General features: G+C 45.8%; 1 protein-coding gene across 1 annotated transcript; it reads right to left on the bottom strand.

The window, feature by feature from the left end:
- Positions 1–24657: 24657 nt before the first annotated feature.
- KIAA0408 (KIAA0408 ortholog) lies at positions 24658–143172 on the bottom strand. Its single transcript, XM_069607498.1, has 8 exons — positions 143014–143172; positions 118407–118534; positions 116133–116300; positions 106815–107066; positions 91415–91711; positions 91239–91318; positions 54662–55991; positions 24658–35994 (listed from the first exon to the last, which is right to left on the bottom strand). The coding sequence occupies exons 4-8, from the start codon at positions 106947–106949 to the stop codon at positions 35821–35823; spliced, it is 2016 nt and encodes a 671-aa protein (XP_069463599.1). The 5' UTR covers positions 106950–107066; positions 116133–116300; positions 118407–118534; positions 143014–143172; the 3' UTR covers positions 24658–35820.
- Between the last annotated feature and the right edge of the window lie 1007 nt (positions 143173–144179).

The following is a 144179-nucleotide window of genomic DNA, read 5'->3' as shown; positions in this document are numbered from 1 at the left end:
GTACAGGATGTACAGAACTGGGAGACTCCCACTACTCAAACCCAGGTGAGAGCCTTTTTGGGCCTCACTGGGTACTATCGCAATTTCATGGCAGACTATGGAACCATAGCTGCCCCCCTGACAGCTCTAACATCACCCAAGCAGCCTAGGAAGGTTAATTGGACCGAAGACTGTCAGAGGGCCTTTGATGGCTTGAAAGAAAGTCTGTGTAGGGCACCTGTGTTGTGTGCGCCTGACTACAGCCGACCCTTTATCGTCCAGACGGATGCCTGCGACACCGGAATTGGAGCTGTCTTGTCCCAGTTAGATGAAAAAGGGAGAGAACACCCTATCATATTCATCAGTAGACAACTCAAGGGTAGAGAACTTAGGTGGGCTACTGTTGAAAAGGAGTGTTTTAGCATAGTTTGGAGCCTTAGGCGTTTTAGGCCCTACCTTACGGGGTCTACCTTCAAGGTCCAAACAGATCATAAGCCCCTGAAGTGGCTTATGCAGATGAAGGGTGAGAATCCGAAATTGCTCAGGTGGTCCATTAGCCTGCAAGGGCTAGACTTCACCATAGAGCACAGACCAGGGAAGAGTCACGATAATGCAGATGGCCTTTTCAGAAGGTATGTTGACCGTCTGGATGAGGGTGTCTATCCCGTGGGAGATTAGACACCCTCCACCTCAGTCTGGGGGGGGCGACTGTGATGCTGGAAATGCATCTGAGGGACAGGGCCTCTGAATCCTTGTCATTTACTGCTTTTTACCGTGTGTTCTGTCATGTTTTCTGCCCAGGAGTCCATGTGGGACTCCTGGCAGTGCAGCTCTCTCTTTTGGTTTGGTGAACAGACCCATGGGATACCCTTATGGCACCCATGGGTAGGGGTACAACCCTGTGCCCCTAGTGTATGTTTTTGGGCACCTGTGGGTGGCCCACAGAGCAGGGTATGGGCTGGTGGCAGCTCCATGCTGAATTCGACAGGTGCTCTGGGTGTCCTCCATTTTGGGATACCCAGGCCCTGCCATTGGGATCTGTTGATTCCTGATAGGAAACAAGATGGCCCCTGTGGCCTCTTGCTTTCTATTGCATGTTATCTTGTTTTCCCAAAGTCCTGGGAAGCCCTGACTCTGTCCCTTCCCCCTGACTGGCTGTTGGGTGGAAGTTCCATATATGGTGTTGTTGTGAAGGCCCAGCTAGACTGACTGGAGCCTTCCCAGTGACTGTATGTTGTGGGTACCTCCTGTGGGTGGGACCTGGGTGAATGGAGTGTGTGGCCAATATACACTCCTTGTTGTGGTTGTCTGGTTTCTGGCATGAGAGACAAAGACTGAGACAGCCCTGGCCGAAACTGGCCTGAATGCAGTGTGTAGTGTTGAATGGCTGGGTACTTGTCCCAATCCACATTCCTTGTTGTGAGTGTCTGGAAGGGAGGAGTGTGGCCTGAATGCACTGTGTGCCTGATTGGCTGACTGACTGCATGAATGCCCTTCTGTATGATTGGCTGCTGAGTGTGTGCCAGCCGTGTGGATGAGAGACAGGATAGTATATCTGGGGACCTCTCACCACTGGTAAAGGGTTCAGAAGCAACCATTGGTTCAGACGCAACCATTGGTTCAGAAGCAGCCAGGTGTTCAGGAACGTTCAGGAACGTTCAGAAGCATCCTGGAGTGGAGTCTCCACTCTAAGAGTAACTGGAACTGCTGATCCTCGACGTCCAGCTGGAAGAAGAAGACTTGCTGTGGCATTTGCTTCGACCGATCCGAAGGCTGTCGAAATCGTCGAAGACTGACCCGAGAGAGGACCTGGTAAGGCGCCCTCTTCCTGTGCTCCGAGGGACCATCGAGCACCGCTCCATCTTCGCCGAAGCGCCCTGGAAGACAGACCCTCAAAAGGCTGCCGACCCGAGACGGGACCGCCGAGGAGATCGAAGTGAAGCACCCGGACATCGACGTCGTCGAAGTCCATTGCCGTCGACCAGGGTTCGCAAGTTTGTGTAACCGCTGGAGGCCCGTCGAAGTTGTGTTGCCCAGCCGTGGGAACCACTTGACGCCGTGCCGCCGACGACCGGAGCCGTCCGCTCCTTTGCCTAAGAACATTCAATCGAAGGACTCTCTCGACCGCATCGTCGACCGCTTATCCTGCCGGAGAAAGTCGAGGACGACCGACGCGCCGAGGAGAAACCTGCCGGTGGGTTTCCCGCCACCCGAAGATCACAAAGACTCGAACGACTCGACGCCCTTGCTGGGCCTCCGTCTCCACAATCTTTGCGGTCCAGAACTATTGTCACCGAGGTGCCCCGCACGCCTCTGCCTTGCAGGACGCCGACGCTCCGACGCCGACGAGCACCGCTCGGACGAAGCTGCCGCCTCATCGACACCGGTCTACCTTGTTCGTCGACGGACGTTCGACGCCCCGTGCCTCCCGCTTGAAAGGGAAGGCATTCAAGAAGGGCCGTCGATTCCCCGTCACCGAACAGCGAGTTCCTCAACGTTTGTCGACGCCTCTTCAAAGAACTCGACTCCACCAGGTACATTGGGGGGGTAAAAACATTATAGGAGGGAATAAGACTTACAGAACAATATATGGACTGGGCGTGCGCTATATTGTTGTTTTACAGGTTGCCCAGGTGGGGGGATCTCCACACAGAACTGTGCCTAGTGGTAGGGGCCAGTATTCTGCCTATTGCTCAACCATCTTATTTTCTCTCCTCTTTCTATTGCTGGTTTCACTCTATTGATCTGTGTGCCATTGTTACAGTATTGTTGATGCACTTTACTAGGATCTAGTACAAAGGGTGGTACCACTTTAGAATTGTATACATGTGTCATTGTTGATTTTCCGGAGTACAAAGTGAGTTATTGCGATAAGTGTACATAACTTGACTATTGATTATATAAAGACTGTGTTCTAACCAATACAGTGAGTGGACATTCCTTTGTGGGGGGCTTGGGGACTACACTGTACTTAAGAACCAGCCTGCATCACCTCTTGAGAAGCTAGGCCTTGATTGCTCGCCCATTGCTACCGTATCAGAGAATCTTGGCTGGGGTCCTCTGTGCCTCTCTTCCACCATATAGGGAGCAGAAGTACAGACACCCCCCACCGGTTCGTTGCAGATGTGCCCTGCATGTGCTTTGTATAGTCTGTTGCTTCCCTGTGTTCTATTATCTGATATTTGCTGCCAGTGTTCTGATGGTGATTGTAAATTGGGTCAATTGTGTTACCTGTCCCATTTGGGAAAGATAGCCGCCATGTCGAAGGGGAAGGCAATGACCCCTTCTGCCCTGGAGGATGAACAGAAGAAGTTGTTCTACAAAATGTTTTAAGCCATTAGCAAGGTCAATGTTTAGATTTTGGAAATACAAGACCGCATTGAAGACATTAGACCTCATCACGGGTCTGGTGGTAAGCGCAATTAGCGTTACCGCCATGATCCGTGATTCAAATAGCACTGGATCACAAGTAAGCATGCAAGCGCACACAGGCCTGGAGGTAACGCTAATTTCGCTCGGCGGAAACATCGCTGAAAAGCGGGCTACTGCCCAAAATCCCAGCACCAATAGCGCTACTGCCGCAATTTGCACACAGAATTAGTGCACTTTTTTAGCACTTGCTAATAATGCTGGCGGAAAATGCGTTACTGCCATTTTGGAAATAACAATCCATCCAAAATCAGAGCCTCTGGCAGCCATCCACACCCGTAGAACATCCAAAATGTCTCAGGAGAGGGCAAGGCAGCCCAAGATTGCTTGCAGAAACCGAAGTTCATGGAGGCAGAGCTCATAGTCCTGGTGGATGAGGTCATGGCCCACCATGCAGAGCTATATGTTGGCAGACAGAGGAAGACATCCTCCCAGCGCTGCGCCCAGTTATGGCAGGCTACCGCCTGCGAGAAGGTGTCGGCAGTCAGATGTGTACCCCGGGACAGGCAACGCTGCTGCAAAAGGTGGAATTACCTGCTTGTGCTGGTCCGTGGAAACCTGGCCCAGCACAGACAGGACTGCCTGACTACTGGGGGAAGCTCACCTCCGCAACTCGACCTGACGCCCTGGGAGAAGTGCAGTACCTTCCTCAACATGTAGGGGATTGAGGGAGTTGGAGGTGCCGAGGCGGGTGCTGAAAGCCAGGTGGCAGAAGGTGAGTCAAACCCTCCCACCCATTTGCATTTAACTACAACAGCCCAGCCCAGCATCCCTAGTGGAATTACCTATGAGCCAGGTACTGTGACTGGGGGCAGTGCATGGGATCCACTCCAAGCACCTACAGCAGCACCAATGTGTCAGTGCACTAAGGCCACCCATGTCAACCAGAGCAGTGTGGTGGGCAGCCAAGGGACACCTCCAAGCACCAGGCACCGCACTGCTAGGGCGGGGGCACAGCAGTGCCCCATCGGGACCTGGCAATGGCAAGTACCAGAACCCTCCCAAATCATCATGTGTAACAGTCAAGTTGGTAATGGGGATCAGATTCATGAAAGTAAAGCAACGGCTAGGCCACCAATGTACCCCTGCCATGCCACCACGGCCCATTGAAATCCCCCAAAGTGCCCCCTCCCCTCCAGCACATGTCCTCATTTTTGCCAATCCACTACCAAATGCAAGCAGGCCAGGCCCGTGAATCAGTACAACAGCCCTGTGCCACACCCTTCACCATGTCATGTCTGCCAATGAACATGAGGGAATGTGTCCTAACACCAACACCTATGTTCCCTACAGGCACACAAGCTTCACCAGAGGCATCAAGGGATGAGGGCGCAGCAGGACCATCTACATGCACTCCCTCCCCTGCCACCACCAGCACCAACACCACAGTAAGGGGACACCAATGGTCACCCAGGTGCAAGACGCACCCCACCACAAGGCCAGCCTGCCAGGACACCTGTTGTGAGTGAGGACACCACTGTGGCAGTCCAGGCTGCCAGGGAGGACACAGCCCCGACAACCCTCACCCAGAAGGAGCAAGGGGCGAGTAGCAGCAGCAGTGATGGCCACCAGGTGGCAGCGCCCGCAACACCAACCCACAGTCGCCGCCCTCCACCACCCAACACAACCGAGAGACCAGTCCGGGAAATGGAGCGCAGCCCAAGCTGACAAAACCCAGCAAGCCGTTGGGGCGCACACACCCTGCAAACAGACACTGACACCAGCTCCTATGGCACCCCAGCTCTCATGCCCACCAGGCGATGTACCACCTCTCCATCTCAGCTGACAGGAGCCCAGGGTGCTGTCATTGAGCAGATTAATGCGAATTGAAAACATTTGCACTGCACACAGTCAGCACATGCAGGCTATTAGGGACGCCATCCAAGCGGCCACGAGGATGGCCCGCAGCAAGGTGCGGACCAGGAGAGTTGTGGTATCCAGCACAGCCTCACTGACAGGTTTGGACAGAGGCTGTGCGAGATGTGCCACGGGGTCTCTGCCCTGACCGAGCAGATGAGGGAGGGCAATGTCCTACAATGCCAGCGGCTGCAGGTGGCAGCTTCTGTTGCGTCCACCTCCACCACCCCCACAGAGGAATTCCAACAAGGCACCCCTAGGCGGTGGTCCCTGCACCAGCTGAGCCCATGCTCCCTGGATGCTGGCGGTCGTGAGAAAAGGGCACAGTCATCATGAATTGCATGACCCTTGTTGGCCTGAGCGGCCATGTTATGGACACGGTGGTAGGTAGGGGAGGGGGAATTGTGTGCTGAGGTGTTGGTTGGGGGAGGGAGGAGTGGGGATTGTGTGCTGCTGTGTTGGTGTGGGGAGGGGGATTGCGTGCTGGGGTGTTGCTGGGAGGAGGGTGTAGTGTGCTGGGGTGTTGTGGGGGAATGAGGGAGGTGAGATGTAGTTTGAAAAAGTTACATAAAAATCTGTTGAAAAAATAACATGCAAGGAGATTCATGATTGTGTTCTTGTGCTCTTTATTTACACTGTGCTGGTTGTGTACTGGGTCAGGTCAACGTACTAAAAGTAATTGTCTATTAGCGCCTGTCTGGCCACTCTCCCTTCCCTCTCTTCATCGCTGTTGGTCCTGCCACATGGTCGACATCTCCATCTTCTTATGGGTATGGCCTGTCAGCGTCAGGGGTTGTGCACATTCCTCCCCAGGCAAATGTTATAGAGCATAGCACACACCAAGGTTATTTTGCCTACTTTGTCAGGGGCATACATGAGGGCCCCCCCAAAGGTGCGTTCTATGCATATGCGGGTCCAGCTGTGGACATGGTTGCAGGCGATCTCATGTGGTGTACATGCGTCACGCACAGGAGTCATCAGCCACACCAGCTGCGAATTTCCTGAGTCACCTGCATGGGGTGGGAATACAGACATCAGTCATTTGTCTCATGCATGGGTCTACAGTCCCAATGTATCTGGCAATTGCTAGCCGTGGGCCTTCTTGTGTGCATCAGGCCCATGCAATGTGCATGTGTGATGGGTGTGCATCCTTTGTATATCATGCCATGAATTACTTGTTCTATACATGCACCCGGTGACTTTGTGGCAGGTGTTGTGGCGTGTCCCAGTTTACTGCACATGGGCAGACAGCTGTGGCAGGGGTGGACATGCTGTTGGGTGCTGATGTGTGGATCTGTGCTGTGCCACATTCAAGTTGCATTGTGGGACATGTGGTCTGATGTGTAATTGTGATGGCAGCAGTGTGTCCATCACCATCTGTGTGTACAGGTGGGTCAAACGTGTGCATGCACCCTTGGATGCCCACATTGATGCAGCCGGGGGTTCACGAGTGCTGGCAGTGTCTCCTCTTGACATGCAATGCTTCCTGTGGCTATCCGGTGCTTTTTTTCTTGTGTTTCAACGTGCATATGGGGCAGAATTTGCACTCACCCACTATCCAGATCCGTTGTCCTCTGTGCCTCTCCATAAATCCCAGCAGTGTGCTATTGCATAGGAACATGGAGTCCTGGGTGGATCCTGGGTAGTGGGCACAGCAGTGGGCTATGATGAGGTCAGGGCCACAGGTCACCTGTATTTTCATACGACCTCATGGGTGTGGGGCACCACCAACGCGACATGGGTGCAGTTGATGGCTGCTATCACATTGGGTAGCTGTGCAGTGGCATAAAAGTGCATCTTTATGTCACTGACCTGGGCCTGGGTGGTGGGCAGTGCGATGTGTTGGTTGACATGGCACAGAAGGACATCAAGCAGCTGGCCCAGAACTGCGCTGAATGTTGACTGTGCGATGCCATGCATCATGGCCACAGAGTGGTGGAAGGTGCCAGTCCCTAGAAACTGCAGGGCTGCCACCAGATTCACTAGTGGGGGCACGGCTGTATGGATATTAATCCTGCTCCCAATGTCTTCATGTATTGTGGGCAGCAGCTCAGTGATTGTCTCCCTGTCCAAGTGGTACTCAGTTACCACCTGAACAGGGACCCTAGGGATGGGTGCTTGCCTTGCTGGTGGTGCTCTCCTCCTCCTCCTTCCACCCACCCCTGTACTCCCTGTGGCCTGTTTGTCCTGCATCTCAAGGGACAGACGCAGCCTGAGCATCTACCTGCCCCAGCTTGCAGCAAATAATGGCAGCATGGTGTTGTGAACAGTGTTTGGGGCCTGGGTGTGTCTTACATAGCACCTCTGGTACGCATAGTGTTCACCTGTGGCATGATTCCTGTCACCTGGGTTCATTTACCTCCAGCTGGAGGTAATTCTCAGACGTATTAGCGCCGGTTTTCAGCACTAATACCGCTGTGCATGCATGTGTTGTCGGTACTATTAGCGCCGGCTGTAATAGCGTTGGCTGTAATAGGGCTTGATGTAATAGCGCTGGTATGTTTTGGGTCTGGGGTATTTGCGCTGGCCTGTGATTTGGCAGAGCGGTATTTGCAGCACTAATACTGTTATCTAAAGATTTAAGGGCTACCGCCCAACTCGGGATGAGGCCCATTATCTGTTTGGGTGATAATGGACTTAATTGAAAGGGTGGGCCGAGGGCTCCATGTGGAAAAGTATGGGAGGGTAATGGAACGACAGTGCCATCAGGGGCGAGGGACTAATAGTGTAGTGTTTGGTGTTGAGGGTATAGTGTTGATAGGGGATGCTCAGGTATTTGCACTGGTAGCCATTCGTTCCAAAGCCTTTTTGGCCAAGAGGGCTCGGAATCCATAGTTAGTATACAAGATTGATAATAAGGAGGGGCTGTGCAAAGTGTCATGTAAAATTACGACAATTGGAGGCCAAATTAATTTGTAAGTATCGCACTGTTTCTGAAGGACTTAATTCAGATCATGAGTTTGCCATATTTTTATAAATCATATTTCCTCTGTTGGGGTTGACAAGTGCCTTTAATTATCCTCTTGGGGGGAGCCCCTCCTGTAATTATATTCTTGTTCCACGTGTATTATTACTGTGCAATGTGCCTTTATTTGTAATGTTGTTCAGTAGCAGCGCACTCAGGCCCCACACTTTTTTTAGTGCATTGGAATTGTTGGTTTATTTAAATACCACTTCAATTATTCATGACTAGCGGTGGCTTGTTACTTTTAAATTAATTTTGTCTCTAAAAAAATAAAAAATAAAAAAAAAACAAATTATATATATTTAAATAAATAAATTTAAACAAAAAACAAAAAATAAATTTCATCAGCAACACATGAGTGAGTAATAATTGTTTGCTAAATTCTCCTTTTAATTGTTTGGCTAATTTGGGTTTATGGACCGGTTTCACTAAGTTAGGCTTTTCTAAAGGTGTGTTTAGTTCACCCAACATGGCGATCCTTTTTGCCCCTTTCTGTTTGTCTTACTTGGAAGGCCATGCATTGTGCTATACTGCATTCCAGTATATTTAGTCCTACCTTTCTTTCGTGCATTGTGCAATGGTAACACGAGTAGACTGAAACAAGCGGTCATTGAGGTAGGTCTGTTTATTTTGCTCTCCCCATGTTGTAGTTTTAACTTTCAGTTGGCTTTTTTGGTTAACCAGTCAGGAATTGTCCACAGTCCTTTTGAATCACGAGTTAATTGGAGTTAATCTAATGGGTACTTTGGTGGTTTTTTGAATACTAATTTGAGATTTATTTTCTTTTCCTGGTTTCTTTGGCTAAATTAGCTTTCCGCAACTGCGAGGCATTTTGAGGTATGTTTTTATTGATTTTTTTGACAGCATTACGGTTTGTTTTGGTAATTTAGGTAATATTTTTCTGCAATTGGCTTTCCAGTATTTACTTAATCTATCTGCCTACAGAACTGTATCTGGCATTGTCCTACTCTAAATGTGGAGTTCTTATTGCTGCAACCTAAGGTACTTATTTTTGGAATACATTACAGTCTTTGATTTAAGACTTAGCTTACTAAGTGGAACTTGATTGCGCTGCTATGTCCAACTTTTGTTTCTAAAATCATGTTTCTTTTTCTTCTTTTTTTGTTTGTCTGTCAACGGACTACTACGAATGAAATTGGTTAATTTGTGGTAACTTAATTTCTACTTTTTTACTCTTCCTACATGTGATGTACATGTGTTATATTTTTTGTGGTTGCATCGCGCCCTGGACTGCTTGCTCACAACTTGTGCCTATGTTCTTTATGTAACAATTCTTTGCACAAAACAATCATGTGTATGTTTTATTTTTAACTTTACCCAATTTGTATGGAAATGATGCACTATGCAATTTAAGCCTCTGATGAAAAGCTGTACACAGCTTGAAACACGTGTCAGGCTTCTCTTCGCACAAACAATAAAGGCTTTTCTTTGCACAAACAACTAATTATAATTTCTTGGCGCAGTGAGACTGGGAACATCTTTGTTTTTCCTCAACTATTCCTGTGGATGTGTATTGGCAGTACACCCACACCGCCCAGATACCCGCAGCCTTGATGTTTATTTTCTTAATCACTGTATAAGCGCTGTGGACTCGTGACTTTTTCTGCCATAACTTTTTTCTTGATAATAAGGAAGAACAAGAATGGGGGAGAATCTTTTTACTGCCATGGGTTTGGCTGACCCAAACATTGCCAATAAAGCCATTGGAAAACTTGAAGTGATTCATGCCACCCTGATGGATAAACATAATGTAGAATTCAATGAACCACAGGATCATGGTGTGCTACTTGATGAGGTTCACCATGTGTTGGAGGACACACAGCAGGGCGATGTAGTTGAAATTGATCCACTTATCCCCCGTATCCAATAGGCTAGCCCCTTAACTGTGGAGGGCTCACCACGACAGGGCTCATGCAAAAGGAAGGGGAAAACTAAAATTCCAGCTAACGTTTGTAGTAAATTTTCCAAACCTAGAGTGATGGGTACCAAGCAAGACGATATTGTGGCTATGAGAGGAGCCAAACATAAAAAAAAAACAAAGATTGTTGCTGTCAAGCCACTATTGCTGATCTGATGAATTAGATCAAAACCCTTGGGGAATCCTTCTCTGTAAATTCCTTTACAAAATTGGCAACTGAAATAGGTGTCCTTTGGGATTCAGTCCAATCGCCAACTTGGCTTTTGCCCCTCCTCCCTCTGAGACCAAAGTAGGGATGATGTAACATAACCCTGTTCTGGGCCTGCAGTAAGGTCTAGGGGTAACCCAAGAGGTGGGTTGGGACTCCCAATGGGGGACTAAGGAGGGTTGAGTGCTGAAACATATCAACTCACCTGGAGGCCCGTCGCTCAGCCCACATTGTGGCACTGCAGGAACTTAGGCCTCCCGCACCTGCAATCAAGGAGTGTCCAGATTTGAGGGACCCCCAGCTGGAGTTGGCCCCATAATTAGTACCATCTATCATTGTGTGGAGAACCACCCCCTAGTGTCATCCAGGAAACCCATACGGGACCCACCCTTCTGTATTGGGTAGAAGAGGGTCCAACATAGAAGGTTATGGAACCAGTATGCCATCAGGGTTTCCCGCACCATTGGTAACCAAATACAATGTCCCTAGGCTACCAGTTGCATCCATTGAGCACCAGGAATCACTGGTTATTATATCTATCCACTGGATAAGGACTGTGCAGTGGTGTACCTCCATCATCAGAGAGGACATTGTTGGGTGTAAAAGGCTGAAAATGCCAAATGCCAACCTTGATTGTTTCCAAATCCTTCTGTCCAAAAGGTTTTAGTGGATGGGCGTTTGGCAATTGACATTAGGACATACCCACCTAGGTGTTCACATTCCACACGGCAGGATATTAGTTCTCACTGTGAGTATGGCCGGAAGGGGGGTATTCCAGATATGGGTATCAATCCTAGGATTGAATCAATTGGACCCACCAGCATTGAGATCCCAACAGCAGGCCTGGATCAGGATCTTAAGGAAGTGGATTGACTGCTGCAGAGACTCTACGCCAATGCATGTAAGCTTCTCTCATGGAATATCACAGGAGTCTCTAAACACCTTCAAAAACCAAATTGGTGTATGTTTATGAGGGAATTTCAAGTAATTCTCCTTAAAGAAACCTGGGTGATAGATAGTATAGACCTACAAAGGTTCCAGACCTTTCAGATTCCAGCTTCAAAAGGCCCCACGGGAAGACCAAGTGGGGGCCTTATTGCAGGGATTGATCTCACTCTGAATTAGCATGCAACTGCATGGGATGCTGGTTTGGCAGATCTACAATGTCTAGAGATTTGGACACCTAAGGGAATCCAATTCCTGTTGTTCAATATGTATAACATGACTAACTCCACGGCCTTTGTGATTAATCAACCACAATGGTCAGTTTGTCATCAACTGATACCCATATCTTGGCCGTGGATGATATACATCTGCAAGAGTTAGAAGTTCTTTGGGACGATCAGGATTCGGTTTGGAATATCCCCTCAATAAGTGCTTCTCTGCCAGTTAAAAATGCTTGACATGCAGATGTTACTTGCTCTATTTATACACTTGAGCTCAGGGCTTTCAAATGGTGCTTTGAGAATGACCAACCTGTACGGTAGATGTTCTTTGAACGAAAAGGGTCTTACGTCATTGATTATATTTTTATCTCGGCCAAGGACTGGGATTGGGTTTTGGAGTTTGAGGTGATCCATTAGGGTTGATGGAGATCAAACACCCGCCCAGGCAATTACCGTAGTAGATCTTGCCTGCAGAACAGTTAAAGGGACCAGACTTGTGGAGCATGACAATTCTGACCTTTGTGAGGCCGTTACACCCTATATAGAAAGCGTTTGTAGGGACGGTACTTCGGACGCACCCATCCTTGAGGTGTACATGGACCTGCTAAAGGCGATCCTTCCTTTTGTCAGAAGTGCTGGGAGGGTGGTAAAAAAGCATGCAATAGTTACGTCAAAATGGTAAGAAGACAAATGCCGGATGTTGTCCACCTTATCCTCCGGTCCATTGGTTGATAGGGTGCATCTGCCCGCAAGTAGGTTGGCCTACAAGAATCTAATCAAGGTAAAAAAAAAGACATGTTCCTAAAATTAAAAGGGAATCATCTTGCCACTGCCCACGAAAGGGGGGGACACCAACATGTTTTGGAAACTGGTCTCTGATACAGAATATATAGGTGAGGATGCCCTCCAAAGGAGTATTACCCCTGATGAATGGTGCAACCATTTTGCAGAACTTTATGAAGGGGGACTGGTTCCAGAGTTAGAATCCAGTGTGGGCGGGTTAAGGGATGGTATTTTGGAAGTCGGCTTTGAAGAAATTGTCAAAGCAATCAATTTGGCAGAAATGGGAAAAGGCATCTGGCCCTGACAGAGCCCCTGCCCATCTTTTTAAAGATGAGCCATCTATATGGGCCTCCATTTTATGGAATGGTTTCTCAGCATGGATAAACTTGAATTCTGTCCCCGCCTACAGGTGTAATGCTGAAATCATACCAATTTACAAAAAGAGGGGCAGTGATAATCCAGACAATTACAGGCCAATCTCCCTACTCAACAGCACGGGAAAAATCTTCACCAAAGTGATCTTAAAACACACAAAGTGTGGACAGTTGAGCATAACATTATCCATTCCATTTAGGGGGGGTTCACAAGGGCAGAGGGACTGTGGACCAGTGTTTCTGCCATTTTATGCTAATCCAAAAATATATACCGTATCAAGGAAGGCAAATGTATATGCTATCTTCATCGGCCTCAAGACGGCTTTTGACATGGTTCCACACCATATACTCTGGCACATTTTACAAGGCTGGAAGATGCCATTAAATCTCCTGACAATTGTGTGATCGCTGTACACAGGTAATAAAGAGTCAGTCCACTACGGGTTGGCAGGGGAGGGGATGCCCACGTTTGAGTTGACGAAAGGGGTGAGGCAGGGGTGGGTCCTCTCCCTCTTTTGTTTTGTATTTGTATTGACGAGGACATCACCACCATTCTTGAAAAGTGCCAGGATTCTCCCAAATTGGCCCTTCGGAGATATCCGTCACACTTCTTTGCGAATTATACCATGTTGTTATCTATACCGCCAAAGGGAATGCACACAACAGTGGATTTGTGTGCGAGAAAATGTGGGGAACTTAAGCTCACTCTGAATATATACAAAACAAAGTCTATGTTGTCTAAGCACAACTTTGTGAAACACCAGAAACTAAAAGCCAGAGTTGAAGGCTTTGCCCTTGAGCAGGTAGCATTCTATGACTGTGTAGGGGGTCAGGTTTCATGAGAACGGTTCCTGGACTGCACAGGTCACAAAAAACACTCACCAATTTGGAAAATTTTAGTGGCGGAGCTAGATCGTTCTTCAACAAAAATGGTAAAAGAGCCATTTACCCCGTGCTAAATGTGTACAGGAAACAGGCGGTTACCTCAGCTTTCTATGGTGCCAAAACTTGGGGTAATGCAAATGCTTTGGAGCTTGATAAAGTTGAAAATACATTTCTGAAGAGTATGAGTATGCTAGCCCAAGGATCTCCCAATTCTCTTTAACACATGGAAGTAGATCTGTGCCCCATTAGCATTGATCTCCAAATAAAACCTGTGTTATATTAGTTGAGACTATGGTGTACCCCTAGTTTAGATTTATATCGTGAAGCTTTGGTGCGCTGATTTACTCCAGTGGGGAAAGTGCCTGTTGTGGGTCAGGCATGTGAGAAAGTGTTGATAGAACTCAACGAACATGCATTGTGGACAAACCCTGGCAATATCAACAAATCTGCGACCATTTTTGAAGGCATCATGAAGCAAGACACAGACAACAAAGCAAGACACAGACAACAGATTCAAAGTTCAAACAGAATTATTTTATTAAAAAGTCTGAGTCAGAAAGCTCAACGTAAAAGTCTGTCTGTGTCCAAAACCTATACTTGCCCTCACAACTAAAGTTAAACAATGTGTAGGTATGTCAGCAATAAAAAATAGTGTTTTAGTTCTGAGCTTCTTCCAGCTCCGGACTTACTTGTCAGCTCGCCTTCCCCAAGTTCAAAATAGTTCCACAAAACCTTGGGGTTCCCTTCCCCAAGTTTAAAGCAGTTCCACAAAACATCAGGGTTCCTTTCCCCAAGTTGAAAACAGTTCCACAAAACCTTGGTGTTCCCTTCCCCAGGTTCAAGACAGTTCCACAAAACCTTGTTCTCAATCTTTCAATATTCAAAAGCAGCTCCAGTTCTACTTTATACTCCTTCTGGTTTCTTAACAGTTCTACCAGATTGCTTTCTCCTGTTTCACTTCAGCAAACTTTTTGGCTTTCACAATTGGGGTTCCCTGGTCTAGGCACAGTTGCCAGACCACATTGTTCACCCATTACAGGCCGCGCACCCAGGAACCATAGGCTCTCTAGCGCACACAGGTTCTTCTGTATCTGTACCTGTGTGATGGTTCACACTCACTTGGCTTCTCTTTATCAGCCTCCTGGCTTTGCCACAATGTGTTCTCTCCTTTTCCAGTCTTTTGGCCTTGCCACAATGTATTTTCATATATAGTTCACTTTGTGGTGGTTTTGTTCCTTCACCACTGTACTTTCATGCTCTCTTGCAATCTTCCATACTTGCTTTCTTTTATGCTTAATACGACTTGTACTTCGCTCTCAACAGACAATATTTGAATTTCACACACACACTTGACATTAAGGCACATCTTTGCCAAAAGCCCTCCTTTAGTTCATTATTCAATCGTTGTGATTTTTCACTCTGCTGCTTGTATATTATATTGTCCTTGTATTTCCCTTTCAACCCTTGGCTTTGGGTTAATTTCAGCTGACGTAGGCTTTCCCATTTATTCTGTATCTAAATCAGCTTTCTCACACAACCATAGGAGCGCCCCGGTTCGAGTGCCCTTCCAGCTACACTCAACAGTCCCTGGTGTCTCCTCCGGGCAGCTGTGCTTTCCCTTTTGGCTATGCTAACATGTTTGCTTTAAAACGCAAGCCCTGCTTGCACTTCACTTCCTCCACCGACATGTTTGCTTTCACATGCGAGCCCCGCTGGCACTTCACTTTCAACTTGGATCTTGCTGGCAGCTCTGTTGTCTTTCTCCGCAGATGCTGTCGTTCACATTTCTCCGCTCTTCTGTGTCTGCAGCTCCGGCTGCGAACTTCTGACCACAGAGGCTTCCCCACCTGTGGCCTTCTCGCAGCCCGCCTGTACCTTGGTTCGACAGCTTCCTGGGTCGTCTGCCGGTGTCCTGGCTCTCCTGCAGGACCCATCATGGCAGCCTCCTCGCACACAGGATTCCCTGCTGGTCCCTTTGTTCCTGGTCTCCTCCCTTTTTATACACCTGCAACCACTTGACAGGTTTCAGGTGTGAGTCCCAAATTGTAATTGCCTGGTTGCAATTAGTGGAGCAGTTGAGACATGCTTGACTTTTACAATACTCTGCAGGCCTCTTACTTGTCTGAGTACTAGAGTGGCGAAATGGTTTACTAGTGTTCACTACTCCTAGTTGCCTCTTCCTTGTCCCAGTACCATTGTGGGTTGAATAAGGGGAAATGATTTACAAATAGCCTCTGAAGGCTGAGGGAGGGTGAGGCTGGTTTTCAGAAGGGAAAGGGGGAGACCATGGGCCTCATTACGAGTATGGAGGAACCGGGTCCTGGTTCCAGGAATGAGGAATTACCGGGCCATTCCGACCTTGGAGGGCCTGGTAAGTCCTTTTCCTAGGACCCGGTACATCCCCATTCCCATTGAGCCCCCGGAGGGCTCAATGGGAATGGGGAGGATGTTAACAACGGGCCCGTTAATGACGGACCCGTTGTTCGCATCCTGGTCTGCTAGCGGGTCCCACTAAGGATGCCTGGTTTTATCAGACGTCCTTTGCTGGACCCGCGAGCAGACCTCGTAATGAGGTGGTAGAGGGTTAACAGCGCCAGCAGCTCTACCGGCGCCGTTAACCCTCTACCGCACTTGTTGTAATGAGGCCCCATGTCTCATGATTAACCCTCCTCCCATTTACCTTCTTTCTGTGGCTTCTGGGTTTATAATATTGATTTTATCCTGGCTAGAGGGATTGGGGTAACACTATCCCATAAATGCTTCTGAGATTACGGGTTCATCATGGAATGAGAAGGGAGTGTACCGTGTCTCCCTGAGGGACGTCCTCTCCCCAATCCCCAAGGCTCCTCCACCCAGGTGATCCCCCCCTTGTTTCTCCACCCCCAGTCAGGATCCAAAAGGGATGGCCTTTCCGTGGCCAACTTAGAAGAGGATCCAGGGGGCTAAGTGTGAGTACGCCCTCAGGTTTCTCACACCTTAGATTAAAGAAAGCAATTAGGCTTATTTTAGGAGTGGAACTATGGACCAAGTGTGTCAAGGCTGTGTCTTGAAGCCTTTAATAATTTCTATCTATGTCAGCGGTTTGCAACAGGCACTTTTGGGTTGCAATGCAGACGTTACCTAGGTATTCGCTTCTCAGGTGGTCTAATGACTAACTCACATTTAGAAAAACAGGCTGTCAGAATGGGGCAATCACTTAGTGTGATTTTTCAGTTCATGAAAACGTGAAAGCCCAATCTATGAATATGATTTAGAAGACATATCTAGCAAATTTCAAAGCCATTGTAAAGTCTGGTGCTGCCCTATGGTGGTTAGCAGATTCTTCAGAACTACAAATTATAGAAAATGTTTTTCTGAACAAGATATTACGTCTTCCTCAGTCTTTGCTGAATTTCAGATTTCACAGGGAATTGGGGTTGGGCTTTTTAGAAGATTAATTATCTTTTCAACTATTGGCACACTGGTTGTGCATTTGGTCCAATCCCAAGGCAGAATTGATACAGTTTATGTTGACCTATATCATGTCCAAGAAATGGGGCTACAGCCATCCAATAGCTCAAATATGTTAACAGTTTACTTAACAAAGTGAATGCTAACTGATTGATTGATTGATATTTTATTTCTATTGCGCTCGTACACAAGTGTTTCAGAGCGCGACAAGGCAAGGGAGGGGAACAGGGGAGAACAAAACAACGATCTTACTAGGCCCAGTGACATTGAGAACGTTCAAGTGCAAGGGAGAGGGGGGAGGGGAAAAGTGCATGGAGGAGGGGAGAGGTGGAAAGTGCGAAGCAGTGGAGAAACAGATAAATAACAATAAATAAATAATAAAGGAAACAGTGGTAATGCAGCCAGCAATTTGCAAGTGCTAGGTTTAAGGCAGCAGACAAGGTAGGTCCGATAAGTGCAGGAAGAAAAAGGGGGGGGGGCTGTATGGGTACAGATACAGACCCCAGTGCAAGGGGTGGCCCGGAGGCAGTGCGGGAGGATGACAGGATGAGCAGGTACCTGGGCCCAAAAGACAGAGGGTGGCCAGGTGCACGGTGCCAAGAGAGAACAGATCAGCAGGGGAGAGGGGGAGCGAAGGCAGAAGAAAAGGTGTCAAGCTGATTGGCCCTAGAGGACCGCGTACCTGTAGTCTTGGTGGATGGTCTTGCAGAGGCCGCCAGTCTGGAGTCCGGAAACTGATGAAATAGCGGCACGAGGAATCAGCCCCTCCACCACCCAAAAGAGGAACTGGGTGAAGGATGGACCGACCCCCAATGTCACGTTAAGTACTCTCCAGAAAAGCGTGACAAGAGGATTGAAGGCTCAGCTGGGTGACACCACAGTCCAGGTAGAGTTGGTTGTCGAGACCATGAATCTTCCAGGTCCAGTGTACAGCGAGGTATTTGCAGTTGATAGAGGAGTTCGATTGGTGCAGATGGTTCCAAAGGTTTGCAGGATAAAGTTCGGAGACAGGCAAAACAGGAAGAGTGAGAACAGCTGAAGGCTGGCTGACTCAGGGCAAGACCCAGGTAAGTACTGGAGGTTGGCAGACCCAGGACAGGCCACAGGTAAGGGCTGGAGTCAGGCAGGCCCAAGGTAGGCCACAGGTAAGGGCTGGAGGCAGGCTGGCCCAGGACAGGCCACAGGTAAGGGCTGGAGGTAGGCTAGCCCAGGACTGGCCACAGGTAAGGGCTGGAGGCAGACTGACCCAGGACAGGCCACAGGTAAGGGCTGGAGGCAGACTGACCCAGGACAGGCCACAGGTAAGGGCTGGAGGCAGGCTGACCCAGGACAGGCCACAGGTAAGGGCTGGAGGCAGACTGACCCAGGACAGGCCACAGGTAAGGGCTGGAGGCAGGCTGACCCAGGACAGGCCACAGGTAAGGGCTGGAGGCAGGCTGACCCAGGACAGGCCACAGGTAAGGGCTGGAGGCAGGCGGACCCAGGACAGGCCACAGGTAAATGTGGAAGCAGGAACAACGAGGCGAGCAAAGCGAACCGCGTTGAGACGCGACTCGCTGAAACTCGCGGCCTCTTTTATGGGCCGCCGGCGCCCGAGAGGCCTGGAATGCAAGCCGTTCCGTTTCCGGACGCCGGCGGACCCATAACGAGGCTTGGAAAGCAAGCCCCACCAAGGAGGTGAGCCCGGTCCACGGCGCATGCGCGGAACCGAGAGAGAGGTCTTCCGCGCATGCGCCGAAGGCCGCCAGCCCCGTAGCCCGTCGCTCCCCTCCCGGCGAGTCCCCGAAAGCAAACGCGCGGGTAGACTCGCCAGGAGGAAATGGGAGCGGCAGACCCCAGTCTCCCGCGTGACATGACAAAAGGTCTTGAGGTGCTTCCGGAACCGGATATGGTTCTCCTCATGTTTTAGAGTGGCAGGGAGGATGTTCCAGAGGGAGGCCCCAGCCGAAGACAGAGATCTACCCCAGCTCGTTTCTTAGAAAAACGACTGACCCTGAGTGAGTTGGAGGTAGAGGAGCGAAGAGCTCGAGAGGGGAGGTATTTGCAGAGGGATAGCTGAAGGTATTTTGGACCCAGGCCCCAGAAAAACTTGTGGACAATGCAGAGGGTTTTGAATGTAATCCTTGCATCCACTGGGAGCCAGTGAAGAGATTTCAGAGGTGGAGAGATACGATCCCAGGGCTTGAGGCCAAGGACAAGTCTTGCAGTCCTGTTCTGGATTAGTTGCAGAGGGCGGAGAGTAGAGGAGGGTAGATTTAGAAAGAGGCTGTTACAATAGTCCAAGCTAGAGAGAACCAGAGCTTGAGATACCATGAGCTTCTGGGGGAAGGAGAGGAAAGGCAGAGTACCTCTGAGGAGGTACAGTCCAAAATTTGACTTTTTAGAGACCTCAGAGATGTGGGCGGAGAAGGAAAGGGTGGAGTCAAAGATGACCCCGAGGTTCTTAGCCTCGCAGGTGGGGGTAGGAGGAGGGCCAAGGGAGGCCGGCCTGAGAGTGAGGGGAAAGGATGGTGAAGGTGTGCCAATGAGGAGGATCTCCGTCTTGCTGGCATTCAGACAAAGATCATTGGCGGCACACCAACCTTGAATGGCAGTTAGGCAATCAGAGATGAGAGAGGGAGAGGAGGTGGCAGAGGGCAGCCTGAAAATGAGTTGAGTGTCATCAGCGTAGCACTGGAAATGTGAGCAGAAAATGGCAATACGGTGGGCGAGAGTTGCCAGGTATTGGTTGAAAAGCCAGGGCGAGAGGTTAGACCCCTGGGGAACACCACAGGTAGAGAGGAAGATAGATGAAAGGAAGGACCCAAGTTAGACATGGGAGGGTCGATCTGAGAGGAAAGAGGTCAGCCAGGCCAGAGCCTGATCAGTGATACCCAGGTTTTCACAGAGACGGTTGAGCAGGATGGTATGGTTGACCGTGTCGAAGGCAGAAGAGAGATCGAGGAGGATGAGGACAGAGGGAATGTTAGAGTCAAGGTTGGTCAGCAGATCTTCACGGATGTTTAGGAGAGCAGTTTCCGTGCTTCTGGCAGCTCTGAAGCCAGACTTGTGGTCATGGAGATAGCCAACAGAGTTGCAATGAAGGTTAAGCTGAGAGATGGCCAACTTTTCCAGGAGTTTGCCAAGAAAGGGAGTAATGGAAATTGGGCGATAGTTAGCTGCACAAGAAGGATCAGCTGTGTGTTTCTTGAGAAGAGGATGCACAAAGGAGTGCTTCAGAGGGGAGGGGAAGGATCCAGAGGCAAAGGAGTGGTTGCAAAATCAGCAAGGGCCGGAGCGAGGATGTCAATGTGGTCCTTGATGGTTTTAGAGGAACAGGGATGAACCTGTTTTGAAGAGGCTTTCATAGATCGGACTTGTCTAGCAACCTCGTCAGGGGTGAAAAGAGCAAAGGACGAGAAGGATGGTGGGAGGGTGGCTAAAGGAGGGTCAGCAAGCACAGATGGAGAGGGAAGAGGAGGAGTGTGGGTGGAGAGGGTGGACAGGATGTCCTGGGTTTTTGAAATGAAGTGAGAGGCAAGGGCATTGCAAAGAGCCTGGGAGGCAACAGGAAGGGTAGAGACTGCAGCAGGGTTGGCCAGCTCCTTGCAGATTTTAAAGAGTTCGGCCAAGTTGTTAGATGCCGCAGAGACACAAGCTTGAATATGGACTCTCTTCTTGGTGAGGACAGAGAGTCGGTATTGCCTTTGTAGCAGGAAACAGGCCAGTTTGTCAGAGGATGAACAGGAAGTCCTCCATTTCCTCTCAGCTGCCCTGCACTTACGTTTAAGTGTAGCTAGGTCAGAGTCATACCAGGAATTGCACTTGGCTTTGGACTTCAAACGGATCCTCATGACAGGGGCAAGAACATCAAGCGTATCAGAAATTGAAGAGTAGAGCAGAGACAGGGCTGTATCAGGATGAGAGACAGCCAAAGGTGGAGGGGGGGAGAGAAAGTGGAGGCAAAAGCCTCAACTGACACACGCTTCATGGGCCGGATGTCCGAGAAGGTAGGTGGCAGTGTTGGGGTAGGCTTGGCTTGGGGGGAAGAGAGGGAGAGATGAGATGAGGGAGTGATCGCTCCAGGAGAGAGGAGTGGTCAGAGAAATGGAGAGGGGGAGGTCAGAGGAGATCAAGACATCGAGTGTGTGCCCTGCAGAGTGAGTCGGGCAAGAGGGGAGGATGGACAGGGAGAGGGTGTCGCAGAGGTCACGGAAGAGTGCAGAGGAGGAGCAAGGAGAGTCTAAATGTATATTTAGGGCACCGAGGAGGAGGAGTTGAGTGGTAGAGGCCAGGAGGGAGGAGGAGAGGTCTGCCCACTCAGAGAGAAATGAGGTGATTTGACCAGGAGGCCGGTAGATGGTAACCACAGTAAGAGAATGGGTAGGCGAGAGAGAAAGCCTACAGACAAGGCATTCAAAAGAGAAGTAGGTCTGAGTGGGGATGATAGAGGCAGGAATCCACTCAGGAAAGATCAGGGCTACACCCCCACCGGACCGGGAGGATCTGGGTGCTGAGAGGATCTTGTAGCCATCAGGGAGGAGAGTGTCAAAGCTCGTAACAGAGCTGTCTGTGAACCATGTCTCAGTAAGACCAAGGACATCAAGTCTAGTTCTTCAAGGAGGTGGCAGATGTCAGAGGAGTGTTTGACGGCAGAGCGAGAGTTGAGAGTGGCAATATGAAGAAGGTTGCCAGCCTTAAAGATCTTCCGGGGAGGGGTACAGATCAGAGGTATGCCCTGCGGAGGAGAAAGAGCCCTAGGAGGGGCAGAGGAGGAGGAGGAGGAGAGAGAGGGCAAGGTAGCCAAGGGGGGAGAGGAGGGGACAGCAGGAGATGAGAGGAAATTGATGATGTGGGGGAAGCGCCTATCAAAGAGGAGGAGATTGGCCTGAGGGCCTTGGACCATGACAGTGCCATTTAGGTAGACATTAATGATGACTTTAGAGGAGTCGAAGGAAGCCATGAGAACTTCCCAGCGAGTGCCACCATTAATGGGAGAAGAGGAGATAGGGCAGAGCACAGAGACCATATGAGGAGTCCATATATCTGGCGAGGGAACGACAAAGAGGATGTCGGTAAGGGTCTGTCTGGCAGAAGCATTGGAGTAGGTGTCGGCGGTAGGAAGACCAGGATTAGAGGCCAAGATATCCTTTTTGAACTTCTTCCTACCAGACTTAGTGAGAAGGGAAGGATAGTCAATGGAGAAGCAGTTGGAGAAGATAGGAGAAACAGAAAGCGCCATTGGGGTGGAAGTAAGGAGAGGATGGAGATACTGGGGGGCTAAGGCAGGCAGGTGTGAGACAAAAGAGAGTGGTGAGGTCACTGGGCTGGCAAGTTACAGAGAAGAAACAGTTTACAAGCAAAATACAGAGAATTTCGCACTGGGCAGCAAGATATGACTTTTTAGCACAAAGCAAAAACAGCAGGATTTGACTTTTTCAATCTTGGAATCGGATGTTGGCAAAGGGTTTAGGAAGCACTGCGCAGCAAGATGACAACATGGGAGCAACAAGCAGAAAGAACAGTGATAGTCAAAGGCAGTAGGAGTGAGTCCATAAGGAGGGAACTAACCCATAGTTCTGGAGGTGGCAAAGTCAAGGCAGTCCGGATTTCTTAGAGGAGTGAGGTGGCAGCATCATTGTGGTTAAGGTGCAGGGAGGACCCCACTTAGCGTTCTGGAAGCAGACCGGGAGCAGACAGGGGCCTTGAAAGTGGGCCTTTGCTGAGAGGGCCGGCTGAAGCCTGCCAGTTCCTGATTGGATGGAAGAAAACACTCAGCAACCAATGGCCGTGCAGCACAGGGAGAGGTGATTCAGCACAGCCTGTCTACACAACAAAGAAAACCACGGCAGCCATCTTGGAAGGGCCAAAAATAGTCGAATAAGCAGCAATAGGAGGAAAAAACGAGTGCTTTCAAAATAGCAACGCAGCTCCAGGTATTAAAAAGCTAAAAAAAATGGCTGCACGATGAAAATGCCAAATAAAACAGTAATTTCCAACAATATTATGCAAATTTCCTCTATTTTTCTTTTTCTTCTTTTTTTTCAAATTTCAATTTTTCAGGTTGAATAATTCCCCAGGAGGTGCAGTAATGTACAGAAAGTGCACCTACCTAATGGAATGGTCAGCAGCCAGGCACAAACTCCACATGTGCAGGAGAACAACAGATGGCCAGGAGGGTGGAGACAGGACCTCACTCCCAATGAGAAGCAGATGAAAGACAATTTGTTTTATTTGAATCAATCCCCATGATCTCCTTCTACATGAAAAAGGTCTGTACTCACGTATGAAGCTCCTTATTCATGATAGAAGGAAATTGATGGAACTGACCAAAATGTCCAATCGTAGATATAGGATTATTGCTTCTAACAAAATATAATGGAGGAATCCAATGTTAAACAGATCTTTGATTATGAGGGCACCGTTTAATTGTATCAAGCTGGGCACATTGTTAGCAACTTGGTCTGGATTAGAATGCATAAAGAAATGTATAATGTGCACTGCTGATTGGGAAGACCTACTGCATTTCTTATTTTTCTGTCTGGCGTACTCACATATCAGACGAAGAACGATAACACTGGCGCTAAGAGGTGCAGATTGTTTATAGTGCTGTCCTGTGCTATACTTTTCATTAAAGGCAGAAACCCAGGTTATAGGGTGGGCTGTATTATCCTATTGGCGCTAAGCATGAAGTATTCAGCCCCAATGTAATGAATCATTGAATTGTATTAGATTATTTTAGTCACAATTGGTTATAAGCTTGTTCTAATAACCTTTTCACTTGTATCTAGATTCATTTTGTTAATAATAATGTTGATGCATTATGGAATTTGTACATCCTAATAAACTTATTGGCTGAAGTTACCCTAATTGTATGCAAATCCTACAATGGTTGTATATTCAGCGAGGGAGAAAAAGAGGTTTTTCATTTCCCATTAAATGGAAGAAATTTCTTCTGTGTTTACTTTCTGAACTTCTTTAACACTGAATGCTCCTCCTGTTTACTGTATTTGCTATAGACTGTATGAACATTACAATATGCTATGTTTCACTTCCAGTGTATATTTTCCAACTGTAAGTAAATAAAGTGAAATCAGGCAAGATTGACAACATACAGTGCTCTGGATTAAACTTGTTGTGAGAAACCTCCCTATGATTCTTGAATTTGACAAGAGACATGTCTGATGTACTTGGAATAGTAGATACTAAAATATGGACAGTCTTAAATGATGTGCATACCTTCTGCTTCAGTCTTATATTAACAGTTAGAATCCCCACATAAAGGACTGGAGGCATGACGACGCCAGGGCCTCTTACAACTCTGGCAAACTGCCATATCGGTGCTCTCCCCTTGAAATGAAGCCACATCTGATGTTTGTTAAACTCACATTCTGCTCTCTGCTACCAGTATTGCATGAAGCACCTACCATTGCTTACCTGTGGCTCACTCCCCGAGGACAGGTAGAGTTTTGAGGAGAGTATCGCAGGATTGTGTCTTTTTTATGATGTTCGCCAAGTTAAACATGTAGAGCAGATGTTCATAATGCAAATACATATCACTGGCTATAAATCAATGCATGACTTGAAGATTCCCCCTCATATTAGTGATATCTGAAAATATGCACACAAAGACATTAAACCTATTTGAATAGAGCAAGAGCAAGTTTATTAAACAAACAAAATGTATTTTTACAAGCACCATAAAGCCATTACATCTGCTCATCCCATAAGACATCTTCATTTGATCACATTTAGAATATATATCCCTTCTTTTATCCTAATGCATCTCCAGAAAAGTTCAAAAGTATAAGTGAAGTGTTCTATTCCACATAAGAAGGTCATAAAACATTCTAGTGTTAACATAAGGCTGTTTGCTTAAAAGAAAGTCTGGCCCAAAAATGTTTCTCAAGGGTACTTATTTGACACTTGTTTAACATTTTGGAAAACACTCAAATGACCATTCCCTCTGTATCACACAGACACGACACAATATACACATAACTGCATATTTTCTATTGATTGCCCCTTTCTTTCACACCATACCATACCATACCCTTCACCTAAAGTACATCATGATGGACAAAGCTCATCCAATGCGGAATGATACAGGGGCACGATGGGTAAAAATGCATGAGAGATTGGCAAGATGACTCTGCAACCCTAACAGTGACAAATAACACCTCTGCTGCAGATGATGCCAATACATATGGCTTTAAAACGGTAGCCCTCCCAGCATCCATCAGTCATAGGAACATTGCTGCATACAGGATCTGCAGAAGATCCCTGTTTGCAGTTATTCCATCTCTTGCAATATTGTGTTGCAACAGTTGTCAGAGAAAGGTGTTAACAAGCTAAGTATACTACCCTATGAACAAGGATGACTGTGTAACATAGTGCCCTCACTCATCTTGTAGTGAAGTGTTGCTTCCCTCTAACTCTGATGTTTGCCCAGGCATGACAATTTTAAAATGTGATACTGGTTCCTTTTAAGGAGCAGCAAAGGGTTTGCCGCCCATGAACCCATAAGCCAAAGGCAAAATCACTTTCTTAGACCACATAAACCATCTGGTGGTAAAAGCACCCAGGTGACCTAGGCAATCCATTTAGAATACAAAGCCACTGAAAAATGAACAACACTAGCAAGGAGACAGTGGAACACAAGCTGGGATCAAATAGCAGAATAGTGAGATAGTTTCAGATCTTACACTCGCCATTAGAGAATTCTCCCTGAGCTGCATAAAAACAAACAGCTATTACTAAGCGCTAGGAGCCAATTACATTTGTGCCATAAGCAAAACAAATTGCAACTATTATTATTTTTTTAAAATATGGTCATTGGAAGTATTATGTATATTTTGTCCTAAAATTGAAGTTTTGTAAAAAACCAAAGATGGTTAAGTCGTAATAAAAAATAAAAATAAAAAATAAACTATTATTATCACAACTATTATAATTCTAAGTATTAGCTGAAGTAATTTGACTACTAGTTGTAGTAGCAGCACCAATACTACTAGTAGCAGTAGGTACAGAGGATGCTGCAGGACCTTTGATTTGTCCACCATGCATAAGAAGACTCCCTTTTCCAAAAGAAATTTCATATCTTGTTTCCTCAAATATGACATTCGAGAACGTGAGTCTCATCTTCTTAAATGTATATAGTTCTGAAAGGAAAACTGAGGTTACTTGGTGTACACAAACTTTCGTTTGGATTTGTTAAGGACTTCAAAGACATTTTATTATTGGTGAAATAAATCACATTTGATTGCGTGTTCCTCAATACATGTTTCACTGTGTGAATACAGCAGCACTTTGGAAACCCGTACGTCTACTTGCCAGTAATGCCGCCTTTAGTAGAATAGTAGAATACACTCCCTGTAATGTTTTCCAAGGTTATAAGTGGACCTACTCAAATTAAGTGTTTGTGTCATGTAACTACATATGCAAGATAAACATACAAAGATGTATAATATCTTGGATTACTGACCTCTAGATGTAGCTGTATTCACACAGTGATACAGGTGTTGAGGATTGCATAACGAAATACAGAAACACAACCAAACCATATGAAATTATTTATTACACCAAGAAAAACATTCTATTTGAAATCCTTAACAAATCAAAGTGAATGCTTGTGCACACCAAGGAACTCCATATCTTTTCCTACAGAATATTATTCTACTTTGCCTGTGCTGCCTTTGGGCCATCTGGTGCTGCATTTGTTTCGCCAATCAGCAACTGGAACGCAGGAGATATTCCCATTACAAATGTTTCTAAAGTCAAATATATAGTTCAGCTTCTTCATTATTTAAATCTGACTTTCTGGTGTAAACAGTCTAGAACCTACATACCACGAAACGTGGGTGCACAACCATGACGCAAATGCGACAAGCAATTTATTGGTGGACATTATCATGCCGTTTAAATAAGCTTAGCAACTATGTTTTCATCTTTATTAACTATGCCATTAAGGTTGGAAAAGAGAGAAAAACATAAAAAAGGCTGGAGATATATTGAAGTGAAATTAAGGGAAGAAATTACTTGAAAGCACCTGCTACTTGAAAATCCGGGTCTCAAAGATTAAGCAATGCACGTCTAAGTACACAAGAGTGGCACAGAGAAACTCCTCAGACCACTTAAATCACCTGGAAATCTAGGTCTTCCCTTCCCCCATAGGATGTGAGATATTTCTAAGGCCATGTCTGAGGTGTATTTTGAGAGTCCGAGCTTTGCTGAAGAAAGAGTTCAAATATTATGTCTGTTAGAAAGAGATGTAGATTAGAGCTGGATTTGTTGATGGAGTGAATAATAAACGCCAATGGGTTTTCAAAATCGCATACAAATATACTGCATTGAGTGCTTAATATAGCCTTTTTCTCATAAAGATGTAATGTGGAAATACTGAAAAAAGGACTGGATTTTACTATGTGCTAGGTCAATCAGTACAACCATAAAGTAGAAAGACATTTCCTGAGGAGTGTTATTTCTGTATTCAAAGGCTTGTTTTGTTGCCAATATCATGGAAATGTCCAAAATGAGTAAATAAAAGGAACTCATGCTTGTGGTGGCCACATTCGCCACTAGCTTCTTGTACTGGATGAGAAAGGACAGTGGTTAAATGGAAAGCCTAGCGAAAGAGTTGGTATTGCTGCAGAGCATGCACTTCAAAGGAGGTGCCTCTAGCATTTAGTGACATTTAGGTTGTGGACAATGTTTGTAATGCATGATGAAGGGGAGCACTGATGTCCTCCGTAGCCTTTGTGCATCCGCACAAAGAGAATGTGATTGAAAATGAGACAGGGGTTCCAACATGCAATGGTGATTTCTGAGGGAAAGGGTGAGTTTGAACAAGGAGAGAGATATTTAGAGAGAAGGGTAGATGTGCATATAGACAGATGGGTAGATAAATAGATAGAATGATGGAGTTAGAGAGATAGCTAGAGAAACAGAGAAAAAGAATAGTGGTAAAAAATTTACAAAAAGAAAATGCTGAAAGACCGACAGGGAGAAAAAGCAGTGCTAGATAATGGGCTAAACCAATTTCAGAGACTTTGTACTACGATTAATGTATTCTCATTCTCTATATTTTATATAGCTCAGTTATTTTGGACATGTTATGCAATTATCACACATTTAGGGCAATTTACTATCAGAATCAGCATCACAGCTATAGGTAACCGATCAGCCAAGCTCCACCTCGTACAGCATAAATCGGGCTGCCTAAGAAAAAAGGAGATATTAATCATATTGACATCTCATCACTGTGATGTAAAGCCCATCAAGCATTTCCACTAATTCTCAAAGCAGATCTGATTGTCATGGAGGGGATGGGCTGCGAGCAATTTCAGCACATGTAAAGTCCTTCCTGCATATCTGCCCAACCTTTAAGTATGCAGTGGATCCAGGAGCTCCATATTAGTGACGTACTTGGAAAATAAGATTACATGATTTAGTTCTATATTTTTCTGGCAGAAAACCTTGCCTCAATGGGGGTCAAGCAGAAGAGGGGAGAATGTACTCCATGTTTCTCAACATCTTCCCAAAATAAAACCTTTGAAATTTTTTCCATTTCTAATCTAAATCTTTTTATGACAAAAAGTGCCAGAAACGAGGATTGATTGCACAACTATCATTTTACCCTTCAAATATTTTTTGTGGCCAACCAAACGCATAACAGCTTTTTGATGTTTTATTTATTTTCTTTACGAAAATATAATCCTGGAAACGGTGCTGAAATCCCTTTGGATGGCATGAGAATGTACATGCTGCTCTTTAATATTGTTTGATACAAAAACAGTTCATTCCTGTCATTTTGGGAAAAGGAAAAGTACTGCATTAGATCAAAACAACAGATGTCCAATAAGAGCGCTGTCTCTTTGTGCAATTAATAAAATGTAATACTAATCATGGCTCGAAGTGACTGCCAAATCCACATCCTTTTCATCATCTCAAATGTGCCTCTTGTTTCCATTGCGGGTTGTCTTTTGTGACATGTTCCTTCTGGCCTTTTTCCTCACTGCTCACCTTACTCTTGTTAACCCTTCTACTTCTCAACTTTCATTTCATTCTACCTTCTAACACAGTCTCACACCCATCCCTGTACTAACTTTCTCTTTCTTTCTACCTGCTTTAAGCTAACTGCTCTCTTTCCCTCTCCTTTTCCTCTCTGATTCTTACATCCTTTTCTGTCTCTACTTGCCTCCTCATCTCATACTTCCACCTATTGATCTTCATCTTGGTGACACTCTACCTCAGCGCTTTTAACACAGTGTGCACCTAAAAGGACATACAATTAGAAACTCAGCAAAATTCAACCTGGAACTTTTTTAGAAGAGGAGCACTTATTGACCAATTCTCAAAAAATAGAGGACCTGATTCTTGAAGAGTTACACTCGTTCAAATCAGTTGAATCACGCAGGAATCTCAGATTTACACCAGCTACTCTATACATTACATGCAAGTCCAACATTCGAGCAAATGTGTAAATGCCCGGGGTAGCTAAGAAATGCCCTTTATCAAATCTTTGTGAATACATTTGAACGGGAGCATCTCAGAGATGATACAGGCATCTCTAGATGTGCTCCAGTTTTGGGCTTTGAGGATGAAATAGAAGGTAGCAAGTGCAAATCTGAGATTCTCATGGACAAATACTTATTATCTCCAGAGCGATTCTCAGAGAATCGGGTCCACAATATTTATTGTGTTGGTAGACATGCACTATTTTTCTTTAAAGACAACTATTAAAGAAATGTTGGAAATGCAAGTTTCAGTCTGCAATTATGTTGAGAATAAATGACCACATGGAACTGTTACTTCCACTGGGTAGTACTCTACCCATACAATAAGCAAGTTCAAAAGCCAATCCTTGGTCCTACAAACATATACGTATTGCAGATTTACAAAAAGGCAACAGAATGGCCATCTGATTGCTGATCCAATGTATCCTACCACTTTTGGCTGGTGTCTCAGTCATAATCACACTGAACTACGCACCTGGATGCTCAAAGCACCTGCAGTACATTTCCAGAATGTATAGACTATGCATCTGCTATACAACAAAATCAGCACCCAAGTGGATCCCTAGCGCATTACATATATACACAAAGAGCTAAAGGTGGCAGATAATAAAATTATTCAATAAACTTCGGGAAGCCTTGCCTCTACAAATGTAACATGTGCTCCCCAACTAGATGAGCTCTTTGTACAGAATATTAGCAAACATGTGTTGAGTCTCTCACGTGAGGAACTGCATCTAGAGGGTACAAGCCTTGCAATGAATTCCAATACTTGGAACATTTCATTCGTATGTGGTTCCTCCGTTCCACTGATCTTACAATAATGTTGCCGAAAACTAGTTGGCATGCACCCAAATCCCTGTGCAAGTAATTCCGAGGCACATGTTTTAATGCCTGTGGCATTCAACCGCCAGTAAAGTGACTTACTATGGAATACACAATCAGGTCATGTTACAAAATAAGATAGAGAGTGTATGGAATTTGCATACACTACGTCTGGGATCAAATTCAACCAAGTATGGAGCTTTCCTTTACAATAATTCTTAGCAATCGTCCCTACAATTTGGTTTCTCTTTATCAACTGTAAACCGCTTTGTGATGGAATATCTTCCTCAGTGACGAAAATAAACTGTGCAATAGCTGCATGTGCACAATCTTCAGAGAGAGTAAGGTATTCCAAGAAAACAATACAATTATAATGGGGTTGTCCATAAAACGTCCATCAAATTTCGAATACATGAAGCAAGTTTTGTAGGCTGCTTTACTAAAAGTCAGTACACAGAGGTACAATCTGTTTTGGATCTTTTTGTGAAGGGTAATGACACCAAAAAGTGACAAAAACATGTGAGGATCACCTAACAAAATCTCAAAATCAGCCTCTTTATGTAGATGAAACAGATCCTCCACACTGGAGCAGTAACACCTGCTATTCAGAAGAAGATGCTTACTAGTGATTTAAAGTTACAAACTTACAGAGAGACATGGCTCACAAAATCTACTAGCCCACTAGCACTGGCGTGGAGATTATTTTTGCATGATACTTGACCTTGCTAGCGATTATGGGGAGGTTTGCAACTTTTATTTGCCATCTACTCCATACAAAATCTGTTTGCAGTAAATAGCAAATACAAGTTGTACTGTACATGGCTGCCCTTTGGATGGCAGCATGGCACCGAATATGAAGTACGCTTATGGTGGCATGCACCACTTTACAGAAAGCAGTGGTAAATGTGCTGACACCCGTCACCATAGGGTGAATGCATTTCTTTTAGGCCTAGTTTATAAACTAATGAAGTCACCCTTCAGGTCAAGTGGGATTTTAAGAATTTGCAAGACCTGAGATATATATTTTTTATGTTTCTTTTCCAGCAAATAAGTCCCCACTGTCTAAGTCTGGCATGTCTTTTGACCGTGTCCAAATGGATATGTTAATGATGGTTGTTCTGTGATACTGACTCGAAAAACACATGGTCAAAGTGACTGTTATCTAGTCAAATGATCATTTCTTTTCAACTGTAGAAACATTTGGATTTTTTTTACACACATACACAAACACACACCCACACACATACTGGCACTGCCACCTATTCTGTTAACATCACATCTGCACTACTACCAATTTAAAATACTTTATTGAGTCTACACGATAAAGTCATCAAGTCGCAATGCATTTCACAAAGACAATGGACAACTATTGATCTACCTTAATCAACACAGATAATGTACATGGTCTTAACGTGTTGGATGGTAAAAGGTGCAAAGGTGTAATGCCTGTGAGGTCCTAGCATGTACATATCAAATCACAGAAGAACACGATAGAAAAATGTGCCAAATGTTGACATCAAACATGTCTTCGAACTTTCCAGGCCCTCGCCCCTGGCGATCCTTTGCACAATCATACATAATACAGTTGTTTAATATAAGTAATTTCCATAATTTCCAACAAGTGACTCTACAGGTGCTTCACTGTGGCAGAAACAGCGGTGTACACTATAAGGCAGACTTTAAAACAATCTAAGCATTGATCCCATTCTCCTCTGTACTGCTTCGTAATTGAAATAAGGCTACCAGAGGTGAGTTATATCGTACGTCAGTATCCGGAGGCAGGGTTCTGAAGGCACTGATGTACTAGGCATTGCCGCGGCCTATTCTGTGTCATGCTGCGCTGCTGATACTGGCACATGCTCCCTGGTTTAGTAGTTAACGGAAACCTGAAGAAGTTCATATACAGAAGAAAGGTAGTTAGCAAGCAAAAAAGTGCTGTCAGTTTGTGTTATGTTGAACCCTTTTATGGTTTACTGTTACATTTACACAGTAATTCATTTGGTATGTAACTTAGACTGTTGTGTAAATCAATGAATTCATTCAAGATGAACTCGTGATTTCACCAACTGTCAGGATAAAATGGATGGTAGGGTGCGGGTGGTGAGGGAAAGACAAACCCTACAATACATCAAGGCCCATTATGTTTCCGATTAGAAGCTGGGCACATGACAGTTGTGGAGTAAGTGCCAACATAGCACAGATGTAAACTACACAATATCACCACAATAACTCAAAGGCTTAGCACTGCTTCAAAGCCGACTAACATCTAAAATGGCCACTTAGCGTATTGTGAAGGACAAATACATTAATAAACACCAAAATAAAGAAAAGTTTCATTCCCGCTATATAAATGCTAAATTATTATTTTTATTTAATTTATTTAAACATCACGTTACTGTCATATTCACCATCCGATCACAACGAGTTTACAGCAATGCAATAAAGACACGTTCACCTTGAAGCCATCAATAATAACCTCAGGCAACCTTGACTTGTATCGGATTGTAAATACACGCGAGTATGCCATTTACAAAATGGTACAGTGAAGAGGGCCTGACATGGCAACGATGCCAATGGTCTAGGATTTCTGGCACCACAGCTATCGTGTCTCCTCCAGCCGTTGATGCAATCTTTGTATGTGCTCAGCAGTGCCAAAATGCAAGCTTACCTCATTATAAGGGTGCTAATTATACATCGCAGGGAAGGGACAGCTCTTTGCTTGTGTACACTGAGAATCAGATCACTAGTCAAATGAACAGGCCAATCCTTCTACTTCGTGTTGATGGTGAACCTGCTCCAGAACTGTCTGTTTGAGGGCCACAACCTATCGTTCATATTGTGATCGCCCAACAAGCTAATGGATATAGGGCCTCATTACGAGTCCGGTGGTAACCGAGGCGGTAAAACCGCCTGGTTACCGCCAGACTCGTATTACCATTCCGCTTCCGTGATTCCCGAAATTACCGGGGCATTATAACCCCGGTTTTCCGGGAATCCGGAGGCGGAATGGTGTTAATACCCATTCCCATTGAGTCCTATGGGACTCAATGGGAATGGGGATCATGGAAACACTGGCAGCATCTCGAAATGCTGCCGGTGTTTCCTCGTCCACCTGCAGGGAACATCACCTCCCACCTGCAGGAGTTGTGATCGCCCGGCATGGAAACAAAGGTGGCGGCGGGTTTACCGCCACCGTTGTTTCCATACCGGGCGATTTGTAATGAGGCCCATAGTATTTGGGTTATATGTGAAAGAGATTGATAGATACATTTATTCACCCTGCTCTGCTTCACAAAATGAACCAAGGGGAATAAAAGTACAGCACATTAAAATGAACTGCACAAGTTATGCTCTCACTAAGCCATATATGTTATTCCATAAAACAGTCTATTATGTTTAACATTAGATTGTCATATTATCCCCATTGAGTATTTTTACAAACCCCTTCAAGCTGTTTGTAAATACACATTTTCAACTTGTTAATGATAGCAGTCCTTAAACACTGGGTGCAAAAATAAAGGAACCTGCCTCACTGCAAGAGGAGTGTACTTTCCTGTGCTGTTTCAACTGCCTCAGACACAGCTTTATTAATAGGTTTTTCTATCTTCCTCATCATAAGTCTTACTTAGTAAGGAGAGTAGTCTCCAGGCAGAGGCACCCAATGACACCAGTTTCTACAAATGTAACAAAGAGGTCGTGTTTACAATAGTCTTTCTTCTATGTTTATTTCCTATTTTATTACAATATCTAAGACCTTCTTCCTGTTCGGGTGTAAAACACTAGCTTACTGGCTTCTTGTTCTGTCCTACCCAAGCCACAATACTTAATGAGGTAGGTTGGGTGAATTCAAGACAAGGCCATTTTCTAAGTCCAGAGGATCAAAAAAAGTGGCTGCAAAAGCGGCATACCCTTTTGCCACCACTTTTCCCAAACTGATGCATTTTCAATTTTAAGGCTGGAGGATTTGGAATGTGGAATGCTTTTCTAATCTGCCTGTAAAATCTGTCAGGTGTTCTTCCAGCATGGTAATGCTGGCAAAAAACGAATGTATCACTACGCAATGCACTAGACTTGTTCACCTGGTAAAAGCAGGCAGATTTCAAAAGAATCTATTGTAAATGCCTCCCGCAATCATTAATGCTGTGAGGCATTTACACATTCTCAATCGCGTATTGGAAAAGCAATGTGTAAAGGTGATTTTGCACGTGTTTCACACTTTACCACTATGCGATTAAATTGACTAGAATTGCACCTAAGAGGCATTTCACGCTGAGTGGCCCCATCTGTGCAATTTACTCCTTTAAATTCAAATGACCCCCATGAACCCCGATAAGGAATACTATGACTTGAAGTAAAGAAGATTACCATTAACTCATCAGTGCATCTGCTGTGCACTAGCTCTGTGTATGAAACGTTTACCAAATGAGCAAGGGGAATCTTTTGCTGCCATGATTTTGAAGATCTTATCTCACAACATTTAACCATGACATGAAAGCCAAAATAGATACTGCCTTCACAAAAATTAGATTCCCTATCATGCTAGTGAAATGTTAGCAGGATAAGGATGTGAGACAGCGGTAAAAGAATGCTGATGTTTAAATCCCTTGGAATGGGTTTTGTTTAGAATACAAAGACTCTGTAAGCTGACTAAAGTTCAGGTTCTGCACATTAAGTGCTGTTTCCATTAAACAGATGTTCCAGAATATCATAATAAGGTGAAAGGCTACCACGCTACACGCTCTAGTTAAACTAGTGGTAACATGAAGGTGATCGGCACGAGAAAGGTTGGCTCTATGTGATATCACTCTATCAAATGTACAAATCCACTGAGTATGTTTGACTAATTACCAATGTAGATCCACTGACCTGAAATCATCCAAAAGTACACAAGTGAAGTCAACCCCTTATGCACAATACACTCTTGCAAATTTTGTCACATGTCCCCCTCCCCCCTTTGGCAAGAGATGTGCACCTTTGTAAAAAGATATAGAAAATACTAGGTGTTAATAATATCGTACATTTGCAGCCCGGCTTGTCTGAATAAATACAAGAAGAATCCATTTTCGGACACATGCGCCTGCTGTACACTCAAACACATTCACATGCATACAAATGGCTAAGCTTTCTGTTCCTGGCAGCAAAATCCCAAGATACAGAACTGTACAGGAGTCTATTAAATGCCTACCCTACAGTCTACTTTGAACAGTTCAATCCATGAAAACAGATGAAGTAAAAAATAAAAAAAGTAAATGCAACATACATAATACAGAATGTACAGAGGAATAAGTAGTCTGCTGATCTGAAAACACTGAAGACTTGTGATGTAAGATTGTAAAGGCCATGAGTCCAGCCACATGGCAGGTGAAGTGGAAAGATGCCCACTGGCTAGTGCACTGGGTGCAAGAGAATCAAATTTGCCATCAAAGGTAAAAGAAGAAAAACTGGTGAAGCAATGGCAGATGCTTGATTTCAGACCACTGAGGTTTCCGACAGGAAGGCGAAGGAGTAACTGTGCTCACATCCCCCGAATGAAAGAGGCGCAGAAGAAGACCTCGATGCCCATCTGGAAGGTAAGCGTCGATTGGCCGGGCGGGCTGGACGGGAGAATCCTTTGCGACTGCTAGATTTTCCTGGAGATGGCATCTAAAACACAAACACATGCGACTGATTACAATCTGAATCACCCGTGCTACAGCATGAGCCTGTCAAGTAAACTATTGCAATTCAGTATGCAATGGCGGCACTGAAATAGTTGTTTGAGGGCCTGCCAAGGGCGGCGTGGGTATTTATATGCCTATGCATAACACTGGTTCAACAGGAGACATTTAAAATTGGGTATTTCAGCTGCAATTAACTATGTAGCTGAGATGGATTTACAGCACTGTTGGTTACTCTTTGTGAAGCCAATCTAGCTTCTGTCATTTTTTGTAATGGCCACTATTAAGGGCTCTGGATCTTCATGTGCCAATCGCCACCTCCTAATTACAAACTTTGAGAATCAGTGCCCAGTACATTATTTGGATGCATAGGTTTGCCCTTGCTAGCTATTCAGTTTTCCATTCTTCCGTGTTCACGGATGGAATTAACTTCAAGAGTTTAAAATACATAGGGACTCATTGTGAGTACTTTGCTTCTGGTCAAAATATGTGGCATGTTTAATATCACCTGCCACCCAACTAGAAGTTCTGAGCTCATTGGATATTTACTGCAAGGGAATATACAAAATACTGCATGGGTTAACTATGGATTTATTTACCATACAAAGAGTACTTTCTAATTACGCATTGACAGACATCCCATGGGAACCAATTCATAATTAGGTGCTATTTAAAAAAAAAGAGATATTTAAAATTCGAGAAGTTATTACGGTTGCTCCATATTCATAATGAGCCCCTCAATCTTAAATTACCGATGATGTCATGGCAAGGCCGCTTAAGTGTGTCATTTCAAGAGGGCAAATGTGGAAAAAACAAAGAGCATGTTGTCGACTGGGGTTAGTAATGCGCTGGCAATCCCACAAGCACCTATGACTCCTTAAAATGGCCTAATATGAACCTGCTTCTGATTTAATTGTGAGAGAGAGAGAGAGAGAGAGAGAGAGAGAACATATATATATATATATATATATGTATATATGGGATACATTACTCACCGTAATCGTATTTCTGATGCTTGTATCTGCTTAGATTCACATGCTGTGCATAGGCCGACATCTAGTGGAAGCTGCGGAGTATTACAGTTTGTTTTTCGAAACTCGAAAATGGGCGTCGACATAGGGCGTGCCAGTAATACTATCCCTAGTGTGACGTCCACTGTACCCAAGATCCCTCACGCGTCTATGATCCTCAGATTGTATTTTTTTCTGACATGAGGTAGCATGAGGAGTAGCGTGAGTACAGATAATCCAAGCAGATAGACAGAAAGGTAAGACTACAAGCAATCATGCGCCTTCTCTCGGAGGGGAGGAAGGGTGGGTCGCATGTGAATCTAAGCAGATACAAGCATCAGAAATACGATTACGGTGAGTAATGTATCCCTTCTGAGGCTTGTGGAATCTGCTTAGATCACATGCTGTGCATAGATTAGCGAGCAGTACCAGAAGAAGGAGGTGGGATGTGAGAAGGGTCATGAGCAAATAAGTGTCTTAGAACCGCTTGTCCCACTTGTGTATCTGCCTTGGAATGGGTGTCAATGCAGTAATGCTGAGTAAAAGTGTGAATAGAGCTCCAAGTAGCTGCTTTGCAAATGGTGTCAAGGGGAACATTTGCAATGAAAGCCAGAGTGGCCCCAATGCCTCTAGTAGAGTGGGCCCTTGGCGTAAAAGGCAGAGTCTTTTCAGAGAGTGAGTAACACAGCTGGATACAGTTAATAATCCACTTCGAGATGGCACCTTTAGAGACGCGATCCCCCTCTCTGCCTGTAGCTACGGAGACAAACAGTTGATCTGTTTTCCTTAGCGGTCTTGTTTTATTTACATAGTAGAGGACCGCCCTACGCACATCTAGGGTGTGTAGTTTCACCTCAGCCGAGCTTTGCGGGTTCTGGAAGAAAGCCGGAAGCTCGATGGAATGGTTTAAATGGAATTTTGATATAAATTTAGGTGAGAACCTAGGGTGTGTGCGTAAAACCAGTTTGTCTTTATGGATAGTAAAGAAGGGATCCTGCACTGACAGAGCCTGAATTTCACTGACCCTTCTTATAGAAGTAATAGCTACTAAGAAGGCCGTTTTATAAGTCAGGTGTTTGAGACTGCTTTTATGCATGGGTTCGAAAGGGGGGCCCATGAGCTTGGCTAGCACCACATTAAGGTCCCACCCTGGCGGTGGGTTTGAAATAGGAGGGTGAAGTCTCTTTACTCCTTCCATGAAGGCTTTAACTACTGGTACTTTCCACCACGACACCTTGCTATGGGAAGTGGTGTAAGCCGAGAGGGCTGCCAGGTGTACTTTCAGTGAGTTAAAAACCAATCCTGCATCTAGCAGGTGGAGCATGTATGTAACAATAGTGGAAGGAGTGCAATCAACTGGGTTGATTTGTCTACTCTGGTACCAGATAACGAACCTCTTCCACTTGTCAAAGTAACAGTGCCTTGTGTTTGGTTTCCTAGATTCCTTTAGGATGTCCATACACCTCTGTGGCAAATTGAGGTGTCCAAACTCTATGACCTCAGGAGCCATGCTGCCAGGTTCATTGAGTTGGGTTGCTGGTGCACTGTTTGACCTTGGTGCTGGGACAGTAGGTTGTACCAGGCTGGAAGTTTGATGGGCTCGCACACCGCCATCCTGCTCGTCCTAGTTGCTCCCATGTGGGAACCAGGGTTGTCTTGCCCACATGGGAGCAACTAGGACGAGCGTCATCGATTCCCTGTTCATCTTGTTCACCACTTTCCTGATGAGAGGAGTTGGTGGAAAAGCGTACGCAAACATCCCTGACCAGTTCATCCACAGGGCGTTCCCCTGGGAGTCTGGTTGGGGGAACCTGGATGCAAATCCTGGGCATTGTCTGTTTTCGCTTGTGGCGAATAAGTCTATAGTGGGGAAACCCCACTGAGAGAAGAGATCTTCTACGACCTCTCTGTGAAGAACCCATTCGTGTTCCTCTGGGAGGGAGTCTCTGCTGAGAGCATCCGCTAGGGAATTGAGGTCCCCTGGAACATGTTGTGATGACAGGAAGATGTTCCGTCTGAGTGCCCATATCCAGATTTTCTGGGCAAGCTTGGACAGATTTGGCGAGCGAGTCCCTCCTTGCTTGTTCAGGTAGAACATGGCTGTAGTGCTGTCCGTTCGGATTTGCACTGACAGGTTTAGTAGGTGGGGCTCGAATGCCTGAAGCGCTCTGAATACTGCCAGAAGCTCTAGCAGGTTGATGTGGTTCTTGGCCACTGAGTGAGACCAGAGACCCTGAGCTGTGTGGTGGAGATGGTGAGCTCCCCACCCCGTCAGACATGCATCTGTAGTGACTACTGCCTGTACCTCGGGATCGTAAAAGGGTTTCCCCTGTGCAAGATTTTCTCTTGTCCACCAGTGAAGGCTTTGTACCAGTGTTGGCGAAACGACCACTAGATCGTCCCACTGACCACTTGCCTGAGACCACTGTTTCGCCAACCATTCCTGCATGGGACGCATGCGCAGGCGTGCCTGGGGGACCAGATAAATGCATGACGCCATCATGCCCAGTAAACGCATTGCTTTGCGTACCGTTATTTGTTGACCGGACTGATAATGCGGAATTTGCAGTAGTATATTCCGAATTCTTTCTTCTGAAGGAAAGGTCAACCCCTCCTGGGTATCCAGGATTGCTCCTAGGAATTGTTTTGAGGTGCTTGGCACCAGGCTTGACTTCTTCTCGTTGATTGAGAAGCCTAACTCGTGGAGGAGGTCGATAGTCTTTTGAATGTTTGTCCTGCAAATTCCTGGGGTTTCCCCCGTTATGAGCCAGTCGTCCAGATAAGGGTACACTGGGATTGCCTCCCTGCGTAGGTGTGCAGCCGCCACCGCCAGTACCTTGGTGAATACCCTTGGTGCCGAAGCTATCCCGAAGGGCAGTACCTTGAATTGGTAGTGCCGACTGTCCACCTTGAAGCGCTAGTACTTTCTGTGCGCTGGGAACATGGAAATATGAAAATAAGCATCTTTCATATCCAAGGTTGCCATGTAATCCCCCTTTTTTAGGAGGGGTATTACCTCTTGTAGCGTGGTCATACGAAATTTTTGGGGCTTGACATACTTGTTGGCAGGCCGTAAATCCAATACTGGGCGCATTGTCAAGTCTTTCTTTGGCACAAGGAAGTAAGTTGAATAAATACCCTTGTTTACCTGGTGTTCCGGGACGAGTTCTATCGCGTCCTTTTGTAGAAGAATGGCGATCTCCTCGAGGAGAATCTTCTGATGTTCTAAGGAGTGTACTCTTTGTCGTGGAGGATGGTTCCGGGGACGCTGCAGTAGCTCTATACAATATCCCGTGGATACTGTTGAAAGCACCCATCTGTCTGATGTGATCCCTTCCCAAGCCTCGGTGAAGTTTGAAATGCGTCCCCCTACTGGGGTTGCGTGAGAAGGGACCCTGAACTGAGCGTCACTGCTTTGGTGGAGGCGTGCCGCCTCCCTTGCTGGGGCTGCCTCTGCCTTTACCATGACCTCTCCTATTACCTCTGCCGTAACCCTGGGTAGACTGTTGGTTGTTGTTCCACTGTGTACCCTGCCCCTGGGAATAGTTAGATCCTCTCTGGGAATTGTGGCCGCGTGGGCGACGAAAATTACTATTCCCTCTCTGGTTAGGGGGTTTATTGGTTAACTGGCCAAGGGATTTGAGTGTCTCGTATTCGTCCTTGGCATTTTTCAGTGCGTCTTCGACCGCCTTACCAAACAACAGATCGGCTTCCAACGGTTTGTCTAACAATGATGCCTGAGTTTCTGCCTTAAAACCAGACTGCCGTAACCACGCATGTCTCTTGATAACAGTACGTTCTGCTATCAATCTGCCTGCGTTATCCGCAGTGTCGAAGGTTGCTTTCAAAATGCAACCAGACAAGGCTCTACCCTCTGAGGAAATCCGAGCTAATTGGCCCTTTAACGGTTCAGGAGCAGAGGCTATGAGAGCCGCGACTTCTTCCCACTGATGGCAGTTGTAGCTGGCCAACAGGGTGGTGGAGTTAGCAATCCTTGCTTGATAGGCAGACGTTGAGGCTACCTTCCTGCCGAAACCGTATAGTTTTTTGCTCTCCTTGTCGGGAGGAGCTTCTGATGAAGACAAGGGTGTTCCAGCCCTCTTACGAGTGTTGGTAACAACTAGGGAGTCTGGCTTCAGATGTCCTCTTATATAGAGAGGGTCAGACTGAGCTGCCCTGAAAAGTTTTTCAACCCTGGGATTGACTGCTCTGGTGAGGTTTGGGTTCACCAGGGACGGATCTATTCTCCTCTGAATGGATTTAAGGATAGGGATGGTCTGGGCAACCGGCCTCCTTTCTCCCACTAACTCTTCTGCGAAGTCGCTTTCCTCCTGTACACCGTGGGTGTCAATGTCGAAATGTTCTGCTGCGCGAGCGAGAACCTCATTTAGGAGGGGATGGTTATCGACCGGGGAGTCGGTAACCGGGGCTTTGTTCTCTACCGGGGAATCTACTCTGTATGTTTCCGGGTCATCCTCTTCTTCTTCCTGGTCCTCATCATCCCCATAGTAGCCCGTCCCGGTTTGCTCTTCTATCATACCAAATTCTTGGTCTCCACAAAAGGTAGCCTCTCCTTGATACCGTGAGTATGGTGTTGTGTAAGGTTGTAACTCGAAGGGTTCAGACCTCATCGGGGTTTCAAACCGGGCTTTCTTACTCGGGGGGATAGGATCAGTAGAGCCTGAGGGTGTGGCCCCTTGTGGATCATACGAGAGGAAATGTTCTGGATTTTTATCATAAAAATGAGCCAAAGAAGACATTCTTGACATGACCCTATCTATGTCTTCAGTGGACCATTTTTTGGAACTGGGAATGACTCTCTCAGCAAGTCTATGGGATTTATCTTGAGTAGCTTTGCTGGTTGTGTACCTATCAGCAGACCTGGGCTTGTCTCTCTGTTTAGGGGGGGTGGAGTGTTTCACAGGTGTGGAAGAATGTACAGGTAGTTTCTTCTGCTGTTTTCCCCCCTCCCCGTGCGTAGAAAAATGTTTTCCCTGTCCCTTAGTGGCTCCGGAGTTTTTCGACGCCTGGCGTCGAGGATCGGGAGAGGTGTCCCTGTCCTTCGAGCGTGGGGCCTCGCCGTCTTTAATTGCGGGCTCCGCCTCCTGGAGCGCGGCCTGGGGGTGGAAGTCATCTTCGTCTTCTGACGATCGAACTTCTGTTAGCCTAGGGAGCGACTTGGCAAGAGTGGATGATTGCCTGGAGTCATGCGGCGATCTTGATCGAGAGCGCCCAGAGGACACCGAATCGGACCGTTCTGTCTGTGCCTCTTTCCGAGAACTCGACGTCGTCGAGTCTCGGTTGGACTTAGTGTGTTTAGTGTGTGTAGTATGTGAAGCGCTTGCGTCGCCGGGGGTCTTCCCCATAGCCGCCCTGCCGGACGACCTTCCGAGGTCGGGGAGCTGCGCTCGGCTGTCTTTCGAGGCCATAATGCCCTCGCCGTCCGAAAGTACGGCGTCGCTGCCATCGCTGAAGGCGCCCTCCGCTGCCATGGGCGCCTGCCTGGCGTGGTGGGCCCAACGCTTCGTCGAACGGTCCTTAAGTGTCTTAGGTTTAAACCTACTACACGCTCTGCAGTTTTCTTCGGGGTGGTCCCTCGGCAAGCAGAGATTGCACGTGGCGTGCCTGTCGACCCAAGGGTATTTGCGGTTGCACTTGGGGCAGAATTGAAAAGGGGTACCCTCCATACGCACCTTGAGGCAGCGGGCTGTTAAGTGTAGGAAATGTATAAGGTGTACCTATATACCAAGAGTGTAGAGTATGAACACTCTCCCTACTTGCAGGGCCGAGGCCAGCGGCCTACCAGGCCCGGGCCGAGGCCAGCGGCCTTCCAAGGCCCAAATCCGTCGTGCAGTAGCCGACGGTCGATTTCTTCTCCAGCCGGCGTTGAGTGTCGAAGTTCGACGTTGGGGTGGGGAAGGATGTCAATAGATTAATATTTTAAAATGTTAGCAAAAGTATGGCTATGGCCAGGGGACTCCGCAAGATGCTTCCGACCAGTATGGCGGAAAAAAACAATCTGAGGATCCTAGACGCGTGAGAGATCTTGGGTACAGTGGACGCCACACTAGGGATAGTATTACTGGCACGCCCTGTGTCGACGCCCATTTTCGAGTTTCGAAAAACAAACTGTAATACTCCGCAGCTTCCACTAGATGTCGGCCTATGCACAGCATGTGATGTAAGCAGATTCCACAAGCCTCAGAAATATATATATGTATATATATATATACTATTTAACATAGTCTCTCTCTCACACACACACACACACACACACACCATCCCTTTATGGCTGCCGGCCATTCAGTCATCCAGCATGCACTGTGGCAGCTCTGCTCTCGAGTTATACTCTGTGCTTATCTTGAGAATGTGACCAATCTCCAGAAGGTAGGGAGGATGGCAGGGTTGGTTATGAATAACGATAAAGAAATCGTCCATAGGGAAATACTGGGACAGGATAAGTAACGTGTCCTTCTCCTTCATGGGCATTCATCACAATGTATAGCAACTGTGATGGGATTACTAGTGGTATGTCACTGCCTGACATGGATGAGTTAGGACAGGCTAAGGCCCAACACATACATATTAGGACAGTCATTCTTGGAAAAAGCACCTAACCTCTGATTGAATGTGTTCAAGGTTTAGTAGCATTAAAGGGAAAGCCTGATAAGTGTACCTGTTGACTGGCATACTTGTCAGAGGTCACACAATGCAAAAGAGAGGGTGCATGTTAAGAGCGACCCCGATTAGAGAAACTTTGCAGCAAAGCAAGTGCCATTTTACACGGTATTACCACTAGTGCGAACATTGCCCTGCTTCAAAAACATACACATACAATGCATGTTTGCGCCTGGGCAAAGTTTGTTCTACTGCTAATACCTTTGTGTATTAGCACTATGGCAAACTTTGGCCTGGTGCAAAGATATTTTGAAAGAATCATTTTTTTTGCACTGAGGCTTTTGTAAAATAGTTTTCTGGTCAATACTCTTTTCAACGGTATCCAGTCAGTTTATCTAAAAACAAAACAGAGTGGTACATTACAGAGTGGACAATAAAACCAAAAAACACAGAAAAGTTTACATAAATACATAAAGGGTAGTGGGGTAAGCGGTTAAAATGGGTGGGGTGGCTTTAAAAGGGTGGAAAAAAAGGGGAGCCCCCAAGCTCCCCAAATAAATAGATAAAATCGCAGTTTTTCCGTGTTTCGTCCACAATTAAATGTACCACTCTGTAATTGTGGTCGATAAGATCACATGTAACCTTTTTAACATTACACGGTGGAACACGACTGTGAACCCGGTTTCTTTTCCATTTCTTCTGTCTTGAACATAATACTTTTTGTGGGGCCTTGCTCACACTAGTTCGAGTGCCAGCTCCCGACTCCACCCCACAGTTACCTGCTTGCCTGCAGACATACAATTTTGAACAAGTGAGGTGCTGAAGGTTTTCCATCAATCCCTTTCACTCTATCTTCGTCCGTTAAGCAGTTGTCCAAAGCCGTTTTCCCCTAGGCTGTTTGTGAAAGTGGCCTTCACTGAATCACTAACTGAAAACGTAGGAACATCCCATGCACTTGCGTGATCTGAATGACACCTGGCCTAGTAGGATCACTGTCTGTCTTCCCTCGGTTCCCCCTCCCGTGCCTCGTTGCGCCTTGAAACACTTGTGTATATTGATATTGATATTCCATCGCGCTCATACACAAGTGTTTCAGAGCGCGATAAGGCAAGGGAAGGGGAACAGGGGAGAACAAAAACAACGATCTTACTAGGCCCAGTATAGGCGCGTTATAAATGCCATATCATATCATATCATATCCATCCCCGATAGCCCAAAACAACAATAGGTGTATGTAGTTAAGTACCCACTGGACTTCCTTGCCCCCAGAATACTGACTACACCTGACTTGACACCATATTTTATTATGGTTATGTGAAAATATACGAGACTGGGGGGGATACATGAACCTCACGGGCAATCATAACTTCAGATAACTTGCAACATCACCTATTCTTTTCTAGCCAGTCATCCAAAGCAAGGCCTACTCTTCAGTCCTCAATAAGACGATTCAGTCCATCAAATTAAATGAGGGTGTGCTCCGAGTATCAGGTATGTACGTTAGGATGGTCTCAGAAGTTGATTTCTTTCCATTATTCACCATAAGTAAGGAAGGACATCAGTTATAGTCAGAATTGTAGAGCATTCACTGCAGCCAAAATACAGCTATTACTTTCGGCTAAAATTCGACCACCAATATTTTCAAAAAAGTCCTTCTTGTAATGAATGCCATTTTACCCTATCAGGTCCTTCATCTATTTTGATATGTGGATATTTGGATTTCAAAGCTTATCATGTATGCTAAACATTTAAAACCTATCGATGGTGCCCTATACACTGACCCAGGATTATCTTGACATAATCTATAGTATGTTTTGAAACAATGTCAGGGGCTGGAGACAGTAACAGCAATATTAGACAATGAAGTAGAAATGCACAGAATTTCAAAAGAAGCACATACTTGTTATCAGATATAATATCTGACAGCAAGTGCAGCAAAATATATTCATGGTATCACAGACCTTTGTATAACAAGGCTTCCTGCATCCATTTAGTTCACTAGGAAAGGCTGAGTTTAATTGCTTAAAAGATGTTGTCGATTCCAAGATGGCCGCCGGCGCAGGGAGACGTGAGTAAGTCTCGCTCCTGCCGGGCCACTCAGCAGCACCACAAAAAGCGACGAACCGGAGGGTGGCAGTTCCTACATCTAGCACTGAGCATCGTCCAAAGACACTGGACGCACACGGGAGGAGTTTGTTCCCCGTACCTCGACCCCCAGCCGTGCCGCGGAGAGGAGTTCCCCACTCCCCCACCGCGACCAAGAACCGTCCTACGCGGCCCAGAGCCAGGGGCAGAGGCACACCGAGGGAACGAAGCAGGGCGAGGCGGACCGCCTGGCCCCCCCATAGACACAAAGAGGAGGCGGACGGCACGGACTGTCTGGAACGGGGAAGTACTGTCGGGAGCCCCAGCACTGCAGCGCCCGTGGGGACGAGCATAGAGTTGGCGGCCTCGAGGGACGGATTCGGCGCCCACCGACATCAGCGAACTCCGCGGAGGGTGCGGGGGAGATCCAGGAGATGCACCGTACGCAAGCCGACGCCCTGAGGTGAGGGGCACCAGCTGCAGTCCCCAGTCCGGTGGACAGGAAGGTGAGGCCCTCGGATCCCCCCCTCGGCCCCAGCGGCACACGAACTCTGGGAGCATAACGCCGGGGGACCCCATATCCCCCCACACAGCCAAAACAGGCAGCAGGATTCATAGGACGGCCTGACAACACAGCTAAAGCGAGGGAGGACCATCCCCCCCCTCCTACACTCAACGCATACGCAGAGGTTGGACTGGGGACAGAGAAGCACAACCACCAGCAGCACAAAGAAAGTGCGCGAAGCACGCAGCAGGACACTACAAGGGCAGCTTCTCAAGAGAGCTCTGCACAACCATCAAACAAGAGAGGGGGTAGGCACGGGCGAGAACAGAGGCAGTGCTCTTTGAGGAGGTTATGTCTAGAGCGAAAGGGAAAGGGGGGGAACCCAACAGAACCAGCAGCCCTCCAAACAGGACTCCAGCCTTATACAGATGTGGGCAGTAGAGACCCCAGTTTCGAGGAAGAGTAGACCGCAGGAGGACCCAACCGTGCAGACCATGAACACGTCGGAAGCGGGTTGCACCACCTCTAGCAACCTACCTCTGACAAAAGATGATATGCATACCTGGTTTAAAGAGCTACAAGATAAGCTAATGTCGACGGTTCAGGTCCAATTCGCAGCAATCGAGCAAGACATGAAGCAGGCAATACAAGGCGTTAAACACGACATTGCCAACCTGGAAGAAAGGACAGACACCCTAGAAAAAATAGTGCAAAACGCAGAAGAAGAGGCTCTACAGAACGGCGAAACACAAGAGCACCTAGTTCGCTTGGCCCACAATCTGGAAATACAGTGCGAAGACCTAGAAAACAGGTCCCGCAGATCGAATATACACATTAAAAACATGCCAGAATTGGTCATGGACAGGGATCTAAGGAAATCGGTGCAGGAGGTCTTCAGTGATATCATAGAAGCTCAAGACTCGGAGGCAGTGGGGATCGACCGCATCCATAGAGTAGGCCTGAAACGCACTGGGGCACCAGGAAAGAGACCCAGAGATGTGCTGGCAGCTCTATCTTCCTACCCGCAAAAAGAACTTATACTACGGAGAGTGAGGCAGCTAGAACAAATCAGGATGAACGGGGTGGACATTCAGCTATTCCAGGACCTGTCTGCCGTAACACTCCTAAAGAGAAGAGAGATGGCCAAACTCACAAGGGAACTGGTCACGAGAGAGATAAAATATAAATGGACATTCCCTTTTGGTCTGCTGTTCGACTGGGAAGGAAAGCAAAGGAGGGTGACCACCATGAAAGAGGGGCTAAGCATCATGGATATTCAGACAGGGAAACGGCACGGAAGGGGAAAAGATATGTCAAACGAAACAAATTAGAGGACGCGCATCTACAAGTTCAAGAGGTCCAGTGCCATGTGGCTGAACATGGTATGCGGAACAGTACCCAATGATGGAATTCGTACTTAACAGACTCAGTTGGCCCGGCGAGGAACCGGAACCACCCACATCAAGGTCAGGGAATGACGTGGGGTTTAGGACTCCCCGCAAAGTTAGCCTCGAGTCTACAGAGGGCAGGGAGCGATAGGCGAAACGCCAGAGCTACCTTAGGTACCCGGGCCCTCCTCGGGTGCAAAGTTGGAATAAAGTTAATGGTTGGGGGACAATTTTACAGTTTGGGGGGGAGGACCTTCCGGAAGTGAGGGGGGAATACTTAACTCGGACAAAAAGCACACCCAGATAGGTTATATGAAATGGGGAAGATAAGATTCGTAACTTTAAATGTAAGGGGCCTGAACTCCCCTGTGAAACGGAAAAAAGTGGAGAACATGTTAAGGAAGGAAAAGGCTGAAGTGCTACTGTTCCAAGAGACCCACATTAAAGCCCAGGATAGGGGGAAAATACGCCTAAGAGGCTACGATATAATTGCACAATCCAATGCAGCTGAAAAAAGGGCAGCGGTGATGATCGCAGTGAAAGGGAGTTTGGAAGCAAGTGTGATCGACAAACAATCCGACAAGGAAGGAAGATACGCTTTCGCCAATATCAAACTACACAACGCCACACTGACACTTGCTTCCATTTATGCCCCACACACGGGCCAAGATAGCTTCTTGAGAGACACAATGGGGAGGCTTGAGGGGTACGCGAAAGGTGAAATAATTATAGGAGGGGACTTTAATATGGCCTGGCACCGCCAGATAGACCGGAGTGCGGGTGGACCCCACCACCAGGGCGCCCCATCGGAGCGTCTTAAAAAACGAATGGAAGGTATGGCTCTGTGTGATGCATGGAGGGAACATAAAGGTCAAACCAATGGATACACCTATTACTCGCACGTTCACAACACGATGTCAAGAATTGACTACTTCTGGGTGTCAGTGGGGAACCTGGGTAAAATACAAGACATGGAGCTAGGACCCATCTCTCTGTCAGACCATGCACCCTCTGGATGGATCTGTCGACCCCAAGGAAGGAAAAGGGAATATGGAGATGGAAACTCCCACAGGAGATACTGTCAGATCCAGTGATGGGAGAATCCATAAGGGACAAAATCGTAGAATTCTTTGGGTCTCCCTGAGCACTGTATGGGAGGCGTTCAATGCAGTAATGAGGGGCCATCTAATAGCCATCAAAGCAACAAGGGATAAACAAACACAGCAGTGGGAAACAGAACTGGGAAAGAAGCTGTCAAATATCCAGGAAGAACTAATGGCAAACCCCTCGAGGGACTTAAAAAGAACACTCAAACACACAGAGGGACAACTCGAACACCTTTGTAGCAAACAAGCCCAGAGATCTCTCCTATACCTCAAACAGAGATACTACATAAAAGCCAATAAGGCAGACCAATATCTCGCTCGAATACTCTCGTCGAAGCGAAAATCAATGACCATCCGGAACATCAAAAACGCACATGGTGATTTGCTGACGCGCACCGAAGACATAGGGGACACATTCAGGGAGTTCTATCAGAATCTTTATGCCACTGAACACCCGGACGAAGCTGACCAAAATAGATTCCTGGCATCGATCCCCTTGCAGAATATACCAGAAGAAGCCAGAACGGAACTTGAGGCCCAGATAACTGAAAGTGAAGTGAAGAAGGCAATAAAGGACCTTCCACTCAACAAAGCACCAGGCCTGGATGGCTTCACAGCCCCATTCTACAAAAAATACGAAGACCTCCTGCCCCCTTCCTCACTAGACTGCTAAACACCTTTAAAGATAGTGGGAATGTTACCCCATCCATGAATGAGGCCAAAATATTGGTTTTTCACAAACAAGGGAAAGACTCCACCCTCCCGGGTTCGTACAGACCTATTGCCCTGATTAATCTAGACTCAAAAATATTTACGAAAATCCTGGCAGCCAGACTTTCCCCGCTGCTTCCCTCCTTAATTAACCCAGATCAATCGGGATTCATCCCAGGGAGGCAGACACACGACAACACGAGAAGGCTAGTCCATTTAACAGAAAAAATCAGCATATCCCTCACCCCAGCAGTACTACTATCCTTAGATGCCGAAAAGGCTTTTGACTGTGTAGAATGGTCTATGCTCTTTAAAACACTGGCGCACATGGGATTTGGGAATCAATATATTAATATGATCAAAGCCAATTACTCCTCCCCCTCGGCAAGGATAGCAGAAAACGGGGAGATCACGGAGAGGGTGGAAATCTCTAGGGGAACGAAACAGGGCTGCCCGCTATCACCACTCCTATATGCGCTGTTCCTAGAACCCCTACTAATTAAAATAAGGGAATCAGACCAAATCAGGGGGATCGAGATGGCGGGAAGACAACATAAGGTAATAGCCTACGCAGATGACATGTTACTGGCACTCGAAAACCCAACCCACTCCATCCCTGCGGCGATCCATCTACTTGAGTCATTTGGGAACATATCGGGCCTAAAAATAAACAAGAAAAAGTCAGAAATTTTAATCTTAGCTGGGAGCAGTGAAACACTAAAAAGGGAAGCAGGGCAAATGGGCTTAAAAGTCGCGGAGGAAGGCATAAAATATTTGGGCATAATTCTCACTCATAAGGTAGAGGCACTGTATAAAAGAAACTACCCCCCACTCCTGGCCACAGTTCAAAAAGATTTAGAGCGGTGGAGTCCCCTGAATATTTCTTGGTGCGGGAGAATCCAATCGATAAAAATGAACATCCTCCCTAAAACGCTGTATTACCTCCAATCCCTCCTGATCAGGATCCCCGATTCCTTTTTCAGAGCACTGGCAAAGTCAGTCTCGTCATTCATGTGGAACAGGAAACCCCCCAGAGTAGCCAGAACAATTCTCACGTCCCACATCAAGGAGGGGGGCCTGGTGCTCCCACACTTTAGGAACTACTACCAAGCGGCACAACTCTGGATCCTGATAGAATGGCTGGGGGACAATCAACGAACGATCTGGGTGACTCAGGACAGGGCGGTCGCAAGAACACCATTGGAAGACCTTTTATGGAAACCAAAGCAGCACAGGCATCCAACCCTGCGCATCAGCGAGATCATGAAGGCCACGGTGAATGCCTGGGATGAGCAGACACGAAAAGTAAACATCACCACTGCAACGGCCCCGTTTACTCCAATTTGCAGGAACCCGCAATTCCCACCAGGGACAGAGCAAGGCGCATACGAGAACTGGGAGGAAGCCGGATGCAGAAAAATTGGGGAAATGTTTGTGGTTAAGGAGGTGAGATCTTTCGCCGACTGCAAATCATTCTGGAACCTCACAAATGCGGAAGGATACAAATATGAACAGCTCAGACACTGGCTGACCACGCCCGAGATAACTCAAGCAGCGACAAGGGAACTTACCGCCTTTGAAAAGTTTCTCCTTAACAACTCAGGAGACAGAAAACTAGTCTCCACTCTCTATGGGTTCATAAATACACAGGAAGGAGACATAAAGTGGGCATACATGAAAAGATGGGAAAAGACGCTGGGAGAAGACATCACGACACAGCAGTGGCAGTCGTTATGGGCCGAAATATCTCCAAACTGACCCGAGCAGTCCAAACCAAAGAAATGTGGATCAACATCATCATACAATGGCACTACACCCCAGAGATCCAAAGGTCAAATGCTTCTGGACATAAGTAATATCCGACCTGAAAAAGATCTATCCAGAAGTGGATCGTTTCACTGAGAAAATCTGGCTCTGCGGACTCAAAGAGTAACATGCCAATACACTCACTAAGGCGCCATCGAGGAGCCTCATGGGCCTCGTCATAGCTGCCTGGGCCACGATTGCACAGGGATGGAAGAAAAAAGACCCACCAATGCTGTTTACATGGTTACATAAGGTCTGGTCCCAATTGTCTATGAAAAAAATAACACACAATCTCCAAAGAACACAAAGCTCCTTCACAAAAGAATGGGGAGGAGTACTAGAATATCTCCAATCAGACTATATGGCTCAGTGGTGCCCGCACTCCATAAAAATAACGGACTTATTCACTTCTTAATCGATCCCGAGAACTTTTGAACAAGGACTTCTCTTCCGGATGAGGGTGGGTTGGGGAGGCGGGTTAGGAAATCGGGGGATTGTTTACTTTCTGTATTACTTATAAATCAATAAAAAATATGTTTTAAAAAAAAAGATGTTGTCGTCACTGTCAGCCATCAGTAAAGTCTTGCATAAATGAAAGAACAGGCACAGCAGCCCATTGGGCCTCATTCCAATTCGGGCGGTCTGATAAAAAAGGGCAGGTATCCGGGGATACCGTCATTTTACCAGATCGCCCGACTACGGGAGTGCCAGTGGGGCACCTGGGTTACAGGCGCCCTTCCGGCCAAAAAAGCTCTTGTTACCACTACCGGCATTGCCGGTAGCGATGGCAAATCCCCCCATGGAGTTCTATGGGACTCCATGAATGGGGATTAACACTGCTCCGCGGCACCCGTAATCCGGCGGCACGGGTGCCGTTAAAGCTAAGTACCAGTTGCCGGTATCCTGGTGGCTCTACCGCCAGGATACTGGCATACTCAGAATGAGGCCCATTATACTTACACAGTACATTTGTAACAACTTGTTGTAGTCAATACTATTACCTTATATTAGATATCTTATATAGTGTAGGGTGGGTAATATTTCAATTCTTTAACTGATTAACTCAAAAAAGCAGTTACAGAAGAACTACCCGTTCATCACATTTAAAACTTTTTCTTTTAGCTGTGATAACTGGGAAGTATTGCACAAGACCACAGTATGAAGGACAGTATCCCAGTTTCTATTATTGGCCTCAATGCCTGATATACTCTCCTTTGATCAGTTTGTCAAGACTTCTCTACATGGGTAGTTGCCCCAAACAAATGAGGCCAATCAGATCAAGGCATATAAGTCATCCCGTCAGGAAATAACTCCCACTCAGGGAACTGATGAACAGTTTAGGTATTCCTGCAATTTGTTTTTAAATATTATGCAAAAAAGCTGGGTTGTCAGTTTATGTAACCGCGCCTCTTGGCTATAATTAGGTTAGTAAAGTGTATAGATGAACACGCGTATTGGTGTAGGGCTGCCATTGTGAAAAAGCCATAGCATAAAACCCTATGCTAAGTCAGAATATGTGAACATATTACTGCCTTACAGTGTGCACCACAATACTATGAATTATATATATACATGTTGAAATTAGTTGTACTTAATAAGGGATTGAAGGAGTACGTACTCAACAGAGAATGCTTTGATGTATTTAAAGATTACACAGAGTAGTGACCTTATTTATTAGCCTGGAAAAAGCCCAAGAAGGCGTGTTCATGATGTCTGCTGTACACTATGATTAAAACGCTGTCTCCATGCATTATGATCGAAAAATCAGTTGTGTCTTAAAGGTATTGTTTATCTTTGAGTTATGATTTGATCCATAGCCATTTCCTATCCTATCACTGACAGTATAGGGGTGCATACTCTAAGGCTGTGCTATGTTCACATATTTGTTTTTCAAATCCTTTCTAATACAGGAAAATAGTGGCCAAGAGGACAGCTGTTTGTGACTGTTTATCGGACAGTAGTATTAGTGAGCTACAGAACCTTACATTCCTTTAAAAAAAAAAAAAAGAAGATAACCCATTATATATTCCAAAGGTCGATTCAGGCTTTTGCGTGAACTAGGACATTTGTCTGTCCATGATCCACTACTACCCTCAGTCTAGATATTCCTGAGTACATTTTTTCACCATTTGAATGTGAGAAAACCATTCAGTTTTATCATTATCACACAAGATCATTATAACTACATTGGGGATGCATGAGGCAGTTCAGTATTTGAAGTATAGCATACACCCAAGGACTCTGGCATCTCATTGCAGATGTGATCCAGATGGTTTCCCATAAGAAGAGTGTTTCTCAGTTTTTCAGCACACCTCACACAGTATCAGAGACATTTCAAAAGAATTGAAGATTTGTTCGAACTCCTACTGTGCCTTACTTTTGTAATATTGTTGAATGAGTTTTCATATATCGTGAACAGGCGGGCTTGGCAGATCTGAGGGTGAAGGACATGTTTTCTAGTGCTGCCACTCAAAGTAGTGCAGATTTCTACTACAACTAATACTGGTCCGCCATCCAACTGAGAAATGTGGCCCTTTTTCTAGTGATGGCAGGCATTCAATGTATCATTTGTTGCATACTAAGGTCGGTAGACAGAATTGGTTGTGGGAGACACTGATGCACACTAAAAGCTGTGCACTTGGTTACAAATCTTCAACAGCTGCGCACGAGAAAGTGGAGTATGGCCCAGTAGACATTTTGGCTATTTTTTATTACAGATATATTTCAATGCAGCTTTCCAGATCTTCCCCCATAATACCCACTTGTATTAAACAGAACATTCTATCATTTTAGTACTGATTGTAATAACCTCTCCAGGTTGGCATGTTTTGGAGTCCAGCAAAAATATCAGGCACCTCTCATTGAAATGTGGGACCCCGCTGTAGTGCAAAGTGAATAAGTTCTGGCGGTGAAAAAAACACTTCAGTAACGAAACAATCACAAACGCATGTCAGTAAAAACAGAGACTTATACATCCACAATATCTACAATGTTCTATATAGCTAGATATACTTGTTTCTATATTCTATATTGGCAATTAGTCAAAAGGATTGGGTGTCCCTTGAATTGGTAGAATTGGGAGATGTGGGGATGATGGGTTCCCTGTCTCCTTTCGGGAACTATTACTGTAAAGAACTCTTGCATATCTCAATTCAGAAAACCGAGCCCCATCTTGTACCTCACAAGCAGTTAAAAAAGCGCAGTTTCAACAATTCCTGTTCTAGAAGGCTTCAATTGCTGTAATCCCACATTGCGTTGGGAGAATGTTTTTAAGTTCTGTGTTCTAAGGACCAAACAACATCAACTGCACAAAGTCAACTGACTGTAGAGCAGCCTTTCCAACTAGAAAACATTTAGAGCAAAACAAGCAAACGTGGCACCTAAACACACCCAAATAAGTTTGTTTAAATAATTAATCTCTTACCTCTGGAAAGCTCAATTTTCCAGTTTCTTGCTTACATGGATGCCTGGATGACACGGCTGTGTTTCGTTGCAATTCCGGTGTTGGCTGGTCTATCTGAAGCATTTCCAGGTAGTGGCTCAGGGTTTCTGAACTTCTGTCTCTGCAAACAGAACCAGATAATGTCCGCTTACCACTGGGACCCTTAGCGTGGCACAAAGAAGGCCCTGCAGATTTTTCATAGTTTTTCAAAAGTTTCTCAACAACCCCATAGTTGGACCGAGAATCAGCTGATCGTGGACGACCAGATAAATTGCTTGGCCTCCAATCATGCTCGTAGAGCATCTGTTGATAGCTGCTACTGCTGTGAAAGCCATTGATGTGCTTTGGCTGCCCTGATATTTTTATGCTGCCAACAGGACAAGAGGATCCCAGTTTCCTACATGCTGACGGGCTAGGACTTGACCCGCCAACTGCATTTTCAATGTCAACAGAGTTATCTCTGCAGCTACAGAGTGAATTGCTGCAATGTTTCTGATTGCCAGTGAACATTAGGGACTGCTCGTTATCCTGCAAAGCATTGCTGCATTTGTTTGTTTGAAACACAATCCTGTTAAACTCATCTGTCTTTGCTGCAAGTTTTCCACCACTTAAATATTGCTCAAGGTTCTCCCCAAACTTAACTTCATCATCACGTGGCAAGGCTGTATTAGCACTCCATCCGTTGATGTGATTCAGGCCTGCATGGGATGTAGTGTTTTGTTTCAAGTCCATACTTTCAATTGAGGAGCTATCAGTTTCTTTCCCAAGCTTGCCATCTCTGTGCAACCGCGGGCTTTGGCGAATGTCTCCATTGCATTTGGAGCCGATACCTTTCTTGTCTAAAAACGGAGAGCTAGAACCCCTGCCAACATCATTTGAGGACATCCCTGGGCCTGCCTGAGAAGTAGCTTTGGATTTGTTCAGAAAGTCGGTACTGCCAATTGTATTCCCGGATTTACACTGTTGGGATACCCAGCTGCAGCTTAACTCTTGAGTTGATACATCGTAAGCGGGAGGGCATACCGTAAGCGAGCTTGATAGGTGCCACGATGTGCCCCTGGGAGGAATAGGTGGGGCTTCTTTGTTTCGAAAAGTAGGTGAACCCTTCTGGCCCAGCTCCCCATTAATACCACTGCAAGGAATGTTTTTCATTTCCCTTCTGACACCATTCTGGTTCTTCCTGTTGTGTACTTCGGTTTGTGACATGGCTGAAGATGCTTGCTGGACACTGCTAGACACAAGGCTCATCTTGGAAGCGAGGGACATTTTCTCAGGTTCTTCGTACTCACCCAAAAGTGGGTACGATTTCAATCTGTTTAGAAGAAAATGTATTTGTTAGCTTTAGTATGTGAATTATTAATATGAACCGATGGAAACAAATTAAGTATAGCGAAACAGTTAATCTGTAAAATGTAGGATCATTTGCAACATGTGTACCTACCATCTACAAACCTTTAAATACATGGGCCTCATTACGAGTTTGGAGGTAGCCATGCCGTTTTTAGTGGCATGGCTACCCCCAAACTCGGGTCCGGGTTCCGAAAAATGGGATTTACTGGGCCATTACGGCATTTGCGGGCCCAGTAAATCCCATTTTCGGGACACGGACCCGGAACGTCCCCATTCCCATTTGAGCCCTCATAGGGCTCAATGGGTATGGGGAGGATGCTAACAACGGACCTGTTAATGACGGGTCCGTTGTTAGCATCCTGGTCTGCTCGCGGGTGCCGGTATGCACGTCTGGCCAGACCAGACGTGCATACTGCCACCCGCGAGGAAACTCAGAATGTGGCGGCCCGGTATGAACGGTTCATACCGCGGCCGCCGGGGTCGTAAAGAGACCCATTGTCACATTTACTCGGTCTGGCATCAAAAGCTTCCTGGAAAACATTAAGCACTCAATACAATTTCTGTTTACGTATTTTGTTCATTGCATATAAAATAGTCATTATATGAACATCTGATGTTTCAGTATTTTTCAGCATTTCAGTATTTCCTTCACTAATTTGAAATTCTGAATGGAGGCATGGGCAACTCGTCCAGACATTCCCCCTTATAAATTTGCTGGTCCGGTAACAACGGTCCCGCTAAGATTGCCGGTACCGTTGTTACCAGACCGGCAAACTACGAGTTCTGCTTGCGGGTGACTTCCCGCCTGCCAGGTCTGACCTGGCGGGCGTACCACCACCTGCGAGCAGAGCATGTCGGATGCACCGGCACCATTCACGAATGGTGCCGGTGCATCCAACCGCCCCATTCCCATTGAGCCCTATCAGGGTCAATGGGAATGGGGAGCATTTTGTTCTGGCACCCGCGAATGGGCAATTACCGGGTCCGGCGGGGCCGTAATGACCCGGTAATTGCCCATTCGCGGGTGCCAGAAAAAAAATGATACCTGCACGGCTACTGCCGGTCGTATAAATGTTTCCCGGCTACATATGTGTTTCAGGATCACCCCAGGAACTTTGCAAACTCCTACGGCTGAAACAGCCATTGGAATTTTGTGGGGCACCACATTCTGCATGAAGCAGCTTGGGGGGTAATAAACATAACAGAAAGAATCCTTTCTGCAAGGGATAAACCCTGTCAATAAATAAAGGCAGTTCTCCCACTATAAAAGCGTATAAAAAAGGTTATCATCTCTATCTATACCAGAGATCGTCAATTGATGTGCTTCAGTGCTCTAACCTCATTTCACTTTCAGGTTAGCCACTGGCACTATAAATAACTCTGGTTTGGATTTACTGCATTGAACGGTCTTTTGTGTGGATATCCTGAAAACATGGAGTAGATATGGCTTGGGAATCAGATTTGGAGATGCCTGATTTCTATAGGTAGTAATTCTAAGATGTTTACAGAGCATTTGGGGAACATTCTCCATACAATGCCTGACTCATTCTATGCCCGCCCCAACAGGGCTTTGGATATGAAAAAGTCTGCACTACCCTGGACTAGCACTAATCAGGAGTCATACTAAAAATAATAGCCAAGATGTTATTTTATGACTTTACATTCTGTAATTTATCTTAAAACTGTCCCGGACAGACGAGTCATGATTCATGAATTATTAACAGACTTCCGCCAATAATCATCAATGCCAGAATTTGAACGCATGGACATTTACTTTACTTTTATTTTGTTGGGCATCTGTAAGGTGCTTATACATCAAGACTTTGTGTTTCAAAGCGCCCGCAGGGCAAAGGGAAGGGAACAAGGGAACAGTAAGACAATATAATATGATCATAGTGATGAATAAAATTAAAGAGCGGTCCTACTAGGCCTTGTGAACGTTTGGAGCATGCAAGTGCAGAGAGAGAGGGGAAAGGGCAAGGGGGTAAATGCTAGAGGTTCCAGAGAGGGGGGAAGTGCCGGAGTGTCCGTTGCAAAGGCAACTGGTAAGTGCCAGGCAGAGACCACTTGGTGGAAAAGGGGTCACCAGCCAATATAATAAGTGCAGGGCCTGTGAGACAACACAGGCCACTGGTGCCCAAAGGCAAGTGCCGGAGCGGGTGGGGTTGGGCGGCTGCTGCGGGCAATTGGAAAAGGCTGGGAGCCAGGAGGATACATAAGGGCCAACGCCACCAATCACAGCAACTGTGGGGTTTAGCATGGGAGGGAGAGAGGGAAGGGTTGAGAAGAGGAAAGTCTTGAGGTGCTTGTGGAACTTGAGTAGATCCGGCTCAAGACGGAGAGGAAGGGGGAGGCTGTTCCAGAAGAGGGAGCCAGCCAAAGAAAGGGAACAAGCCGCCCACTCTCTGCTTAGATAAGCGCTTGACAAGCAGCAAGTTGGAGCTGGAGGATCGGAGGGATATGGAAGGAGAGTATTTAGTGAGAGCAAGTTGCAGATAGCGCGGTTTCTGGCCCCAGACAGCCTTATGGGTGATATAGAGGGATTTAAATTTGATCCTTGCAGCAACCGGGAGTCAGTGGAGAGATTTTAGGACTGGAGAGATAAAGTCCCTGGGCCTGAGGCCAAGGATGGCAGTACTATTCTGTATTAGCTGGAGGGGCGGAGAGAAGAAGAAGGTAGATTAAGGAAGAGGCTGTTACAATAGTCCAGCCTGGAGAGTACCAGAGCTCTGGAGACATTACACTTCTGGGGGAAAGTGAGGAAAGGGAGGATGACCCTGAGGGCATAGAGTTGGAAATGGGCCTTCTTGCATGGTCCATGATGTAAGGAATGAAAGAAAGCGGTGTCAAAGATAGCTCCCAGGTTTCTGGTTCCAGAGGAAGGTGAGGGGGAAGAGCCCATCGAGGGTGGCCAGAGTGAAGGGAGAAAAGAGCGAACAGGAGTCCTGATAGGAAGAATCTCAGTCTTTATGGCATTGAGACAGAGATCATTGGAGGTACACCAAGAGTGGATAACAGACAGGCAATCAGGAATGACAGAGAAAGTCGGAAGAGATGCAGAGGGTAGACTGAAGAAGAGTTGGGTGTCATCTGCATAACACTGGAAGTGTGGAGAGACAGTGGAGATAAGGTGAGCAAGAGGGGCGAGATAGGTGTTAAAGATCCAAGGTGAAAGGTTACAGCCCTGGGGAATGCTACACGTGGAAATAGAGGGGGCGGATAACCTGGGAGGGACGATCAGTGAGGATGGTCAGCTAGTTTGGTGCCTGCACCGAGATACCAAGGATATCATGGGGCCATTTTATGAGAATGGAGTGGTTGACCGTGTCAAAAGCAGAGAAGAGATTGAGTAGAGTGAGAACAGCGGGTGAGTTGGAGTCAAGAGATGCAAGCAATTCTTAAAGGTGTGTTCAGGAGAGCATTTGCCGTGCCTCTGGGTGCTCGGGATCCAGATTGGTGGTCGTGCAGGCAACCAACAAGTTCAGTATACTGAGTCAGTTGGGGGAAGACCAACTTCTCCAGAAGTTTCCCAAAGAAGGGAGTGATAGAGATAGGGCGTTAGTTAGCCAGGCATGAGGGGTCAGCTGAAGGCTTTTTTCAGGAGGGTGCACACAAAGGAGTGCTTGAATGAAGAGGGGAAGAACCAGTGCCAAGAAATGATTCCCGAAATCAGCAAGTGCAGGGGCAAGTGAGCCAATATTGTCCTTAATAGTTCTGGAAGTACAGGGAGAGATCTTCTTTGGAAGAGACCTTCATAGAGCGGACAACTCTAGTGACCTTGACCGCTGTGATAGGAGAGAAAGAGGAAAGAGTGTATCGTGGAGGAGGGGCCTAGGGTCGCAGGGGGCGGGAGGAAGAGCAAACTCAGGATGTCTGAGTTTCAGCAGTGAAGTGGGTGGCCAGTGCATAGGGCCTGTGAGGGAAGAGGTGAGGTAGAGACTGCAGATGGATTGGCTAGTTCCTTGCAGATTTTAAAGAGTTCAGCTGTGTTGTTAGAACTCCAGAGATGCAGGCCTGGATGTGAGCCCTCTACTTGGAGTGAATGGAGAGATGAGATTGCTGGTTTTGGCTGATGCACAACCTATGCCAAAATGAGTGCCACGTCCTAGTACAAACGCACGTGCACACACATTCCCAAAACCTTTGCATGCAGTCGCACATTCACACGCCAACCCATCATCATACACTCCCTCATTACACAGAATACAGCACACACACATACAAAGACATATTTGAATTAACATACCTTTTGCCCTAGTCCTGATGTTCCCTCCCAGCGCTCCAGCTTCCACATAGCATGAACAGGAAGCAAAGAGCGCTTCCTGGCTCATGCACATGCGCACATGAGCTGGAGCGCTGATGATGAAGTGGCCCACTCTGTTTGTATGTGCAAAGAGGCACAATATTGCTTCCCATCGCACATACAAACATGCAGTTCCTCAGCTAGCATCCCCAATGGGCCATGCAATGTTAGGGAAGCAAAACGCCCCGGCTTTGCATGGCGCATTGGATATGCAAAGCTGGGGAACAGAATTGTCAAACGGAAACTGCGTTTTCCTATAACGGTTCAAGCCAGCCGAGGAGCTCTCCCTCAGCTGCAAAAGGCAGTGCTCAGTGTTTACACTGGGCTGGCTCCTCCATAATGGGCGAGGGTGCCCATGGGTCTGTGCCCCTCGCCCATTATGGAGAATCTGACACTGGTACACCATCAATTAATCTATGCACAGGGTCAGTGTAAATGGAGATTAAATACAGTTGACTTTGAAGTCATGTACATGGCTGCACTGTTGTTAATGCAGTGATTTTGAACACATTAAGGGATCCATAGAGATATCCTCCAGTAGAATGCTACCAGGGTAGCTCAGCAAGTTGAGTGACTGTTGCTAAGATGTTATATATTTAAAACTGGCTGTAAATCCTAAGACTTTTTGTAATTCCTTTTCAGAAACAAACAAGTGTGATAAAATCTGTTTGACCAGGGGATGGATTGGGGTGGTAGTTTGCTTATATTCGCGGTGAGGGTGGGGGAATTTCTGCCCCCAAAGTGAAAATCAAAAGCTGGCACCCATGGACTCAGTTTAATTTCCTAAAAACTGCTGTCAGCACAATTGAAGCATTTGTTTGTGATTAAGCAGTTTGACCAGCGTATAACTAACAGCTTTAAAAATATATTCTGTGATAAAAACACAGCAAGGGGCACAAAAATCACAGGGTATTTGTGTGGCAGTCCGACAAAAAATAAACTCTTTTAAAAGAAACTAGTGAGTATAAATTTAAGAGCATGTTTCAGATTGGAAACGTCTTTTTTGTTTTTTTATAAACAAGTCTAAGATGCACATTTGGAAAACAATACTATATCTAGCATTTAGGAAGCCTGCTTTTAATAGTGATGGCCCCCACCCCAGTGATAGTCATGGTCCATTGGTTCCTGTGGTGTCCCTTTCAGGCCAGAGGAAAGACGTCTGGCTGAGCAACCTGACCCTGCAAAGGTGCCAATGACAGCTGAGCGAAGGAGCACCTTTAAGGCTGCTGGAAAGAGTTCCTTGCCAAGGAGGTGGGGGGCACCAAATAGGGGAGGGGCAAAACAACCGATAGGGGGCAATTGCCCCCATACCTCCCTATAGGAGGCCAATGGACACAGGGGAGGCAATCTAGATAGGTTTATGAATGTTAGCATGTGCCACACTTAGATGGAATTTCTGAACCTTAGCCTGCGTCACTTCTAGATAGATTTATGAATGTTAGCATGTACCACACTTAGATGGAATCAGGAACGTTGGCCTGCGTCACTTCTAGATATGTTTATGAATGTTAGCATGTACCACATTTAGATGGAATTATGATTGTTAGCGTGTGCCTCACTCAGATGGAATTATGAAGGTTAGCCTGCGTCACATCTAGACAGGTTTATGAATCTTAGCACTTAGATGGTACTCTGAACCTTAGCGTGTGCCACATCCAGATAAAAATGTGAATGTTAGCATGCGCCACACTTAAATTGAATTCTGAACTTTAGCCTCCGTCACATCTAGATAGGATCATGAATGTTAGCATGTGCCACACTTAGATGCATTTCTTAACTTTAGCCTCCGTCACATCTAGATAGGATCATGAATGTTAGCATGCGCCACACTTAGATGGAATTCTTAACTTTATCCTGTGTCGCATCTAGATAGAAATGTGAATGTTAGCATGCGCCACACTTAAACAAATCTGTGAATCTTAACAAGTGCTACACTAAGATGTAATAGTGATCACTATCCTGCCTCACATCTAGATAGGATATTGAAGATTAGGAAGCGCCACCCTCAGATGGAATAGTGAATGATAGCAAGCATCACACCTAGACATAATTGCAAGGACAGCAATGCCAATTAACCAATCCACTAACAATTTCACCCCTCTGCATACACTTCTCAAACACAACCACAACCCTAAAACACAACAATCCGCACAAACTTCACTACACTGCAACAACAAAACAAACCACACATAGACTCGCACAACAGCACACGACGACTACCGACCGTAAAAAAACACCCCAAGCCCAGCCAACGGACCCACCGGGCTGAGGCTGCCAACAGCACATCAGTGCTCTCTTGCAATTTTCCAGCTTATTCCCACTAACTCACCCCCCCCCTTCGCCTTTTTTTTCAGAGCCGCCAGAACGCCACTCCGGTGGTGATAGCACATGGTACAAATATCCTTTAACATTAACATTTGGAGAAGGCGACAGGTCAGTTTATCAGAGGATGAGTTTGAGGTCAGCCCGTTCAAGTTACAAGTTGATGAGCAATGTGAATGTACGAAAATGTAGAATCACTTTGCACAGTTCTCAATTTTGAGGGGAAACACAAAGTCGATGTGTTGGATAGAAAAAATCAATTAGGCAAGGACATATTTTTGGACAGACAGCTGTAAGCACAGTTTCAGAGGGAATGCAAATTCTGCACCTTGATTGCAGTCATGGACTGAATCACATGGCCCTGGATTGGGTGAATCCTGGCCCAAATACATTGCGACATAGCATCCCTGATTTCAACTCTTGAAACCTTCAGCTTTAAAAATATCACGGTTCTGCTGGATGACCCCACACTGAAGTAGATCCCATGGTTACCATCAGCAACCTAACATGTATTAGAGTCACTGAGAGTGACATAGCATTCTCTTATTGGCTTATCGATAATCTATATTTCCTGGTATTGCCCTGACTTTCAGCCATGCCACAATCCTCCTGGGGCCTACCTGTCCATGCTGCCACTCCTCGCTCAAGCCTCCATCTGCCTCTCTAAATTGACTTTCCACTCCCGTGCTTGCTCAGGATTCAGGAGCACTGTTTATTTATTTATTTATTTTAATTCTTATAAAGCGCCAACATGCCCGTAGGCCTCAGGGCGTACATAGAAACTTAACAGGACAGACAAACATATAAAGTAGCCTGTATAGAGCAGAGAAGGAGCAAGGTCAAGGAGTTATTCCATGTTGAAAAAATGGGTTTTTACGGCGCGTTTGAATACGGAGTAGTTCTGAATCTGCCGCATCTGGGATGGAAGTTTGTTCCAGAGTAGGGGTCCCTGTGCATCAAGAGTTGTGCCTCCAAATTTAGCTGTCCTAATTTTGGGCTGTTTGAGAATGATGGCCAAGGAAGACCGAAGGTTCCTAATGTTTGGCTTAATGCTTATACGGTCTGACAGGTAGGTGGGATGCTGAGACTCAGGCATTTATGAGTCGTGGTTAGTATCTTACGGGTTATCCGATGTTTAATGGGAAGCCAATGAAGTTTTTTCCTGAAAGTGGAAATATGTGTGCGACGGGACTGAATGAAGATATTGTGCACAGCATTATTCTGAGCCACTTGTAATGATTGGATGTTGAGAGCTGTGGTGCCCGCTAGGAGGCTGTCACAGTAATCCAATCTAGAATTAATTAGTGCGGTGGAAATAAGAGCGCAGTTCTCTTGTTATATGAATGGGCGAATGTACCCTATTCTCTTATTTATGAGACCACAGCTTGATTTGATGCTGGAGACATGAAATTTCATTGAGAGATCTTCGTCAAGAACAACTCCCAATGTCTTAACCTTCTTCTGAACGAGAATGGTGTTATCAGCAATATGGAAGCTAGCATAATCGGGATCTAGTTTCGCCCTAGTGTTTTTAGATGCCACAATGAGAATTTCAGTTTATTTTATCATTGAGGGCAAGAGAATTGCAGGCCATCCAGTGTTGTATAGCTTTGTATATTTTGTTGATGGTTGCAGAATCGCTGCTATAAAGGCCACTCAGCTGTATAACCACCTGAGTAACATTGGCGTAGTTTGTGTATTGTACGCCTAGTTTGTTTAAGAGGTCAAGAAGAGGACGAATGTATAGATTGAAGAGCAAGGGCGATAGACAGGAGCCCTGCGGAACTCCGCATGTCTGAGAAATTGGAGCAGATTGGCTATCGCCCATGCAAACCCTCACCATTCTGGCACCCAGAAAGGAGGTAATCCATCTGGATGCATTTGCGGAGCACTTGGCGACCTCTCTGAGCCTTGACACCAGTAAGCTGTGATCAACTAGGTCGAAGGCTGCGGAGAGGTCAAGTAACATGAGCAGGGCAGCTTGATTATTATCAGCTATGCTAGCTAAGGTCGATTTGAGATCTAGCATAGCTGTCTCAGTCCCATGACGTGCCCTATAGCCCGACTGACGGGTGCCCATGATATTGTATTTTTCGACATGGGCCTGTAGCTGTAAATAGGCCAATTTATCAATTATTTTGAGAACATAAGGCACGTTGGTAATAGGCCTGTAGTTGTCATTATTCGCTGGATTGAGGTTCTCCTTTTTCAGTAAGGGTGTGATCCATGCCGACTTTAACAGTTCCGGCACCAGACCCTCATCAAAAGAGAGATTTACCAATTTAGTGATCCAAGGAACCAGAGTTTCTAAAGACTCTTTAAGAGTGCTTGTAGGACAGTCGTCAGCAGGACAGGACGTGTCTTTGAGGTCTTTTATGATTTTAAATATTTCATCTTCAGTATAGTGTGTAAAAGAGAATTGAGGAATATCGTTTTCGCAGTTGCTGGGCGAAGTGGTGTCTGTGAGGTTTTGCGTAGATGTTACATTACCTAGGGCTTTTTTTATTTTTTCCTTGTGAGAATCAATCTTGAGTTAAAAAGCATCATGAATGCTCTGGCACCATTTATTGTCCTTGACGATGTTGTTAGAGGTTGGGGGCTGACTTTGTTGTTGAGCCATATGGGGATCACCTTATGTACTTTATATTGCCAGCACTCAGGGGGAATGCTGGCGATGCTCTTCAGAGGCCTATCTTACTTTCATGTTCGATTTGCCATTAGTGTCCCAGACTGTGACGGCATGTGCAGTCTATCCCTGGGATATTAGTAGCATTAAAGCCCTCCCCTCTAGGTCACACTGAGTGGTAATGTTAATGTTAAAGAGTATTTGTACCGTGCACTATCACCACCGGAGTGGTGCCCTGCCGCTCGTAATGTCCATGAACCCATGGTAAATGGGCCTTCTGGGCTATTATCTCCTTGTGGGCCATGGGAGAGAGCTACGAAGCTTAAATCCAGTACTCGTTCTATAATACTGCTAAAATAACGAGTACAGAAACACTTGAGTGTGTCAATGTGTTGGTTAATGACAGGGCTTTTCTAAATCAAAGTGGAAACACAAAAGGTTGCGTTTTGCTGAGATTTTGCTAGACTAACAATCCAAAGCATGACCCCAAAATTGTAGCAAGTGCCTTTCACATGCTGACACTGTGAACATAGAAGAATTTATATTAGGTTGGAGAATGGTTACTAAGACATTCCTCGCATGGGAACATTTAATCATCCATCTATGTAAAAGTCATACAAGTAGAGGTGGGAGGGCTGTCACTGCTGCAGTGCTGCATGTGTAGGATAGCAAGGGTTGGCGCTGATGGAGAAGAGAGAAAAGTCCAACGTCCCTGCTCTCTTATCTCTGGGCAGTCATGGGACTGCTTCTGCCAGGGGCACGCGGACAGGGGGTCCGTGTGGTAGCTTTAGAGCCAATGGCACAGCATGATTGCCATGCAGTGCAGATAAGGACAATATGAGGTAGTGCTGCATGAATCTTTGAACCAACAGAGCCCGTCCTAAAGAGGGAACGGGTGGCAGATCAGCAGACGCCGTGCCCAATATGCTGAAAGTCCTGAAGTTCCCAGAGGAGTAGAGCTCCAGCTGGCCACATCATCTGGAATGCCTTAAAGTCCTATGGATCCATAGGGCAGACGATGTTGTTGCTGTCATTCTAGCTTCCCTGTGCACATCATTTGAAGCCCTGTTCCCACTATCCATCATTATCCCTTCCCCTCCAACTGCAGTGGGGTTGGGGGAGGACTGTAAGGGCTGTCTAAGAAAGGCGGTGGGGGAAAAACACTGAAATGTCGGGGTGGGTGCTCAATGGGCAGCGTGTGTGTGATGAAGGGCTTGTGAGTTGGAGGATCTGTGCCCCTGTTCAGAGGACGTCCCCAGTGTGCCTCGCACTCAGGCGACAAATACGCCTGGATCATAGCAAACGTGCCTACCCTAAAAGAGTGCAATTGAAGCAATGTATGCCAATGTTATTCGAAATTATTACATTTGCAGGAGTGGTTTTAAGAGTTGAACTGGCTAGTAAAACAATGTGAATAACTTTTCTAACATTTTATTGGGAAACTACAGATTTTAGGAAATCTCAAACAATTGTTGGTGTTTAGAGACAAACTTAGAATATTCAGGGAACTATTTTGAAGAATCTATGTGCCTTTTAAAAAGAAATTACTGAATTCCTACAACATTTCACCTTGCTTGTGCAAAGTGTAAAAGGTTATGTTGCCATTGATTCCCAACTTGCAATGTTAAGAGAATTGCATGGGACGTATGTACTAGATTTCTTCACCTGCATAATTCAATAATATGCAGGGTTAATGTTGCAGAAATTACCACATCACCAAAAAACCTATATTACAAACTAGTCCTGTTAATTTAACCCATTAATCAATACAGTATCGAATTATTTGCAGGTTTATATCCGGTAAATAATGAGCTAGCCACAGCGATCTTAGATTCTGTAGATAATTCAGTGCGGTGGGTCTGTTACCTGCAGATTTCCTTAGGATGGCAACCATCAATAGCACTTAAGCCCTCTGAAATAAGGAATATTTAGCCATATCAACCTATAGGGAAACGCTATGGTATTATCTCGAAGTGGGGGGACATGGTTTTATGAGGAAGAGGCAAGGTTTTCTCCTCTGAAGATGCCTGGGTTGGTACGAGATACTAAGGTTCGGTTTTCAATATCACCAAATCAAATTCATTGCTACTCTAGATTTTGAAACGTCCTATTATATTCGTAGTCAATGTGTTCCTGTGCTTGAAACATTGATCCATGCTTTTATTGATGCACTGATTTAGTTGATGCGCTGGACTATTGAAGAATGCGTCATGTAAGGCTATCCGTGTGGGCCTAACTTGAAAACCACACCTGGTGCAGAAAGTTGCAGCTTGAATGGCGCAAGATGTTCTGCACTTTATGTAACCCCCCCACCCCCATCCCCTCAACCCCCCCAGTAAGCACTGGTTCCGGTAATCTTCTAGGTGAACTAGAGGTTGGTCAGCATGTCTTCTAAAGCTTTTATCACTGTAGGCCAGTTTGATACGCCAGATCGCGAGTACACACATACCCTAAAATGGGTCGCATATACAGATTTGGGAGTACCTCAGAGGGTGCTTGAAGTGGTGCATGGTTGAGGAGGCACCTTGTTAAGTGCAGTTCCAGTCCCTTGGAATGTTCTGCCACCTGCTGTAAAATGCACATCAATAAGTTGTACAGTGTTTTGCTGCCTTCTTAAGTGGGGGCTTTTGACTTTTTAAAAATACAATTATGCTCCCTCACATTCTCAAAAAGCACCAACCCAAACATCTTGCTGATGTCTCTGTTATCCCCTTACACTACAAACAATGTCCCAGAACTGTCTCCTGTGGTCTTTTGCCTGGCTTGACCCTATTTATTTGATAAATACCATGCTTGTTGTTGCCCCTTTCTTAATCTCTCACATCCCCTCAACAAAACGGCAGTGCTAGCTTGTTCCAAGTGTAACTACTTCAGAATATCAACCCCCCGCCTCTGTCTTCAGCATCCCACAGTGCAGTTGTGAGCCCTTCCTGATTTGGATTTCGACAACGCCTAGCTTGCAGTCCTCCAGTCTTGTCCCCTCTCACCTCTCAAGTCCACTCTTGGCCCATTCTGCCACGAATATAGAGGCATGAAAGATTGATGACATTACAGCTGTCTTACGTCATCCACATCAGTCCAGAGAGATTTTGCAGAACATTTGTCTCATTTTTTTGATTTGGCTGAAAGTTTATTATTTTTTGGTATATTTTCTATTTCACTGGATATCTTAATTTCAGGGCACACTTTTTATTTAATTTGGTCTCACTGAACCTACTTGGCACGTATGGCAAGCCATAGTGTGTGTTGAGGGCAGTGGATCCCCGCAGGGGGTTAGTGACATATTTTTCAATGTGCAACATGTTATACATTCCTCTTTGGCCCCCCAAATCCAATGGCCATGAATGGGATCTCTAATGCCTGTTGGATGCGGCAAATCATCTTGCGCGTTCCACTGAATATTTTTCTCATTTTGTGGTATACTTTTCACGTAGTCCCTCTGAACATGCTGCCCAAGCATGGTGGTGATACTGTGTTTTGGGTGCTGTGGATCATCTGTTGCACCTTCACAATTATGCATGCAGCACTAGCCATGCACAGGCTAGCTCTCTGACAAATTCACAAACAAGAATTACATATTTCATTCTGAAAGGGTGTGATGAGCAGATCATTTTAAATAATGAGCCAAACTAAAGCAGCATTCCTGACCATTACATATATATTGGCAAATAGGGATGACAGTTCGAGTTGATGACTTAGTATGATTTTGTTGATCAATTATAGCTTGTAAATGGGTCCAGCTAACGCAAGGATCAAATCACATGATGTTTTTCAAGCCACCTCTTGGATAAAGGAAGTAATTTACCATTTGAAGTGTCATTTGTCTCTAGTGAAATATATTTTAGCTGTAAATATACATGTTATGTAAACTTCTATACATTCAATTTCAAGCTAAAAACAATAAAATGTGGAGAGATTGACCTATTTGCCTGAAAAATGGTTGGAAATGTCCTTGTTAATTTTCTTGTTGATTATAATGACCCAGGACGGTTACCTACTTGCATTTGTTGTCCAAAAAGATACTTTCTGCTCCTCACTCGAGCAGTGTGAAGTCAACATTATTTCTAGGAGTATTTTAAAATCCAATTGGAAAAAGCTGACAGAAGCTTTACAGCCTAGCAACAGCAGGGTAAATCCATGACATAAATGGGTGCTCGCCCTTGGCAGTAGCTTATTGCTGATGTTTGAGAAGGACACATTTGCCTATATGCAGGTAACTGCCGTGCTGGCAGACCCACACAGCGGGGTGCATATATAAAGAACAAGCAAAGAACAAATCACCTCATAGTTATATATGTTTTATTAGCTTTCCTTTGCAGTGTGCTATAAATGTCCTCGTGCAGTAACTAGGCCTGGCAGCACTGGATGCCACCTTGTAAAAGTAAACCTTTTTCCTCTGAGAAAGGCCAGGGATAACTTACTTTCTTCTTCCCACTCCATTTGGCAAGGAGCCGTTATCCCCATCTGGAAAGAAGTGTAAACATTCTAATTGGCTGAGCTTGGGCAGCGCCAGTACAATGCATCATCAACTCTGGCAACAAACCGCCAGCAATATGAAATAACGGTGGCTCGAACAGCTCACGCGCAGGAGGCGAAGCTCTCCCTTTGCAAAAAGCTTGGACACTAGCCCTCGCAACTAGGGGAATGATGAAAGATCCGCGGAAGAGGAGGTGTGAGAAAAGGTTCTAATGAGAAGCTGCCAAGAGCTCATGACAGATTAACCGGTGCTCGCAAACGTTTAGGATTCCATCACGGAACCTGCTGACTGGAAAATGTGATCATACAGATATTTATATAATGTACTCCAGCAAGACCGCAGCATTTCAGTAAACAGCCTACCTCTAGTGATGGCAAAATCAGTCAGTGAACTAAGAGGTGCCTGCAAATATTCAAGCCCATACCGACTATAACCACCGCAGCTTTCTACTGGCATGGGGTAGCCTAGGACCCATGACTAACAACCTGACTGGCCACTTTCAAACTGAAATTAATCTTAATCGGGAGCTTATTCTACCCACATATTTCTCAGATCCCTGGATTGAACATAGGCCTGAGCGTAGTGTACCTTTCTGCACTCCCTTCACCTCCCCTAAGCAGATCTGTCTACACTCAGGCCTACTGAAAGACTGGCAGCCATGCAACACATTATCACGACAGTCGTGGACTTCCTGAAATCCACACACCCATCAGCCAACCGGTAACAATGGTGAAAGGGACGACAGGCACTAAAACGTTTCCAGAGGTAGACATGAAAAGAGAACCCCCGAGCCCATGCACTATCAATTGAACACAGGCAGCACAAGTAGGATGAAAGGTTTTAGGTAAGTGCGGATGGGGAGATCTGTGAGAAACATGACAGTGTACAGTGTACACACACAGATAATGGCAATTTGCGGTTAATAGCAGTGGTAAGGCAAGTAAGGTCGCAGAGTGGAGGCAAGCAGAAAGGAGAGAAAGGGAGAGAGGAACATTGGAGGGACAGGAGAGGAAGTGTCAGTGAAAGGAAGGTGAGATAGTGGGTGGAGTAGGAGGGAGGAGAGTAGGAGGAGATAAGGGAGAGTGATAAAGAGATATAGGAAGAGGAATATAACAGCACAGAACGACCAGAGAGGGTGGAGGCCCTATTGGGGAGGTTGTTGAGTAGGAACCCCTGGATTGTTCCCTGTAGAAGTCTAGATAAGCCATCATATGAAGGCAGACAGCTTGTAGAGGTTACCTAATACTAGTTCCAGTCTGGGGTTGAGGGACGCCTGGGTTAGGGCAGAACTGCCTATCCCTAGGTTAGTGAGAGAGAGTGTTGATCCTTAGAGCCAGTTCCCATAAAATTACATATGACTACCATTAATCTGTTTCTGGGAGTTGGTGTATTTCTTGGGGCCATCTGTGATAGTACGATAGAATGGTTTCCTACTGCCTGCAAGTACAGAAGCCTTGCAGCTTCACCATATGGGGTCCTAAGTGGAGGCCTGCAATGCCTCTGCAGCCAGTAGATGTACCTGGCAGCATGGCCCATAGAAAGCAATGTAGAAGTTTATTTTGGATGCTTAACTCGTGTCTTTCTATGGGCCGTGGATATGTCAGGACTCGGTGGGGGAAATATACATCAACTCCCCTGCCTGGCTCCTGCTTCCTGTTTCCATTGCAAGGAAAGCTACATTTAAAAACTACTTGTTTGAATAGGGGCATGTGAGTGTGTGTGCGCATGTTTGTCTATGGTATAAATGTGAGCGCATAGGTTTTGTGTGAATGTGTGTTAGGCAGAATCCTATGCAGTGCCCTTAGGGACCACTGCACAGAGTTAAGACTACAAGTGGCAATACAGGTTCACCTTTGGTACAAGCCTGCACTACACAGAAAGAGTGGTAGCAGTGACTGAGCAGCCAGACTTATCTCAAGAGCAAATGAGCAGTAGTAGAGATTACACAAAGGACCACAATTACTGTGACTCAAGGAAACACTGACTCAAGGTTTCTGGTTAAAAAATATAAGTACATTTATTTCTCAACCATCTATTCACAAAAAACTTTACTTCTAGTAAAATAAAACCACTCTTCAAACAATCAATTCCCCTTGTGCAGAACAATTCAAGGTAAGTACCTTAGGATTTGACAGGCCAGTGTCATGAAACAAAAGACGTTAACGGGAATACATATGCGATCACTTTTTCACAGTAATGACCGTTCGGTCTTACTGAAGATACGCGTACCCGCAGGGAGAAATGTAACCGTAGTCAAACACACTTAGTACATGAATTAACACAAGAGAGTTGGGGATAAAAATCATAGGCAATACTTTTGTCAAGGCAGAGAGAATCAAAGGGCAACTTCTAACACGAAAATAAAAGTCAATAGGCCTGAGCCAGTGTCAAGTGGAACAGGGTCCCTGTTGCTGATGATCACACAGTTAGAACAGTTCAAGATTCAAGGTTGCCAGGAGTACTTAGATATTGTCAGAAGAGGAGGCAAAAGTTATAAGAGGGAAGGAAGAAAAGGACAAGCCTTTGGTGAGGAAGAAGGGTTCACCCCAATTCCTCGAAGTCAGACACGGTACCTTATTTGTTGAAGAACGCTGGTGCCACGGCAGTTGTTCCTGGTAGTTTCCTGCAGACTCATGGTTCCTGGAGCTTCAGTCGGGGAGACAAGAAGGAGGACGTCTGGAGGGATCTGCACTACCCAGGGATGAGGCCAGCAGCAGCATTGGCGAATAAAAGGTGCGCTCCTTTAAAACAGGAGAGGCTCTTCAGATGGCTATCCGGACCACTACAGCAGTGTGCAGCGATTTCGACCACGAAGAGGATTCTCTGGCTGTGGAAGATGTGCTTGTTGACCCCACCAGGCTCAAGGGAAGAAGACTCCGAACTAGCTCTTCTCTGGTCGTTGAAGGGTAGATAGCTCAGGACTGTAGCAGGGCTTCACCGGGACTCGAGGCTGCAGCAGCCGTCTTCTTCTCCGCTTCTCTTCGGTTCCTTGCAGTTCCAGTGGCGACTCTGACTTCCAGCCCAAGAGTCCTGCCTTTTATGTGAAAATCCCCCATTCACACAGCCTGGCTGTCAATTTGTCTGGCCCGGACAACCACCTCAGCCACTCATCACAAAGTGCGACTTGGGTCTCCAAGGAGACCCGGTGCAGGGGTGACTACAACCCTCCCTCACATTCAGCCCACCTAGACACCCAGGCGCCAAAGGAGGGCTTCTTCGTAGAAACCCGCCAAAAGACGGTGAACAAAGAAGGCAAACCTGGTTTGCCGCGCAAAGTAAGACATAAGAAGGACTTTAACAAAAAGAAATGGCGACTAAACCCGACCGCAGCCGAAATAAAAAGTATTTGGGCAAGCGGGTTTAAGTTCGAGGCTACCACACTAGCCTGGAACAGTACCACGTTTATATAGTATAAACGCGGTAGAACGGTTTAGGGTAAATACCACTGCCACCAGTCAAGTCTAAATGTTAAAAGAGCAAAACAAAGCTCAGAGAGGCACAGACAAAAAAGGGGTAGGAATTAACCCTTGCCACTACTCCATGTAAGATGGGGTGTACTGGGTCTGCAGTTTTAAAGTGACTACCATGTAAGATGGGGTGTACTGGGTCTGCAGTTTTAAATTGACTATATAAAGTTAATGGAAACTTTACCTGTTTTTGGGGGACAGTAGTCAGCCCCAGAAAAATGGAGTCAGTGGGAAGTCTAAAAGACAACCCTGTGTCACTGCACTGAAGGTGCTGTGTAACACACACAAAAAGTGGGGCTCAAGGACTGGTGTGCTCCAGAGCCCAAGATCACACAACCAGTAGAAATACACATGACAAAACACATGTAAGAGTGGGAAAAAAGGCTCACACTCTTACCAGGTGGAAAAAATAAACCCCAGAAATCCAGCAAAGCTGCTGAGGAACTCACTAGGTGAGGGAAATTAGCCATAAATGAGAATTCTCCCTAACACTCGCCCCCCCCCCCCACACTAAGGGAAAGGAGGATTTAATCCACTCCTGGATGGATCTCATACCTCTAGTCGGTTATAAACATCCTAGAGAGACCATCAGCATTTTGGTGGTGACTTCCTGCTCTGTGCTCAATGGTACAATGAAAGGTTTTCCTTTGTAAGCTATATGACCTACACACCCTTTGAGAAACCTCTTTCTTTTTAAATCTATAGGGGTTCTGGTTGACTAGTCCCTCAGAAGTTGGTACAACTCCTGAACCTGTGATAGGCTTTTTGAAGGGGACCTTATACAGGATTCCCTTAGATCTAGAAGGGCCTCCAGGGTTCCTCACCACCTCTCTTTTGGGAGCAGGTTGGGTCTCAGGCATCTTGGTTGGAGGGGTTGGGGATAAGCAAGGTACATGCTTCCCCTTCCTCTTAGATCTAACGTTAGTTACTTGAGGAGTTTTTCTCCTAACATTAGTATTTGGGTTGGAGTCTTCTCTAGAAGGTCCAACAGCCTGAAGGTTTTCGGCCTTAGACTTTTCTTTTCCGGTTTTTCCACCAGCACTGAGAATTACAAGTTCTCTTAGGCCTAGACAGGGGTCCAGTTGGTCTATCCACCTCTTCCTCAGAAGCAGGGGGAGTCAGAGACTTTAAAACTGGGGGATCAATGATGGAGCTTGGTTTGGGGTACAATTTCCCTAACATACTAGCCTGAAATTTGCCTGGGTTAGAGGTCAACTTACTAACACCGGGGCTTATAGTGGGGTTCTCTGTAGGGGTTCCAACATGCTCAGAGGGGTCCCTTAAGGTGGCCTCTCTAGCCAATTTGGTTTGGTTCTGCTTCTCCATACTGGGAGGCCTGGGGGTACTGGATACTACTCCTAGAGTTTTTAGATCATTCCCCAACAGGACTCCCCCAGGCACCTCACTCTGAATACTGACAGGGATCCTTACTGTCATTTTTGTTATACTGAATTAGAGCTGGTAGAATAGGAACCATTTGGACAGGGCCTCCAGCAAATTTGGTGGGACCTTTGGGTGCCTTAGCAACATCCTCAGGCCTGAAAAATCTTACGTCCACAACTTTTCTGCTGGCCCCAGTATCTTTCATGGCAGGGGTGTCCTGGCCATTGACAAGAACACTGTCCACATAATACTCCGTAGAGTTTTCAGGAATGGAGTCATACACATCACTATGTGGTTTCTTACCCAGACCCTTGGACTTTAAGGATACAGTTGCTTGAAGAGCCAAGGGTTCTTCAGCAAACAAGTGAAGGAGGGCACTAGCCATCTGTACTTCTCCCTCTGTGGAAAAGGCTAAGGAGGTAGTGCTGACCCCTGAAGGGTTACCCTTGCATCTAGGATCTCCTCTCATATGGTCAGTTGACCCACAACTAAACCATTTACCAAATGCTCTCTGGAATGGGGTCTGTCCTGACCTACCTCTGGTTTGGCACCAGGAGGTACACTAGCCCTATTGGGTTTCCCTTGTGGCTTACCCTGGTTATATTTGGGGACCTCTTCTGGATGGGAGGTATTGGAATTCTCCTTGTCATCTTTCTTTGGCTGCTTTCCCTCCTCCTTCTTCTGAGTTGCCCCAGAATCCTTGTGAGCAGCCCTGTTTGCAACCCACAAGTCAGCAGCCTTAGCTATCTTCTTAGGATATCTCCTTTGAATCAGCCAAGTGCTGTCTAAGCTCAGGAGAGCAGGCATCATAAATAGACTCCAACATAACAAGATTCCTCAAACCTTCATAAGTGTTCACTTTGATACCCTTAACCCAGCCATCTATGTTTTTCAAACATTCACACACCCAGATATCCAAAGGGATACCATCATGGTTTTTAAGGGTCCTAAACCTCTTAAGGTACTGGGAAGGGGTCTTCCGAAATCTAGCTATCAAAGCTAGCTTCACACATTCATAATCCTGCTTATCCTCCTCCCCCGACTTCATTACAGCATCACTTGCAACAGGGGGAAGCCTAGAGAAAAGCCAAGGAATCAACTGATTCCCTGTGATACCCTGAATCACATGATTATACTCAAATATTGCTAACCAATTCAAAACATCAAGTTTAGTCTCATACATACCAATCATTTCCTTTGGCATATGGGGTCTCTTAGGGCTGGAAGACCTAGTAGATTCTGGGAGAGAAGCATTTTCCAAAGACAATTTCTTCATCTCTAAAGCATGAGCCATCTCCATTTCCCTGAGCCTTAACTATTGATGTTTCATGGCAGTTTGTGCATCAATACGTTTCACTTCCAATTCAAGTCTCATTTTGTCAAGGGCAATAAATTCAGGAGTGAGTGTAGGACCTGTGGGGTTCCCTGTGGTCAGAGGTTGTGGTTTCTGAGCAGGTAAGGGAGCGGTAGGATCTCATAACAAAGATTCCTCTACTTCGTCTAAACCAACCCTCTCAGAATCAGAAACATTATTATCCACATTTGCTGTAGTGGTAGGCCCTTCTGACCCACTCTCCAGACTTTGTTTTCCCAATAACTTAGCAACCAGTTCAGATTTCTTTCCTTCTCCATAGAGTCTCTGTTCTCTACACATGGTTCTCAAAATCTCAGCAGTGTAGTTTAAGAGATTCTCCTAACATATTTCACATGATTTTTCAGTTATTATACTATAGTGGTATTTAGCTTTGTGGTTAGTTGACCCAAGGTAATAGCAGCACTCTAAGTTTAATCAGTATACTTAAAAATCCCACTGCTGTACACCAGTGTTAGGCAGAATCCTATGCAGTGCCATTAGGGACCACTGCACAGAGTTAAGACTACTAGTGGTAATACAAGTTCACCTTTGGTACAAGCCTGTACTACACAGAAAGAGTGGTAGCAGTGACTGAGCAGCCAGACGTATCTCAAGAGCAAATGAGCAGTAGTGGAGATTACACAAAGGACCACAATTACTGTGACTCAAGGAAACACTGACTCAAGGTTTCTGGTTATAAAATATAAGTAGATTTATTTCTCAACCATCTATTCACAAAAAACTTCACTTCTAGTAAAATAAAACCACACTTCAAACAACCAATTCCCCTTGTGCAGAACAATTCAAGGTAAGTACCTTAGGATTTGATAGACCAGTGTTATGAAGCAAAAGACGTTAACGGGAATACATATGCGATCACTTTTTGACAGTAATGACCGTTCGGTCTTACTGAAGTTACGCGTACCTGCAGGAAGAAATGTAACCGTAGTCAAACACACTTAGCACATGAATTAACACAAGGGAGTTGGGGATAAAAATCATAGGCAATACTTTTGCCAAGGCAGAGAGAATCAAAGGGCACCTTCTAACAGGAAAATAAAAGTCAATAGGCCTGAGCCAGTGTCAAGTGGAACAGGGTCCCTGTTGCCGAGGATCACACAGTTAGAACAGTTCAAGATTCAAGGTTGCCAGGAGTACTTAGATATTGTCAGAAGAGGAGGCAAAAGTCATAAGAGGGAAGGAAGAAAAGGACAAGCCTTTGGTGATGAAGAAGGGTTCACCCCAATTCCTCGAAGTCAGACACGGTACCTTATTTGTTGAAGAACGCTGGTGCCACGGCAGTTGTTCCTGGTAGTTTCCTGCAGACTCACGGTTCATGGAGCTTCAGTCGTGGAGACAAGAAGGAGGACGTCTGGAGGGATCTGCACTTCCCAGGGATGAGGCCAGCAGCAGCGACGGTGAATAAAAGGTGCGCTCCTTTAAAACAGTAGTCAGCCCCAGAAAAATTGAGTCAGTGGGAAGTCTAAAAGACAACCCTGTGTCACCACTGCACTGAAGGTGCTGTCTAACACACACAAAAAGTGGGGCTCATGGAGTGGTGTGCTCTAGAGCCCAAGATCACACAACCAGTAGAAATACACATGGCAAAACACATGTACGAGTGGGAAAAAAGGCTCACACTCTTACCAGGTGGAACAAATAAACCCCAGAAATCCAGCAAAGCTGCTGAGGGACTCACGAGGTGGGGGAAATTAGCCATAAATGAGAATTCTCCCTAACACTGTGTGTCTATGTACACATGGCCACTTGTGTGTATGTGTCAGCATGCATGTGTATCTGTGTGTATGTGTTAGTAGAGCCCATGTGTGCATTCATGAGTGAGACTTTCGCCAGAGGACGCTTGGTCTGCCTATAATCTGAGGATGAAGGGCAGGGTGCAGAGAAAGGGTTGGCTGATTTGATTCAAAGCCAAAATGTTTACGTACAGCTGCAATATTAGTGTCATGATGGGCAAAGGCAACATGGGTTCTGTAAGAGAGGTAATACACTGGCCTATATTGGCTCAGCCAGCATGGGAATGCTTTCTTACAGAGGCATTACTATTGGCAATATGGGAAACGTCAACTTGAATGTTCATACATGGGATAGTAGCACATAATTCACAGCAAGCATGTGCATGTTTTCTCACAGTGGCATTATTTATGGCATTATGGCCAAATACAACATGAGTGTTCTTACATGGGGATAAACTGCCATTTACTGGCTCAGCCAGTGTGGACATGTTTTCTTACTGGCTTTGCGGGCAGAACTAACATGGGCCTTCTTCTGAAGACCTATACTGGCAAGACCTATACTGGCACACATTGGCTCAGTCACCATGGGCATGCTTTCTTACAGTGAAAGCATTATTGGCATAGTGGGCAAAACCAATGTGACAGCTCTTACACGGGGATAACACCAGAGAAAGCATACACAAGCATTCTTAGTTATTACTGACGGTATGGGCAAAGCCAACATGAGTTTTGTAACATAGGGATAAACTGGCATATATTGGCTCTGCAGACATGGGCATGCTTTATTACAGAAGCATTACTATAGGTTATATGGGAACGGTTAAGATGAGTATTTATACATGGGGATATTAGCAAATATTGCACAGCAAGCATGGGCATGTTTTATTACAGTGCCATTATTTCTGGCATTATGGGCAAAGCCAACATGAGTGTTCTAACATGGGGATACTGGCACAACCAGAGTTGTCATGTTTTCTTACATTGGCATTATTACTGGTGTTCTGAACGAAGCCAACATGACTGTTCTTACTTGAGAATACTGACATATATTGAAACAGCCAGAATGCACATTTCTTATTACCGTGGCATTATTGTGATTATCGCAAAGGCCAACATGCACACTCTTACATGGGTTTGTGGCATGTCTGTGCACAGCCAACACGGGCATGCTTCTTTTCGTACAGTTGCATTATTGCCTCTTAACGCCAAGCCAACATGAGCATTGTAATATGGGTATACTGGGAGACATTGGCACAGAGAGTATGAATATGCTTTCTTACAGTGGAAATACTGTCATTAGGGACCTAGCCAACATGAAAATGGCTTCTTATGCAGGCAGAATACTGGCATATGTTGAGGAAAAGGCATCATGAACATGCATTGGAAATATATTCCTGTGTACTATTGGTGAGCTGTCATTTATTAAAATGTTTAAACGTCTCACCCTACAAAACCAGATACTAAACTGTACTGCTTTTCCCCCCTTTTTTTTAAACAAAAATGTTTGCTATAAAAAGTATGATGTTATCCCATTATTTCAAAACGTTCTAGCGGGAAGGACACATCTGTCTCCCTCTGGCTTGATTGTGACTCATTCGCTATGCTTGGTCAGTTGCACTCTTTTATGGAACATATTTACACCCTTCCAAAGTGAAATGTCACCAGCTGCCACTGCACAGCATATTGTGATATATGTGATATATTTTGTTTGATAACACTTTATAACGTTTGAGTAGTGGTATGGGGTGAAACAATATGTTGGGGTAGCAACTCTAAAGGATATGTATTATAATTGATTATGCTTTTTGACTTCATGTTATTATCCAGAAATGTGTAATTAAATAAGTGCCGCTTTACATTCTGTAAAGCCACAGTGAAATGAAGCAGGAAGAGGCTGGCACAAAGATGTTTTAGTTGCTTACCTGTAACCGTATTTCTCCGGCATTGGTATCTTTCATAGATTCACATGCTTGAATTAGTATTCCGTGTGAGACTGGGTTCCATGGTAAATGAAATATCACATACAAAGCAATGGACAATGCTAATAAAGCTTTAACAGCTTCTTCCTCGTAGCCTATCCACTTCATGTTGGTCTTTTCGCATCCATCCAATGAGTTGGCAGGGCTTTAGCTCCACCCCAGGCAGCCATCTTCAGATTTTTCACTGCAGTCTAATGACTAGGGGGTCATTGGAGCTCGCTGGCCTTTCTAGCAAACACACCAGTTTTTTCACAATTATTTCCACAATCTACAGATTTTTATATTGTTTTTAAGGACAGGATATTTCTCAAGTACTGAATCATGATGATCAAATGAGACAAAGTTCAAGTGTCATTCTGGCCACGTGCCAATGTCCAGATATTTAACATTGTCTTCGGGTTGCAGATTTTTGGGGTCTTTTTGGGGTTCCTAAACATCTTCCTCTGGGTTAGGGTATTGGAACACACGTATTAAACGGTAACCCTCTGATGGTTTATGCCCAAGGATTGAGGCTTTCTCCACAGGTTTATTGCTCTAGCAAAGTCTGGTGAATGGACTCTCTGGCTTGCTCTTGCCTGGCCACATCCTGGTGCTAGGTTCATTGCCCATGGCACAAGCCCCCTCCTGATTTTATATGTCACAATCTCCTAGATCCTCAGTAAGATTGCACTGTCTCACATCACCATGCACCTCTGGAGTCAGCCCATGAACGACCTGTCCTGACAGAACCATTCTTCTCTTAATATCTGTAGGGGTTCTCTGTCCTCCTCCCACCTTCTCAGGTTGATGGGTTTATCTCCTCCTAGCTTTCCCCTGACGTCCTCTTCAGAGGGCATGCGTTCTATACTCGGGCACTCTTATCAACTCCTTCACAATAGATAACCCCTCTTGTCGAACTTCCCTAATATCTCTTTAGCCAGATACTACCAACTCCTCAGTACTCTCTCTACAACTCTCTTCTCCAGCTTGTATTCCATCTCCCTCCTGCCTTCTTGATATTCTCCCTCCAACCACCAACTCTCTCCTTAAACCAATTCTCTTTTCCAGGTGGTATCCACTCTCCCTCCTGCCATTCTGATATTCTCCTTCCAACCGCCACTTCTTTTCGCTAAGCTCCTAGATCTCCCCTTGTATGGCCTCTAGCTCACCAATCTCCTCTAAAAACTTCTTCAGCTCCTTCTCAAACTCCCCTCACTGCTGAACTGAGATGGAAGGCTTTTACAGACTGGACTCGCTTCCCCTTGAATGATGCTTAGAGAGATCGATTAGGCCTGTGTAGCGTGGGTTGTGCTGTCTTGGGATTGGGCCATGTGGTTATGTGGGCTGAAAGGGGGTTGGCACGATATTACACTAAGGCCTACAGCCATCTTGGATTTCTGCAAGGTCCTAGACATGTGTGTGGTCTCATCCCCTCCCCCTTGTACACCTTCTGCCATTGCATGCTCTACTGTTAGTTCAACTTCTGTCTTGGAAAGTAAATATGGAGTCAAGTAAACATTTGGTAAGCTGGGGAAGCGGTCTAATGTATTTAGAATGTATTTGTCATGAAACAATGGTAACTTTATAACCGCTGCCAATTTAGCGGACAAACCATGTTTGTTTGGTTACTCACGCAATCATCATGCGTAAGTTTACCTTCATCTATTATCTTTGGCAAATGCAACTTTGTATCCACGGAACTCTGGAAGTCTGTACCAGCTTTCATGTTGAAGGAGGATTCCTTCAACAACTGTGCCGAAGTAGAAAATGTTTAATTTATTTTGTTCAGCAACTGTACTGAAGGAAACAAAGTATCAAAACAACAACCAGTAAATTAAGGAAGCTTTAACTCACTCCCTTAAAGGGGAAAGGAGACATTTCTATGCACAATGTTTGGGTCTGTCTGGGGAGCTGAAATGGAAGCATATAAATCTTGCAATAAAACTGTCTTTAAATGATTATGATTCCTGTTTTTCTTTGTAGTGGTCATCAGTGTCTGCAGGGGTTTTGGCGTGTGAATGCTCCGGTGACTTCCTCCTGTCTTAGTGCGGGAAACCAGTTGGGATAGTTTGGGGACCCCCATATACATAATCTAGGTCCATCATCCACTAGCTTGTGCCAGCCCACTGCCTCTTTGACACCCCCACTTTATGTCCCCAGAAGGCAAGGCAGGGGACCTCATCACAATTCTTTTCATTGATTTGAAAACTGTATTTGGCAGGGTCCGACATGTGTCTTACTGCTGCATACATTGGGTCCTCTGAGAATACCAGATCCTTTGCTAACAGCAAATAAAGTAGTTTACTCCTTACCTATAGTAGTAGTTAGGTGGAGCATTAGTGGCAAGGCAACACGATCTTTCCCTGCTCAGAAGGGAATGTGGCAGGGATGTTTTCTCACCCAATGATCTTTAACCTCTTAACTAAAGACAGTGCTATAGATATTGCCGGTTTACCACTGACGCCCCTAGATTATGTGGTGAAAGCCATGGCATACTTATTTTTGTGGCCCAAGGGGCCTTGGCTTTGAAAACTAAACTCTGTCAGGCCTTCAAAAACAAGTAAATAGATTTAATTAGTTATGTATGGCAACACGCATGCTCAGTAATGTCCCAAAAACAAAATGTATGGTAAGCTACCTTTGACGCACACCTATATTCAAACATTTCTTAGCAAACGAAAACATAGAGTGGGCCAATACATTTGACTATTTAATGACAATCTCTTCTGGGGTCCACATGTTGTCGAAACTGATTTATGCATCAAAAAGGCATAGTGGATTAGTTGTAACATCTGCCAAATACTTCAGAGGATGAGCAATTTCCCCTTCCTTGGTGGTTTATCTTGCCTAATATCTGTCAGTGGTCCTGCATTGGGCTAAGTTATGGTGACATGTTAACATCCTGCATCTTTCCAACATTGAGAATCTTTTTTTCAAGCATTTACACATATCTCCAAAAGCAACCCAAGTATCACGCTGAACTCAAAGTAGGCCTGCTTGGGGTAGACTATGAAACGAAGATCTTCCAGCTAGTGAATCGAATCTGTGTGTGTTCCACCCTAAAGATGGCTATTCATTCATAAGGAAGCACTTAGGGGCACAAGAGCTCTCATATGGCCTCTGCTAGCAAGTGTAACACAAACATCCATTGCTTTAGGAAAGGAAAGGTTGTGGGTTATACCAGCTTCCATAGAAGCTAACATCAAACACGTGACAAAGAAGGCATTTACACAGAGCTTTTTTATGCATTTGCATATTTAATGAAATTGCTGCTCACAAAGTTTACCGGGAGGAAATGTTGTGTTAAAATTCCTGAACAGGCTTTGGATGACTATGCACATTCTGGAGCTGGTTTAATTTACACAGCGTTATGGGCTTCGTTACTAATGGAGGGATGTGTTAAATGGAGGTGAATATGAAGGTGCAACGTTTCTACGTCTCTATTTAATGCTGAGCCCTGTTTAGCAGTAGTGCCAAGACAGAGGATGGGCATGGGGCAGAGATAAGAGGACTGCTGTGCATTCCTCCTCCATCTTATCAGTGTGTTTTGTTTATGCTTGAATGGGATGTAGGTGGAAAACAAATAGATTATTATATTATAGACCCTCCCTTTGTTTTGCACCTGCTAAGGCATATTCCTTAGGAATCCATTAGTAAAACCTACCTGCAATGCCTAATTTAGAGGCGTTGTTCAATTATTCCTAAAACAGAGAAGAAGATGAAAAGAGCAAAACCAAGTTTGCTTCGATTTACTGTTTTCCTCTTCTCTCTGGCTTGTGAATATATAAAATTGCATGCAAGGGCCCAACAGCACGTAAGGGCCAAAGTTGATGCTCTGCTGCATGCAATTACGATTCCTTATAAAACAAGGCTTTAAATGGGATTGTTAAATCAGCACTATCCACTTTAAAGGATCTGCTGATACTCTAGCGCTATGTTTTAGTGTTACATAATACAGTTCTTTTTACTGTATTTGTTTGTTTATGATGCAATTGTTTCATGGAACTATCTGAAACATACATTACTTGATGTTGATTGGGCTCCTAATGATTTAGTATCAAAAATGTTGGGTGAGCTACCACGCGTACCTTCAGTGTGAGTGGCCATTTGTATTTGAGACTATATTACATTTTGTCTGGGCACCTTATAACAGGCGACAGGTACAGATAAATGGAAAGAAGGTTTGTCAGATAAATGGCCCTTCTGTGCTCAGAGGAGGGAAGACATGTGCCCCTTCCTCTTCTGCCGTCCACTTTACACAGATATTAGGAAAAGATGGTGGGAGCCCAGTCTTAGGGGGAGTCAGAAAAGATGCCTTAAAGAGGCTAATGACTACTGCACATGAACACAGTACAAACATGTAACTTTGCAGTAAGCACTTATTTAAAGAGAGCATGAACTAGGTGAGCTAGATCAGTATGCCTAATACCAAAGTGACTTTAAAAAAATCTGTGTGCTCTTTACATGATCTAGTTTTGGTTATCCTGTCCGTTTAATGATTCATGTTTGGCACAAAGAGTCCTGGATATTATATCCTCACAGACTTCTGATTTTTGGAGAACAAATAAATGTATTAGAAGCATCCAATAGCTGGCCTTGTTTCTTACGATTCATATGCATTTATTTATTTATTTTGTCATTTGTAAAGCGCACCAAACCTGTGGGCATCAAGGCACTGGTTACAGGATGCGTGGTTACAGGCAGTTATCCTTTAACCATAGTACAGTTGCAGCAAATAAGCCATACGTTTAAGGCCTTAGGCGCCCAAGTACAGATACAGAGATTAAGACAGCCTGTAAGATCTTGGGAGCGCCGGAAGTACATTGGTTATGCATCTTGTGTGAAGAGCCGTGCTTTGAGTCCTTTGCAGAAGGACCAAAAGGAGGTTTCACGTTTAGATGAGGAGGCACAGAGTTCCTGTATTTTGTTGCCACCACAGGGAAGCTGCGGCCCCCTGCTTTTTGCAGTTTGAATCTGGGGGGCTAGTAAGTGGGCGTGGGAGGCCCTCGTTAGTCTATTGGATTGAGATTTCTTGAATTTATTAGATAGGTAATTAGGGGCAGTGAGTGCCAAGCATTTGTGAGTTAGGATCAGCATTTTGAAGCTGATTCTGTCGTGTAAAGGGAGACAGTGGGCACTTCTTCTGGCTGGGGAGATATGGTCCTTTTTGGGGATATTCAATACTACTCTTAGGGCATTACTTTGTATTACCTGTAGTTTTTGGATGTTGCCCGTGGTGGCTCCTGCGAAGAGAACATTACAATAGTCTAAGCTGGAAACAATGAGGGCTCCCGCTAGTGTCATGCCGCTGTTTATGGCAAGGAAAGGTCTACCAGCATTAATGGGTTTGGTTGTGCAAGCTGAGGACAAGGCTATGGCGTTGACCTGTCTGGTGAGTGAGAGGGATGAATCCAGATAGACCACAAGGGTTTTGATTTCTTTGGAGACTGGGATGGTAAATATTGTGTAGGCTCTGTCAAGTTTGTTTAGAAGATTTTGGGATCTGAGGAGAAGTAGCTCGGTCTTGTCATCGTTAAGGCAGAGTGAGTGGAGGGCCACCCACGCCTGGAGGCTTTGGTAAATTGAGTTCAGAGAGTTGGCGTTGGTATCCTAGTTACCTGAGATGGGAAGGACAATTTGAGTGTCGTCCATGTAGTTAAGAGATACCTACAGAGTCGAGGGGTTGAATATGGGTTTCGTAAAGATGTTGTATAGCGTGAGAGAGACGCAGGAGCCTTGGGGGACACTGCATGAGACTAGGGCAGGCAAGGCTGATGCTGACTGCGCAAAGACTCTCCTTGTTCTGTTGGACAGGAAGGATTCAATCCAGGTAATTTCCATGGGGGAGAAGTGGGTGCTGAGGCAAGATGATGGAAGAGGATTTTGCGATCAACAAGGTCCAAGGCGGCCGAGAGGTCTAGCGGGAGGAGGAGGGCAAGTATGACATTAATTTCGTCCATTTGAATTTTTAGGCCTAGGAGTGCAGTTTCCGTACCATGACGTGGACGGAAGCCAGACCGGCGCACACAGAGATGATTGTAGGTTTTCAAGTGCTTTTGGATCTGCAAGTATGCTGCTCTGTCCAGGCGGGGACGATTGTGATTGGGCCATAGTTGGTGGGGATACTAGGGTCGAGTGTTGGCTTCTTGAGAAGCGGGAGGACCCATGCGTCTTTGAGGTTAGTAGGTACTGTACTGATGTGTTGATAAGTGAGGCAATGAAAAGGGTTACCTCTACCGTGCAGTCTTTGATGACAGAGGCAGGATAAATGTCGCCTTGACATTTGGAGGACTTTAGGCTTTTGATGATTTTAGTTACTTCTAGGTCCGACACCTGGGTGAATTCAAACAGATGGGTGGCGTAGTCAGGTGGTGCTGGGTTTTTAGTTAGCGGTGTTCCGCTGGCCATAAGTTGTTTTTTTTGCTGTGATTTTTGATTGAAGTGAGATTTTGTCGAGTAGTGCATTCTGGATATTTGCGCACCAGAAACGGTCTTTGAGGCAGCTATCTGGCGGAGTAGCTGGTTTCTCAAGTTCACACAACATTGCAAAGAGCTCATGAGTGCCTGATTGGGCTTTGTAAATTCCCTCACTGTAGGATACTTTTTTGGCTTGGAGTACAGCCTGTTTATATGTTTTAGGCTACACCCACCACCATCTGGCTTTAAATGTTCTTCTTTCACATGCACCGGTGTGGTGTTTAAGCTTTTATGCTTTTGTTGTATCTTAGGTTTATGGGTTAATGCTTCGACATAAACTATGGTGATGAGGACTCAATAATTTGGTGGTGTATTTTTTTTAATAGGACCCCTGATACTGTTAGCAGATGATCGCAAGGATCGCAAGGAATTCAAGAATGTATCAGTTACATCTCATTGGCAATTTCAGGTAACAAAGGGTAATTCATATTAAGTGGAACTGCGAGTCTACTTAGGAACCAAGTAATGTTTAGTTGAGTATTTCGGCTTCCGATCCACATTTTGCAAACAAATAATAGGGAAGAAAAATGATCAGAAAACTATGAGCCACCTCGATAGGATAAATCAATGCAAAATGTTTGGAATTAGCCCTCAACGTAAAAAACCTTGAAGAGACTAGAACAAGGACAAAAGCATGATGGGTGAGGAGTTATACCGGATGAGTAGGGTAATCAGTGAACATAGCTCATTTTTAAGTGTGAGGTTGAAATAGAGATAAACCTGCAATAGTCGGCGGATAAGGCTGGTAAAGACACGCAAGACTGAGTAAGGTAGGCACTGTCAACCCCTCATTGTGTAGTTCATCACTATTTTCTCTGGGGTTCCCTTCGAGGTGCTAATAGGTCAAAATCCTTTTATGCACAGGAAATGGGTGCAGTGCAATAACAAAGAAAATGCTGTAGTCCCCTTTCTATTTCCATGGTGGTAAGCTTGTCCACGACACTGCCATGAGGAGGTAAGTGGGGTTGGGTATAGCAGTGGAGGTAATGGGAATCAGTGGGATCCTATGGAGAGGAGGAAAGCTGGCCAAGATGTGCCCAAGAAAATGGCAGTTTGGGTGAAAGTACACCAGAGGTCTGCAAATAACGCAGTCAGTGATCATAGATGTTTGCTTATATTCCTGGCTCCCGATTGGTTGGTTTAACTTCTCTGGGTGCTAATTGAAGATCGGGAACTAGATTATGTGAGGTGTTTAAAGGAAATGCATTTACTATGGCTATTTAATGAAGTATTATGACAACTGTGTTTATAGGTAGTTGAGATAAATAAATCACAATGTGATGAATTGCTCATAATGTAACATTCATAAAATATGAAATGTTTTATATTAAGTAACAAAGTTAACAGACAGTGCATTAACACTACATTAACAGTAATGTATTAAGTGCAATAAAAACAAAGTGCAATATAAAGGATTTATGGACTCAGTCACATGTATGTGCATCATACTGTTTAGAACCAAAGATAGTGACCATAACAGAGAGAGAGCAATAGCTCTAGATTACAGCCATTCTGTTTTTAGAGTGCTCTGCTTATCTTCTTTTCAGTCAATTGTTTCACCAAGATCGCAACATACTAAAAAGGCTGGTGAAGGCCAAACTGAAGCCCACAAAGATGCAACCATACCCTATAGACCATACTTTATAGACATAAATAGACCCTGGTTGAAATGCAGTGAAACATTTAATCATTTTTTACTATCACGAGGGCTATCTTGTACTGAGAATTATTTAAAATACATGTTCTATTAAAGGATAAAACATAGCAATAATAACAATAATATCGATATAGCACTTTAACGCAGATCTCGCCTCCTTCTCAGCGATGTTCCACTGAGTGTTGTTATCCTTTCCCAGGTCCACAAATTCTTAACCTGGGAAGGGTCAAAGGCTGGGTGCGGCCTACCAGAATTCAATCTTGTGACTTTAGAAACAGATCTCTGAAGAAAGCACTTCACTCACTGAGTCCTTCTACTGCCTATGTATCGTTTTACATTTTCAAAAGTAATCTTGTTCCTACATTTCATTTAGCCATTCAGGTCAGATTCATAGATAGAAGGTACCTACGTATTTGCATGTTGGTTGATATGTGGCACCCTGGTTGGATATACTGTGTGCAACTAGCCCATTTAAAATAATTTATGCAATGAAGTACAGTCTCTGTATTTTTTTAGACATCCATTTTAAGTGATTCGATTAGAAGGTTACCATAACCTCAGCATTTGCAAAGCTAAAAAGGAATATCGTTTGGTGCAACTTGTGCTTCTCTAACTACTCACTTGCTAGAATATTTTAGCAAAACTGTTTCAAATACACTGATGTAAGCTTTGCTTTTTGATTTTAAAAAGTCTTGGCTAAGATGTTCTGCTGGGAATTCTTCACTTTGCTCAATTAGCTTTGATTCAAGAGTTCAGCATCAACAGGCTCTAGAGAGGTCCCGGTGAAGACTTCAAGGACAGCCAGGCTCCCACCTACCTTCTAATTCAACACAAAAGTAAAACCCACAAAAGAAGAAGCCATGCCCCACCTGCTGCACCACCCACTGCATCAGTACAAGCCAGCATCGTTGGGCACAAGGGATGACCCTATGGAGACTACACTAACAGCCAGACTATCTCTCCTCCACCTTGCGTGAGGTGATAACAACGAGTGACAAACTTGAGATGAAATTACAATACCTCTTCCATCACCTGCTTTGGGCCATCAGCCATTGTCCCAGAAACCCATTGGACAGTACATTTTATAGCATTAAAGAGCACATAATGCAACAAATATAAGTAAACTTTCAAGCAAACCCTACTGCTGAATAGGACAGATGTGATACACAAGTCCCAAGAAGTAAATCATATACTGACAGAGGTTATTATATAAGTTAGGAAATATAAATTAATCACTGTTACAGTAAGAGACATGGTTAAGCACAGGCACTGACGGTGGATTAAAGAAAAAGAAAAATCAGCCACTAATAATACATATGCTACTACCAATGAGTAAAGTAACAACTGCCAAAATAACAGGTTAGAGTTAAACTGTGAGTACTGATGAGCAAATTAAAAATTTACAACACAGCAGATTAAAGTTAATATAAACTCATTGATGAGCAAGCGAATAATACAACAAACAGTATTAATGAGCATATCAATGCGAGGGCCTGCTTGATGACCTCTCATGTCCATCGCACAACTAATTAATCAACCCGATCTAGTACCCAGATTAAACTGGCCTAGTTTAAGCCATCACCATAAATCGGACTACTCATTTCCCTCAGATAATGACCTTCACTTATCACACACAGAGCCATATAATCTACAACCATATACCACCACCCTCTTCCCTTCTGCACATGCTTTCCATCAGTCCTTTCCCTCTTTTCTCCTCATTTTCCCAGTCCATGTCTATCAAAGTACTACCTGTTCCATTTCTAACCCGATTTTTGCTCTTCAGAAAGTTCAGAATCTGACAACACCCAGCTGGGGTCACAAAACTCCTAATTATCGGACAAGGCATGAACGCTGTAAGACTGCTACGGTGTCGAAGGTTGCAGTAGAAATGCTGGTAAACATAACATATCAAATATTAAGGCAAATGGTTACAACTGATCTGAGGATTTTGATAAGGAACATTGAATCAGCAGTTACTAGAGTAACGTATTTGTTAATTGACATATACCATACATTATAGTCTTCTGAAATAGTTATAATGAAATTCATCTGAGCACTTTAGTACCTGTTATAAGGAATTATCATTTTATTTCAATGTGGTCCTGTTCTAAAGTTTTTATGGATGTTGAAGGAGGCTCTAGTGTGTTACGTTATTGAAAGATTTATAATTGGTATTTTGAAAATAAGATCACAGTTTTAATTTTGGATTCTCTAGATGTTTTTCAATGATTGTGTAACACTTAAGCTTCAAATATATTTATTTTTCTAATTATATCTATTTATTTCATAATTGTTTTCCTGTTTTTGTCTGTTCTTATTAAAATATATTGTTTTAAAAATGAAGAAAACTGATTGACTGACAATTGCTGATAAGAAAAGTAACAATTGACAATAACTAAGAAGAGCTAACTAATGCTGGCACACACAATAAACAATTAAGTGAATTATTAGAATTAATGAGCATGAAAGGAAGGCCATTCAACCACTAGATCAAACAATATAATGCAGATTAACATGCTACTCAAAATATGTCTAAAGTCTTTTGAAGCAAACAAGGGGTGGTCCTGGGAGTATCTCTCTACCAGCCTATATCCCGGAAGAGTCTCAACCAGATTCTTTAGCTCACTATCCCTTGAACAGAAGAGAAATGTCCATTTCATATCAGTCTTTATACTGCCCAAGGACAGTCCAGCACTGAAATCCCAGGCAATTTTTCAAAAATAAGAAGTTATGACACAATACAACATACACAAGGCTATAGCACCTCCCCACGTACATGTCAGCTACAGACCAGGGCAACGCTGGGTGGTTCCAGCTAGTAAAAATCTAATCGCAGGCCAAGTCTGTCAGTTAAGTACTAAGACCAACGCATGTTTTGCATGACAGAGCGTGCCACCCTGTGGTGAACACTCGGGGTAAAATCATGTAGACCCATGGCTCCAAAAGCCGCATACATGTGAACAATGTCGCAAAAACCGAATCCAAACCATTCAGGCAGTAATAATGGCTTGCTGTCAATCTCCCTAATAAACATCAGCCAATGAAAATGACCCCTCACAAAACTACAAACATGGCCTACACTGCGCCACAAAGACGTGGGTCAATGTGCTGAGATGTTCAACTTCGCCGCCTGCATCGTTCCATAGGGCTTTTATCTTGAAGTAAAGTGTGAACTCCATGAAGACACTCTCAACCACACAGATTTATTTTACAACCTCATCAAGTGCCAATCAGGTTAAAATGTCTCCACCACTATTACAAATGTCTACCCGTCTTCACAATCTGAAAAAAGAACCTTTGATAGACGCAGCACACACTTATTGTGGTCTTAGAGCCAGGCTTCTAGCTCCTGCAAATGAAATCTGTATTTTCATCCATGAACAAAATATAAGTAGATAAGGATGTATACAAAATATATTGATACATACCTTCTTCGATGGGATGTCTTTCGAATTTCCTCTTGATAACTGCATAATTCTTTGCTAACTTTCGCAATTTCACTCAGAGCCTTGGCAGAAAACAAAGGGGGCATTATTAGCTTCAGCAAAAATGAACATTTTGAAAAGATCAACAGTATTTCATCCCAGTTGAGAACTCCACTCACTTCATTCAGCGTGCCGTTTTCCTTTTTAGACATTTTTGATTCGCTGCATCTATCAGTCTTTTCAGCGCTGTCACAAACCAGATAGTCCACACAGAGCTCATTTATTTTTTGCTTGGAAACACTTTGGTGAAGGTTGATGTCTTTGTTGGGCAAATGACTGCCATCTTCTGCAGGGCCACTCTGCCTGGTGTATTCTGAACATGGCGAGTGTACAGAAAACTGATATATTTTATCCTTGATCGCCTCATCCCGACTCTTTCCATTGCTCTCCCTTCTCAACTTCACTTCCTGATAAAGCTGAAAAAGGTACAAAGCGAGAATGGTAAACGAAAGGAGAACACATCCTTCAGTAAATATTACTTTCCTACAAGAAAGCACCTTGAAATTCTATAAACAAGTTGGGATTTGTCATGGTGGAGGGCTGCATGCTTGACCTAAGGGACCACTTAATTTTGTGGCTAATACAAAAGACGTTTTCTCTATGTAGCACATGATAGTTCCTACTTGCCGGGAGATAAAACAAACATATCAAACACAATAGAAACGTGAATATCATTCTGCAAATAAAATATGTTTGTTTGGGTAAATTGCAGGGTTTCCTATATTCCCTGCAATGCTGTAATCGGGCATATGATATTTCTTCTTGTTTTTCATTATTGTTGAAATTCTGTAACAGTAAAGCACATTGTTGAAACAATGGAATCACAGTTACTGGGGGAAACCTACATGTCCAGGAGCATTGAGGACTTGAGGCAGGGATGACCAGCAAAATCAAGGAGAGACTCTGCAGCACTTGAGTCCAGGCCTGAAACACCACCTCTAGGAACGCCAATACCCATAACATACTTTGCCACTGAGACTTCTTGGACACCAGGGGGCACCGCCCTGCTCCCATAATCATCTGAATTATGAGAAGACAACAGAATCAGTGTTACAAAGTGGGATCATCCGCCTGACGTAGGAGCCTTGATGGTTTGAGAAACGGGTCACCTGAGAATCCAAGGAAGAGTGGTCCTACAGGACCTGTTTTCCTGTGTTGAACACAACCTGCCAGGACAGCAGGATCCATATTGCACCATACCATTGACTCTGCTTGGACACCAGGAGGCCTCCCCCAGCGCTCCCCTATTCTTCTGGCTTTTGTCAGTACCTGAGTGCTTTGTGTGCACCCAGTCAACGGGCCACCTTATGAGTTTGGTGGTAATTTGCCAATAAATCACAGAATTACTACCAAACTCGATTACCATTGCTGCTACCTGGTCCCATGGGTTTATAGTTACGCCTCATTTGCTGCTTGACATAAACCCTCCACTGTGCCTCCAAATCCATAATTCAGCAATGAAGGAAAAATGGCAAAAATTAATTACCACCTGTTTTTTCTCTGCACCATCAAGCTTTTAATGAGACCCATGTCTTGAGAGCCGATCAAAGCCAGAAAGAGACTGGGTCCAACCTCTTTTATCTTCCTATAGGATTTCCTACTCTGGCACAATCTGTAAGGAGCAAAGCATTAATTCACTACCTTTCAGCTATTAATGAAAGTGAAGAGGCTTCTCCAAATTGAATAAAATGTATGGGAAAAGTTACTTATGTGCAATAGTATTTTGAAGCTTGCATCTATTATAGACACACATGCTTAGCATTGTCCACCATTTAGTAATTTAGTAAATGGCACAGATTATTGCACTTTGTTCATTACATTTTATGTTGGTGTTGACAGGGGCGGAGCAGTAATTGAATCTGTGTATAATGTGTATGTGCTAATTGTAATGCTCCATCTAGTAGATACGCTCATCAGATTGTTTATTTTTTGCTTGAGTATGTCTTTAAAAAACGTTGTATAAGAGATATACAAACCCTAAGCTAATAAAATGTATCTGTCAATGGTTATGTAACATGCTGTAGTGAATACTGATAATGCGTGGTCACACAGAATGCACGTATAACTGATATACACATCTTTTTTTGTTTTCTATTTTGTATGTTACTGTACTCTGTTGTGTGCTTGGATTTGTGTGTGTGTGTGATTGTGTGCATGGGTGTTTGTGTGGGTGTGATGTCAAAATACGAGAAGGTGGTGGTGGCTGAGGATTTGAGTGTGCAGTGAAATGACCACAGTGGCAGCTATGGAATAAAGATAGGATGGCTAGAAATGAATGTGCCAGGCAACAGGGAGAGTGTGTGTGGGTGTGTCAAGGAAAGGAGGAGTGCTGTGTGCTTGGATTGGATTTGTGGTGTGCGAGTGTGTGCATGAGTGCATGTATGTGTGGGTGTGAAGGGAAAGAGTAGTGTTCTGTGTGCATGAGTGTGAAGTGCGTGCAGAGGGTGTATGGGATGGATTTAATACGATTGAGAGGGTGAGTGATCGATAAGATTGTGCGTGCATGTCTGAGCAACAGTGTGTGATGGCTGGGAGCAGTATGTGTGAGGTGATGCCGTGGTACCAGGAACCCGGACGGGGGTGGAGGCTGAACTGATCGCGTGGATGCTTGGCTCGTGGCAGCGGGCTCAGAGAGGTAACTGTTATGAGTCAAGCGCAGGGAGGAGTGAGACCGTGAGGAGGCGGCTGGGGAGGAGGAGGCCTGGCAGCAGAGACGAGTGGGGCTGCACTGTAGGTAGGAAAATCGAGTGTTTTTGCCCATGTTTGATATGACCAGTGAAGGCAGGTCACCCCATATTTACAAACTGGTAAACACAGAAATATTCCTACCGACCAGCCATAGGTCACTCTCCTGGGCCTAAAATTCTTAGCCCTTTATAATTAAATAAGTTCAGGTAGATATACCCATTAGCAACAACTGTAGCACCCTACGTTTGCACCCATTTTGCTCTCTGTTTTCATCACATATTTTGTGCTGTCAAGCAATGCTGGGCAGTTAAAATCTTTGCAAATCAAAGTAATATTGCTGGTAGGGTTTGAAATGAAGAGTCGATGACCAGGAGCTAAAGCTAGCTCCTGGGTGTCTGGCATCACCCAGGAGGCAGGAGCTACTGCCGGGAAACCAGGAGCTGAGTACACAGCACACTGCAAATCTAACTTCTATAGGAGACGCAAACTAACCTTTTGCCCATTAGGTATGATCCACTATGTTTAAATGTGTACTTGATGTGTCATCATTCTTAATCTCCAATACACAAAGTTAATATGACATAGCCATCTTGTAAGGTACCAGTTAGCGTGGGGAACCAAAGGTCGCTCTTTGTAGTTGCTGGTTTGACGCTAAACAGGTTCTGCTAGGCTAGAAGCAAGAGCCAAATAGCTGCCAGCAATTTCAAACCCTGCACCGGGTTTGATGTTTAAAAATTTACAATGTAAGGTCACAGGACTGAATGTCGAGGAAGGAGATCTAAAAAGAGAGCCCATGGTTGTGTATTGCAGAAGTCAAAAGAAGGGGCGATAAAGCAGAGCACTGGTGGATAATGAAGTTCTAATACACAGTGTGACGAAGGATTAACAGAACACACAAGTGAAAAATTAAGTTCAACACATTTATTCAGAAAAATAGGTTTGGTGGGATGAAATCCTACACGCCTAGATGTCGGATTGGAACTTAAAAGGGATAGAGGCACTGAATGTGTTGGAATAAAGCGGTTAGGCTCAATTAACTTGATATATGGGTTATGACAAAATTATGTAAAGAGCAATATGACCTTGCCAGACTCCCGATGCTGATAAGCAGTTTCAGGAATCCAGTGCACAGCATGCTTATTTGCTCAGAACTCACTGTCTCATGCACAAATTGCCAAGGACACTTCTTGTCTTCTCAAATCCTGGATAAATAGCACCCAGCACGCTTCCTGACCAAATTTCTACCTTCATGTATTTCCCCCCTTTCCTTAGGGTACCCCTTTGTCGCGGATATTCTCTATCTCCAGCCATGGTTGTGTCCTCTGCGTCATTAGCAATAATGTAGACACACCCCTACCAGCAAGTATTTTGTTCCCCCTCGCTTTGGGTACACTCTTGGCATAGATATTTGCACCCTCTAGCAATGAGTTATCCTCCTGGGCCTGTAGCAATACATTAGACACACTCATACCAGTCTTTCAGGCCCCTTGATTAGAGTATTATCAGACACAAATATTCTTACTGACCAGCCATAGGTCACTCTCCTAGGCTAAACATAGAAAATCTTGGTTCCCCTTCTTGGTCTCTGGCTCCTGACAGAATCTGAGATACAGCAGATAAGTAGACCTGTAGCACTCTCCTTTAGCAGTGTCAAAGATGCATCCCTAAGTAAGTTTGCAGCTGTCCTTGTTGCCCACAATCTGGTCTTGTCAGTGTCTGAGACAAAGTCATTAGAAAGCTCCTACCTTTCTCTTGCTCCCTGTGTCTCTCCCTCTGGCTCTCTGTCCTCCTTCCCGCTTCGTGGTCAGTTCCCTGGTATGCCGCTCATGCTGTGCATAGCAGTGGGGAGTTCGGTTATGATTTGAACGTCCTAGCGCCTTACGACAGAAAGATGGAACAACACCTATTTTAACTGTTCATTATGAGTTCTTCCATAGACCACACAGATACCGTTTTTATATCGGATGCTGCTAAGGGAGAATATGAGACAATGGCTGGTGGGGTGTACCCATTTTTCACAAATGACACCCACATTCCTTTGCAGTGCATTGACCAGATCAATAAAGTTTTCATAATAACAACCTCAGACAGGGATGTCTTTACCTACAGAAGTTCTTTATGTCTTTGTGAAGACACCCTCAGTGAGAATTAGGGGTACATTTGGATGCCTTATTTACAGGGCACACCAGGCAGGGATAGTTTACCTGCCAGATACTGAGCCAGAACTCTGGCTTTCTAGGGAAAGATATTATAGTTGGTTTCCACAAGGTTACATTTCCCTTCTTATAATGCAAGACATAGGACTCTGGTGCATCATCCCATAAGGGAATGTACAGTGCCAATTGAGACTATGGAATACCTTCTTTTAAGACAGTCACTTGTGTAAGTGGTCCCTGCAAAAACAAGCAGATGTACAGAAGAGACATATCCTGCAATCTCAGGAAGAAGAGATAACATACGAGTATATAAAATACTGCCATCTAATAAGACTTCATTATAACACTAACTGGCTTCTGTTGGTAACATGACATGACTTGTTATTTTTAGTGTGCATGTTTGGACTGCCCTACAATTCATGCACAGAAAATAGCACTACTACAGTTGTCATTTTCCCTAAATGCATTTGACTGTTAAAAAAGTAACATGACTATACCAACGGTATGACATATATCCCATTTGTAACACAATCATGCCAGGTCGGGAAGTTATACAATATTATAATGTGATAAAGAACATATGGAGTTTGGATAAATCAGGGCATTCTTCCACTCGCTAACCTAGCCTGTCTGTTTTTAAGTATTTTTATCCATCAGTCTTTCTCCATCTTCTATCGTAAAGAACAGAGAGGGAGGAGTTTCACTTTATGGCTATTCCTGGTAAACTAGCGGGTTTGTACAAAAAGACTGTCGGCCTCATAATGAGGGCCTGTATCTAAACGGCTGCATGTACAAAAGGTTCTACAAATGCTAGCACCAAAAGTTTGAACACCAAAAGTTCGAACTTTTGGTGCTAACATTGCTGGTAAGTTAAAAAAAAAAAAAAAAACACAGGGGCTGCGGGGGTGCCTCCCTAACACCCCGCTCACTATACCGTGTGGTATAATGAGCAGGGAGTTGCGGCGGACACCCCAGCAAAAAAAAAAAAAGCTGCGGGGGTGTCCCCCGCAACACCCCGCTCACTATACTTAACACTATAGTGAGCGGGGGATGTGGGGGAAACCCCTGTAGCCCCCCGTAAAAGAAAAAAAAGAAAAGGACCCTGCAGCGCCAGTTCCCGATCACGTAAGTGAAAGGGAACTGGCGCCGTAGGGACCCAGCGTGAAGAGAAGGTAAGTGGGGTTTGTTTATGTTGGGGGTGTGGGTGGGGGTGTGTGGCGGGTGTGGGTGGGGTGTGTGTCATTGGTGTGTTGTGGGTGTGGGTGGGGGTGTGGGTATGTATGTATGTTGGCATGAGAAAGATGCAAACTTTTGGTAGTCCGCACCTTTCTCATGCGGACATTCCGGCCGCGGTAAATTCAACCGCGGTCGGATCACGTGAATTCAAACTAGCTATCATGAATAAGATAGCATTCACCAAGCAGGAAACATACCTTGAATTGGTCAGCATGCTGAAGCCTATAGAGGGTACTACAAGCTGGGCCAGATAAACACTCTTGGAGAAACTAGTATAATATTAGGCTAGACATAAGCATCTGATCAGGTTTCATAGCCAGAAAAGGAAAAAACAGCAGAATGGATAATGGCGTTGCTTGGCAATTATCAAAGCTCTGTAGTGCATTGAGCAGTTGTGATATGGACAATGTGTGCTCCTTGTGTTTAGCATGCAAAAATGAGTGGGTGATCTAGGTATTGGAGAGTTAGAACTAAATTATCTGGCGCTTTAGGATAACTTGTGTTTTCAACATAGGCAAGTAGAGTGGCATAACAGCATATAGCTCTTATCAAGACATCTTCAGATGGCTTAGGTAAAAACATCAAACATTTTAGTTTCACGAATCCACGCTCCTTTTGGCCACAGTATTGAAATACTTTAAACTGTCTGTGAAAGGTAAGCGTTGGAAAATGCACTTTGATAACAGAGTAAAGGCTTTTCTGTATTGCATGGTTCCAAATTGCTGTGAGCTATTTAGCTCCTCCTGCTTGCCTGGAAGACCCTTGCTACCTTGAAGGAAACACCTGCCAGGAGCACTTTTGGCTCCACAGGCCAAATGATGCCTTACAAATATGCATATGGGACATTAACTTTTTGTGTTTTTGCGAGTGTCAACGAAAGAAGAATTAGGACACATCTACTACACATTTAAGCATATTGGATCATATATAATGGGCAAAAGGTTACAGTGTGCATCTCATGTGGAAGTTAGATGTGCAGAGTGCTGTGTACTCACCGCTCGTTCTCTAGCGATAGCTCCTACCTACGAGGTGATGCCTGACACTGACGAGATGGATTTAGCTCCTGCTCATCGAATATTCATTTCAAACCCTATATTGGATGATCCATCCACACTTCAGTTCAGACCACTTTTGGCAGCTATACCTTACTCCTGTTTCGCCTTGCCAAATAGCACAGAAAGGTACCAGGCCAAACACTGTGAAATCATGTTAGGCATGCATACTGATCAAAAATATGAGGGTCATTCTCTGCACAGGAAAATTTACAATTCAAAACACTAACACATAATGACGTTTACACAGTTCTTGTAAATGGACATTTGCAATCTCATCGACACACGTTGGACCACCTGCCAGAATACTATATCCCTCATCTTGGCAAGCAATGTACTATGTGTTTGTTATCTTTTGCCTACCATCAATAAGACTAAAGCAATATTAACTGCATAGCACAACTCTCTCCGTGGTGGGTTGCAACGTGCAAATAGTAAAGGTTATTCAACGTAGTGACAACTGTACGCATAGTCCATAGTCCCACTTCCACCATACTCATGGAAGTTCCCGCTTACGGATATTGGAACAGAGCAATTTTTTGGGATACAAAAATTCCCTCTATTTGATTGGTTTTTGCTGCAGGACACGCCCATTCAGGTGCTACCAAGGGATTTGCCCACCTGTCCTTTTGACTAACTCGTGACTTTTTTTAACAGGGACGTAGGTGGTTTTATGGAAGAATTGGACTAGGAGTACAGTAGCCACTACGGTGGCTAACTTTTACATACTCTTATGTTCTGCCCCATTTTTACTCTACTAATGAGATACTCAAAAGCAAGTAAGGTCAGAAGACTGGACCCTGACTGGTAAAGCCAAATACATTTTGCATATCGCCTGCCTAAACCAAGTATTTGCCTCAGATTTGGCACCCAGGCAGTAATCCCTACAGAAAGCAAATGGCTACCCCTTAGTGGTGGCCTTGTCGATGACCTCCCATGGCACATGGTGATGAAACTCCAGAGAGGCTACCTCTGTCCTTATGCCATTCTGACACTGATAACTCTTTCAAACGCAGGAAGCAACCCACCTGGCTATAGTGGTCTTGAAAGCCAGCTTTCACTTAGAAAAACTGCCATAAAGGACAGAAAGTGTGTCTGAGGAGTACAACTGACTTGTCCTATCCAGAAGAGATGTGACCAAGCAGTTTGGGCTGGACTGCCCCTTTTGGGGTGGGGCCAAGCCTGATTTGCCTACGGTCTTTCTCCTTTTGTAATGGTCTGGAGAGTTGCCCAGAGCAATGCCAGAGGTTAAAATTAATCCTAAACCTTCCAGCCATCACCTCTTTTGTTTTGCTGTAGTCACCCCGAGTGGGAGGGGTATGCCCAGATGTGGGTCCCATGCCTGATTGGCCTAGAGACCCAGCTACTCCTCTCTGATGAGGTCCAACAAGACCGAAACATGTCTAAGGATGCTTGTGGTCTCGTGCAGAAGGGATGTGACCAAGCAGTTCTAGCTGGACTGCCCCTTTTGGGGTGGAAGCAAGCCTCATTTGTATTTGGTCTTTCTCCTTTTGTAATGGCTTGGCAGACAAGGAACAATGGTCTGAGGGTTGCCCAGAGCAATGCCAGAGGTTAGAATCATTCTAAATCTTCCAAACATCACCTCTTTTGTTTTGCTGTAGTCACCTCGAGTGGGACATCTATGCCCAGACGTGGGTCGTGTGCCTGTGAGGCCTAGAGCCCCAAGCTACTCCTCACTGATGAGGCCCAACAAGGCTGAAACATGTCTGGGGATGCTTGTGGTCTCGTGCAGAAGGGATGAGACCAAGCGGTTCGGACTGGACTGCCTATTCAGGTATGCCCAGACGTGGGTCCCGTGCCTGCTAGGCATAGACACACAAGCTATTCCTTAATGATGAGGCCGAAACATGTCTGGTGATGCTTGTGGTCTCGTGCAGAAGGGATGTGACCAAGCAGTTCGGACTGGACTGCCCCTTCAGGGTGGCACCAAGCCTGATTCGCCTATGATCTTTCTCCTTTTTAAATGGCTTTGTAGGCAAAATAAATATGGTCTGGAGGGACGCCCAGAGCAATGCCAGAGGTTAAGATTTATTCTAAACCTTCCAGCCATCACCTCTTTTGTTTTGCTGTAGTCACCTAGAGTGGGATGGGATGTGACCAAGCAGCTCATGCTGGACTGCCCCTTTTGGGGTGAGCCCAAGCCTGATTTGCATATGGTCTTTCCCCTTTTGTAATGCCTTTGAGGGTAAATAACAATGGTCTTGAGGGTAGCCGAGAGCAATGCCAGAGGTTAAGATTCATTCTAAACCTTCCAGCCATCACCTCTTTTGTTTTGCAGAAAGAACGTCAAGGCACTATGGATGTCAAGAGTGTGTAAAACTCTTACAGCATCTGACTGAGGATGAGGGCAGAAGGTGGGCAAGTATATTTCCTGGATGTTATGGAAATCAGAGACTACTTTGGGTATGAATGATGGGTGTTACGCAACCCCTTATTTCTATGAACAACCTTATAAGGCTCAACAGATCATATAGTATGAGGCTCGCTAACCCGTATGGCTGAGTTTATGGCAACCCGATCATTCCTCAGCGAGAAGCATAGGAAGTGGTGGTGGGGTTCCCAGGTTGGGACATGAAAGTATGTGCCCTTCAGATCCACTGAGCCAAGCCAATTTTGCATGGAAAGAGCAGGTCTCATCTGTGATGGCGTGATCATTTTGCACTTCTTTAAGGCAAGAGATCTTGAACTTCATCTAAGGGAAGAGATCTTGAACATCTTGAACTTCTCTAAGTTGAAAGATGATAGATCTATAATGGTGGGTGGCCTACCTGGTTGTTCCCGGGCCTTGTGAATAGACTGGAGAAAAGCCCTGACCCCTCTGGGTGTGATAAAACTCCTCAACAGCCCGCATGTCCAGAAACATGAATTGCTAATCAAAGATTTTCTCCTGCACGTAGGCATGAAGGCAGGCAAGGGAAGTCTAATGTGAACAGTATTGACATTCTAGTACGTGCTGACCATTGTACTGATGGTGTAAAAGGGTTCTCTATAGTAGACGGTACATGCCTCCCCCTCATCAGTGACATTCCAAATGGCCCCAAGAGGTCCAAGGTCAGTAGACTTAGACTGAAAGACCTTGCGACTATTTTGTCTGGCTGTCAGCCATTTTGCGAATGACCCTCAAGTGGTCTGAAGCACATGGCCTGCACAATACCAAATAAGAACAAGTTACCTCAGAAGGCAATCCGGGAACCTCGGCGTGTACAGCAGTAAGTAACTGCGGTCTAACCCTTTGGATGAGACAGATGCCTTAGCCCCTGATTTAGCCCCTTTCTTGGGAACCTACTGCTCCTGCCTGGGTCTTGTCCCCTGCCAAGGGTACCTCAGCGCATGGCTGGTAGAAGAAAAGCCCAAAGAATCCCTTCCCCAAGTGAGAAAGTCCCAGAAAGGAGTCCCCAGGCCAGGTTTCCTTGAAAGGAGGAAGATCATTCACTCGCAATTTCTTATGGAGCTGCAGGAACTGTGTCCAGGAGGTGGCCGTGAGAATATTTCCCAGCTCCAGAGGCTTCCGCAGAGCTCACAAACTGAAAGAGAATCACAGCACAAGAAGATGTCCCACCAGTGCTCCGGCACCAGACACTTTGCGCTTTGAAACAATTGTGTATAAGCACATGATAAATAAACAATCAATAGAGGCGCAGGGAGTGCGGGTCTGATGCCGGCACATGGTGATCGGAGCGTGTGCAACAGAAAAGGTTTTGCCCAGCACAGACAGATGGGGAAAATCACAACATTCAAAAAGAAGGAAAGAATTAGGGAACTACATGAGGAGCGCGGTGCTAAAGGCTCTAATCCGTCTGACGCAGAGAAAAGGGCTAGCCGGGCGAGGCCCGGGGGCATCTGGACACATGTACTTGTGCACACGAGACCGTGAACCAATCAAACAGAGGGATTCTTTTTCTTCTGAAAAATGGCTTTGTCCCTGTTCTCACAAACAGAAACTGCTATGGTATTGGGGAAGGTAGACATGATGTAGGGCTATCCATATGCTAAAGATTGGAATAAATTCAACAACTATAAGGACACTCAATCAATTTCAAAACCTGCAACTGCATCATATTTATTTTCAACATCCACAGAGGGATGCATATTACCCCACCACTCCCTAGTGGATCTAAGTGACCATATTAATATGACACATTGTGATGGTGCCAGGGGAAAAAGATCAATCAATTAAATATTCAAATTTCTAAATAACAGCTGTGTATGGAGTGCACTACAAAAGGGCTCATATACATTATTTCATTAGGATGTCCATACTTTCCAGAGGAGTCATTTCCAAATACTGTACACTGACAAACATAAATGCAACAGGGCCTTCATTGCCTATCAGTCGAAATTGCTGTCTACCACAATGCGGTTGTTTGCTGCTCCTGCCGCCCCCACTTGAAATGGAAATGCACCTGGACCAAGGTAGACATCAACTGCCAAAAGGCTTCAATTCTGCAAAGCTGTCACCTTTTTTGCTATGAGGACTAGTCTTTTGCACAAAATAAAAAGAAAAAGCAGTGGAGTTTTTTTGGCGGGGGCGGCGCTGGACATGTGGCAGGACTACATGCAATAACCAATGACAATTCCATTACGCCTCCAAGATTATGGGTGAATCGTCCCCTCAACTTTTAAATATCTACCATAACTTAGGTAATTTATTCACAAAATGAGGTGAGCAAGAGGATAACATTACTGAAGAGACCCCTTTTGGTGCAATTCATGGCCCCTTGTTGAACTATGGGCTTTGCATTTACTTTAGTCCGATGTATTCACTTGAAGTGAACCCCAAGATGCAAATGATTGAGAATTAAAAGTCCACGACTGGGACACTTAGTCGTGATTTTTCAAGTTCTCATTGAACTTTAATATTGTTCACAGTAAAGGGGACGGGATAGCTGAGCAGCGGGTATCCACACTTAAGCCACTGCACAAGGCAGCTTTGTAGGCTGTTGAGGAATGCAATAGGCAAAGCGTGTGCGATGAGTACTGTTAAAATAAGTTGCTTACAACACTAGAGTAGAAAAGACTTTTTCGCAACATGGACAGGATTCTACAAGAAAAATGGCTAAACTGTAGCCAAATGATTTTCTATACGAATATCCTATTTAGTTGAGATGTGCAATAGTCTTTTTAAACAAATTGTCACAGTTGAACCAGATAGAAGAAAAAGAGCGTTGGGTATTTGGGGGGAACTGACCTTCACAGGTGGGAGGATTGCATGCTTTTGTCAAGGCTACCAAGGGTGTTGTAAAATCTGCATTACTACATTTACATGGATGACTTCCAACCACCTCCTACTCAACCCAGAAAAAACAACATCATGCTCTGCAGGAAGACCACCCTCTTACTCATAACCTATTCCGTGGCTGCTCTCTCGAGGTCCATCCCCACCACCTCCAACACTGTAAAAAACGTTGGATGCGTTATGGACGCAGACTTGACCCTACCACATCAACTCTTTGACAAAAAGTTGCTACGTACACTTGCGTGTTCTCCGCCACATCTTTCCCTGCCTGGCCTACCCACACAGAGTCTCTGCAATAGTTGCTATCATCCTTTCATGCTTAGGCTATGCTAACGCCCTATACTTGGGGGCCCCCGCCAAAAAACGTCAATGGGTACAAAACACTGATGTGAGCCTCCTCCTATCCCTAGGTCCTAGAGAACACACAACATCCGCCCTGTGTCTTCACTGGCTTCCGATTGGACGCCGATCCACCTTCAAGGCAATGTGCATCACCCACCGAGTTCTACAGAACACAGGACCAGAATATCTGTAGCATAACCTTACAGGCTACAGGCATATCAGAAACCTCAGATCAGGTGCAGCACTTTTCATCATTTCAGTGGCAAAATCAACCAGAATAGGGGATCCTCTTTTTCGAACCAAGCACCCACCATCTGGAACTCGATCTCATGTACCATGTGCCACATAGAAGATCACCTTGCCGTCAGGAAGGCTCTCAAAACTTGGTTCTTCTCTACAGCCTCCTCATAGACTTATTCCATCTCTTGGATGAGCTACTATCCACCCTTGACAGGTATGTATGGGCAACTGAGGAGTCAACAAGGTGGGACAAAGCCCCCCAACGAAATGCATCTCATTTGTGCCTTATGATAGGCTCCGCAAGGCCACATCTAACTAGGTGTCAGCCTTTCTTTGCTGGAACTTCCACTCCATTCCAACGAAACATAGCTGTCTCTCACCCGGGGGCACGGCCACCCACCTCCTTACATCTGCAATAAACACTCCTCAACTTCACCCACGCAAACACGCATCATGATCTCCAATAGAATGCAGCTGAGTCCCGAAAATAAATCGGTCCAGCTGCTCACATAATCTGTCTCCTTGACTCTCCTACTCCCCTGAGAATGTGTAACAGCACCTACCTTCTCATCTGACATCTATGGACTTCCTTCACATGTCACATCTCTGACTACGGTCTTCCGAAGGGCATTTATCCCAAAGCGCTTCGAGGCCATACCAATAGTAGTTGCACTATACAAATGCCATATAATATAACATAACATGAGGAGGCAAGGAGGGGTTAAGACAGCTGTAATGCTGTATGTAGCCCACAATGCTGTGAAGCAATGAGTATGCCACCACTGCGAGGGGAACTCAAGGAGAGTACTATTGCATGCATTGAGGGGTAGTTGATTGTTTAACAAATTGTTGTTTGTCCCAAGTGCATATGTTTAGGCAGATGCACGGATGACTTTTCAACTTGTAGAGCTCATTGGCTATTCAAGGGACCGGCAGTTGTTAGCCACAAGAGATCTACCATTTGCACAGTGCTGGGTGATGCATGTCTTTGTGTGTATTTGCAGACTGTTTAGAGCATGCATAGCTGTGTCTTAAATCTGTTACCCTAGGTTCTGTGACAATATTCTTGATGAGGGTTACTTTGATGACTCTCTTTCGTAAAACTCCATATGGCTCCTTTTAACATCTGCCTGCGGGAATAGGACTTTTTGAGGTTTTTGAAGCGGTTTCTTTGAAAACATTAGTTATAAAATAAAGCAGATTGTTGAACTGGCAGTGCACGCTTCGTTGCAAGATATTTTCTGTGTGAGGTTTTGATTTGTTTGTAATGGAGTGCATGTGAACTGGTGCATGTTTGGATTGAGTGCATGTGCTGTTGATTTATGACTCTGCTGGTTGCCAGTTGCATGCCATGTTGTGCTTTCTGGCCGCATGTTTTACTTAAGCAATAAGCCCCAAGCAGCAGGGGCATTACCGAGTCAGGTAATGCCCCAAAGCCCATCCTTAACGAAAGCCTCAGGGCATTACCTGACTCGGTAATAGCCCTGTGGCGAAGGGCTTATTGCTATTAATATCCCAGCCCGCAAGATGGGGTACTACTAGCACTCTTTTTCTGTTCCGAAATGCTGCTATGTTTTTCAGAACAGAAAAAAAAGTCAAATAAAATGGCCGCCGGCAAAGGGAAAACGGAGTCAGTTTTCCCTTTCCATTGCAGCCATTGGGAGCCGACGCGCCGGGGACAGAAGTGTTCCCAGCACGTTCCCTTCCAAAAAAGGAGAAAAAAGAAGGTAAGTGGTTTGGGAGGGAAGGGATTGTTTGCAGGGGAGGAAGAAAGACAAAACTTACCTGATTCCTTGAGGGGGAGGATGGCAGCCTCCAGCCGTGTGGAGGCTCGGAGCGGGGATTGACCCGTTTCGAGCCTCCTCATTAGTTCAGAGGCTGCAACACCCCCCTGCCAGGGATGAAGATTCGAGGGATTCTGCGTGAGGTATGGACCGGGCAAGGGCCAATCAGATTGCGACTAGCAATCTGACTGTCTCTCGCCAGGTACTAATTTTCAATATACAATCTATCTCAGCCCAAGTTTGGATTATTTAGTTGTTCCATATGAATTTCTTTCTAATATGGCTTTGTATTTTTGGCAAACACTAAACTCTTTGAATCAATTTAAATACCTTCATCATGATTGGGTTCCATGTGATAATGTCACCTGGAAAAAGTCGCCAGGTAGGCAACTTTTTTTTCCTGACCCCTAAAATACTTCCACCAAATATTCTAGATGGGGTATAGTTTTATATTATAAACTCCCATCGTATTTGGGGAAAGTTTTGATTTTAATGAGGGTGTATATTTTTTGCAAAATGCCGCCCCCTGGCAGCCATTTCTCAGGCGACTTTATCAGTGGACACCCAGCATTCATCACAGAGAATATCAGCTATTACTGACTGTCAGTTAACAGTTGAGCTCAGTCCACCAAAGCTTGTCGATCAAAGACACAATGCTAAGAAGGCACTGATGATACCTTGAGCATAATGGGTAGTTACATTGCCGATCACTTTAACCAAACTTTGAGCCTTGCCCAAATGTTACAATTCCAAAAACCATATACCTCTTCTATCTTCTTCTGCATGACCTTCCACTGACATTCCCATTCCTTCCGCTCACTGTCAAATCGCTCTAGCAGCTGCATCTTTTCCATCTTCCAGTCCCTCTCAGTGCTCTCCAATTGCTTGCGCAGGTCCATGGCTGCAGAGTGGGTGTCTGCTACTAGCCGCTTCTGATCCTCTCTTTCGGTCTTGAGTGCTTCCTGGTGGTTGGGGGTTCTCTTGTCAGAGCATGTCCTGTTGGCCTTGGATTCCAGCTAAAAAGAAAGCTAAGCGTTAGACTGACAACCCAACGCCCAGATACACTAAACGAATATCACATAAGCAACTTCTTTTCACCAAATAGAACTGTAGCGGAAGGCACAGGCTCATTTCACACACCCTGCACTCACATATAACACAAACACTGTTGCACAACACCTGTGCCATAAGAATTAAACTACCTTTAATTACACACAATTCGAATTGTAGTTTCCCACATAATTCTCTATCGCTTTAAAGACAACCCACTCGTTTTAGTTCATAGTGCAGCTCCGCTGCACCCATCCACACGCCATTCAGACATGGGTGACTAGAAGGGTCTTGCTCACATAACTGTAATGGCCGAAATGCACACATGCATAAAAGCACCTCCCAATTCTCTCCGAAATTGGACGCCGGTCCTTAAGAAGGCGTTCAAACAAACAGCACCCTCGGACAATGATTATGGTGAAAGGCGCTATAAAAAGAACACAAATGAATGAATGAAATAGAGTGGAAGAAAGCAAGGCTCTGTTAGGTGATTGGGAAGGATAGAATGCATGTTTCAATAACTACTTGCACTCTTCTAGAAGATTAATCATCTAATTCATCCGCACGCCGCATTCTGTGCTGGATTTGTATTTTTTGTTTTTAGATGGGTATATTTGATGCAGAGTTCAGTGCAACATTTGTGAAGCACTGATGATATAGGTGCTCATCCGGGTACTGTGGTCTTTGTGATTTGGCCCATGCACGGACACTACACCACAGTAAGTCTCTGATAACAGTGGTGACGTCTCAGTGCCACTCAATTCAGAGGGTAATAGATCATGTTAGTGACTGCCTACATAGTTGCTGGCTGGATAAACAGAATAATGGACAATTAAGTTTGGACTTTGTGGTATAAGTATTGTTGATATGTCTCCACCGTATGTTTTTGTAGTGAATGATCTATCTTATTTTGTATTATTTCACAGTGGTCCATACAGTTCATTTTTTATTTCTATTCTGGGTAAGGAAAGGTTTCATTACTATTCTTCTTCCATTTCATTTTTTTAAAGACAAAAATATAACATGCACATCATGTGAAATACTGCATAGAGTATTTCACAAAATCCACATCTGAGGCAGCTCTACCCATGAAAGTCCCATAATCTGTCATTAACTTTATTTCGGCCATAAAAGTGCATACTAACAGATACAATTTGCAACAGAATTACAATAATAGGCATCCTTCCATAATATAATGTGGCGTTTGAATAGTCCCAGGGTCCCTCAGCTTGCCTTCAGGCCCATTGCTCATTTAGAGACCGATTAAAGTTCCACTTACCACTGGCCAATTGGAAATGTCCAGGGTCCTTTTCCCAGGTGGTGTTGCATTAGCCCGGGATAACAGATAATGCTGAGATCTGGATTTAAAGGGGTAAACTGTGTTGTAATGGGTGTAGGGACTACTTACGATCGTACTATTGGGTGTTTGACAGCTGTTGCCCAGGGTGCCATTGGCCACCCTCTGATCCCTGAATTCTATTTGGAGAAAATCACAAGCACTCTTCCCCAGGTAGCCCAGTCTGGCACAGTTTAGGATGGAATCCCGGGTACGAATGGACAAACACGTACAGTGTGGAGCCAGTGCGTACATTTGTTTATGTGCACATGCCTAGATTTCAGGTGGTTTGGGGCCAGTTTGTGGACATTATGCAGGTATACTGTGCCCTTTGTCGAGCCCCACCTCCACTTGGTATTAATCATAAACTTCCCGGGCTGTGATCTACGTACCCTGGGGCATGGTTTTGTGTTGCATATCCAGACCTACCAGCTGGTTTATCATTCTTTGGGTTAGTACTGGATGCACAATCTGCACACACCGGGGTCTAGACTGGTGGGGCAATTGCACAACTTGGTTCTGTGGTCTTGCGATGGGCATAGGGCAACCAGAATGGGTAGGGGCCTGGGGCACATGGTTACCCAAGGCCTTGTTAGGGCCGGTGTTTTCTCCATTTGTACAGATGGGCCCCAACCCCATCATACTGGTATTCTTTGTATTTGTATTTGTGAAGAGATCAGTATTACTGTGGACGTTGCTAGGTGGTTGGTTTACCCCTGTGGCGTTCTCCAGCCCCAATGGTGAGCCCCCATGCCTCCCCCACTGCCCTGGGCTTCTATGAGGGCCAGGAGCAGACTTTAGATCTACTAACTCAGACAAAATAAGACTGCATTTACATCCACAGTCCATGGATACCCCCTTGGTGATCGAGACTGCAGTGTGCCCAGTGTGTGGGCCATATGGTATGAGGGAACTTGGGTGGCTAGAACTCAGCAGCAGGCTTCTCTCAGTGCACAAATCTGGATTTTGTTTGTTCAGTGCTATGCATATAAGGGGGGGATTAGTATCAAATGTCGGAGACTAGGTCAGGGCGCCGTTTACCATCCACATCCTCAAGTTCCATGTGCGCTGTGTTTACAGCCAGACTATTCAGGGCTGGGGGTGATGCCAACGTCTTGGAGTCTGGATTGGGCCCCTGTGGAAATAGGGTCTCCTTGGCCTTATGGTCTCTCCTTGGACTTTTCCTGGTTAACTCCCCCATTCCCAGTATCCAGTTTGGAGTTGGGTTAGATTTGGGATTCTAGCCTGTGCTATCCAGCACTGACACAGATACCAACACTGGATCGTCCCTGTGCATAGCAGGGGGGATATCAATGAGGGTGGCAACGGGGCTCATTGCTGGATACTTATTGAAAGTCAAACTTTCAGTGGCCAGGGTGATTAGAGCTTCTCCATTTCCACTCGTTCCTCCCCTTCCATGGGGTTGTATCCAACCCGAAGCTCTGGGCGGATCCTCAGTCAGTGATAGGTCAGATGAAGAATCTACAACGTCTACAACAACGGTATATGCTGAAATGGCTCCAGGTGCCCTGGTATATGGATAGCAATCCGCTACTGCTGGGGATGTGTGGTTTATCCCTTGGTTTGTTGGCTAAAATAATGAAACTGATTCCCAAGATGTCCTCATGGTAACGGAAGACTCCACATGAGGAAATAGCAGGAAAAATCAGTCAAACTTATTTTGAGCCCCTTAGGCCATGGGTAGCTTTCAGAATGCTTAACCTAGTACTATTCGCAAAGTGAATCATTGAAAGAAAAACAGTCTTATCAGTAAGTAAGTTTCCTATGAGTGCTTGCTCACATAAAGTAAGGGCCTCATTACAAGTCTGGTGTTATCCCACCGGGAAACTGGCGGGATACCACCAGATGGAATTACCGTTACCGGCACTTGCTCTGCCGGAATTACCGACTGTTTTTGGCTGGTGGGATGCCTAAAGAGCTGGAGGTAAATCAGGCCCCCCCCAACTAGCTTGTAGTTTGCCGGTCCGGAAACATACCGCTATATGGAAATACTGGAATGTTATTTCTGCAAAGGCAAACCCGTAATGAGGCCCATAGGCCCTCATCACGATGTTGCCGGTAGGCTGCCGGTATTACCACAGGCTTAGCAGCAACCTCGGCTGACAATTTACGCGATTTGATATCTCGGTAATACCAGGATATTATGGCCGGAAGCAGAACGGTAAATTCCCATTCCTGTGAACACTGAAGCACCGGCATCGTTGTTAACGGTGCCGGCGCTTCAGTGTTTTATCTGCCGGTAGGGGCCTGAACTACCGGCAGGTCAGGCCTGCCGGTAGTTTACAGCCCCTACCAGAAGATTCGGAGGAAACATGTCTGGAAAAGGTGCCGGTAATGCTGTTACCAGCAACTCATTTCCAGACCTGCACACTTATAATGAGGGCCATAGTGCCCCTTCAGTTGGCCTCCAGTACAATGAGGATTTTGAGGTTTCCCATTAAGTTGTGCTTTCAAATTCTTCATTCTTAAATTGGGATTTCAGATGTGGATAAGGTGTAAGTGTTGCACTGAACAACAAATATTCTTTTATGCCAACTCAAGTTTCAATGTGTAAGGTTGGACTTATTGGGCATTTGCTCTAGTCAGCGGCTGGCAATTAGGAGCAGTGAAACCAAACTGAACATTGAGGTGAATGACAAGCTTTTTGTGCATAAAAAAGCCAATGTTGTTCTGAGCCTTGTTGTGCATGGCAAGCATTTGGTGCATCAAGAAGCCTCTATTATATGTCCCTATAGCCCACAAACTCTTAATCGGTTTTGCGCGCAATAATCAGCACAAACATATCCTCATCTGAGATATAAATCTCAGCCAAAGCCTTTTGCTTTATTGATAGAACCGGCCTTCATGTTTGGAAAGGCATCAAGCCCCTAGAAAGAGTGTGCCACAATGATGCGTATCTATTTCTACCACTAAGTGGTGTGACTGAATTTGACCCATTTCTGTATTTAAATCAGTTGGCAAGACTTCTCCATCCTGATATCAATTGTGCCATATGTATGGTAAACTTAATATTTGATAGTATATTTGAAGCCAGCCACTGACTACAAACAATAGTGTTCCCAAGAATGTTTCCAAAGAGTGCTGCTGGTAGAAAAAGTAGTGGGTGTGATGAAGTGAGCATTAGCTGATGCGCAGACCTAACCTTGCAGGTTGCGTCAGTATTGGCTTGGCCCACTGTCTTCTTGCTTAGAGCATCCTCCCATCTTCTGTTCTTTTTTACACCAGCACACGAGTGGGAAGGTCATCACACAAGCCTTGAAAGGAATCTGATCAGCTCAGAATCTGCTATGGTTAAGGTGATACTCCATTATAACAGGTCCTTATCTTATCTTTCCTCTGCAATGCAACTTTGGGGTAACATCCCTTGGACTGTATCTATAGAATTAGTGGAGTTCATATGGCCTGCAGTGTTGTCAGTGTAGATGTCAGGTTTTGTGGGAGTTCTGGATGCAATGTATTCTGAGACAGAACTTCATCAGCCGGAGGCTAATGCCTCAATCATTGACTAAGTCAATTACATCCTTAAGGGCTTCTGGGGCAGCTTTTATCCTATTGCCATTGAGGGTGAGTGGTCAATCCAGTATCACGCTTTTGCTTCAAACTCGTTCATTCAATGTTAACGACTGCCTTATTCCACATTTCTGATTTGGAAATCAAGGCCACTTTGAAGGTCCTGGGCACTGGTGCCATGAGATAAGTTTCCGCCCCTTATCTTTCGCTCAGGGTGCAGTGATAAACTGGACTAGGCCTTTTGAAATACTGCTCCAGATAACCAACCAAACAGCAGGGTCACACTAAGTCTTCTTTATGTTTCCTGCCAAAAACCATAAGGTACTGTTTTCAAGAACAACACTGTGAGTGTGTTGTGTGTATGTGGCGATGAGGACATATCCCTCAACATTGCTTTATTTACATACGGTTAAGGAGCCAAGTCTTGCCTTGAGTGGATCTCCCTGGCACACCCGTCAAAGCAGAGGGCCCAGGTTTTAGATTCCGGCAGCGGGATCAGATTTAGAAGCAGTGGGTTCTCCCACTGGAAAGGTTGGGGATGCAGTCAATCTTACAAGAGCCTTACAAGAGTCACGCCCATTCTATTTGCAATCAAACCGTAAACGAAGAGAGGCAACAGGTGTTTTAAATACTGGCACCTTCTGTCTGGCAGCAGCTACTGCAAACAGGCACAGTCTCAGTACACTGTTGGGAGGATATAGGCACTTGCAATACTTTCACCAGGGTGAATTAAATATCTGTATACAGAGCAAGTCTGCAATTCATCTCTACACATTAAACTACCTTCGACCACTTACGGCTTCTATAGCCATTAGCCACACAAAAATAAATTAAACCAGCCAAAGGTCGTATTTACAGCTGCAAGTGTGAGTAACACCATATAAGAACCTGAATAAAATCTAAAATGCTTGTTTTTTAATCAGACAGTAGGTTGGTTCTTTTTATAATGCACAAAAATGCAAAAAAGTGCTTATGAGCAATGGTAAATGCTCAAGTGGATGTCTTTTATAGATTCAGATGCTTGTATTCTCGCACCCAGATCTGGAGCTCTTCTCGGAAGGTTCGATTTTTAAAGAAAAATCTTATCGTAGGTTGTCTTTAAGCAGACTTGGAGAGAGTCAAAGTGAGTGACAGAAAGAGAGCAGTGAGAGCGAGGAAGAGAGATAGGGCAGGAGAGAAAGAGAGAGACTGTGTGCGTGTGTTTGTTTGGGTATGCCGGTGTGCTGTGGGCAGCATAGTCAGTATGTTGTCTATATCCCCACCAGTGGTGTTACCGGGTCCGGGGTTACGCTAATGTCAGAACTGGCGGGACTCAGGGCTAGCTAGACTTTTGGTTGTAGCCCCTGAGCTTCTATCCGGGCTACAAGCAAATGTCCGGGGGCTTACGCCCCCTCAGCCCCCTCTAGCGACGCCTGTGATCCCCAGTGCCTTTTTTAAAGCTCCTGGGCATCATTTCTGGGTTTGTTTAGAAATAACAGCAGATTTGTAATAATCTCACTATAAGGATTCAGTCATCCAGTGAACAGAGGCCCCAACAGTCTGAAAACACAACCAAAAAAAAAGCAACAAACCTACAAACAGAGAAGAACCTGAATGCAAAGAGGAATCAGAAACCTGGCCCCGTAAGCAAAAAATAAAGGACATTGGAATCACTCCTAACACACAAATTACACCAACTGCACCTTCTCACAGAAAAGGCGAAAAAGACATACATCAAGAAATGGGCAGCCCACACTCAAGAGACACAAACACAATTAAATAATACAGGGTTCTAAAGAGAAGATACACACAGACAGGCAATCGTGCACACAGTCAGTGACCACACTTTTGATAATGGAAGGGGCCAGCAAACAATCTTCAAAACAGAACAAGACCAGCTCTGCCAAGAATGTGAAGTCAGGCGGGTAGAAACAAGATCCACATCCTCTTACACTGCCCCAATATGAGAAGATATGGGAAAATACTCTAAAGAAATCTGCAGGCAGAGCAACAGCTTCGCAGAGCGCAAAGATGAGCAGAACATACAAATTCACAGAGACAATAGAGAAAGCACCAGAATACCTGGAGGCCTGCAATGCAATCTGACAATTGAGATCCCACTGATAACAGGGCTGGAAATTGCTCTGAGCCTGTGGGAGCCTGCTTATCTTCAAACCACAAGTTACCCAGAGCTATGTTTGAGCGCCCAGGCCAACTAATGCCGCAAACATACCTGTGTGACATGAACTGCATGTTTAGCAATGGATCAGAACGATAATTGAGACACATCTAGAAACAGAATTTAGTTACAAATAACGGACAAAAAGATATCTTTTTCTTCTCATGCAGACTTTAGATTTGAGGCTCCTGGTTCTGCAGAGGTAGTTCTTGCTTTCTGCGTGAGGGCTCGTACCTATGAGCTCCTCTTGGCTTCTGCTCCACAAATCTTTATTTCGATCCCTATTTAATGAATTGCCGGAGACACGTAAGTGTGTGCATATTTTAATATGCCACCGCACGGCATAGTAAAACCTGAAATCACAACACATCTGGGAGGGGGTAGTGACAACTTCTGGTGGACCAGGATTAGGTGTGAAAACTGATTAAATGCAACAGGCTTAGGTAGGACTACCGGGAAGAAAAACGTAGGATGGTGTACAGGTTTCATGGAAACTAGAGCAGCCGGGATGCACAAGACCCACAGGGAATCAGCCATACGGAATTCAAAAAGATGGCTACTGGACCTTAGGGCACCGAGCCTTGGAGGAACAAGCAAGACATACTGGCAAAGCCAACAGTACTGGCACAGCTACACTCAACTCCTTTGGCTGCATGGGGTTCCTTCCCGGTGCCAATCATTGCACTCTCCTAGACCCGCTTGCCTCTTTGAAGCCTTTCAGTGTGCGCTGTCTGCTGCATGTCACTTCTTATTCATCCTTATTACTGCCGTTGGCTTTCTCTATTATTAGGTAAATGAACACCTATGCCAGAACACCACTTAGGAGCCAAAACGAAGAGTAGCGCTAAATTGTCCCCTAAGCTGGAACTATTCATGGTGCTAAAGTGTCACATATGAACCAAAACTAATGGCGGTGCTGAAACACCAACTATAGTACGACAGGCAGAATACGGGCTCTTTCTTTTTAGGGTGGGATCATGATCGCAACAAATCCAGTTTAATCCATCTCTGTCTTGGGAGGCTATATCCCAAGGGGGGGGTGTATGTGTGTGTGTGTGTACGGGGGGGAGGGGTGGGGAGAGCCAGAAAGCATCAATAGAAAGATCATGATTAGGGACAAATATTGGCCTAAAGCACTTTCCAAGAACCTTTAAACCTTCAACTTGTGCCATCTACCACAGATAGTGGCTTGCGTTTTTTATTTTAAAAAATTGTGTGATTTCCTATTTAAAAACAAGAGTTTGAAGAGATTGTGCAGAGGTTTCCATTACGTATTGAGGTCCAGTTTTGTGCCTGGGCAATGGTTTATTTTTTATTGCATAACTGTTGCCACTCTAAATGTGGAAAAAGCAGCTGCAGCCACTCTATCACAGCCGCCTTTCACTGCCTGCTCTGATGGACTATCACATGCCAAGCGGACACTAAATCCGGAAGTCTTGTTGATTACAAAAGAGTAGCTGGATCAGCTAAGAACTAACAGTGCCAACACCCTCCAGTCCTCCTCACCCTGCCTCCACTGGCAGTTGTGCACAATTCGGGCCGAGTCTACCAACCAACCGGGTTTAACAGGTAACTACTACAAGCATGAGGGCAGGGGTGTTGCTAGGTCCGGAAAAGGTCCGGGGCTACGCTAATGTCAGAACTGTCGGGAATGGGGGCTAGCTTGCCTTTTGGGTGCAGCCCCTGAGATTCTATCTGGGGCTACAGCCAAATGACCAGGGGCCCCCTCAGCCCTCCACACCCCCTAGCGGCTCCTCTGCGTGAGGGATTGCCAATTTGTATCCAATCTCTTTGCAGCGATATTGATGATGGATATCATGAAAAGCTGACTAGTTTGCAACTCTCGCGGTGTGGAGACATACACCTCTGCTTCAACAGTAATGATTTAAGGGTGCCAGCTCAATAAATGAACACTTACCCCTCTCGCGTGCCCCACTCATGCCTCCTTCCTTATCATCTTCTCCCATCTTTTTCACATCAGAAAAGGATCTGTACAGATTTTCTTACCTGGGAAATGTGGCATTTGAGCTGCGCCCTTTCAAGCTCCCAGGCACACCGGTCGCTGGAGTACTGCAGCTTCAGGCTGCTCTGCTTCTTCTCCTCCTTCCTCAGCTGTATCTGAACTACTTGCAAGAGAGATTTCAAATCCAACAAAATCCTCCGGTTTTCACCTGCCTAAAACAAGAAAGCAAGTGTCACGTCGTGGAGGAACTGTTATGGAAACACAACTGTGCACTGTTCAGATGCCGTTCCCTAAGCTGTGCCAATTCCGCTGTGTGGCCAGATCTCTGACTTAATATGGGAGAGGGCCAAAGCAGAGAGCTTAAAACCAACCCCTCACCACCCCCACCTCCTCCCACTGTTCCAGTCTTCACTCTCAGTTACTTCCTCAGCTCCTAGACTGCCTTGAATGTTACAAGAACTCCTTAAAGGTAACCTGCAGAGTCAGTGACTCCCACAGGGAACATGCATGTCCCAGACCCATTGTTTGTTTCTAAATGGTACCCAGGTAACGCTATTGCTGTGCTCCTTTATTTGTTTAAGCTATTTGTATTCAAGAGACACCAGCATTTTAACAGCAGCTCAATTGTCCAGTACAGCAGAAACATGTGGCATGCGAGCACATCACGTGGAAAAAACATTGCAGTGCCACACACAACATGTAATTGAAGAACTGAATTGATTACACTGTACCATTTAGCTATTGCCGCCAACCCAAGGCTGAATGAACATCATGTTAATATTAATGATCCTAAAAGGCGTGCCCAACATGGCCACTCAGAATCTCTGTACAGCGAGGGGCGTGCCCCCACTAGTTTGACGTCATTATCGAGGAACTTATTTTTAAATGTTACCAAATGGGATCTACATGTTATTGCCTTCTCGTTTAGTTTAGGGTTCTGGGAGAGAAGCGTGGCTTGGGTGGGGGCGAGGAGGGGTTCATGCCATCATTTACTTGCATCTCCAGGACTTCTCGCAAGAGGGCTTCCTTCTCATTCGCCCACGCTTCCTTTTCTTGCTCATAGCGCTTCTTCCGCTCCTCAAATTTCCTCCTCAGGCGCACGTGCTGCTGCTGAAGTTCATACTTGCTGCCGTTGAATCCAGGAGATTGGGCCCCTTGGGGGTTTGTGCCTGGCGCCAGGCAGGTGGACTTCCTAACTGGACTGCGACTCCTGCCTCTGGCTCGCTCTTCAGGTCCACCCCCCGGAGAGTCGGGGCAGTAATCGCCGCCCTGAACGGTGCTGGTGCGCCCACTGCCCTGCACCCACCCCGAATGGCTCCCGGTGGCATTCCACATGGCCTGAAAAGCTGCCGTAAACGCAGAAAGCAGCCAAATGGACTCCTCCGGTTCATGCGCACATCCCGTGGCATCTATCACCCAAAGCCGGCCATGAGGCGCCTTCTCCTCAGATCAGTATCTGCGTCACTGCTGTCGCTGCATCGGCACTTTCCATGCGCCCTAGACAAGGTCACCCATTCCGAATAGAATGCTTACTTTAGCAATACAAAAATCAGTCTAGCTTCACATCGGCTGCTAACTTCCCTTTTTTGAACTGCGACAGCCTCCGTCTTTTCCATTCAGCTTAATCGGACAGATGGCAGAGCATCTATTTTGTCTAAATCTTTTCTCTCCCCCTAACACGAAAAGGTAAACGATCCTGAAGTGGACCTCTGACAGGGTTATGGCAGTGCCTAAATATAATCCACAGGTGACGTCAGTGCAGGAACTGGAATGTTTAACCCGTGGCACTAAAACCTGTGCAGTTTTGTGGCACTTCCTATCCATTGTAAAAAAATATACCAAATGCGTATGCTAAGGAGAACAATGTGCACTTTTTTTGCGGGGGACACTCGGCGCACGCACACCTCTTCTTAAGTAAGCATTATTTCCGTCTGGGTGCATTACTAAACCTCAGGCAGTCCTGGCCCTACTGCCTGCGCCTGCCTGGCGCCTGGAGAGGATCACACTCGGAGGGGGGCAGTGCTTCGGTACTGGATAGCGCTGTCAGCTCGGCCTCGTTAATAAATCACGGCACGTTTGAAAACACTGCCTGGACAGCTGAAGCGTTATTAGGAGATGCGAGCTCAACCACGGACACGTCTATTTACATTCAGGCAAACTCTGTGGGTCGTCAGGCAGCGCTCCCAACACCCGCGCCTCGTCACCCCTCAAGCCAGCAGCATTGTTTACATTGTGCACAATATTCACACGTGTCCGTCAAGTGCAGTCATCTGAACACACACACGGGATGGGGAAGAAAAGCAATGTAGGACACGTACCTGTGGGGTTTCCGGAAAGTTTTACAGGACGCCAATCCTTTTTGTAGAAATGGAGAATTCGATACAGAAGATGGCAAGAAATTAAAAAGCGAACGCAAGCTGCACCTCCAGTTTGCAGATGCTGGCTCCTGGGAACAGGGACAGAAAGCAGACGGTTCCGATCACAGCCAAGCAGTGAGCGCTCTTTGCGAACTTCCCTCACACCCCCAAATCTAACACAACGTTCCAGTTTTAACATCAGGCGGGCTGGCTGGTCACATGTTACGTAAGCCGCACACAGGATGGGTTGAAAGCCTCCGCATCCAGCCCGGCCTACCCTGTAACTTTAGATCTGCCAGTGTTCCATGTAAACAAATTCACGTCCAGGACATTTTTAGACCCGAGGGGGCGTCCTCAGTTTGAGGGTTAACTATGCGGACATTACATTACAGTAGCATCAATGGAAACAACTGCTTTACGATTAATGACATTCTCTTTTTCGTGCCTTCACCTGACCTATGGACCCCTCACATGGTCGCTGTGCTCTCTCCTTTCTCCTCCTCTCCCATTAATGGTGGCACCCGTTGGGATGTCCTCTTGGCCCCTTTCCACTCCTCTAAGGCCATCATTAATGTCTATGCTAACGGGACCGTCTTGGTCCAAGGCCCGCAGGCCAACCTTCACCTCTTTGATAGACGCTTCCCACGCCTCATCAACTTCCTCTCCGCTCCCGCTGTCCCCCCTCCTCTGTCCTCGGCTACCTTGCCTCTCCCCTCCCTCCCTGCCCCTTCTCTTGCTCCCTCTTCAACTCCTTCTCTAACACCTCCGCAGGGCGTACCTCTGATCTGTACCCCTCCCCGGAAGTTTTTCAAGGGTGGCAACCTTCTCCACATTGCCACTCTAAATTCTCGCTCTGCCATCAAGCACTCCTCTGATATCTGTCGCCTTCTTGAGGAACTGGACCTCGACGTCCTCGGTCTCACTGAGACATGGTTCACTGCCAGCTCTGCCACCAGCTTCGACACACTCCTACCTGACGGCTACAAGATCCTCTCCATGCCTAGGCCAAACCGCTCAGGGGGTGGTGTTGCCCTTATCTTCCCTGAGTGGATTCCTGCCACTGTCACTCCTACGCAGACCTACTCCTCTTTTGAATGTCTTGTCTGCCGACTCTCTCTCTCTCCTAGCCATTCCCTTACCGTGGCTACTATCTATCCTCCCCTCCGGGCCTACTCACTCTGCAGGGCACACTCTGGATGCTCTGATCTCTTCTGACCTTCCCCTCTCCCTCCCTCTCTCCACTCCTCTCTCCTGGAGTGATCACTTTCTCCTATCCTCCCACCTCTCCCTCCCTACCCCACAGGCAAAGCCACCCTCGTCATTGCCACCCACCTTCTCGGTCATCCGACCCATGAAGCGCGTGTCAGTTGAGGCTTTCGCTGCTACCTTCTCGCCCCCTCCTCCCCCCTCGGCTGACTCCCACCCTGACACAGCCCTCTCCATCCTCTATTCCTCTATATCTGATACTCTCGATATCCTTGCCCCCGTCATGAGAATCCGCCTGAAGCCCAAAGCCAAATGTAACTCCTGGTATGACTCGGATCTCGTCACCCTAAAACGCAAGTGCAGGGTGGCAGAGAGGAAATGGCGTGCTTCATGCTCATCCTCTGACAAACTGGCCTGCCGCCTGCTCCAAAGGCAATACCGGCTCTCCGTTCTCACCAAGAAGAGAGCCCTTATCCAAGCCCGCATCTCTGAGGCATCTAACAACTCGGCCGAACTCTTTAAAATCTGCAAGGAGCTGGCCAACCCTGCTGCAGTCTCTACCTCTCCTGTCCCCTCCCAGGCCCTCTGCACCGCACTGGCCTCGCACTTCATCTCAAAAACTCAGGACATCCTGTCCTCGCTCTCCTCCTCTCTCCTCCCTCCCTCTCTTCCCGGCCCTTCCTCTTGCTCTCTTGCAGCCTCCCCTCCGCCCTCCTTCTCTGCTTTTCCACCTTTTTCTGCTGATGAGGTTTCCAGACAAGTCCGATCTATGAAAGCCTCGTCTAAACAGGTTCACCCCTGTTCCTCCAAAACCATCAAGGACCACATCGACTCCCTGGCTCCTGCCTTGGCTGCCTTTTGCAACCACTCATTCGCCTCTGGAGTCTTCCCATCCCCCCTCAAGCACTCCCTTGTGCACCCCCTCCTCAAGAAACCCTCCTCCGACCCCTCCTGCCCGGCCAACTATCGCCCAATCTCCATCACTCCCTTCCTGGGCAAGCTCCTGGAGAAACTGGCCATCTCCCAGCTTAACCTCCATGCTGAATCTGTTGGTAATCTTCATGACCATCAATCCGGCTTCAGAGCGGCCCGAAGCACGGAAACTGCTCTCCTGAACATCCGTGAGGACCTGCTCCTGAACCTCGATTCCAACACTCACTGTGTTCTCATTCTGCTCGATCTCTCCTCTGCCTTTGACACTGTCAACCATGCCATCCTGCTCAACCGTCTCCGTGATAACCTGGGTATCACTGGTCAGGCTCTGGCATGGCTGACCTCTTTCCTTTCCGGTCGACCCTCCCAGGTCCAAATGGGCTCCTTCCTCTCTGACATCTTTTTCTCCACCTGTGGTGTCCCCCAGGGATCCAACCTCTCTCCCTGGCTTTTCAACCAGTATCTGGCACTCCTTGCCCACCGCATCGCCGCTCTCTGCCCCTACTTCCAGTGCTATGCGGACGATACCCAGCTCATTTTCAGGCTACCCTCGGCCTCCTCCTCTCCTTCCCTCATCTCCGACTGTCTGTCTGCTATCCAGGAATGGTGTGCCGCCAATGACCTCTGCCTTAACGCCAGTAAGACTGAGATTCTACTCATCGGCACACCCACTCCCTCCTTCCCTGCAGCTCTCTGGCCGGCCTCCCTTGGCCCCCTTCCTGCCCCTACCTGCAAGGCTAAAAACCTTGGGGTCATCTTCGACTCCACACTCTCCTTCTCTCCTCATATATCTGACGTCTCTAAGAAGTCACACTACCAGCTGCACCTCCTCAGAGGTATTCTTCCCTTCCTCTCCTTCCCCCAGAAGCTCACTGTCTCCCGAGCCCTGGTTCTCTCAAGGCTGGACTACTGTAACAGCCTCTATCTTAATCTGCCTGCCTCCACTCTCCGCCCTCTGCAACTTATCCAGAACAGAACTGCGAGACTTGTCCTTGGCCTCAAGCCCAGGGACCGTATCTCTCCAGGACTGAAATCTCTTCACTGGCTCCCAGTGGCTGCGAGGATTAAGTTCAAAACCCTCTGCATTGTCCACAAGGCCTTCTGGGGCCTGGGGCCTAAATACCTTCAACTCTCTCTTCCTAAATATCTTCCTTCACGAGCCCTTCGCTCATCCTTCTCCAACTCCCTCATGGTCAGCCGCTTCTCGAAGCAACGAGCTGGGGGTAGATCTCTCTCCGCAGCAGGGGCCTCCCTCTGGAACAGCCTTCCTGCCTCCCTGAAACTTGAGGAGAACCATCTCCGGTTCCGGAAGCACCTCAAAACCTTCCTCTTCGCTTCTGCCTTCTCTCTCCCTCTCCCCTGCTAAACCTGCTTAACTCCCCACTGAATTCTGCACTAAACCTGCATCTGAGCCACTCTCAGCGACCTCGGTCCAGGTCCCAGCCACTCTCCACTTGCACTGCCTCCCTGGCTCCCCCTGCACTGTGGGACTGTCACTGCATCCCTACAGCCCCCTTCCCAGCACTTGCTCTGCACTTACCTCGCACTTTGCCACCAGCTGGCCCTTTTATTTATTATTTATTATTTATTTATTTTTACGCTACTTACCTTGTACCGCACTTCCCCCCCACCTCCTCCCCCTGCACTTTCTCCTTTTCCCCTTACCTCTGCACTTGCGCGATCTGAATGACACCTGGCCTAGTAGGATCGTTTGTCTGTCTTCCCCTTGTTTCCCTCCCTCCCTGCCTCGTCGCGCCTTGAAACACTTGTGTATAGGCGCGTTACAAATATCATATCATATCATATCATATCATATCATATCATATCATATCAATGACAGCAACGATTGTTAATTTGCTTTTATTTAGCCCCCCCCCTCCATATCACCACTTTTTTAGCCGTACACTCATGATTATACGAGCATAAAAATCCAGCGCGGGAATCGTACCGTTTGGCACAGTTTTAAAGGAAACGCCTTTGATGAAAGAGCAATGGAATGGTTTCGAGTCTGCCCCCGTTTCTTGGTTTCTCCACTTGAACATTACATTTACCAAAATATGCCTCTTTAAACAGGGCAAGCTCTTTATGCAGTCCAATTTCCGGGTCTATATTAAATCACCACATTTTTTTTAGTTTGTGGGTAAAAACACTGATTATTTAAACCATTTTTTACGCAAAATGCAGGGCCACTCTCACCCCTCACTTACCCCACAGTCCCCCTTTCTATAAACCCCCGCCCCGTTTACTTGCGGTAAAACATGCAGTAAAAAAAACAGTAAAAAATGTGTTTGTACTCTCGACCAACTTGGTGAGTGCCCCATGCTCACTTACACGCGAGAGCCAGGAAGCACCACTCAATTGTCCTGCACATTTGTGAACTGCTTATCAGCTCAGGATTAGCACACTCAAGCAAATAACGAGGTAAAGAATCTTTTATCTCAAAAGAGGGTACACCAGAAATTAAAAAAAAGGGGAGGACCTTTAGATTGTTCTCAACTCTAAAATACACGCCACCCAGTCGCTCACTGCCACCACCATCCACTGCTTTTAGCCACAGTGCCAACAAATTTCATGTTACAGCTACAACTCCGACAGGCTGGTTTGGGATAATGGATAGACAACTAAAGGCAGATGAGCGAATTACAAATAGCAATCAACTTAGCAGGCTTCCCCGATCTACGTCCCCAGGTTGTGGAACATACTGCCCGTTGACGGTAAACTCACAACCACCCTCATGAATTCAGAATGGAGCTTAAGACCATCCTCTCCAAGGAGTGCCTTCTTCACGCACAGTAGACACCACCGCCAAGCCCACCTGCTGACCGACACCACCTCGCCCGAAATAAATACAATAAAAATAATAAACACATAGGGGCCGATTCATGGAAATGTGTGCAGAAATCCTGCCAGGGCTGCGTGCCGAGAAGGACACTGGGCAAGCCTGTGCGCAGAATAAAAAGTGCGAGCCCTGCATATTCATGGAATTTACTACGCAAAATAATCGTAATCGCAAGTCTTGGCTGAAACGCCCCTGACACGCCCACACGCTAAGCATAAACATCCAGAATAGCTACCTTTGCACGCTCCCCAGAGGTGTGAATACACACACCCCTCAAACAGTGCGTGGGGTCCTCCGCAAGCAGGCATGCATCTCGGAGACCCTGCACAGGGTCCCCCGTAACTGTATCCGGCACCCGGACAACATGCGTATGAAAAATCGTGACAGTTGAAATCTCGAAAAATCTGTGTGCAAACCCGGGAAACCGTCCTGCACCCTGCTACACTGCGTACACGCAGCCCTAAGTCAGATCGGAACCCCGAGTGGCAGGGGTGTTGCTAGGTCAGGAAAATACCCGGGGCTATGCTAATGTCGGAACTGTAGGGACTGGGGGCTAGCTAGCCTTTTGGTTGTAGCCCCTGAGATTCTATCCGGGGCTACAACCAAAAGACCAGGGGCTATAGCCCCCTCAGCCCCCCCCCTAGCAACGCCTCTGCCGGGTGGGTACACACACCTTCGAAATCCAACATGCAAACCCACCTCCACGCTGCGATTCCTATGCGAAAGTGTACTTACGCCTGCCTACAGGTGGCGGATAGTATGAAGGACTTGTGTGGCCATTTCGCAGACGAGGGGTTGCGTGATCGAATCCATGAATACGTCTTGTGCCGCGCAATTGTGGGCGTGCAAGGGACTGCATAGAGGCCGTCCCTCAGAAGCCCACATTTGTTTCGCAAGTTCTTCCCCATTTTTGGTGTGCCACCCCCTTCCAGCCCTCTGCGAAAGCCACACCCACGCTCTGCGTTGCATCTCGTGCAAGGTGCTCGACGGCTTGCAGAGACTGCACAAACTCCACGCAAGTCCAGGAGAAGTCGCGCACATTCGATTTGATGAATCGCCCAACAGGGACTTGCACGGAAGTCCCAGATTTTCCATGCAGATAATTTCATGAATCAGGGCCATAACATACAAGTTGTGTCTGAAAATGAGACACCAAGGGCCAGAATTCATGGAACTATCTGCGCAGAAAATAGGGTAGTTGCGCGCGCAAATACCCCTTCTTTGATTCATGGAATCGAATGCACGTTACTTTTCCTGGACTTGCGTGGAGTTCTCACTGGCTCAGTACGTCTGTGCGAGCTGTCAAGGGCCTTGAGACTCCAAGCAGAGCATGGGTGTGGCTTGCACAGAGGGCTAGTAAGGGGGCGGAACACCAATAATGGGGAAGAACTTGTGAAAAAGTGGGTGTTCCGAGGGACGGCCTGCAGGCAGTCCCTCGCACGGCCACAATTGCGTGGCGCAAGACATATACATGGATTCGATAGTGCATGACTCAGCTGGCAAATGGCCACACAAGTCCTTCATACGATCTGCCATCCGAAGGCAAGAGTAAGGACACTTGAGCGTAGGATTTTCAGCACGCAGGTGGGCTTGCATGTCAGATTTCGGGCTGCGTGTACTCAATCGGGGTTACAATGTAACTTAGGGGTGCACGTAAGCAGTGTAGCGGGGTGCTGGAACATTTTACGTGGGTTGGCACACAGATTTTCAGAGTTATTGCTGAGTTACGATTTTACATATGCATGTTGTCGGGGTGCCGGATACAGTTGCAGGTCTGCTTATGGGGGACCCCACGCACTCTTTGAAGGGTTCATGTATTTGTGCCCAGGGGAGCGCGCAAAGGTAGCTGTTCTGGCCGTTCATGCTTTGTGTGTGGGTGTGTCAGGGGCGTTCCATGCGCAACTTGCGAATATGGTTGCTTTGCGCTGTCAACTGCATGAATACGCGTGTCGCAAATTTCTCTGTCTGTGCACAGGCTTGCGCAGTATCCTCCTCGGCACGCAGCGCTTGCAGGATTTCTGCACCCATTTGCATGAACCGGGCCCCAAATGTTTAACTCATTTTTTAAACACATCCAGCTTGTTATTATTTTCCCATGGTTGTATAAGTGGCTAGTGGAATATTGATATTACCTAGTCACAAAAAATACAATGAATATTATTTTGTCCTGTAACAGTATATTTATGGACCACCCTTAACATGGGGAGTTCATTCATCCCCTCCCCATCAAAAGCACCAGCCAATATACCTTTAAAGTTCAATCTAGCCCCACCTCTGACCCAATATAGAGGCACATAGAACCATCACCCTGTGCCATGGAAAAGCAAGAACCAGTCCGGCGTGCAGAAAGAAGATATATTTATTAAATAATACATCCAATCAATCTTTGTACAAAATTAACAATCACGCCGCACCACTCTGTGGCCCAAATGCTTTTCTTTCCTAACAACACTTTTCTCTTTACACAATTGAAAACACTAGTTGGTTCAGGATAACACAGATCACAGACTTTACAATCCAAACTCATCCTTCCTGGGGTTCTTTTCCTCCCCGGTTACATAGAACCCTGGGACTATGGGGTACTTCAATTACTTGGGTCACTCACAAAATACTCTTAATGCACAAAATACTTTGCATGAGATTCACTTTATAACATGTAGCACTTTGAAATCTCACCAGATCATACACTTAACAATACACTCTACCTAAAGTTGGTTGAAATAACATACAATAATTTTCTAACTTGTAAAAACAATTTCACACATGAAGCGATCTGTATTCTCGTCTCCCTGCGTGCCTTGCAATCCAATCCTGAGACCCTTCCTAAAGCATGAGATGTGATATCTCAATGCCTCTAATACCAAACCTCAGACCCTTCCTATAACATGAGATGTGATATCCAACTCCTTCCCATGCCAAACCTGAGACCGTTCCTATAACATGAAAGGTGATGTCCAACTCCTTCCCATTCTCAACCTGAGATCCTTCCTATAACATTAGATGTATTGGAGCAGAACAGACTTTGTAAAAAAGGCATATTTATCACCTATGGAACCTTCCTTCTTTTGTCCCTGTGCAAGGCAAAATCTCTCTTCTGGGCCACTTTCTCACTTTCTCCCTCTGTGGAGAGAGTGTGCGTTTTTCACTCACAGACCTCACTTTGTTTCATTTAGCAAGACACTTCTCTACCCCAGCACCAAAACCCAGACATTCAGTTACATTCAGCACCCCTCTGCTAAAAGGCCAGGTCTGAGGAATGGCAAGTTAGAAATTTTGTTTTTAGACCAGGACACCTTTAAGGAATTCTGGCATTGGCAAGGAAAATAGGTGTACCAGATTACATTAACAGACTATGGGCCTCATTACACGGTAGGCGGTGGACCTTGGTCCATGCCGGTAAAATACCGGCACCGCCTTGGAGGAAAGGGGAATTACCGCCCTATTCCAAGGTTGGCAGGGCGGTAATTCCCCCTTCCCCATTTTTGCCCCATAGGGCATAATGGGAATGGGGAAGGTGCTAATTACGGTACCGCAAATTGCAGTACCGTAATTAGCAACCTGGTCCCTTTGCGGGTTGGTTTTTAACACCTGCTAAAAAGCAGGCGTTAAAGTACCAACCTGCAAAGGGACCTCGTAGTAAGGCGGTAAGGGTTAACGGTCACCGGTACCATTACCGGTGACCGTTAACCCTTACCGCCTTCCATGTAATGAGGCCCTATAGCTTTTATTCACACTGGGAGTGAGTTTAATTTCAAATGTTAACAAATGTTACAAATTCACCACCTGTCATTTGTCTATAAGGGTTTTAATTATCAAAATATACTAAGGGTCTACTACCATCCCCGGACGCACTAATTAAGGGGAAGGTATTAACTAGCACAGATCCCACACACACACTCGGTTCTGTTGGGCAAGGTACTTACGTTGAAAATGTCTGTTTTTGGTGATCAGGAAAGACATCAATACTGAATGCTCAGGGGAACACATGGGTCTGGTCAAAAAGTCTCTCAGGTTCAGTCCTTAAACTCCAGAATTCACCAATCTCTTGGGCGCTCCTCGGTCACAGGGCCCAGTCAGCTTTTAGGCTTTCCCAATTGCTGTCCCCCAGGCAAGGTTAATCCTGCAGCAATTTGTCTGTCATTCCACCCAGATGGTTCCAAGCAAACTTCCCCTGATTCCCATTGTGCAATGCATTATATTGATTTCACCCCCCTAATATTGAAATTAGGAGGTGCCAGCTGATTGGCCCCCCATTTTGATTGGACAACTATTCTCCTCTCCACCCCCAAGGTCCAGCCTTCTCTCTGTCAAGAGGTTCTCGGAGTAATGTAATTAAAATCACGGGAGGCATGGATACACCCACTGGGTGTTACATTTTTCCCCCATGTCAATTATCCACTGGAAACAGTCCTACGTGGCAAAACATAATATTTGACAAATAAACATAACAATATAGATATTTCTGGGTTCCTCTCAACATGCCGCATTTGACAAACAATGTCCCATTTTGGCACAAGGTTGGATGTCCAAATGGCAATTCTTCGCAATGTACTCAAAAATGATAACAGTTATCAAACTGAAATGTTCTAGACTAATATCTATAGCTATCTATCTATTAATATAAAATAAGCTGCCACCACCCCAATTTCCGGCTTTGGAACATGTTCTGGGGGAGCTAGGAAAACATTTTAGGTAGCAGCCCCTCATAAATTCCTTCTGGGTCACTGCTTGAGTGTTCTGAATAGAAACTGAGCCCTTCTCAGGAAACAGAAACTGATGCTTGTGGAGGTAACATGCAGAATTCTGTTCATTTTTAAGATAATTGCGTCTTGCTATTAATGTTAATTTATCCACTATGCTATGATATGTTCACAATAAGCTCCAAATGCACACATTTCTATGATAGCAGTTTCTGTGTTTGCATTTATCACTTTGGGCATCTGTGACATTTCATGAAAAGTAGGCCTCTGTTTTTGAGCATTGACAATTGCATGCAAGGCCCACTTAGTAGTGTATTTCTCCTTCTTCGAAGACAGCATTTTTATGTGACAATTTAAAAGGAAATACAACCATTTTATATGCCAACTCATAGAATGTTTTCCAGGTTCTGCACTTTTTAGGCCTCTCCCAGCCAACAGTGTGGTTTCCAAGTTCAGCACTTTTTAGGCCCAACATAGCCAAATGCAGTTTCCTTTTTCATGGGCATAATATATCAACACATTCCTCTAGTATAGTCAAGGACAAATGCAGACAAAATCATTACTGAAGCGATGAACTTCCTGTCAAACATCTTAGAGAGACCCACTTATATAGATTGATACTAAGCAAAGGCTCTGCCTTGCCTTTGTGGCGGAGCTGCTAGCAGGCGATTCTCCTGTTGGTGTCCTCTCTGCACTCGATGTCCCTCTGCCCCTTTAATTGTTGTTGCGACTGTGCAGTGCAATTGCAGTTGCCTGTTGTTAGGAAAGATTTCGTAATTGTAGGTAATTTTCCTTCCATGTGGCAACCCCTAAACTTTTTGCTGTTGTTTTTCACCTTGTTCTTGACTTTGCCAGAGAAGTGCAGCCTTCTGCCGCACTCCTCTGGGCTTTCGCTCCTTTCTTACGGGGAAACTGACATGCCCTTAAGACAGTCGGTACCGGGGAACGCTGTTTCCCGTAGTTTCTTTTATCATGTTGCGGCTTTCGTGCAACATGACACAAGAGGGCACTGTAAGCTAAGTTACAGCTCTCTTGGGCCTCTAGCCTTCTACAGGCCCTAGATACTCTTTTAGGATGGTATTTGATCGGTGCAAGTCATTCAGGGACTGGAATGGTGGCAGCGATCTTTTTGTGTATTTTGAGCTCCTTTTGACGTTCTGAGCGCGTTTTTCGCACTGAACCCAAAATGGTGGCCTGGCTCCCAAAATGGCCAGACCACGAGGCTCCTTTGTCCTGTCCACTGACCGTCTTGCTCCCTTCACCTTCCCCAGGTCGAGCGACCCGGGGCCTTCCTTATTTGGGCATGTACTTTCCCGCGAAACGCAGATGCTTTCGCGGGCTTCTACATGTCGTTTGTGTGCCTCCAGGGTGTGGGCTGGGATGTCTGGTCCCAATACACATCCTGGGTGCCAGAGAGTCTAGGGTGGTGTGAATGCCTGGGACCACCGTGGTCCGTGATTGGTCCACGAATGGTACGTGTGTTGATGAGCGGATCTCCCATTGGCTCCCCTCCGTTTTGGCGCGAAGGGAACCATGGATAAGAGGAGGCTGGAAACACCATTACCATGTCGATCTCCTGAGTTCTCACGAACAAAGGAATACAGGAGCCAAGTATCCTGCAACCACGAGGCTGGACCGAGGAATCGCTGGTGACCCGCTGAAGGACTCCTCCTTTGCACTGCTGTCGTCCTGTGAAACCCTTTCCTCCTTTGATCGAACCAGAAGGCCTGTACTGGTGCTTCGACCTTTGGAATAGCAGGAACAGCTATTCCCGGCGACTTCATCATCTCCTGCCAAGTAAGCCTTCGGAAGTGTCTCTGGGCCATCCAGTTGACTGACCAGCTTACAAGGGAGTCCTGCTCTGTAACCGCCGCCAGGTTGTATTGTATCTCTAGTCCTTGTCACTCTCCCACGCTTCGTGCACTTGGCGTTCCCAGGTCTGAAGGGAGGAGTGTACATTTGGCTCGGATACACACGGCCGCTCCGTTGCCCTGCTGCGGCAACAAACTGTGCAGGTTTCTGCGATTGGGACGTCTTTTCTCTCTACACGACGACGAGGCATTTCCCGACTCTTCTGAACCTGCTAGCTGCTGAAACTAACGTGGAGAAGCCTGGGTCTGCTTGCATCGGGGACCGGTGAGTAGTATAGCTAGGATCTGGTCGCCCTCCTGCAGTAGCCCATTGCTTTTCCCCGCTGTGTAAAAACAGCACCCTTTTGTCCGTACTCGCGCTCTGCTTCTGCTCGCTGTGGAGGCTGCGCTTGAGTCGCGGAACCTGTTCTTCTTCTGTTGTGCACTAACCCGAACTGCCTGACTTCCTCCGAAGAGCTTCTCCTTTTACCCGTTGGCACCAGCGTGTGCAGGTACTTTGAGCACAAGGCTCCACTCTTCGTAGGGCTCGGACTTCCATCTAGTTAGGTGCCTCTGAAGGCGAACTGAGTCTAAAGCGTTATCGCACTGCCTGTTTTCCTTTCCTTTCAGGTGGACTACACATTTCGTGCATATAACGCTTGCGACTGTCGTATTTGTATATATATTGTGTTGATATGGTATGTGTTGGCTTAGTATTGTGATATTGTGATTTTCTCGCTACGGTCATTATTTTAAAGGCCTTAAAATAAATGTGTATCTATTTTTGATATAACAACTGTTTGGAGTAGTTTGTAAGCGCTCTTGCTTTGTGTGCTCATTGCGGGCTTTCAGTCACCCTCACCCCTCTTGAGACCTAGTCTTGACCGCCGCGATCGCTACCTTGATTGGTCTGGCTCGTCCAGAGGTTACCCTGTTCCAAGTAATTAGGTTGGCCTTCTGAACTTCTGCGCCACCAGGACAGAGTTCAGAAATCCGTCTTAACAAATTGGTGTACAGCGTTGGGATACGACTGAAGGTATCCAGTGTTGCACTCGAACTAAGGCATTTCAGGTTATTCCAACCAGTACACGTAGTGAATTGTTGTAGTATAACTTTAAAAAGGCCATAGTCCTATCAAACAGTATGGAAACAAGTACCTTGTTAACTTTAAATGCTTCTAAATCAGAAACACTAAAAAAGATGTGTGCGGAGAGAGGTGTTTCCTCTCAAGGCACGAAATTGGAAATGATCCAAAGAATTGTGGCGTGGCAAGAAGCGCAGCTTGACGCTATAACTTCTGAGGACAGTGCGGAAGGTGGTGGGGCTGCTCTCACTGGTAGAACCGACGGTTCTGCCGCCGCACTGAGCCACCGCGACCACGAGGACAGGGAGGACGAGATGTCTAATGTTTCCTCTGCCAGTGCTGATGGGGAGGCTATGCTTGAATTCAAGAAGCAAGAGCTGCGGTTTAGGCAGAAGGAGCTTGAATTCAGCATAGCCAAACTAAGAATCGAACAGGCAGAAAAACAAAAAGACAGGGATCACCAGTTGGAACTGGCCAAGCTTCAGGTTGCAAATGGGTCCAAGGGTCCTGGACATGGGTCTGGGGCCTCCTCTCATCCACGGTTTCCGAAAGATCTGCTCAGTGTGTATGAAGAAAGGAATGACATTATGGACTGGCTGAATGCGTTTGAGTATGCATGCGAGGTTCAAGAAGTTGACAATGCTGATAAGATTGCGTGGTTGCTCAGTAGACTGCCCCATTCTGGCTGTAGTGCCATTATGGAAATGTCGAAGGCTGAGCGAGCTGATTTCGCAATGTTAAAGCAAACTCTCATTTTAAAGTTTGGGAAGACTCCGGCCCAATATTTAAAGCGTTTTCGAGAGTATAAGAAAAAGGAAGGTGGTACTTGGGTATCTTATGTCGCTGAATCCTTGAAAAACTTAACTGGCTGGGTCGAAGGTTATAAGGTTTCTACCTTCGAAGGCATGATAAATCTTGTCATGCTGGAACACATTTTTGCTTCTTCTTCCCCGGAGCTTAAGCAGCATTTGGCCGATTCGAAGGAGATAGATCCTAAGAAGCTGGCCATTGCAGCAGACTTATGGGTGTCACATCGAGTGTCCCATAAGGACAAAACTCATCCTGATAAGCAGGAGGAAGGGAAAAAGTCCAAAGATATGGAGGGTGGGGAATCTGCTAAATCTTCTTCCCATAAGGGCCACAAAAAGAAAAACAAGGGTAAGACACAAGAGAACTCACAGGGTAGTGGAGGTCAGCCTCCGAAACAGAACGCGGGTTACAATAAGCCTCCCTACGTAAACAGACCCAATGGGGCTTGTTTTTCTTGTGGAGCAACTGACCACGCGAAGGGGGATCCCCGTTGTAAGGTTAGACCTTTGGGGGTCCACTCCGCTAATCTGGCCTTCTCCTCCTACGAGGAAGAAGAGATTACAGGAGCATCCTTCTCCTCAGACTCGTTTCCCAGCGGGATAGAGGCTGAGGTAGTTTTAGTGTCCCTGGGTTCCTGGGAGCCTTAAGTCGCAGAGGCTTATGCTAGGATTCCGGATAATACCAAGCACTACTTTAAAGACAGTGTGCTGATCAATGGAGTGGATACTCCAGCTCTTCGGGATAGTGGGTGCAGTCGCACTGTAGTGGATTCTACCTTGGTAGACTCAGAGGAAGTTGCCAGAGCTACTCTAATGCCCACTAAGTTGGCTGACGGCCCCCTCCGTATGTTTCCCGTAATACCTGTAAATCTTACTTTAAATGGTACAGCCGTCAGGATTCCAGTGAGCATTCAGAGAAACGTCCCGGGAAAGGTCTTGTTGGGTAATGATCTCAGAGCTTTAGGGTTCGTAGGAGACACTGCCGAAAGACCCTACACACGGTCTCAAGCACGGGCAGCATTGGCCAAGTCCAATAAGCCGCCCCAGCCGAAGGGGAAACCCAAGGCGAAAGGAGTCGACAAGTCAAGACGAGGGAAAGAGAATATTCTCCCGAGCTCGCCTACCACTGCGGTGGAGGAAGTTGGTCAATCGCCCGGGCCTGACGAGGAGGTGGCGATGCCTGAAGTTTTCGACCCCAACGATCATCCTGAACTAAAAGACTTGTTAGTTGAAGGAGGTCCTGATAGGGACGAATTCAGTAAAGGCCAACGTGAGTGCCCATCTCTGGAAGGCCTAAGGAGACAGGCCTGCTCCCAGCTTGAGGGTGAACCTCCTGGGACGCATAGGATTTATTGGGAAGGTGGACTCCTGTATAGTGAGCCCACAGAGTCTACAGAAGGAGACCATAGGAGGTTTGTGGTTCCCCTTGCTGTTAGGCCCTTCCTCCTGCAGTTGGCGCATGAAGTTCCCCTTGCTGGTCACCTTGGTATGAAGAGGACCAAGCAAAGGTTATCCATGCACTTCTACTGGCCCAAGATGGGGGTGCAAGTAGAAAGTCACTGCAGGAGTTGTGCCTCCTGCCAGTTGTCTGGTAAGGTTGGCGCGACAATCCAAGCTTCGTTGGTACCGCTCCCAGTTGTGGGGGTACCATTTGAAAGGGTAGGGATCGACATCGTTGGTCCCCTTGACCCGCAAACATCCTCGGGCAATAGGTTTATCCTGGTGCTGGTCGACCATGCAACCAGGTATCCTGAGGCCATCCCATTGAAGACTGTAACTGCCAAGTCAGTTGCAAAAGCTTTACTCGGCATATTTACTAGGGTTGGCTTCCCTAAAGAAGTTGTGTCAGATCGTGGCAGCAACTTTATGTCGAAGTATATGCAGGCTATGTGGAAAGAATGTGGGGTCACCTACAAGTTCTCTTCTGCATACCACCCCCAGACCAATGGTCTGGTGGAACGTTTCAACAGAACGTTAAAGAGCATGATTGGGGCTCTGGAGGAGCCCCAGAGAAGAAAATGGGATCTTCTTTTACCATGCTTACTGTTTGCCTACCGAGAGGTACCACAGGAGGGTGTTGGCTTCAGCCCCTTCGAACTTCTGTTCGGTCATCCCGTACGGGGACCCTTAGCCATCGTCAAAGAGGGATGGGAGATGCCCACTCCCCCTGTTACTACCAACGTAGTTGATTATGTGCTAGGGCTCAGAAAACGGATGGTACTTCTGATGGGCTTGGCTAGTGATAAATTGAAGGCAGGGCAAGCACTGGTGAAACATTGGTACGACCAGAAAGCTTCCTTCATCAACTTTACACCTGGTCAGCAAGTCCTGATCATGAATCCCATAAGGCCTCAAGCTTTACAGGACAAATGGTCAGGCCCTTACACAGTGGTGGAGCCCCTGGGTGAGGTTAACTATTTAGTGGACCTTGGAAGGCCTGGACAGGCTCCAAAAGTGTTTCACGTGAATAGGCTGAAGGCTTTCGTCCCAAGAGTCGAAATCGCAGCACTGCTACTGGCGTCAGACGTTGAGGAAGAGGAGTCTGACCTCTCCCCGACCTGTTCCAAAGCGGTCCTTCAGATAGCTCCATTGAGGGTGTCTGAGTGGCCCCTCACCTGACTTCTGATCAGCAGGCTGAGGTGAAAAGTTTGCTTAGGCAGTTTTCCCCCCTGTTTTCACAGTCGCCTGGTTTGACACCTTGGTGCAAACATAACATTGACACAGGAGACAGTGTACCTACCAAAAGTAGGGGATACAGGATGTCAGACAAAGTACGGTCTTATATTAAGACCGAGGTCAACAAGATGTTAGACCTTGGGGTGATTGAACCCTCTAGTAGTCCTTGGTCCAGCCCTGTGGTGTTGGTTCCAAAGGCAGGCACTTCTGAATTGAGGTTCTGCGTGGATTACAGGGCTCTGAATGCTGTCACCAAGACAGATGCACACCCCTTGCCTCGAACGGATGAGCTGGTGGATACTTTGGGTGCCTCCAAGTACCTCAGCACGTTTGACCTCACTGCTGGCTATTGGCAAATAGCTTTAGCAGAACATGCCAGGGAGAAGACAGCATTTTCTACGCCAGACGGCCTTTACCAATTCTGGGTAATGCCGTTCGGGTTGAAGAATGCACCTGCCACTTTCCAGAGGCTTGTGAATCATGTGTTGAATGGGTTGGACGAATTCTGTCTTGCATATCTAGACGATATAGCAGTTTTCAGTGCCACCTGGGAAGACCATGTGAAATACCTCGGGATTGTGCTCCAGGCTCTTCAGAAAGCCCACTTGACCATAAAGGCTAGTAAATGCCAGATTGGACAAGGCTCAGTGGTTTACCTTGGACATGAAGTAGGTGGAGGGAGGATACAGCCTCTACCCAGTAAAGTACAAGCAGTACAAGACTGGCCTACCCCCACTACGCAAACCCAAGTGAGAGCCTTCTTAGGACTCACGGGGTATTACCGCAATTTTGTGGCAGACTATGGCACCATAGCTGCCCCTCTGACTGCCCTCACAACTCCGAAGAAACCCAAGAAGGTAACTTGGACCGACGAGTGTGAGAAGGCCTTCAATGGCTTAAAAGACTCCTTGTGCCAGGCCCCTGTGCTCAGGGCCCCTGATTATCAAAGACCTTTTATCGTGCAGACGGACGCCTCTGACACTGGGATAGGAGCTGTACTATCACAAGTAGATGAGAAGGGTAAGGAACACCCTATCGGTTTTATTAGTCGCCAGCTTAAGGACAGAGAGCTCAGATGGTCCACGGTAGAGAAAGAATGTTTCTCTGTTGTGTGGGCCCTAAGGAAGCTGAGGCCCTACCTCTATGGGACCCACTTCACTGTGCAAACTGACCATAAGCCGTTAAAGTGGCTAATGAACATGAAGGGGGAGAATCCAAAGTTGCTTAGGTGGTCCATAAGTCTACAAGGCTTCGACTTCACTATTGAGCATAGGCCAGGTGTCCAACATAGCAATGCTGATGGGTTGTCCAGAATGTTTAACCGACCTGAACAAGAGACTCATCCAGGGGTGGATTAGTTCCCCCTGTCCATAGTCTGGGAGGGGCGAGTGTTAGGAAAGATTTCGTAATTGTAGGTAATTTTCCTTCCATGTGGCAACCCCTAAACTTTTTGCTGTTGTTTTTCACCTTGTTCTTGACTTTGCCAGAGAAGTGCAGCCTTCTGCCGCACTCCTCTGGGCTTTCGCTCCTTTCTTACGGGGAAACTGACATGCCCTTAAGACAGTCGGTACCGGGGAACGCTGTTTCCCGTAGTTTCTTTTATCATGTTGCGGCTTTCGTGCAACATGACACAAGAGGGCACTGTAAGCTAAGTTACAGCTCTCTTGGGCCTCTAGCCTTCTACAGGCCCTAGATACTCTTTTAGGATGGTATTTGATCGGTGCAAGTCATTCAGGGACTGGAATGGTGGCAGCGATCGTTTTGTGTATTTTGAGCTCCTTTTGACGTTCTGAGCGCGTTTTTCGCACTGAACCCAAAATGGTGGCCTGGCTCCCAAAATGGCCAGACCACGAGGCTCCTTTGTCCTGTCCACTGACCGTCTTGCTCCCTTCACCTTCCCCAGGTCGAGCGACCCGGGGCCTTCCTTATTTGGGCATGTACTTTCCCGCGAAACGCAGATGCTTTCGCGGGCTTCTACATGTCGTTTGTGTGCCTCCAGGGTGTGGGCTGGGATGTCTTGTCCCAATACACATCCTGGGTGCCAGAGAGTCTAGGGTGGTGTGAATGCCTGGGACCACCGTGGTCCGTGATTGGTCCACGAATGGTACGTGTGTTGATGAGCGGATCTCCCATTGGCTCCCCTCCGTTTTGGCGCGAAGGGAACCATGGATAAGAGGAGGCTGGAAACACCACTACCATGTCGATCTCCTGAGTTCTCACGAACGAAGGAATACAGGAGCCAAGTATCCTGCAACCACGAGGCTGGACCGAGGAATCGCTGGTGACCCGCTGAAGGACTCCTCCTTTGCACTGCTGTCGACCTGTGAAACCCTTTCCTCCTTTGATCGAACCAGAAGGCCTGTACTGGTGCTTCGACCTTTGGAATAGCAGGAACAGCTATTCCCGGCGACTTCATCATCTCCTGCCAAGTAAGCCTTCGGAAGTGTCTCTGGGCCATCCAGTTGACTGACCAGCTTACAAGGGAGTCCTGCTCTGTAACCGCCGCCAGGTTGTGTTGTATCTCGAGTCCTTGTCACTCTCCCACGCTTCGTGCACTTGGCGTTCCCAGGTCTGAAGGGAGGAGTGTACATTTGGCTCGGATACACACGGCCGCTCCGTTGCCCTGCTGCGGCAACAAACTGTGCAGGTTTCTGCGATTGGGACGTCTTTTCTCTCTACACGACGACGAGGCATTTCCCGACTCTTCTGAACCTGCCAGCTGCTGAAACTAACGTGGAGAAGCCTGGGTCTGCTTGCATCGGGGACCGGTGAGTAGTATAGCTAGGATCTGGTCGCCTTCCTGCAGTAGCCCATTGCTTTTCCCCGCTGTGTAAAAACAGCACCCTTTTGTCCGTACTCGCGCTCTGCTTCTGCTCGCTGTGGAGGCTGCGCTTGAGTTGCGGAACCTGTTCTTCTTCTGTTGTGCACTAACCCAAACTGCCTGACTTCCTCCGAAGAGCTTCTCCTTTTGCCCGTTGGCACCAGCGTGTGCAGGTACTTTGAGCACAAGGCTCCACTCTTCGTAGGGCTCGGACTTCCATCTAGTTAGGTGCCTCTGAAGGCGAACTGAGTCTAAAGCGTTATCGCACTGCCTGTTTTCCTTTCCTTTCAGGTGGACTACACATTTCGTGCATATAACGCTTGCGACTGTCGTATTTGTATATATATTGTGTTGATATGGTATGTGTTGGCTTAGTATTGTGATATTGTGATTTTCTCGCTACAGTCATTATTTTAAAGGCCTTAAAATAAATGTGTATCTATTTTTGATATAACAACTGTTTGGAGTAGTTTGTAAGCGCTCTTGCTTTGTGTGCTCATTGCAGGCTTTCAGTCACCCTCACCCCTCTTGAGACCTAGTCTTGACCGCCGCGATCGCTACCTTGATTGGTCTGGCTCGTCCAGAGGTTACCCTGTTCCAAGTAATTAGGTTGGCCTTCTGAACTTCTGCGCCACCAGGACAGAGTTCAGAAATCCCTTAACACCTGTCAGCGCATGATTAAGACTCAGTCAGAGGCCTGGCACCTTGGAAGCACCTATTCTGGGAGCATACCACTTGACACAAGGGCAGAGCCTGGCTTTTCAAGACCCTGGACCTATTTTCCTGTTCTTGCACAGGTGCAGCAGCACCAGTATTGTGCATGCCACGTGCCATCCACATCACAAACACCTGCACAACTATATGTGCCTCTTAACTGAACTAAGCCGCCATGTCCAACAAATATTCTAATTCTCAACACTATTTCCCTTCTTTATCGCAATCAGTAATTCCACGCAAACATGTATGAACTAAGTGCTTATGTATTACTGAATCATTTTCAGGCGACCATTATGGAAGCACCTTACTCCTATCCAGATGAAAACCCCAGTCTTTTTGAAATGCCAAAAATTCTTCATGAAATTAAACAAATGTTGTTCATGTTTTTCACACAACACTATCCCAGTGGTTTACATTGAATTAGCTGTTGATTTGAGTGCACTTTCCAGTAGAAGATGACCTTCCTCCTAAGAAGCACACCGTAGCCATTGTCAGACATTGACATGATTCTCTGACAGAGGGTCCAATGATCCTATGTTAAGACCGGATCCTTGCATATGCTTGTCTTTATTTATTTAGAAACCCAAGCAACAACGATTTAAAGCAAAGAAATTACTCCTATGGTCAAACAAAACCACATTACCCATGAATCCTGGCAAATTGTGGCAGGTTCAAAAACAAAGAAGGGACACAGCTGATCGATGCCCACCAATCCAGAGGTTCCCTGTCCCTGTACACCATCTCTCTTCATTCCTGATGCCTTCTTTCTTCTATGTTGAAGCAGCACATATGTACCGTTGGCATTTTACTCTTCTGGGTTTATACGTTTAATAACTCACCTCGTAAGTGATTTGTACATCTTTAATTGGGAATGTGCAGCAGGAGTGCAGAATATTTATGGACTCCACTCTGTGGGGATACAGTCTAGGGCATGTGTCTCATTTTTCTAATATTTTTAGTCATACATTATTTATTACATAATCGTTTTTCTGAAAGCACATCATGTCAAGCACTCGGTACATGCGATGAGCGACTCACAGCTCCAGCGTGTCTCCACGGGTCACCCTTCAGGTGTGCTCAGCAGGGTGTTGGCCAGCAGATAGATGAGCAGCAGGACCACAGATTCCTGGGACTGGGTAGCTGCCTGGATCCTTAGCAGGGGTGCAGCGCACTCTCTGGCTATTGACGCTTCTGAATTTCGATTATAATAGTATACTTACCAGGCTTGTCCAATGCAGTGTCAAATTGGAACTCAAAACACCTCAGGGACTTCAGTGATTGGCAAAGAGACAGAGCATTTTTGCCTCCGTGAAACAGATCTGGAGGTCGGTAATATGTTGCTTCATCAACCAAACTTTATTGTTAGTTCGACTTGTGTATGTCGCACGACCAAAACATATGTATGTTTGCATGTGTAGGGGTGTATGTAGGGGTGGGATTGGGTATGGGAAAGGGGCTAAGGGGGACAGTACGGGAGAGGACTACAACATTAAAAAAAGAACAGGAGTCGATCTAAAAGATAATGAGGTCAGGACATTTGGCACAGTTCTGTTTGCACTGCATCTCAACACCCAGTTGCTGAGATTCTTCAGTTGGAAGCCAAATCCAGAGGGATAGCCTCGGGCGTGTTGTTTAAAGCATGGGGACGACAATGAATTACGCGTTGCCCCACTTTTTTCTAATTGCTCAAGCTTCATCAAAGATCTGGCAGGAGCAATCAGAATCTGTTATAGTAACCCAATTGTGGACTTCGCATGCTAGGTATCCAGTACTCCCTGAACTTTGTTCACATTTTCCTAAGTGTCTTCCCTGTGCTTTGTATATTCTAACTTATCTCAAGGGACTTGCACACCCGCTGGTAGCAGATAGTTGACTAGTGCTGGATTCTTGAAGAATTTCAGGGTGTGCTGATGTATCCCAGGCTTTTTCGGGAAACGGTCCCAGCCACATTAGCGAGAAAGCTGAGCTCCCACCACTGTTAGGAGTTTAGCAGCCTCTTTTTACATATGGAGTTGCTAGTGCAAGGAGAGGAGTATACATCAAGTTGCAGCCCCAGTACCTCCAGTATTGAATGTTTTGGTGGACTTAGCACAACAATGAAAGGCATACATGACCATAAATGAGTACTGATCTGCCATTTCCACAGTACATAATCTAGAAGGGTTGCCAATAGGGGAGCTGGATGTTGAAGGGAGTAAGGGTGTTGTTGCCAGCGTCTGTTCAGTGCGTGTCTCTGTGGGATGTTATACATGTTGAAAAAACTCTTTGAAGAACAGGTGGATAATGTGTAACTATCACACATAGCCCCAATGCATAAAGTTACTACCCTGCTTTGCTTGATATCACAAAGGAGGATATCATATAATGACCACTGTATTTATGGGACAGCATCACGTAACTCTCCAAGGTGCACCAAGTGCAATTCTAAGGTTTTCACTTGTCACTATTTGCCAAGACCATCGAAAATTCTGTTTAGTACATTGTCTGCAAGCTGGGAGATCCTAAAAAGCAATTGCTTGTAGCAATCAGAAAGGCTCACAAATCTGTCACTTCACTGACTTTAGCGAGATGGGTCTGCTGGATGCTGGCATAGGCAGGAGTAGATATTTCTAAGTTTTGGGGGTGCATTCTGCCAGAGGAATCATTGATGGCGTCTACAGCATTTCAAGTTGGAGTCAAGCTAGAATATACCATGACGATTGCAGATTGATGAATAGGTCTTTAGAGATTTTTACCTCAATAAGCCAATTCAAAGAATTATTTGCGTGGAAAATCAGGGATTTTCACGCCATTCTGCTTGAGAACCCCATTGTCGATTCATGGAATCGACTACACTGCGCTTTTTTTTCGTAACTTAGATGGAATTTGTGCAGGCTCGTCACGTCTCTGCGAGCGGTCACGTGCCTTGTGCGAGACACGACACACAGCATGGGCGAGGTCTGCAGAGAGGGGGGAGTAGGGCGCAGAACTCAAAAAAGTAGGAAGAACAAAGGAACAAGTGGGTTTTACGAGGGACGGGCCGCAGGCAGTCCATAGCATGCCCACAAATGCGCACGACAAAGAGTATTCATGGATGTGACTGCGCAACATTTCGCCTGCGAAATGCCCACGCAAATCCCTCCATCTCTCCGCCATCCGAAGGTGGGCGAAAGTACACTTGCGTGTGGGAATCGCAGTGCGGAGGAGGGTTTGCATGTCAGAATTAGGGGTGTGTGTACACAGCTGGGGATCTGATTGGACATAGGTGTGCGCGTACGCAGTGTAGTGTGGAGCAGGAACGGTTTACGGGGTTAACATGCAGATTTTTCGAGTTTTACACAAGTTACGATACATCGAACGCATGTTGTCAGGGTGCGGGTAACAGATACGGCGGACCCCACGCAGGGTCCCCGAGATGCAGGCTTGCTTGCAGGGGACCCTACACACTGTTTGAAGGGTGCGTGTATTCGCGCCCGGCAGAGCACGCATATATAGCTGTTCTGGCTGATTTCACTTTGCGTGGGGGCATGTCGGGGGCGATCCGGCCGTGACTTGCGTATAGTTACATTGCGTAGAAAATTCCATGAATACGCGCAGCGTGTCCTTTTAATTCTGTTCGCAGGTCCCCGGAGCGTTATTCTCGGCGCGCTGCCCTTGCGGGATTAATGTGCTCTTTTACATTAATCGGCCCCCAAATCTTTTAATCAGCTGCCATCGCTAGAGGTGAGCAAGGTTTAAGCAAGCATAATGCAAAGCTCAGGTCTTGACATATGTCGATTTTCAGAATAACTGAAAGGAAAGTCTTGATTCTATTAAAGACACTGAGGCAAACATTATCCCACGGCACGCAATAAATGATGTTTCACTTCTGTTGTAGAAGGATACATTGATGTTTACTGGAGGTGTGATAGCCACATACATTGAAATTAGCAATGCATGCAATATGATTTGTATCAAATAGTCTATTTGTGGTGAATGTTTCCAAATATTTTTCTTGCATGTTTGATATATTGTTCATTTTAGGTGCAGAAGGGCAAATGGAGTGACCGGTGATCAAGGGTTGACATGAGTACCTGGAGGACGGCCAGCACAGAAGAGTACAGCAGTTACAGGTTCGGCTAAGGTTCATGGTTATGTTCTTTTTACCTGTGGGATAGCAGTGAAGATAAGAGCATCGGGGAAGAAGAGGGACAGTGTATAGGTCAAGGAAGCTTCTGGATTCGCGAATACAGATCAGCTAATTATAGTCCTTTCTTTTGAGAAATATAGTTTTATTTGACTATATGAGTCATTTCTTTGCTTTAAATTGTTGCTGTCTGTGATCCCAAATAAAAGAGACGTAATATGCTTGCCTCTGTGTCTTCAATAGAATCAAGACTTTCCTACAAGTTATTATGGAAAATCTTCATTGCATCAAGATAAATAAATAGCAGGTGCTCAGAGTGTGGGAAACATGAACTGACACCACCAGTGCTGCCTGTCATCTGTGTCAATTCCATTTGCTACACCCGCCCCCTGCCCATGTGAGTAGCAACTTCAAATAAAGGAAAATATTTTTGGTAGGTTTTCAGTGTGGAACATACGTGCAGTAGTGGCAGGAATTCATGCAGGACCAAAATATATGCTCCTGACACTTACAGGGTTAATTAGAAGGGGATTTACCTATAAGGAATAAAATGAAATTATGGAAATGTGTGTACGAGTAGCAGAATAATTTCAGAATGGCAGGTATGCTGGATAATATGTGAGATGCCAACAATCAATAAGCAAAAAACGCAGTTCTTGAATCAAGATACGTTTCATTGCACTTCAAGCACCTTCCAATAATAAATACTTAAGTACAAATGCGATGGCATTATCAAACTAAGGAAAAATGTACTCATTCGCCTTTGGCGCAAGGCGCTTCATCAATGTAATAAATATACAAAAATACAAAATTAAGGAAATGACTTACCAGATAAAAAATCACAAGCAGCATCTACTTCATATAAAAATAGTAGTCTTCAGTGTTTCCTACAGCAGTAAATGTATGTTCTGTACTTCTTGACTTGGACAAGTGGACAAAATGAAACAAACTGAAAATAACACTACGGTGAATGGTAAATGAGGAGAGGCTTACAGTACAAAAAACAGCGTAAAAAGGAAGACAAGTTTAAAGATAGTGGTGTAAGAAAGGGATGAAAATAATACAAGAATGAGAATAAGTAAAATGATAGGCTGGAACATCTGGGAAGGTAAATGCAAAGACAAGAGAGAGTTATTTGTTTGCAGTGAAGCCAAGCAAGCAGAGAAAATACAACCAGCAAACAACCAATGCACTTGCCACTGAAAACAAAATGATGCAACAGCACACTCATTTTCTTTAGGACTGCAGAAACTTTAAAATGAAGACCATTGTTGATGTGGGAAATAATATTTACAAAATTTCACGTTTCATTGATAACTTTCAATAACCGCTTTACCGACGACCTGGCTTTACCCACAATTTTATTCTATGACCCAAATTGGCTACATTTATTTAACACAGAGAAGTACTTCAATAACCCAAAGTTATGCTAATTAAGCAACAACAGTCGTCACAGATATGATGCTTAGCCTGCCAGATAAGAATTTTCGGTCAGTAGAAAGCCAACACTTTAAAAAAAAATATGTAACGCAAAATTAACAAAGGGGATCATGTTGTATATGGGCATGTAAGGCAAACTTGAGCCTCCACAATAGCTCTCTAGGCATTAATACACATTACCCAGTTTGCACTCTGCGGTAAAGGTGCAGATTCAGCGCTGCCCAGGGGGTGCACCTACCAAGTGTGGGAATAATGGGAGCCGCGACAGGGTATCCCTAGATGGGGAAGGGACATCGTTAACATCTGCAATGTGTTGTATATGTGCCGAGTTTGTATCCACCGTTCGAGAAGTCTGGGGGCAAGGCAGGGGTGGGGGTGCTCGAGTGGGACACACATGGGGACTCGGGGCAGAAACAAGTGGTAGAAGTGGTAATATAATGTAATGTGAACCAACACAGCAGCCATCACTGGGCAAAAAGCCACAGGTAAGCATACCACTTGGGTTTCACACTGACAGGCCCAGCATAGTGGGTAGACATGATTTTCACAAGCGC

This window comes from Ambystoma mexicanum, chromosome 4q (assembly GCF_040938575.1).
Source record: "Ambystoma mexicanum isolate Mex_15411 chromosome 4q, UKY_AmexF1_1, whole genome shotgun sequence".
NCBI classification, from domain to species: Eukaryota; Metazoa; Chordata; class Amphibia; order Caudata; family Ambystomatidae; genus Ambystoma; species Ambystoma mexicanum.
Note: the sequence above shows the minus strand (reverse complement) of the source record. Positions and strands in the feature narration are given on the sequence as shown.

Coding starts and splice junctions, on each gene's coding strand:
- KIAA0408 (XM_069607498.1), bottom strand. CDS start 106,949: ATGGACCTGCGCAAGCAATTGGAGAGCACTGAGAGGGACTGGAAGATG. Junction 91,712..106,814: donor TGCAGAAGAAGATAGAAGAG/GTATATGGTTTT, acceptor TACCTTTTTCAG/CTTTATCAGGAAGTGAAGTT. Junction 55,992..91,238: donor AAGACATCCCATCGAAGAAG/GTATGTATCAAT, acceptor TCTTCTAAACAG/ATTGAAATCGTACCCACTTT.